Consider the following 142,242-nt stretch of genomic DNA (forward strand, 5'->3'; position numbering starts at 1 on the left):
CTACGGAGGACGGATTAATTGCAATCTCAGGCTGTTCTCGTTATCGCTATGCTATTAATTACGTTAATGATGCATTCGTTTAGATTGAAAATATGATACTAGTAAAGTTTAATTAAAAAAATCAATAACTCATTAGCACGTTATTGCTACGCCTATATGCGTCACCAGATTAATCTCCTGTGCTGGAGAAGTGATCACACTTCAGTTCTGCGTCGATACGTCTTTGTGCTGGCACTGATTTGTTGGTAGGATAATTGCAAGAGGGGAGTTATTTAGTCACCGCTTTTCTTTAGACAGCAGGCTCCGGACCGAGAGTCAGATCAATTCCTCTCTTTGGTCTAGGCAGAGCTGATGGTAGCCCCGGGTAATATTTATCTTTTCTATTTTTATTCATAGAGAAAATACAGCATTGGTGTTTGCATGGCTAGTTGGAGTTTTGTCTTCTCACAGCACGTGGGAAGGAATAAGACACTGAACTGTTAATTAGTGGCCACAGCTCTGGCACAGAGCCCGGAGCATTCCAGGTAAAGCCGCCTGCCTTGGTGCTGGGGCTGGGCGGCACGGCCAGCTGCTGGCCCCTGCTCCCCCCACAGCCTTGTGCCCTGCCTGGCAGTGCCCTGGTGGCGTGGCTGGAGGCTTAATGCCACTGGGGTTTACGTATGGGGGTGTACGTGCACACGTATATGCACACAGTGTTTTGTATTTCTTAGTGGGACAGATGGGAGAAGGAGCAGCAGCGAACCACTGGAAAGTATCCAAATGTTTAAATGAGAAGTGATCTGAAGAAAGAACATTTCTGAAAATGTCTTTGCTCCTTAGCGGATAAAATACGCTCGTTACTGTTGTGCTCGCATGCATCAGCTCGTATAGTCTTTAATTAAATTATCCCTGACTGATGTAGTGTCATAGTTTCTCAGACAGCAGCTGAAGCTCGTGCTGCAGCACAGAAATCTCAACAAGTGATGGAGGCCGTGGCTGTGCCCAGCACACCGGTAGGTCAGTCCCTGCCTGACCAGCAGCACTGGGCACAGGTGTTTCACTGCCATAGCAGAAAACTGGTTTTCGGATGCTGCAAAGAGCACGTTGCATGGCATCGCTGACCTACAGCATCTCCAACCTAGGCCCATGCCACAGCTTCCTGGGCTGAGGGGCTGCCTGGGCTGGGAGGCTCCAAGGAGGCAGCAGGCGCCTTTTGGGGCTGGGAGTTCTTCCCCTTCAGGGATTGCAGTATGGGCTGCAATCTCTTGGCAAACATTGTGATGATTTATTTTTGAGTTTTCCTTTAGCTACAGTGCAGAGTAGCCAGCTGGTGCTGGGGGGGCTGGTATCACTGCATCTTCTGGAGAGAGCTGGGACCTTCCCTGTCCATCGCTGCTGGCTGCCAGGAGGTCAGAAAACATTTGGCTGAAATTGTGGCTGATGTTATCTTAACTCACGTCATGTTTCTTTTTTCCTTACTGATATCTGAGGGTGTTTGCGTGTTAGTGCATACTGCTGCTGGGTGTGCCCTATTGCCAGGCTGCAACTCACACAGCAAGTTTCTGAAGCTGTAACAGCGCTAACAACGCTAACAGTGACTCGTTATTAATAACTCTACTTAGCCAACATGCATTGCTTTTCATTTTCCTTGTGCTGTACGTACATTAACAAATAAATCTCCACAATATCCCAGTGAGAGTGGTAAGTGCTGTTATTTTTGTTTCATGGACAGCAAAATGAGATACAGAGAGGTTAATAGCAAGTCTAATTGGACAATAATTACCCACTTACCACACTGGAAATTAAGAAATAATCCTCCCATTGTCACTACATCAGCAGAACAAGGAGAAAGAAGTACTCACATACTTCTTATGCCACTGTTTAGCCAAACAGTTCACATGCAGAGGGAACCCAAGAGTAGACAAATTGTTCTTTTTTGTTTAACATTTATTTTCCAACACTGAGTAACTTCAGGGTAGAAGACAATTATACAGTTTCCTCTGAAATATATTAGGAGATTTAAGTAAAAGTCAAGCCCTATTTGTAAAATGTATATTTTGGAAAAGAAATGGAAGAAACATGATTTAATTACTGCTGTGGACCATCGTTACTCCTTTTTTTATTTTTTTTTGGAAGAGGGGAAAAAGTGCAGCAAAAACTTCTGACTTGGGGAAGGCAAGGGAAGGAAGGCAAGCCCAGCTGCTCCTGTGACCGTGCGATAGGTGTGCTAGGTGCTGCGTCCTTGCAGGGGCTGTCCTCCTCCTTGGGTGTGCAGCAAGGGTGTCACACTGATGGTGGCATCATGTTGTCACCCTAAGGCCTCAGGCAGGCAGCAGTAACAGCCACAGCCAGTGCAGGATGTGAGCATCACGGTGAGGATCACCCGGCCTGCCCCAGGGAAGGGGCTGCTGGGCTGGGCATTGCTGCAGCATCTCACCGCAGTGCACCCTTAGCACCCATGGCAGATCTCTGCTGGGGCTGCCATAGGGACCAGGTGATGAATGCAGCCCCAGACACCACCCCTCTGCTGTGTTTATTTATCCCCTAGATAAACTGAGGGGGGGAAAAGACTTCTGCATTAATGACATTGATTTTCCTATTTGTTAATGTCAGAACTTAGAGATTTCCTTTCATATCAAATTTCTTCACACATCACTACCAAGGAATAGACCCACAGCTTCCTGAAAAGACAGGAAAGAATTCCCTGATGTCAGTGCTAGCATTTGAGGGGGTGGAATAAAAAAAAATAATAATAATTTTAAAAAGAGATTGAGTGAAGCTTGCCCTGAGTCCAGGAGCAGCCTTGCCTTTCTTCAGAACTGGTCATGTTGCTTTAGCTTTCTGCCCTGCAGGAACTGGGGCGAGGAGCTGAAGGTTGGCTGCGGGGCCGAGGGCTGGCAGTTTGCCTTTCTGCCATGCGTGGGGGCTCTGCAAGAGACTGACAGGGCTTTGGGGAGGTGGTTTTGGTCTTGCCTCAGTGCAGAGCCACTCTGCTTATAAAAGTCGTGTTCTGGCAGCGGGCAGACCGCCCGACCCAGTGCATCTCCCTCTGCATCTGTGACTGTCAGGAAAATGGTGTGATCTGTAACTGATCTTTATCTTCCCTCGTTTAAAGGAAAGACACTAATGCCGTTGTTATAGCCTTCAAGCAAGCCTACAGCTGACACTGTGCATTTTAGTTGCATCAAGACACAAAATAACTGGTCAGAGTCAAAAGGCCCTGAGTTAGGGCTCAGCAAGTAATTGCCAGGTGATAAACTATTGGTTCTGTGCGCTGGTGGAATTATAAATTTCCAAGGTTTTGTTTGCACAGAGTATTTCCAGTAGAAGTAGTCTTTAAGATTTTTGTAGCACTGAACTTTATCAATAGGCCAGTGAGATAATACTTCAAGTTGTGTGTGAGCGGCTCAGGCTGTTGTTTTGGTTTTGTAGTTGTTATTAGTCCATTGTGAGAACTCATAGATCATGATTTTCTCCAAAAAGCCCTGCGCTGACCTCTGATGTAATATCCTGGGTACTGGGGAGGTCAGGTCAGCACCAGGGCGAGGGCTGCAGGTCCACCTTCTGCAGCGCCACCCAGTTTAGAAATCCCTTTCAGTGCTGATATCCACATGGGCCTTGGCACGTATCCTCACATTTGCCCTGTAAGGAGGATGCACCATGCTCTGCCCAGCGGCCAGGTGTGCCCCAATTATCTCTGCCCCGCTGCGGGTGCTCACAGCAGCCTGCTGCACGCCAACGGCGCCGCGCGGTGCCCTGTGGAAATCCCAGGGACTGTGCTGCTGCCAAGGAAGGTTTTCTTGTCTGTGATTTATTGTGCTCTACACAGTTTGAGCTGAAGAAGCAGCTACATCTCAGTAGTTTCAGTGGGTATAAAAATAATAAATGCTCAATGAAAATATACGATAGACATGTTTTGGAAATGGATTAGCTGACGGCCCAAGACCTGATACACAGGCAGAGTTGCTAAGGTTGTACTTTATTAGGCACTTCCTCATTGTGGACAGTTGGGCATTCATTCTAAATGCTGACTTGTTTCTTAAAGCACCTGTCTGTTTCATAATTGCTTTCTGCTTTATATGCAGAAATTTCACCGCGATTCCATATTAAATTGATTCACAGTCCGTTTACTGCACGCTGCCATATGTCTGTGTGCGTATGCAATAGATGTGAGTCTGCCAGTTAAACACTGATGTTTAACCAATAACTAGAAAGCTATACATAACATCGTTCATTATCTGAGATCTGAACAACGAGATTGAACGTAAATTGAACTTAATTGTTCTATTCATTCTGACCATTCACAATGAAAAAAGTTGGACAAATTGTAATAGTTTGGACAATTGTATCTACACTAATATAAAAGCATACTTATCCGATGGTTAATTTCCAGTGGTAACACTATGTTAATTCATTTTTTCTTAATGTTTAACCTTTCCTCTACAAAGTAAGTTAGGCTATTATACTAATGACAGTCACTATATTAATTTAGTGTTTTGAATATTAGTTCCCTAGTGACCTGATTCAAAACGAATTTTTCTTCCAAATCAGCATTCCTAAAGGTGTTTTGATGGACAGTGGAACTCAGCTTTTGGTGTTACAAATGAAAACAAACAGTAAGAGATATTGGAAGAAATGTTATATTACATTCTGGTTTCATGTGATGAACTGTAACGGTTGCATACGAGTAGAAATAAATGTCTGCCTGTGCAATTTAGCTACAATTCTCATACCATTTCTACAAAAAAAAAAAAAAGTAGGATTTGGGTTCTACAGCCACTAAAGCACCAAGATAATTTTATTTAAGTAGCTAGTCCTCCTTGTGTAGGTGTTTCAGGATCACTACTACATAGTTTAATGTGGAATGAAATTTCTTATATGCAATGGCATTTTCCTGATTTTATCAAAAATCTATATTGTACAATGTAAAATCATCATCTTTATCCTGAGGTGAATTGTGTAGCACTAATGTAGTTTTTGATTAAATTATTTAATGATCAATAAATCTACAAAAACCTGTTATTTGCAGTTATTCTATAAAATTGCTCAGTAGGTATACAAACTGTGAGCTCAGACAGGAGATCAGCCTTTTGATGCATCATATTTTGATGGGAATGCTCCTCCAGATAAAAAATGATGGCAAAAATAGATTTTCTGTCATGGGTGGTTTCATTCTTTTTTTTTTTAATGCACTCCAAAGATTTCCATAAGGCATCATCTGCTCTTTAAATGCATATTACAGAACATCAATGAAGCTCCCTGAAAGTCAATATCTTTTGTCGATGAATAAAATATTAAAACTAATGATCTGACCTGTTTTGTATTTAGCTATTGATTCTGCCTCTCTCTCTGGCTTTGTTTTCCTGCCTTCCCCCAAGTTAGGGATTTGGTTCTGTTCCCTTGCAGGGAAGCTGCAGCCGCATTGCTCATGCTCCGGGGTCCTGTGCCCACCACTGGGGGCTGGGGCTGGTCTGGGTGGGGGCACCGGGGGCTCTGCCCTGGCAGGCAGCTGCTGCACCCCCCCTTGCTGCAATCAGGAGGCAAATCGGCTTCAGGGAGGTGGTTGTTCCCATTCTGATGAGTGAATTAAATTACTCTTAAGTTGGCTTATGTGAATCGATCTGTGCAGCGTGGTGCTGGAAAGGCAGGGGCATCCACTTATTTTATTTACAGTGATGCTGCCTGCAGTGGGAAAAGGGTACTTTTATTGTATAGATTTTAATTAAGACTGAAAATAGCCTCTCAATTTTATAGCTAAAATTGGATGGAAAATTCATTTCTGTATGAGTCTGAGCTGCCTGTTTCAGTAATTTGGTTGATTAGAAGTTGAATTGGAGATTGAGGACACCAGTTTACACAAACAGTATTTTAAGTATTTTAATGGCACTAAATAAGTGCCATTGTGAGCAAATTGTGGTAAGTGGCTACAGGGGAGTGAAAGGACGAGAAATGGTGTTGTACCTTCAGTCCTGCTTTCTGAAGGTTGAGCTGTGCATTTCAGCACTAAATGGCAGAACCTGGGGCGCCGTGTGAAATGTTCCTGAATTGCAATCAGTGCTGCTCGGGGGACCCCCTCCCTCTGGGAGCACACTCCTGCCCCTGGTTGTGCTCGGTGCTGGAGGAGGCGGTCAGCAGAGAAGGGGGGCAAGGGAAACCCACAGGTGGCACAGGACGCTTGGAAGAACACCTCAACGGGCTGGGAAGCACAGGTCCTGCCCTCGGTCACTGCTGCCACCCTGGGGCATGAGGGACACCCCTGCCCTCCGCTCGGAGGTGTGCTCTGTGCCCTGGACGGTGTTTAAGCTGTGCAGTTGTGCGGGTCCTGCAGAACAAAGTGATCTTGCAGGTTTCATTTCATCTGCTTGTGTGAAAAGAAAAAGAAAGAAAAGAACAGCAACATCAACAAAAAACAAACAAACAAACAAACAAAAACAAAATACAAAAACAGTATTTACTGCATAGTTTTTGTGTTTCAGTTCTAGAATTTAAAATTCTAGATCACTTATGACGTGACAATACAAGGAAGCACCAACCAGTGACAATAGCAGCGTTTTGCCTTTTCTGCCAAGAATCTAACGTGCAGGAGGCAGGTGCCACAACAGTGGCAGTGCAGAGATGATGGAGTCGCAGCTGGCAAAGCTGAAGGTTTCTCAGAAGAAAAGAATTGCAAGCATCCCAAATGCCACTGGGGAAAGCTGGAAAAGCACCACTTCCTTTCAGATCAAGACAATTTTACTCACATTTTTCAAATAACTCACGTTAGGTTTTTGTTCATCCTTGTTTCTCTCAGAAAGGACAAGTTGCCATCCAGCACTATCTGCTCTGGCGCAGGGAGCATTATCTTGCTGTGCAGCCTGTACTGCATTTTCCTAGAGCAGATAAATTAAAGAGGGTTAGTGACTCTGTTATTTACATATGTAATGTTTTTGTTTCCACTACACATTCTTTGTCACAAGGCCTAACCAGCCAGGTAATTGCAGATGACGGCTGTTGGCTGTTGTCAGTGTCCAGAGCCATAACCGACTGCTGGGAAGTACAAGACATAATGAAATGGTCAGTAATTCAACCCCAAACATTTCCTCATAGATAATATGCAGATAAGTCCTGAAGTATAAAGCTTTAGGAAAAAATGCCCTGAAGTCAGCCAAAATTACGTTTATCTCACAAAAATATTCCTAGAAATCCTTGCTTACTTATCCAAAAGTTGCATTCCTTTATAAATTGTTTGTTTGTTTGTTTTGTATACTTCAAGAAAATTCTAACACTTGTTTGTTTGGTTAACTTACGTTATTTGGGTCAAGCCTTTCAGTCAAGCAGAACTGTTGTGGAACACAGGATGTTTTTTGAGTGACCGTTGTCTCTCTGGCACAGGGGGTGCTTCAGGTGGCAGCGGCCCATCAGTGCTGTCCTCAGGAGCTCTTGGCTGCCCTGGACTTTCTCCAGGAGCGTGGGAACAAGTTCAGCCAGACATGACTGAGAAGCAGTCCAGAAATATCCTATGGACAGAAGGGATAAGGGCAAGGTTGCTGTTTGGGGGCTTTGGACTCGTTCCCATCTGCTGTCAAGGCATCTCCAGCAGGACTAGCATGTAAAGTGAAGGAGGTAAGATCCATCTTGTAGAAAACAGAGATGTATAGAATGAAAAAGAACTTTTAACTGTAGTCAGTCTTAATCGGTCACTTCAGTTAATCTCTTCTGTTTGACATGTACCTGATGATCATTATAGCCTGTTTATTTTATCAGGAGTTTAGCATTGGGAAAGCTCTCTTACAAATATGATTAAAGAAAAGCACAGAATGAAGACCGTAAGCTAATGCTCTGCTGCTTAGCTGATAGATAAGAAGACAGAATAAATGTTAACTGCAAATTAATACACAACAGATTTTCAGTATATTGTATCCTGATACATCAAGAAATTTTGCTTGCTTATAGACATGAAATTCACTAGCTTACCACTTGGAAAAAGTAATTGCACTACTCATACTTATTTATACATTTACAGCTTGCTAGAAATCATTTCTTTCTCCACCACTCACTCACAGAGCTCTTTGAAGATTTCCTGTTATTTCCGTGTATCAGCAGTACTGTAGTTACTGGGGGAATGTATTCCTGCAGGGTCCCATAACCACGCAGGAACAGAACCAGAACGATGCAGAACCAAAGTGCTTCTTTCCAGACCCATCCAATGGCCATTACACAACACAAACGAGGAGAAATAATAATAATACAGTATTAAACACTCAAACGCTTGAATCGAGATTCTTCTTCTTCTGCTAACGAGGTTTCTGTAGGAGGGTCCCTTTGCTTTCGGGCAGGGTTGCTGTGAGGTTGCAGCCTGGCTTCCCAGGCAGAGGCGAGGCTGGCGCCGTGCCCCGCGGGCCTCCCACGCCTGCCTCCATCTGCCGCCAGCCGGCCGCTCATGGGGCGACTGCACCGAGCACAGGAAAGATCGAACCTTTGCTGCCCTGAAAAGCACCTAAGTCAGAAGGTGCAAGTCAGAATTTAGCCCTTCTGCATTCCACAGTAATTAAGGAAACCTTAAAAAAATGAATTTGTCGTCAATTCTGGATGAAATGAGGGATAACAGCTGAAAGTTTCTTTTAATCACAATTTATTCTCCAAGCAAACTGCAGAAATAAGATTTTTTTCCTGTACAAATAGAACTATTTTTTCTTGCTTTTATTAGAAGCATCAGGAATTGGTTTGAGTGAAAATTATTATAAAGACCTTAGTTACATCCTTCAAAAAATTTTAATGAAGACTTTCAGAAAAATCAAAACCTTGCTGACTAAAGAGCATGAAGCAGAACATTTGGGTGAGAAAAATGAGTATCATCCAAGTATTTGGGGAAGAAAGATGATACTGTGACATCCCAATACAAGTATATACAAGTATTGGGATGTTATATCTGTAAAAATATATCAATGGCCTAATAAAAAACCCTACATATAAGGGCAGAGTAGGTATTCCCAAAGCATCACAATATATACAATATAATACAGCAGACCGTATCTGGCTGTCTGCAGACTAGCAGGAAAGAGGCAGCTGTATATACAGTCACATGAACTTAAGCAAATTAAAAAAAAGACAGAGCAGGATGAAATAGGAAAAGGACTGCTATGGCTAACACAGATTGAGCAGATAAGAATAGCTCCGGTATCACAACAGTGCTGGAGCAGAACACAAAATGGATGGTGGGGTAAGAAAGTTCAAATGCCATCTCTAGCAGATGTTAGGAGCTGATTGGGATGTGGGAATTACCCCTTTGGTGGAAAAATCAATACGAAGAGCCAGGAAGGAGGGAATTATTGGACCACAGCATCAGAAGAACATAAATTTTCCAGTCCCAGGTAGCCCATCTGTGTTTGATAAATTTCTAATGAGTGTGTCCCTTTGGCTTTGCCAGCACCACTGCTTTTATTTATCTCATCTTCAGGGTTGCTTTCCAGGTGATCTGAAAGAAAACAGCGATGATAATTAGTGCACAGTTTGTCTATAACATTTCTTACATTCAGCTCTCAGAGTGATTGCAAAGTGGCACCATTTCGGCAGAGGGAGAGCTGGGATGGACGCTGGGAGGGAAGGATGGGAGCCAGGACCCGCGCGGCCCACATCCCGCGGAGCTGCCCCGTGCTGTGATGTCTCACCGCACCAGCCTCCATCCTCGTTTCACCTCTCCTGTAGGAATGCTCTGAAAGCTGAAGGGAAGGGCTGGGCCTGTACCTATCAAAGAGGTAACGTTGTCTTCCGTTCACCCAGCGGTTATGTACCATTTTCCATATTCTGCTCATTTTCCCTGTGAAGTTCGCAAAGCATCGTGCAGAGCTGCTCACCTATGGCCCTCGGTGTCAGGAAGAACTCCTGGAGCCTGGGCAGAGGAAAAATGGGATCATTAGAAGGTGCGTGCAGGGCTGCGCTCATGGATTTGCAGCCGTGCTTCTTGTCAGGGACTGGGTTAACTGGAGGCTGTGCTGGGAGGAGGCAAGAGGGATGGCCTCCTGCAATAGGGAGCAGCAGCACCGTTCAGTACCGCTCTGAGACTGCAAAACGGGGACCCTCCTCCCCTTTTGCCCGTGGTAAGTTGAATGCAGCTTTCCCCATTTCACACAAGGATATTAAGAAACAAATTAGCCTAGAAACTTCAATTAGTCGTAATCCCAACGAGGCCCCCGGGAAGAGGTAACCAGGCAAACAAACTTCTTAACATTTCCCCAGCCAGGCCAGCTGGCAGGACGGCACTCTCCAGAAAATTAATCAAATCAGTTGCCCAGAGAAAATTGCTCAGCCCAGGACCACTTCCTCGTTGTTTACAGGAACTTCTGCCAGGTGGTGATGTTATTCATGCAGTGCAGGTGAGTGGGAAAATATAAATCATACCAATAACAGTGGGTTTGTACTGCCCCACTAAAGAGCTTTTGTGCCTTGTAGACTAAGTGGAGCTTTAGTAGCTGCGTAGCTATTTCAGAAAATCAGCGCTGGCAGGACTTTGGCATTTTGTGGTACAACTGATCTGAATGCTTTGGAGGTTTTGGGGTATCACCTGGAACTTCTAGTGTGAGAAGATTTAAGATCATACACCAACCTAGTGTGCTTTGGCATATTTTATTTATCAGTTCTCCTGTTCCAAACATGGTGGAGCTAGAGAAAATTACAAATTATCTGTATTTGTCTTGTACAGCAGAAGATCATGGGTACAGAGCTTAGAACCACAATAAAACCCCAGGCTGCAAAGTACTGTCCCCTCCCTGGGAACCCCTCTCCAGGTACGTCCCCGCAGTGCACAAGACCCTGTGAGATGGCGATACCTGTGACTACTTTTGGCTGTGAGAGTAGTGCTCATCTTTCAAGATGTGACCCAAATGAGAGTGGAGAGGAATGCTGGCTGTAACACAGCTGATAAGGTTTACTCGTGTACTTTACTGTTTGGGATTTTGCTGGTAATTACTGGAGTGAGATAAAAGTGTTCCAGGAAAAAGAGGGATGGGAGAAAAAAAAAAAATCCAAACTGCAAATAAGCAGAGGGGTATCGTAGTTTTACAGATGCACATAATATTGATCAAAATGCCACTTGCACAACCTGGCTGGTACCTCCAAATTATCCAGTTTCCCTGAGCTTACAGACTGCATAAAATACATTTGATGGAGTCACCAGTTTGTGGATGCAGGAGGCTTAAGAACTGGAGTACAGAACATATACGCCTGATGCCTATAGAGTATATACATGCCTGAAGCAGGTTATGAGATCAAGAAAGGGAAAGTTATCCATTTCATCAGAGTTACTATTATTAATTTTTATGACTTAGTAGGTGGAATCTTCAAAGTAAATCCTGATGCTTTCCGGAGCCCAGCCTGGAGCTGGCACCAGAGCAGCCCTTGGCCCTGGGCGATTGTTAGTGCTTTGTGGTCTCATGTGCAGAGCTACCATTACTTCTGTCTGAACAAAAGGCACAGATTTTCCTGGCCTTCTCTAACGCTAACCTAGTGCTCCTTTTATACATTTTATATAAGGATAATAATCCTTGAGCAGGGGCTGGTGTAGACAACTTCCAGACATCCCTTCCAACCTCAGCTGTTCCGTGCCTGTGAGCCCGGGTTTCAATGCGAAGCCGCTCTTCTCTTCTGCAAGCCGTGGGGACATTACCATGCTGGGTGTGTGTCCTCCTGCAGCTCATTGTGGTGGGGATGAACCACACATTCAGAAAGCACTTAGGTTCAATTTTAATCTATTCTCTGTAATCATTAACAATGATTTCTAATCGGAATGACATCTACTGATGGATGGTAATAGTTGCCCAGAACTGAAATGGATACTTACTGAAATCTTTAGTTCAATCCTTATTAAAACATCAGCGACTGCCAATTTTTAATACACATTCTCAATCGTGAAAATTGTTGCTATATGAATTATAATCAAGCCCTAATATGCCCAACCTAGGACAAAATATATTGGAAAATATATTTAAAGCTATTGCTTGGACTACAGCCTAATACATCTTACCTATAATAATTGCTTTCTCTGAATAGATTTGGTCACACAAGAAACATTACTGAATTTTAGCAGAGAAAAATGGAAACAAAGAACAGTCTTTTTTCACTCTATTTTTATTTCAGTGTGCATCAGATCCTGGTTTTATAACTTATTAATGATAAATTGATCTCAGGAGATATTAACTCTGTATTTACAGAGTGTTTAGACATGCTGGGGGCTGTTTTAAATGTACCAGCTGCTCAGCACTGATTTAAGCACACAGATGTTCCTATTAGCATAACATTCAAATTCGATGCCCTTCTTATCTGCATCCTCCAAGCGCACAAAAGCAACAGCAGCCGTAGCGGGGGATGCGTGCAGGAGGAAGCCCCTTCCCCCTCTGCAGCCTGCTCCCAGCTGGGCCTGCGAGGCGATGCTCGGTGCCATGGTCCCACCGTGGCTCCCTGGTCCCCTCCTGTAGGCGGCTGTCCTGGGGCACCCATGGGCTCCCAGCAGGTGCTCCTGGAACCTGGCACTGGCCCGGGCTCAGCTCGGTGCAGGCGTGCTTCCTGCTGCTTGCACCGCTCGGGCTGTGCTGTCCTTTGAGGTGCTGCTCGCAGCTCTGTTCTTGCTTTTGCTTTGTGTTTTAGAGGCAGAGGCTGTAATGGGAACTAATGTGAGTTGTCTTTGAACCAAAGGAACTGCGTGTAATGACAGCAAATTGGTGTCTGGCTCAGTGAATTGCACGTTACGGAAATGTGCCTGAATCCTTGCCCAGGACTGGGGCTCCACGCAGCTCCTGAAAAGGTCAGGTCCCAGCCTGGCGTGACTCTGCCCTGGCATGCCCACTGCTGCGGGAGGCAGAGCCATTTCCTCCGCAGCGAGGCAACAGGCGTTTCGCAGCGCTTCTGAATAAGCTCCGAGTTCTCCCAGGTTTCACAGCAATCTTCAGAGAAAAAAAAAAAGTTCATTTAACTTTCCTTATTAGCTATTTTTAAAATATGCTTTCTGTGGTTAATCACAATGAAAATTACAGCAATTATGACATACATATAAAGTAAATGTTATCACAGGGGCTATAAAGTCTTCATGCAGAGGGCTGCTCGCTCCAGGTAGCAGAGGTGGGAGAAGAACCCTGCGTGTCTTTCTCATTGTCTTTTGCTATTCCTACACGGTTTTATGGAGAAAGGAATATCTTCTGTTTATTTTCAATCCATCCATGAACAGGAATTTTATTAAATTCCACCAGAAAACCTCCCTTTGTTTCAGCCTAAACCCACCACACCTCCATGCTCTAAATAAAGAGCTGGACTTGGAATATTTTAGGCCAATTTTTTTTTTTTTTTTGAGGGGAGGGGGATTAATTCTACCTTCCACTTTTCTTTTTGTTAAACAGCTTTGGTCTCCAGCCACTTTCTTGCTGGGATGTTTTACGTGTACGATTTTCCACATGTATATTTTTGTTCCTTTTTCCCGGCAGCAGCTTTGAGCAATACCTCGTAGCAGTTGATGCCTGCATTTTAATGCTTTGTGGGCTTAGGCGGTATGCTTTCAATAATAAGAAGCTTTGCTCAGGAGATCAGGACCATACGAGGAACACAGAAAGGAGAATTGTTTGCTGGCTCCTTGCAGCCCCATAAGAACCATCCAGCTCCCCAGTAGAAATATGAAGTAATGCCAGCAACAGAACTGGAAATGGCTTCAAAGTCCAACTCATCTCTTGTCGAAGATGAGGAAAATATTGCAAAGAAAATATCAAAGGCTCAAGAAGGATTTTCCTAGGCACTTTGTTACAGAAGTCTTTACCACCCCCTGCAGAGGCAGTCAAGACTAATGGGAACATTAGTACAGCAGAAGACTGCATATCAAAAGAGTCCCTGGAGCAAATAACACCCAGGAACTAGAGCATCACTGGCACTGTACTCCAAACCACCACCCCCTGTCGCAGAAATGAGTAAAAGGGTCATAAACAGCAGAGACAAAATTTTTGCCTTGTGACTGCAAATAAGCACCCAGCAGAGCTGTTAAAAGTTGCTTGCTGAAGAGAAAAATATGATTCTTCCAGTTTTATGGGCCATGTTCAGATAGCTCTTACTCCAATGCCATAAATCCAATTTTCACATAGATTAAACAAAAAGCCATCACGGGCTCTGCCAAATAACACACGGGGTTGCTGTGCCTCTGCTGCGTGGCGTGCAGCGAGCCCACCCTCATCTGCTCCCACGGCCGGCTCGGCGATGCCCTGGCACCGTGGTGGCAGTGGTTGGCAGCAGCACTGCAAGGCTTGCCTCGGCCGCTTGCTTCGCAGTAATGCCACCTGCTCTGAGGGGGAGAAATACCACAAACACCCCTACACGCACTGCTGGGGCAGACCAGTTCTTGCATAAAGACTTACTTGAATCATTTAAAAAAAAAAAAAAGCAGCTTATAATAGATTTTAAGCTAAAAATATGGAGCCAGAAGTAGCTTGAGGAATGCCTGATTCCCCTGGAACAGCCCTGAGAGATGTAGCTCTCCAAGGGATGTGGAGACAGGAGCACATGAATGCCTCCCGTAGCATTTCTTAGCAATGCAGCCGGTGTATCTCTGTGCCCTGATGGCAGTAGCTCACAGAACGCTTGGGTTCAGCTGTGGTCACAAAGCTGGGGGTCCTCCCAGGGTCTGGCTGCTGTGCTCCTGGGGAAGGGCTGCTCTGCAAAAAGTGCTTTTCCAGGAGTAGCATTCAACACTGGTGCCCTTCTGGAAAATCCCAATGTCCTGGCGGGTCTCCCAGGTACTCTGATTTTTGTTGGTATCTTATTAAGTGTGAATAGCAGACTCAAGGCTTACTGATTTGCAAATATTTAGGAGTATTGTGAATATGTAGTGTGCCGTGCCACATACAATGTGCTGTGTGCCTTGGTTAATGCTAAATGAAAAGAAATGCCCCTGACTAGGTGTTGGAAATAAATGACCCAAGTTAAGCGATGCAGCGTGAGGTACCTTGGGGCTGTTCCTCACTATAATTAGAGCAAAGATCGGATACCTCAGTCACTCAGCTATCAATCTGTGTGTGCTTTTCTTAATTTGGTTTTTATCCTTCAAGACTTTATGAGTACTTCTGAAATGGGACAGGATTTTGTTCTGTACATCCATTGATGGCCAGTTTGGGAAACTGCTCAGAAGGCAGTGTCCTGCTAGCATGGCAGTCAGTGTAAAATCAATCCCCTGGTCCAACAGAAACAGGGTTGGACTAGTTTTCATTCTGCATTCCTGGTATTATTTGCTTCTGGTCTGCACGTTTCCATTCCTGTTAGTGATGTCAAGTCTGTGCCAATTTGTTCTTGCTGTGATTGCGGATGCTCTGTTGTATTTTGTTGGGTGCAAGTATACTCACGAGCAGGCTCCCCTGTGCTTGTCGCAGCATTTAGATTATTTTAAGAGAGGACTTAAAAAAGGCTTTTATTTTTATTATTCCTTTTTAATCACATCTACTTGCTGAAATTAACTTTATCATAGTAAAGCGAAGACCAAGATCCCAGGCATGTTAAAATTACCAGAGTTGGGGGTTTCCTTTGACTTCACAGGAATCAGGCTCCCCCCCAGGATTGTTACAGTTTTGTTCTCAAACCATTTCTCCTAGCTGATGTCTTTGAGGGATTAATACCTGGTTTAAACCTCTGAAAATGCAATGAGGCTGGCTCTGGGCAAGCCACCTTCTGCTGGAAAGCTTTGCAGCATGAGCTGTTTAGATGCCTGCTGTTCTGTGCCCTCCAGTTCAGCGCTGAATGCTAAACATGTTTTGTTAAAAACAGCGAGCTTGACTGCTTTGGACTTGAATCATATGTGAAAATGGATAGCTAAAAATAAACGTGTAGAGATTCCTGGAAGCAACATTGGGATGTGGGTGGGAGAGATGGGGAGTACGTTTTTGAGATGTCAACTTTTTCTCACTCAGAAAAATTTAAATTCTAAAAAAAATCCCGAAACAATATTCAGCATTACGTGTTTGATTTTCCAATGAGAGCATCTCGTTTAGGTGTTAACACATTGAAATTCTTATCGGGTTCATCCTTAGAACTTTTTTAAACCAGAAGTGAGCAACAATTTCTGAAATTTTCTTTTCGCTTCGCACCAGAAAACATTTTTCCAGAAAAAATCATAGATGAGAGAGGCTTGTCACAGCTAAACCTTCATCGCTGTGGTCACAGCTAACAGAGCTGACATTGCCCAGCGCTGAAAGGCTTTGCCACGGAGGTGAGAGGTGAGGACAAGGCTCTGGGGCTGGCGCTGTCCCCGCGCTGCCCACTCGGCGCAGGGTGCTCGCAGGGCACCGTGCTTCATCGTAGGCTGTAGACCAGGCATGACACTTCCATAAATGCTTTATGCTATCTAGATTGTGATTAAGGATTGAGAATAAAGGAAATGCGGACTAATAAAAGCTTTGGTACTGTTGCAGTTCTGTGCCCACCCATTTTTCCTTCCAGCCTGCCCCAGCGCTGTCACCAGGCCATGCCTTACCTCTGTCTCCGTCTGCCGTAATCTCACCATCAGGACCTCAGCTGCCTCCCTGCTGATGGCACCGCCTTACATGACACAGGTATTTTCATAACTCCAGTAAAAGCTGCTTATTATTTTACAGGGTGTTTCCAATCTGTTGTCAGATTGGTTCCTGGCAGCCTGAGCACAAGCCACTGGCGGCTGGATAGCTTCATGCAAGATTAATGAAGCACAAGGTAAGAGGAAATACAATGCAGAGAGGAGGTCAGCAAAACTAGTTAATTCCTTAAATAGAGGGAACTTTAACTGCAGCCTGGGAGTGTTATCTTTCTGGAGCTGCACCTAAATGCCAGTTCAACCGAGAAGTCACACAGGCGCTTGCATTTAGGTGCAGCTCCGGAAAGATAAAACGATCATCGAGTGCGTGGCAGGAGGCATTTCATCTCAACCCAGCCGGGCAGCGCACATGCCTCCCGTGGCAGCTGGGTGGGAGTTACAGGCAGCTCCGCGGTCCTACAGCTCTCAGTAGCAGAGAAAGCACTGAGTAAGGGTTGAGAAAAATTAATTATGAATTATGGTTAATATTTGTAGTTTCCCTGCAACATATTTAATCTATTGTCACAAAATACACTTAAAAAAAAGTTAAGCTTGCTTTTTTTTTTTTTTTTTTTTTTGAGTTGGGAAACTGCAGATACTGAAAGGGGAGAGATCTGAGAGATCTGCCTGGCCCTTCCCCACTCTTCCCACTGTTGCACCTGGGGAGGTTTCCCCGCACCAGGACGTATTCTCTATTCCTTGCGACCTTTGCTACTTCATTCCTGCAGCCTGGCTGCCCAGTGCCCCACCGACCCCGTGCCTCTCCCACTTGGCAGAGGGGCAGCACATGTCCACGGCTGTGCAAGCCCCTTGTGCTCCCAGCCCCTGCCTTCAGCCACCCCGCTGAAGTGGTTAACTCGCCCTGAAACGCTGTTGTTCTCTTGAGTTATCAGCTGAATCTGCCAGCTGAGCGGAGAAGCGATTTAATTTTCCAGTTCAGGCATGGCAGATGTGTGTGTGGGAGGGCTGCGAGGGAGAAGGGAGGGTGGTTGTTGTTTTTCGGGTGACCAGAAATCTGGCCCACCCGATCTGATCTAACCTCCTTGCAGCCCTGGAGCTGCAGCAGCTGCGGGGGCTGCTCCCACAGCCTGGCTGCACGGGGCAGGGGCTGGGGGCAGTGGCACAGCCTGTGGCAGCTCGATGCCACTCAGCCCTGTGCAGGGTCCCCAGGGCAATGTCCCCAAGGTGTCCCTGCTGCAGGGTGACTGCGGGCAGCACAGGCTCACACAGGGCATTTTGCAGAAGCCCTCGCTGTGAGGTGTTAATCCTCCTGCAGTCCCCTCTCGCCTGAGGTGCGCTGGCATTGCCTCTCCCAGGCTCAGTCCATTTGCACATCACTTGTTCAGCCTCGCGTGTGTCTTGCTTAGCATTCAGTCCTATGTCCTGAAGGTCACAGCCCTGCTTTGGGCTTGCACTAGAAGGTGATAAGCTGGAATCAAACCCCAGTGCTGGTTAACTGTTTTCAGCTCCCACTGCAGGTAGAGCGAGACTCGTGTGATGCCAGGAAGGTGATGGGGCAGGAGCCAGAAGAGAGCTGGAGTTTAGTTCTTATCCTTTTCTTTCTTTCTCCTACAAGAACAACCAGAGATGTAAGCTTCAGTAGTTGAAAGGATGACTTGGCACAGGAAATAACCAAATACAATGTCTCATGTTAATCAAAAACCTGTGATAAAAGAACAGTACAGTCTGTTACTCATAATTAGTCCTATCTTGAACTATGGAGGCTAACAATATCCAAAACAGCAATTTTAACTCCAGAACAGTGAGCCATCACAATATGCAGCACAGTGGGAGAGAGAACTGCTCACTGCCTGCCAGCTCCGTCCCTACTCCTGCATTTCTTAAATGAACATTGCACCTTCTGTTGCCGCACATCAGCCCCTCATCTACCAGCCCTCTGCTCTTCCCACAGCCAGCGGGGTGCTGGTGCCCATGCCGAGGCAGAACACAAACACCACTTCAAGCCAAAGCCATGCATGAAGAACGTCCTTCTCCTCGGGGAGCAGCCAGTAGTGGGAAATGCCAAAGAAAAGCAGCTCCAGATATTTCCCTTCTGGGTTTGCAACACTCACCCAGAAACCTAAATATCAACATTGCTGGTAACAGCTTTCTAACACAAAGAAGAAACCAGTGAGCAAGGATCTTGCAGTGGAAGAAATGTGATGTACTTTGAAATATTCTGCACAGAACGCAATCTTCAAAACCATCATTTTTGTCTCTACTTGAAAATTACAGTCTCTGCTTTTGAATTATTAGATGAAGAAACAAGAACCAGCATTTGTGTGATGACTGAGAGATTTCTCTACAATGTACAAAATGAAAATTCATTACAGGCATAATGCAACAACAAAGAAAGCAAATGTACAGACTTGGGTAAATGGAAAACACATTCAGCAAAAAGAAACATTATGCATTTAGTGGAAAATGACACGGTAAGGTGTCTCTGCACACTTCAAATGAGAACTGCGTTAATTCCTTTCGGAGCCGCTTTGTTCCTGTAGTTTGGTAGCAGAGGTACTTCACCTGCTAACAGTGGCACTCGTTCTGAAACCCTGCGTAGTCCTTATGGAAAATACAAGCACACGGCAGTGCAGCAGTGGTGGCAGATGGCAAGCAGTGGGATCCCGGCTTGGAGCTGCTGGGAAAGGCGCAGAGCACTGGTCTGGTTCTGGCCTCGGGTCTTCAGCAGGGCCCGGAGCCTCCCCGCTGGGTGCGTGAGGCTGGTGTGCATCTGCCTGCGTTGTGTGTGGGAGGTGGCGCTGGGCTGGACCCCGCTCATAGCTGTAAAGCGATCCAAAGCATCCATAGGTAATGTAGCTCAGGGTCAGCATCAACTCATCTGGCACCACGTGCTGTAAACATAGGGAAGCAAACCTTGCAGCACATCACGAGCAGGCTGTAATCTGCCCATCAGTGCCTGCTCTAGGAATGTGCTAAGCCAGACAGCAACACACAGCGCCAGGAAGGCCTTGGCAGACCTCTCAGCACATCTTGGTGATGGAAGAGCTGAAGAGGGCTGTGCATCCTTCTGAAATCAGTATGGGAACCACTTGTTCTATTGCTCTGTCAAAAATTATCAATCAGAGGTTTGAGGAGGTTGTTTTTTCTCTGCCCCTTTTAACCTTTTCTGGTTTTGCAAATTAAAAGAAGTTTTCCAATCAGATTCAATTTCTCCTTCAAATAAGTAGGCTGTATGCTGGGGAGACACTCTTCAAACTGCTCCGAGATTGAGCCGTAAATCAATGGCAGCTTCAGGACAAGTTAGCGATGCTGAGAATCCAAGATGAAGTCATGGATTGATGGTAAGGCTTTCAGAATGACACACAAGTCGAAATCACACCTTTTAAGTTCAGATCTCAGCATATTTGTCTCTGGGAAGCTATTCCTTCCCTGACTGACTCAGGGAAGTGATAAACATTCAGAAAAAGGCAGCTAGCTATACATTGTGCTCTAGGACTACCCAATTCAGCAGCCATTTAAGCGTGCTCCAGATATTCCGGCACCAGATAAGATGTTACAGAAGGGTTGTCTCTGTGCCTGATAAGGAACATTTGCTTACCTGCCTGGCTTCAGGCAGGAGTAAAGCCCTCCTTTTGCTTATTCATGAGTAATATAATTAAGTAGAAACAGAACATGCAGAAACAGAGTACTCTGAGACCGCTTCCAGCCCCCAAGAAATCTAAATATTTGGGGTTGAGGATATGCACGGAGATGCACAGTTGGTAATCGCACGCAAATGAACCGTTGCAGCAGAGCCAGCTGCTCCGGCTGCGCCGAGCAAGGGCACGCCTGCGGCACCGGGGGATTTGCTGCTGCTCCTCCCGTTCTTTTGCTGGCTCTAACTCGCATCTCTCGTAGGCAAATGAGAGGGAAGAAATGACAAAGGGATTTGAATCTCCGTTCTGATGACTGCAATATTATGTGTAGGTTTCCTGGTGGAGAAAACGCTGCAATGCATCTTATGTATTTTTAGCGTAACGGGACCATTGAGCAGGGATGAACCATTCTGGAGCACTAACACTGCGTGAAAAGGCGTCATTATATCTGGCAAGTGCTGCTATCTGCCAACAGCAACCTGTTCTTTGACTTCAGTTATTTATTTCTGTAAAAGGAGGGGCACATTTCCAAGTGATGCATTTTTAAGTGTTATTCTGAGGACTGGGACGTATTTCAGGGGACACCAGGAATATTGCCTGGTTTGCCTGTCTCTCCAGTACGTGCTGCCCGCACCCCATCCTCTTTCCTACTGAAGCTTTTTTGGCATGCCTGATGCCCTGTGTTTGTAGGCTGGGCAGCAACAGAAACATGGGTTCCCTGAAGTACCTCATGACCGGGATAAGGAAATGACCCAATCTGTGGTGTCTTGCAGTCGCATTAAAATGAGATCAGTGTTCACGTAAAAGAAACCTCTTCCATGGCCACACTTAACTCTGCTGAATTTTGTCAGTGCTGCCACATCCTGCCTCTTCTCTTCCTCGTGGTTCAGGCTCAGGCTTTTGTTGTTCCCAGTCCTTTCATTCAATTAATTCCTCTTCTTTATGGTGGGTCTGAAATGTCATCTTCTGCACTGGCTCAACACATCTATTTGTGTTTAACCTGCCTTCTGCCTGAGCTCTGAGCCCATTTTAAAAGCCTCAGCAGTCTGGGACTTTCTACAAGGTTTTCCATTTCCTTTTCTTATTTACTGTAGAAAATTGCTGATGGAAGAAAAAAAAAAAAAGAAAGAAAAGAAGAAAAAAAAAAGTAGTTCCCCTTTTGTTCATGGAAAATGCATCAGAAACTGAATACAGCTTGAAGGAATGGCAGGAGTCCATTTGGCTAAAACAGGAGGGCAGAAACAAAAAGGGGGAGATCAGAATGAGAACACCTAGGTGTTGGTCCCACGATATTCGCATAACAGACTGAATTTCAGAGGTACCCAAACCACGGTGCTAGTGTTTACCTTGGTGCATGTGGGCTGAAAAAGAGGGATAGAGAAACAGGTGAGGGAATAAGCAGGGATCATGCAGATTGTTAACTAACATCAGCTTCTCATCCAGAAACCCTCACCTCAGGGTACGCCGTGTTCAAAACTGCCTTTCTGTTCTCCCTGTCCTCACTCCCTGGTCTCTCTGCAGCCACCCAGCAGCTTTCTGGCTTTGCCCACTGGGCTGTCAGACCCGCTTGCAGAGCAAAGCCACCCTGCCTTGCTGTGCCAGGGGTCCCCATCCCTCCCGCTACATTTGCCCCTTCCCAGCGGCACACGGAGCTCGCTGGAGCACAGCACAGAAGTGTCCGGGGCTCCTTCGCTGGCTCCCGTTAGGGCTGCGAAGGAAGGTTTGTCTTTCCCCATGCTGTGTGCATCAGAAGTGATTCTAATCTTTTAATAGCCATAGGAGGCATTATCCTTGCACACATTTATTCCTGTGTCTCCGTTCCAGAAAATTTAATTGGCAACGCAGCCCAACAGCCAGTCTCTTGGTGTGAAGATAGAGGCAGGAGAAGGAACATCTCTACTAGTCGGGGTTTTTCCAGTGCTTTCACTGCAGGGTCAGAAGGAGAGCTTTTCTGAATATCGTTAGATTACCTATCAGTTTACAGGCACACAGCAAAATTAATCTGTTGCTGAGGGTCAGTGCTTGGTTTCCTCTGGTGTCATCTTTCCTCCCTCGCAGACTGGGGTTGTTCTGAAGCGCTTGCCCTGGTGCCTCCTTACAGAGCTCCAGCACCTTCAAGATGAAACAGGGTCCAGCTAGGAGTGGGCTCTGGGAGCGGGTTTCTGTTGTGCTCAGGGTGCCTCGGTCACCTTGGCGAGTCACTCGTGACGCTGCTCTTCCCTCACCATGCAGCAGGAGCCAGCGAGGGGCAGGCGCCCGTGGGTTACAGGGCACAGTGCTCGGGGTGATGCTCCCTGTGCAGCGCAGTGATGTTGTAAAAAAGTTTTCTGCACTGAAGGACTTGGAGGTGACTTAAACAGCACAGGCATAATATTTTATGGGTGGATGTGTTAATCGCTGTATCACAGCAGTGTCTCGTGGCATGAGTAACGGCTATAAGAGCACTTTGAGCTGATCTGTTGAAAAATGTTTTGTGGCCATTCTCTGTTTCTTCCCCTGCTGTTTTACACTCCTGCGCCGTGTCACCTGCATTGCCGAGTGGCTGAGCTCCCTCAGGGAGCACCGCGCTGGGCGAGAGGCAGCGGCTGTGCCTCCCGGGAGCACGGGGCAGGAGGTGAGGGGACCTGGGGGGGCTCGGGGTCCACAGCCCCTTCCCTGTCCTGAGGCTGAATTCCACCAGAACGCCGTGGGTGAAGGAAGGCTTCAGGAGCAGGTGAAATACAGCAGCTTGCTTTCAAGCGTTGTAAATTTTCAGGTGGGCAGAACCAAACGGATTGCCCTTTACCCAGTAATGCAATCTGTTACAGAAGAGTAGCGTGTATAAAGAGCTTTAACCTGACAGCCTCTGAGTGCGGCTGCTCTGACCAGTGACAAAGCAGTGTCTCATGGGGTACAGAGGGAGCAATGAATTCTATATTGACACTAAACAAAATTTAGTATCTACTGCATTTTCTTGCAAGACAATATGCTGAGCAATTGTGAATAATTCAGGTAACCAAAGGCACTTGTAGATACAGGCATACGATGTGCTTCAAATTAGCCTGCCTTCCAGAGGTCCCTTTGTTAAGCTCAGTACCTGCTGAACCCTTCTCTTTCTCTTGGTGAGGATGCGGTGCCCGTCTGTGCAGCTTTACCCCTTCAGCCCAGGATTAGATTTCATTTGCTTTTACCTCAGTGCCAATTAAAAAAAAAAGCCCCCGCAATTCTACAGAAGAGCGTGAAAGTAAACATGGGAGACTTGTCACGAACTGCTTCCTTTCTGTGTCACCACGCACACCAGGCATGGCTGCTCCTGCTAGTTGCTGGTAATTGGAACAGGTGCGGGATTAATATTTATAGGTTCTCCCTAAAGCACTATTTGATCTGCTCGTGTGAATGCTGCACGTGGGACACTTTCTGTGACCTGGGTCTCAGGTGCCCTCCGTTGCCCCATGCTTGGTGCACACATTAAGTGCATTGCATGTAGAATTTCATAGTATTTATAACCTGTTTTCTGTATCTCAGGATGTCTGAAGGCTGACGTCAATGCCCCTTTTCTCCCCAGAGGTGGCCAGGGAGCACCATTCTCTAAGGAGGAGCCTCTGCTCAAACCAGCTGAGCACTAATAGTCCAACAAGCAGCTCTGACCGGCTGGCTGCCCAGAGGATGCCCTGCACCCCACTGGGTGGGAACAGCCCTGTCCCCACACACCCCCACTTACTTCCACCCTTCCTGGGCTTTCACCAGGGACATCCGTGGAGAGCATTTTGGATCAAGGTGTCTGGTGGCAACACCCTGCACCCGGCATGTCTGCCCTCGCTCAGCCAGCAGCTCCCAGCTTCATCTCGGTATTCTGCAGGCGTAGCAGCCGGCGAGGACTCGCCAGTTCTTTCCAGCGTGTCATTACTGGGCTATTAGCTGCCTGGGAACTGTGTAATTGAGACAGAGCGGATTATGCGTAGACATGAGCCGTGGCCTCGTGTCCTCACCTTCCCCCGGTCCTGCTGGCACGTGTCCCCGGCCCCGGGGCCGCCTCATCCCGAGACATCGCTCGTCCCCACCGCTGTGCCGTGCAGCGTTACTTCTGCGGCTGGGTTGGGTGAGCATAAAGACAGGAGAATAACGGCAGGTGAGCCTTGCAACATGTAATGACTTCTCACATGAATTCATACCAAATTTTGTGAGGAATGATGGATAACTTTATGAATAGGTAGCAATAAACCATACACTCATTTTGCAGGAGCAGGGCCAGGTGAGCTTTAATTCCACAACTCTTTCACTGAAATGTCAATGATCCGGGGGGTTTATTGCTTTTTTCCGTTGGCAGACTTTGCAAGCAAAAGGAAGCACTGTGATGTCTCGCCTGCCCTCTCCAGACACTTCCCAGCCAAACGTGCCATGTACCGGGTGACGTGCGGCAGAGCCACGCGGTCTGACCAGGGTGTTTGGTGCTGGAGCCGCAGATGATGCTGTGTAATGTAAACGCCTTCACTTTGTTAACGGCTGCAATAAACATACAGAGTAACAGAGTAAAGCACGGGGACAGATGGGCAGGAATATTGAGCACCCATTGTAGGGGCTTAAAGTGGAGCACAGACGCATGGCACATCTTTGGGTATGTTTGGCTGCGTGCCCCTTGGGTGCGTGTCCTGCAGCTATGTGCCAGCCCTGCTGCCCTGGGGCTGGGGCAGAGCACACAGTGGGCACGAGGCTCAGTTTGCTGGGTTGCTGGAGTGCTTTATGTCAAGGCCAGTGCCTGGAGGTCATTTTTCAGTTTGTAGAACTTAATTCAATTAATGGAAAAGCTGGGAAAGTGGAAACATTCTTTTTGTGATGCTTCTTCAAATGAATTAATTTTGGCAATAGATAGCTTTAATACTGTCGTTTATTTTTCTCATTTTGCAGAAGACTCAGAGGGATGCCCGTATAGCAGACAGACATCTAGACAAAATAGTTTAAAATAATGCCTTTTTTTTTTTTTTTTAAATAAAAGAATGATCTTGAATCTACCACCCAGTTTGCTGTGTGATACATGAAAACTGGGGTGCCAGGAGGAGTATGTTTGAATGGAATCAGGTTAGAGATGAGTCTGAAAAGAAGAGTTGCCTGGGAACGAAAGCTGTTGCTGGAAAATGTTTATGAGGACGTGTTAACGCATTGAATAGGTACAACAGGAAAAGCTGAAATAAAGAAAATGAGTATTGTTATTGTTCCATCATCCAGTTTAACTTCTTGTCCCCAGATTTCTTGTAAAACCTGGATAATATTAAAGAATTCACTAAAACAGCAGAAAGGAGAATTGCTCACTGATAATGAGCACTCCCCAGTTACACTTCCTGGGCAACGCACACACCTGGACAAAGGCAACCACCTTCATGGAAATGGTCAGAGAAGTGAATAAAGGTAAGACTCTAGCTAAACTGGCACTAAATCTTATTTCGACACCCATAAATGAAGGTAAATTGAACCAAAGTCCCTTTGATTCTGAAACCATTTGAGAGATTTAATGACTAAGCTAATTGTTTTTCCTAACTGATAATGCATAATTCATTGTGAATTTTAATTCTGCAGTGTTCAGGTGGGTTTTGGTGCAACATTTTCCTTTACTTCGTATGGAGGCAATCGTCTCTTGGATGCAGGGAGGTAGAGAGCCAGAGGGAAATCAGCCTGCTGGAGGATTTGCAGCAGACCTGGAGCCGGAAGGCTTTTCAAACCTGTACTGGTGCAATACTTCTCTGTTGCCCCGAGCTGTGGGGAATATTGAAGGCAGCTGGAAGGGTTTCACGCTGCCCGTGGTGACTGCAGAGCTGGGATGGCTCGCGTCCATCTGAGCACAGCCCGTGGTGCTGGGGAGAGGACACCTGTGCTGGGTGCACCCCGGGGCCCTGACGTGCCGTGTGAGCCCGTGGTGCCCCGGCACGGCACGCCAGCACTGCTCGCATCCTGCTGGAGGAGCCACCAAGAAGGGAGCTGCTGCTGCTGAGCGGCCTCTGCTTAGCACCAGGACAAGGCAAGGGCTTACGCTGCTGAACTCACTCCGTTATGCTCAGATCATTGTATCTGGGAAATGCTAGCTCTCTGTCCACCAGGTTTTCTCTTGGAGCATTAATTGCTTATCAGCGAGGAGCATTGTGCTTAAGGGAGCATGAATTTTGTTTCCACTCGGTTTGCTCTTCTAGGCTTTTACCTGGTTCTGGTATGTGAGGCAGTGTGTGCTGGTACTGGCTCAGATCGAATGTGCAAGAACAGCCTGGGACACAAGCGCACTTTTCTTTTCTCCCACAGATGCCTACTGGCAGCGACAGTAAGAAAGATTTCTCCCTGAATAAAACAAAAGTGGAGGTGAGGACATTAACTGAGCAAGAAACCGAGCTAAGCGGATCTCCACAAGCTTCACATCCGAAGCAGAGGCCAGCAGTGCTGCTGCACTATGTGGGCAGGAAGGAGACAGGGAGACGTTTCCCGGCATGGAGAGAACAATTCCAGTCCTTTCTCAGGCAATTTTTTAAGTATTAGCAACCATGGTAACTGAATAGAAATGTAACCCGTGTGCTGTGCATTCAGCTTGACACAATTATCTCTGCAGAACAGTCACGTTAAAAATAAACATGGCCTGCACCAGATTCCTCAGCCACCTTGCTCCATGCCATGTGGGAGACCTGCCCGAAGCTGGGCTCAGGCTGGGCGAGTGCGGTGGACGCTGAGGCCCGTGCAGTCGGCCTCTTGCTCTTTGAATGGCATCAGGGGCAGCGGGGGGCTCTGTGGGTGCCCCTCGCCCAGGAGTGTTGGGGTGGCAGCAGGGGCAGCGCACGGCTGGGGAGGGACCCCAGGGACCTGTTCCCCATTCTGCGGTGGGCGATGGGGGCAGCGGGTGGCTGCAGGTGCCCAGGGAGGTGCGGAGCTCCTGGGGGGCTGCCCCTGGGGGGCTTCGTGGCACTGCAGCTTTGGTCCAAGCTGGTGTCCTCAGTACTGGCACCGCAGCCCGAGCTCTGTGCTCCAGCGCTGGAGCAGGGGTCCCTGCTGGTAACTTCTGTGCAGGCAGAAACACGCCACGGCCTTTCTCTTAAGGGCTGTTACTGGTTTTATTTCATTCTTACGTCATTTAGAGAAATCCTTAGCGTTCTCTGGGTTTACTGGTACGTCAGCACATTTGCCTACTAAGCACAGCTATTTTTCCACTCCAGACAGCTTTCGAAGAAGTTAGCTGGTGTTTTAGCAGTACTTACTGCATCTAATATGGCACACGTGCAGCCATGCAAGAAGAGCTAGAATCAATGTTTGCTCTCATAACCATGGGCCTAGATCAGTAATCATTCAGATTTGATTGATAACAGTGCATCATCCATTTACAGTAGAGCAAACCTTGGATAGCAAATCTCTTGCTTTTAGCAATCCTACATAAAATCAGTCGAGGGTGCACTTAGCCCAAATACAGATTGCAAGCTGTGACTTAATATAATTGCTAGAAATAAGTTTAGGAAGAAAAAGGGATATGGGTCTTTCATTTAAATCACAGTATGTTTGTTGACAAAAATTCGGAATAGTTTGGACCTGACATCTCTGCCTCACATCAGTATAGTGTCCACAAGACAGAGCAGAATGTGAGGAAAAAATGTTATCTTGTTTGAAATCAGCCGTTCTTCGTTGGTCTGTGCATTTCAAACTGCATTCACACTCAGTGGTGGGCATGCAATACAAGCCTGACATGCTTTTCTCATTTGTAAACTTGTGATGAATTCTTCCCCCAGCTTCAGCTGATGAGTAGGATTGAAAAGAGACGTGTCAAATACTCCTCCGGTTTTGCTGGTGAGCAGATTGCCCAGCACCTTGGGCTCCTGTGTTTGCTTAGGAATAGGTCACTGATAAATCCACAGAGGCAAATATTTCAGAACACAGACTAATGCAGCCTAAATCACTGCTAAGCTGTGTGGTCTTATTTCTAAGCCTGTGGGAGAGGTTCCCTGCACTTGCACCAGCACGGATGAGGGCGTGCAGACTCACTGCGGAGGGGTGGAGGGAAGCATACCTTGTGCACCACATGGCTCTGGATCAGAGCAGCAGCTAAATCATCAACAAAAAGCATGTCGAAGTGGAGAAGAGAGTTTGAGCATAAAGAAGTATGAAAATGATTTGATTTTTTTTTTAAATAGTAAATGCTGTGGAAATCAAGGGAAAGGCATAGATTGCAAGCTCTTAACCGCTAAAGATTTTTGCAAGAGTCATTTCCGCAAATGTCTTACATTCCATATATAGATCTTCAGTCTATGCTGTTAATGGACTGACAAATGTACAATAACCCCAGATGACTGTTGCTTCATTGCTTGGCTATACAGATAAGAGGAATGCTTCCTTTTGATTGAGATCTTAAATCAATTGTTCCCTTACCAAATGTCTGGTGGTTATTATCCAAGGAGAAGATAAAGTTCAGATGGTAAATTGTTAATATTGTAAGAAAAATGTCTGTTGTGTCCTACTTAAAGTTTCCTGTCTAGATGAAATACATTCTCCTATAATATTTAAGATTGCGTGTGATCCATCAGAGTGCATGTTTGATCAGTGGCCATACTCACTCTGCCACTGCCGCCCGGTTTAAAGCACGGCTCTGCAGAGTCTGCAGGGGCAGTGAACGTGGGCTCACCCCGAGGCTGCTCGGTGCTCCTGCTCCTGGGCAAGGAGCAAACGGCCGGGGAGCTGCCTGGGGAGGGCACGAGGCACACTGCCGTGCATCCCCGCACCCGCACCGAGCTGCTGGGACAGAGCTGCTGCCAGCATGGGGCCTGAAGGGACAGCAGCACGGAGCTGCTGCCCCATCTGCTTCCCCTCAGTGGGGTGCAGGAGGGCAGGCGTTGTCGGTGAGCCTTCGGACACGGCCACGGGATGGGGCAGTGGGCGTCTGGCCGAGGCCCTGCCTAACCAGAGCTTGTGAGGACAGCGCTTGTTGCCAGAGCCTGACACTGCCTCTTCAAGTTCTGGGACTACAGTAATAAATGGCAACCATGCGGATGATCTGCCTTCTATCTCTATCTCTGTGTTACCAAAGATACCAAATTTCCTCTCAAGCACTCAAAATACATTGTCTCGCATTTGCTTCCCAAATGAGCAACTACAGTAATTCTTCATCTACTCATCTCTGATTTAGCAGGGGTCATTGTATTTCCTACCAATTTGTTACTGAATTTTCACCCTGTGTCACCGAGAGAAATAGTTCTGATATTTTCTAATGGTGACTCACGTTGCACCTCATGAACTTTAACTAGTCCCAGGGTCATTTTCATTGACAAATTGCTGTAGGCTGCTCAAGTAATTATTTGTCCTTGGGAAGATGTATATCCTTTATTGAAGTTATCCTAAGAGTAAAACAATCTTAACTATTAAAACGTCTGCTCTATCATTGGAAGATTAAATGCTTATCCTTTTGACCAGCTCAGGCTAGTCCTTGAGAAGCAGAAATCTTGCAAGAAGTGCTAAAATCTACCGCATGAAAGGCTAGCTGCTAGAGAAGGCATACGACTAATCTGAAAACATAGAACTAACTCTGATACATTTCTGCTTTTTTTTTGTGATGTTTTAGGTCTGACGGCAATCACCAGGGATCTCACAACGCCGGTGGCTCCCCATGTCTCCGGGCTGGCTGCTGGTGGCAGTGTGCCCAGCGCTGCCAGGCCGCAGCACTCCCTCTGCTCTCTCTCTGGGGTTTGAAGGCAAAAAGGGACCTCTGCGGCCAGCTGGGCTCTGCGGGAGGCAGAGCAGCTCCCATGAGCTGCCCCCAGCCTGGGGTGCTGGTGGGCATGCAAGGGGACTCCCTTTCACCGCTGTGCTCTCACATTTGTGTAGCTTCTTCGGCAACGTGCCCTGAATGATCCTTTCCACGAGGCCACCAAATAATGCAGGAGATAGGCAGGGGTACAGAGTGCATACAGAGTTAGGGGAGCACCTTGAATCTGAAAGGCGTCAGCTGAGAGTCTGGTAAATTAAACCAAGCCCTACTTCCATTGAAACCAAAGGAAAAGCTGCAGGAAAGTTAGCACAATGGGCTTTGCCCCTGAATTCGGTAAGGAAGAAGCAGAGGGTGAGGAAGCTCTGCCCCTGCAGAGCCTGGTTACCACAGCTCCAGAGCCCAATGCTACAGCAAGCTCTGAGACCTGCGTGGGCTGGATCCTTCCTCCCTCCCTGCTGGGTCCACGCGATGTTCAAGGACCTGACATAAAAGAGAAACCCAGTTCCCACATTGCCCTCTCAGACACTTTTATATTGCTTGTCTCCTTAACCCAGAATTTGTGGCAGTGGTGGCGGCTGCTGCTGTGACAGATGCTGGAAGAGGCTGGCAATATTTTTGGTGCTAAAAACAGCACTTCTTTGTTGACAAACTGTTAAAAAAAAAGATTTACTGTTATGGGGCTGCTTCCCCTCAGGGTCATTTTCTGCAGGGAATGACTTTGGCTCTGTCAGCTAAGGACGTGGGAGCACAGCACCGGGGACGTGCAGATAGCAGCCCTGGGGAAGGGACGCTGATGTCCCGCATTGCTGCACGAGTCACTACATCCATGAGCCCAAAGGTGTTTTCTTTGGGTGCTGGCATGGTTTCACAGCTCCACTCCAGCCATGTGGCCCCAGCACCACCCTGTGCCAGCACCATGTCCCCAGCCTGCCCACCAAGGGGCGAGGGCTCCACGTTGGGCTTCCCAGCAGCAAGCGGTGACTTCTGCCACCGGGCTGCCTCACGTGCTCATGACAACCTGCAGGTGGTTCATGTGCAGCCAGTGTAAACTTCAAAGCCAATGCAACTTTATGGGCATCAATCTGTGGACTCCTATCCCCTGCCCCCTCCCCCAGATAGTCTCTCTGTCTTTTTTTTTTTTGTCTTCTTCCATCCCCTGTCCTCATCCCCCGGTTCATTGCTTGGAGAGCTTGCAGTGAGCAGTTTGTGCTTTTCTTGCCGTAGGAATAAACAGAAGACAGTTGTCAATCTAGGACATTTCACCAACATTGAATCCAGTGCCTTTTTTTTTCTTCAAAGACACTTTGGGGATTTTAAATGATCTTTTTGACTGTTAACAGCAACCATGTAGCTGTGCATCTCCATTAGCGTCTTTGCAAATATTCATCTACAGTAAGTGCCTCCTGGCTCTATTGCATTCCTGATTTTTTTTCTATTGACAGGAATCAATAGCAGCATATATGAGGAAACAGATAAATATATATCTAGCTAATGAGGGATAAATGGCTCTTCAGAGCATGTTGGTCTCATAGATTCCAATTTGTCTCTGCCTTTTTCTATTTTTTGGCTAAATACTCTGCTATGCATGTTATCTCGCTCACCTTGAATGTCTGAAATCTCCAGTCTCTCTCCAACATGTTTTCAGCATTTTGCAATGTCAGATGTTGCTTCCAGCTGTAAGAGAAATTATCTTTTATATTTCTTTAAAGTAAAAGCAATTTAGAGCATTTACATCTGCAGAAACAGTAGCTCCTTGTGGAGTCCAACACCCAAGAGGTGCTTGTTTTTATACGCTATCGGACTATATCAAAGGCAGCATTGTAGAGTAGTTAATGATTGCCTTTTCATGTCAGTTTTTAAATTCTTATGTAGTGTCTTTATTATTCACACCAATCTGTCTTTTAGATCATCTTCCATAGACACTCCAGATTAAATTTTCTTCATTATCATTATAGAACTAGATGAATAAGTGGCACATCTGTTCATGAAGTAGTTTATTATCTGTTCTGATGAGGTTTTGGATGAATAACGGAATGACTTAAATATGGAACAGACAAATGCATACAGGTTTATGCATAATCTTAAATTTGTAACCAGTAATGCTATGTTGAGGAATCTGATTTTATACTGAAGAGTTAATTATTAACTAATGATCTGGGTCATCTTATTATGAGGGCAAGCTTAATGAAGGGACAAGATGAGGCAGAAAACAAACCTGTGTGTGAAATAGCACTAATGAAGACCCACACATTGTTTAATTGGTTCTCATTCCATCACTGCAGAGGAAAACTATAAATATTTTATAAACACACCATTCTAGCCATGTAAAACCAAATTGCACCAATAAATCTATTTATCTAGAAGTTATTTCCTAATTTCTTACAGCTGCATCATTTACAAAGGAGGATGCTGACTGTTTGTCTTTTACGGAGACAAAAAGGCTACGTTTCCAGCACCCGCGTGGCAGTGGTGGTTTCCACGAGCACCCCCAGACCACCACATGGACCCCATCCCACTTGCCCGGGCTGTGGTGATCCCACGGGGGCACAAGCCCAGGAGCTGGCTCAGGATGGACGTGCGCAGCTGAGGTTTCCCAGCTGCGGGTCAGGCTCCTTTTTGAAGAGCCTATTCTTCTCTTCTGTGCCTCAAGCTTCTCCTGACTTCCCCTGGAGGATGGCTCAGTCCCAGCCGGGTGGCCAGGTGGGGAAGGAGCAGAGGGAATGTCGGCCCCAGTGCCTGCGTGTGCGGCAGGGGCGCTGCTCGGTGCCTTTACTGACCCGCTGCAGGTGTGGTAAAAGCATCAGAGTTCTGTGTGATCTTTACATTTTTATTTTGGGGAAGGGAAATGTCAGTGGTTTGTATGTAAAATATGAGCCCGCGTAAGACAGAAGAGTTGAATCTTGAGATCCAAGTGACAAATCACTCGAGCTGCAGGAGCTGTCACAGTATACAAGGTTGCCAGGAACAATCAATGAAATTATAGCCTTGTACTACATGGTTGTTTATCTGCTATTATGGAAATAAGGTACCATCAAAACTGTTGAAAAAACTTGAAGATTACAGTAGGCACAATTTTGGGATATGACAGCAGCATTTAATCATGTTATTCTGACAGGTCCTGTTAAAAAAAGTTGCAAACTTCTACTGTCATTGCCTGCATATAGCTGAAAGGATAACAATTAAGGTTATTTGTCATCTGTTGTGCAATAACAAATTTGGAATACTGTACGGTGTCTCAGGAGGCCGAAATCCCTGGAGTAGAACAGGTGATACCACAAGCAGAAGGGTGTGCATTGCTAGGAGTGTTTTTCTTCTACCAAGCCAAAGTAACAGTGCCCTGCATGCCTCAACTCCTGGCATGTGCTGATGTAATTCTCAACCATAAACTATATTTACATATACATGAACCAGCAGAGGATCTTCTGAAATAACCAAGAGAAGTTATAGCACTCAAAACAGAAAATGATAAAATTATGAATCTACACCTCGTTTTGTGACATGTTTGGAGCTGCATCTAATGGGGCTAGTTCAGGAGCTAAATATGAAACGGGTATTGACAATATCTTCAGAGTAAAACTTCATGCTTCTTCTGTAATGAAAAAAAAGCTCCTTCAGGAGGACATTGGGATCTCAGCTTTGCCACTACCCTGAAGTGCTTTCTAAAAGATCCTCCTGCTCCTGGTGCCATAGGGAGAACCGGCTGCACCAAGGCTGGTGGAACAGGGCCAAAAGCTGGCCCCTTCCTGCCTTCCCCTGCCGTGAGCAGCATTTACCAGGAGGGAAGAAGCACCTGAACCAGGCGCAGCCCTGTGGTGCCCCTTCATCCGCATGCGAGGCTGCACCCGCTCCCCTGCCAAGTTCTTGTTTCCCCAGCTCTGGCTCAGAGGACCCCATGTGCCCATCGCATGAGCAGTTCTCCTGGAGGCCAATGGACCTGCGAGGTGGAAGCGAAGAGATGAGGGGTGCAGAGCCCAGCACGAGCCTGGAGGCTGCTGTGAGGCTCCGGCACCACTCGTGCTCCGGGCTTCTTCACGCCATGAAGAGAAAGTTGTTCAGCTAATCCTACCAGATTGTCATCGGCTGTCTAGAGTTATGCAGAAATATTTAACTTCCACATGAAATGACAGAAGGAAAGTTAATTTAATATATCATTTAAAGAATAGAGCATTTTGCACTCCACTCTCTGCTGGTAATAAGGCATTATGAGCTTAACTTCAGGCTTGAGCTTGGATGTGGGAGGGAAGAGGCATCCCCAGTCTCTGGGCTCAGGATGGGGGGATCTCTCAATTAAAACGTTAGCATTTTCGGCGAATAGCAGTAACTGTATATTGACATTTTCAAAAGCAATGCAGAAAAGCTGTTTGCCCCAAGACTGTATTCACTCCATACTTTTACCTACATATTTTGAGATAGTTTTTGCTTGTTTTCTTCGTTTTCCAGATTTTATGAATTAAAAGTCTTTACTATGGCTTTCGTGGAGGGTTATGATTTACACCTGAATTGCTGCTGTAAGAATTTTAAATACATTAAAAAAATGTTTAGTCTAGATTAGCTTTACACCATTATTCATACTTGGAGATGCTGTACTGAACATTTTTGTCTACTTCTGAGCACAGCATCAATCACCTCTGTTCTTGACAAGCCCTAAGGAAAAGAACATTTATCAGTCTCTATTAGAATGGTCAAAAAAAATAATAATTCTAGAAATGACATTTTATAAGAGAACATGCTCTGGTTGGAAAATATCAGTAGCTCAATGATTTTCCTCAAAAGTTCCTCCTTTTATATCTCTCTCTATATATAGATATATATCCTCCTTATACACTTGCTGTCATCACAGCACCCATACCCCTCACTATTCTTATTTTAGTAGATGCCTTTTATATATTTTCATGTCAGCCCCATGGGGGAAGATTCCAAAAGAGGACAGCAGGAAGCCAGAGCACATTCAGCTAGCATGAAACCCACCCCGAACACCGAGCCCACAATTTTCCATTGGCTCTGCTCCACACCCACTGTCCCCATAGCCAAGCGTTGAGCAGCACCTGCCACAGGGAGGGGGGATCGTGGTACTGGGGCAGGCTGCCCCCCCCCCCCCCCGGGACAAAACGGGTTCACTTTCTTTGCAGCAGGCACAGTATTTGTCCAAGAACTGTCCAGAACTCTACGTGCTTAAATTTGACACCACATACATTTAGCTATAATAGTAAAATCAGTGGGACTATTAAAGTAGATTATGCACTAATAATTATGCAAATATTCCTTCAGTGAAACTATAAAAATCTCATGAAGATTTAGCACATGGCTATTATAAGGAGAGAAACGTGGAAAATGAAAATGAAGATCATTACCTTTAAAGAGTTAGGGGAATTTTTTTTGCTATCATTTAAATACATGGTTTGGGATGCCTTTGAAGGTTTAACCTGGAGGAGGATATTTGTTATAATACTGCTAAGTACGGCTGCAGGATGAAAATCTGGTCTGCCTGGAGAAATGATCACTGGAAAACAGCTCACCTGTTCTGTCATTTCAGGAAGGACTTAACTGCAGCATTACAGCCTTATAAAAAGCAGAATAACATTTGTATCACTAGCAGGTAGGTCTAAAGTGAATATCCATTTTCCCGTTTCAGGGCATAGATGAGTAACTGGAAAAATTAGAAGGTGCTTTGGCTGCCCCCCGCCCAATTCGCTTGTTTGCAGCTGCAGCTCTGGGTGCAGAGCAAAGCCAGGAACTTGTTGCCCTACAAGCTGTAACAGCTTGATATTTCTCTGTGTTTGAAGTTATGAAATGATTTAATATTTGATAAAGAGGCCATTCAAAGGAGCAAATTTAGTTTAATTTATTGAAACTGGGTTCAGCATCCAGGTCCTGGTGTAGCATTTAATACTTAATTAACTTTAAAAATACAGGAACCGCTGGAAGTGTAGATATCATACCGATAGGTGATGCTTCAAGGCTGATGACTTTATACTGATAAAAAAAAAAAAAAAAAAAAAAAGCCAAACGCTTTTTTAATGCTTAAATATCAGTTTGTGCATGTTGAAGTCAGAAACCTGAAGTGCATTTTACTATTTGGCCCTGGTGTGGTGTCCAGCACAGATCCAGCTCCTGCCAGCCTCGGTGGTCTAAGTGCTTTGCTTCTGCAGGGTGCTTGGGGTGTCTGCACAGTCACAGATCAGCAGCAGAGGTGACAGCAGCTGCTGTTTAGCTGTTTAATTCAGAGAGCCTCAGGGACTTTGGTAGTGTGGGAGCTCAGTGTGGGAGGCTCAGGAGGGGCGAGCCTTAGCTCTGCAGGACCCCCCCGACCCAGAGCAGCCAGAGAGCACAAAGAGCCTGGTCCAGAGCTGGGGACGTCCTCGCCCCTCCTGCTGATGTGAGGATACGCTGTGGTAAACCCAGGCCAGAGTTACTGGTGAAGGGAAAGTAATGCTGTTTATGAGCTTTATTCATTCATTAATAACTAGAAAATGTACAGGCAGTTCCTGAGGCGGAATCAGAGACCAGAAATAATGCTTCTACTTGCTCACTGAGTTGGACTCTTTTTGAATATTTAAACTTTCTGGCCCAGTGAGTCTCATTTCCCTGCAGAGCTCCAGTGCATAACGAAACCTCCCCGTTCCTGCTGCAGCATCCCGGGGATCCTGCACCCGCAGCGAGCTGGGTGCTGGGGTTGAGCCCTGGAGGCTGCTGAGCTTCCCCTTTCTGACTGCATGTGCCTCTACTTTGGATGTGGATTTTTAGCCGAATACAGCCCATTGCAGGGATTTCAGCACGCTTGGTCTGTGCTTTAGGATCTGGGCCTTGCCAGGGAGTTCAGCATTAGGATAGCCCCTGCCAGTGCTAACAAAGTGGTGGGCTCCTGCCTGTCTGCTTGGCCAAGAACATCTTTGCCATATGCAGGCTCTGCACAGGCTTACAGAAAACCAGATTCTCCAAAACAGATTCAGTTGGGGGTTTTGAAAGCATCTCTGGTACTTGAGAGCTGTCCTCCGAGACTTAAACATCCAAACGCCAGCTTATATTGTCTTTAGGAAAAAAAGAAAGCACAGCTCCAACTCTGCTGAAGCTGTTCCAGATAGCACTGAAAATGGCTTATAATGAAAGCATGCAAACTGCAGCTCTCACCAGAAAAAAAAAAAAAAAAAAAAAAAAAAAAAAAAAAAAAAAAAAAAAAAAGGGCTGGGGGAAGCTTTGAGAAACCTCTGAATAATTGAAATTCGTAACAAGCTGCATGGTAAAATTGTCCTTAGCGCTCAGTGTAGGTATTAGCTCTATATCCCAGCACAGTAGGCTGATGTTAGGCAGCAGGGATGTTCTCCTGGTGAGGGCTGTTAGCCCGGTGATATTGGTTTACTAAACTACTAAATATCCCTCTCTGGAAATACCTAAACCAGGCTATTCAGACCTCAGCAGGGCTGGGTGCAGCTGTATGGTGGCAAGAGGCCAGACCATGTGCCTTTCAAGATCACTTCCAACACTGCTCTATTCTTCTGTTCGATATACTCAGTATCAGTCGGTTATCTCCAGATGGTGACCGAGCTACCTGTTCCTCGTTGTAAGTAAGTAAAATAAGTAAATAAGAGCTTGGAGCAGGCGGGGAGCTGGCAGCCCCCTGTGCCGGGGGTCCCTGCAGCACAGGGGAAGCAGTCGCAGTGACAAGTACCTGCTGCACCAAGGAGGTGGGGAAAGAAATGTTCTCGCTCATATTTTCCTTGCTGGGGAGGCATACTGAACAACCGCAATTAAACTGCCAGGTTTTAGTTCTGCATTGTTAGCTGGATTTACTTCTCAGCCCTACTGCTGAAAAAATAAACCTGCTTGTGACTGAGAGATAAGTATGAATACTGAACGCAACGCCGGGCATGACAAGCAGCTTGAAGCAGTAGCAGAGGTAAAGAGGTGAAGAATTTTCTGTGCTCAGGGAAGCTTGCCCTAGACAAAAAAGAAAGGTATTAGATATGACATGAAGATGTGAGTGATTAAAAATATATGACATTATGAGGGAAAATCTTCAGTCCTCTGTTTTGGCTAACAGCTGTGCAAGTGCATGAAGAGGCTGGCACAGGATGGAATGATTTCTGTAGATAATTAGGTCAATATATTAGATTTGCGGACAGCCTGAAAAGCTAAATTGTCATGTAGTGACAAATGTGGCAGTAACTGTGTGTGGGATAAGTCAGGTAAGGAGAACAGTCCCAAGCAGGATACGAAGCTGCAGGGCAAAGTGAAGACATCAGGGCAGAGGGAGAAGTGTGGCTGAAGGCATCCAGGCTTCTGGAGTGCAGGGGGCCAAGTCTTGCTGCCACTGCAGTCAGGGACAATGTTTCAAACAATGTCTTTACCAGGAAAGAAGGGAGGGATGTGTTGTTGGTGTTGGTTTTTTTTTTTTGTCTTCCTACAACCACAGACAGCAATGACAACTCAAGGAGTATCCTGCAGGGGCCGGGGGACCTGCTGGGTAGGGTCAGGCTGCCCCTGGTGATGGCTGGGGACTGCCGCGGCTCTCCTGCAAGAGCTGCAAGCTCAGGAGATGTGGGACCCAGCTCCAGCCCCTGCTGTCCAAGCCAGGGGCTGTGCGGCCTCAGGGGCTCCTCCCAAGGGCACCCCCCAGCTGCCTTTCCATTTCAGCTGGAAAGTAAAATTCTGTGGGTGCTGATGGCACTCACAATAGGACAGTGTCTAATAGAAGAGGTAAGAAGGGCTCAGATATAATGTCCTAGTGAATAACTATAAACAGATCAAGAACAGTTATTTCAGCTAATGGTGAACATTAAAGTGCACAGCTTCATGAGTAGCACCATTTATTTTAGCACTGCTAATACCACTAAACTACAGACTATTCCCAATACTTTACATTAGCATTGCACATATTAGATGACTTTATTGGATTTTTAAAAATAATTAGAGTAGCTTAATAATGACTTCGACTAACACGGACAGGATCATAGAGAAAGCAGAAATTACATTTCAGATAATGCATGTCTTCCAGCCAGCCTGGGAAGGGACGGTGCCAGAGCAGGCTGCTGGTGTGCCTGCGGTTAGCCTGGTGGCCTTCCTCCTCTGGGAGAAACCTCCTGGGGCTGCTGCCTCATAGCACAGCATGGCAGGAACCTGATGTGCTAATATCTGGGTTCCAGGATTTTAAATGAGGTCTAAGACGACGGAGCAAACACAGAAATAATCTCGTCATTGGATGTTCAGCAGCTCAGCAAATCCATATGCAAAAAAATGTTTACATTAAAATACGCTAAATAATTTTTGACACTCCAACAGTGTCTACAGAGAGACCTCTGTAAATGCTCCCTAGGTGGTGAAAGGGGTTAAATCTGAAACACGATTCCTTGCTGCACGCTTTCTATGTGCCCAGCTCTATTTCATGGGTAAATGGACATTCGCAGGATCCCAGGTATTGGCTTGCCAGCACCATCAGCACTAAATCTTGAAGTCGGTGAATGTTTTGCTTCAGTAAAGACTAAATAAAATCTGATAAAGGGTTTATATTTGGCAGGCTGGTGCAGCACAGGCACACCTGACTGGGAGTTAGACAAGATGAGATGCTTTTAGTACCTCTGGCTACTGCTTGCTGTGATCTCTAAGGCAAAATAATTCTAACAGCTGTGCCTCAGTTTCCCCTCACAAAATATGGGCATAATAATAAAAGTACAGCTGCAAAGGTGCAAAGTTTATGTCACATAAAACATGTTTGTGTTGCAAATATTTTTAGTGATTTTAATGAGTCTCTGATGAAACTATTGCTCACAAGCATTTCTTTGGGATGCAGCTAATTTACATGCGGTTACACCGCTTCAAGTTTTGTGTGTCTTGATGTGCCTTAAAATCCTGAGTATTTGGGGATGATTTGTCAGCCATTAGCGATATTTTTGTTGTCACCCCCTTCCCCGTGTTCCTTCTCCAGTTCCCTCCTGCCTTGCAGCGGCTGACCGGCTCTGCCTTCCTCTGCTCCCCGTCCCACGCAGCACGCCAGGTTGGAAGATTCCTCCGGAGGTCATCAGCTCCAGCCTGCCGCCCGCAGCATCTGATCCCCCCGCTTCACACCCACCTCCACAAGCATCTGAGCTGCCGCTTTGTCATTCTGCCGTCAGGCACGCAAATGTTGCTCTGCGGAGACGAGGCGGCAGCAGGAAGGCTATTTTCCAGTACACACGATGCAGTGTTCCTCTCAGGTTGGGAATGGACATGATCAAAATTGCACTTTGATTCTTCCTCTCCAAATTTTGAGGGACCAAACTGCTAATTCCAGGTATTTTCTTCCCTTGTCACAATTCCGTTAAGCAGCAGGATCAGGCCCGTGTCCTGCTTTTCTCTCGTTTTTGCACATGAAGGTGCGTGGGGCTGACCATGCTGGCTCCGTGTCAGGCCCGTGAGGAGCAGCAGCTGCACCACCAGGTTGCAGCGCTCTCAGCGACACCCTTGGGACCACCGCCACCCCCCAGGGTGCTGCCAGAAGCTGAGGAGGGGTCCCTATGGCCACCCCCGTGCCTGCAGCCCCTGCTGTGCAGCTGCTCAGTCAGCACCACGCGGCCCCTTGCCATGAGCGGGTCCAAGCGAGCAGCTTGGCCCGGGTCACACACACAATGCCAAATGCCTTTTTGTCTTTGGTCGATTTTTATTTATCAATAAAACGATACTACAAAACATGGGAAACATCTGCTTTAAATACAGATCCGCAGTTACTTTGCCAGTTTTTAACCTGCTGTATTTACAGATTTCTCCCCTGCACTCTGACCGGAGGAGCCTAAGGGGCGGCTGCTGCCAGCACCGGTCCCTCAGCTCTCAGGAGCAGGAGCAGAAGCAGCGCAAGCAGCAAGGACTGGCTGCAAACTGCAGGAGGGCTCGTCTTTGCCCTGCAGCCCCCTGTGCTGCCTGCCTGTGCGGAGGCTCTTCCTCCTCCACCAGGCACGCTGCCCAGCTCAGTTCCCTCTGGTTTTGGGGCGCAGCAATGATTCATCCCCAGTTCTGCCAAGCCCACGGCCTGCTCGGTTACTCCCTGCTCGGCCTGCCCCTTGGTCTGGTGGAACTGCTGAGGGCAGCCAGCAGAAAGGAAGCAGACGGGCAACGGAGCCCTCCCCGAGACCTTCCCCACTGTATAACTGCTTGGATGGCGTGTCATGTTGGGTGACTGTCCACCCAGGAGAGGTGTCCTCCCCTCCAAAGTGTGTGCAGAAGGGGTTGGTGCCGGTCTCCCCGCGGCACCCAGAGCAGCGCAGCCGCACAGCGCAGAGCCGGCCGTGCCTGGCCTGCTGCCACCGGCCTGAACCGCTGTGAATCGATCAGCAAGAAACAGAAATATATACGTCTGTGTGTATATATATATTTCTATATATTAGATCCTTTAATTATATAGTTGTAAGGCAGATTAAAATTATTTTCTGATACCACCTGGTATCAAAACGCATCACTCCTACTTTCCATGCACATTGCGCAGTGTGCAAGGGAGGTAATTAAACCTGCAGTAATTATCATACAGGTACTCTAATCTGAATACCCACTGCTCTTTCTCACCCTCTCTTACAGAAGAAGGAGACAGTACTGAGAAGTGCTAGGAATAGCAAAAATTCAGCTTCCTGCCCCAGAAACCTGCCCCCGGGGCAGCAGAGCTGTGCCCTGCGGGCAGGAGGCCTCCACCAGCCGTGGTGGCTGCATCGGTGCCTTCTCCTCCCTTACAGACGGGAAGGGCTGGGCAAGATGAAAAGGGAGATGAGACACCACAGCACGCTGCGTGCTGCAGAGGGGCAAGCAGGGGAAGCCTGGGCTGTGGTGTGAACAGGGCCTTTTCCTCGCGACCGCTGGAATTTGGCTTCACCTCAGCTATCAATAAAGAGCAAGCTTTTTGATTCCTTCGTACATGAAAAGAAATGAAGAAAATAATGTATTCCAGAACAGTTCAGCTTCTCTTAAGATTTATTACCAGGGAGATGGAGCCTTGCTAATTGGCTTTTGTTATGCAGCACGGAGCGTGCTGGTGCTGAAGAGCTTTCTGCTGGCACCTGGTACCTGCGGCCCTGCAGCCACGACAGCGCCGTACTGAGACATGCTCTTAGAGCTCGGCTTCCCCGTGGCTACCCCCAGCACTGCCTCGACATAATGAAGTATTAGCATAATTAAATGAAGTTGAAAGAAGTGAAAGAACGGGTAGAGTGCGACTGTTCTGCTTGTGATCTCTTGAGCCAGCAAAGGAAAGCAAGTAATTTTTACAAAGCAAACTTTGATCTTGAATTGGTTTCTTTCTTCTTTTCTTTGTGTCTTTCTGGGCAATGGTAACAGCCCAGAACACCTCACTACAGCTCCCAGAAGCCTGGGCAGTTGTACAGGACTTTTTCCTGGGAAAAATCAGTATGGTCTGCCTGCAGCATCACGGACGAGATGCCTGTGTGCATCCCTGATAATGCGAAACCTCAGAGCATGGCTTACATTGGCACAGGCAAACAAGTAGAGCTGCTTAAAATATTTTCAGAAAAATGTGCTGTTCTGAAAAAGCCACAGTGTATTACGAAGAGACACAGTTGTTGGAAGGAGCAGAGTTGTCATGGTTGCTGTGAGGGGCATCCAGCAGAACTGGCTGGGGGTGCAGGGGAGCCAGCCCCCAGGAGCACTGCTCTGCTCTGGGAACAGCGGCGGTGCTCGCTGGGGGCTCACAGCCAGCAGACACGAGGTGGTGGCCAGGCTGGGGGGCAGAGGCCAGCCCCTTGAGGGAGCTGGGGGCATTTGGGAATGCATGGTGGGACTGGAAAGAAGCAATGGCTGGGAAAAAGGGCACAAGAGAGCATGGTGAAATGTGCAAAAATGAGTAACTTGTCATTTCAGAAGTGAATGATTCAACTTCTATTCTCAGAAGACCAACAGTTCAAAACTGGTCTAACTAAGAAAAAACAGAACAAAGAGGGGTGTAACAAATTGTTATTAATTTTGTTGTCATTTGAAGTGAAACATTGCTGTCATTTCAGGTCAGACAAAATGAGATTTGTAGTTTCACATAAAAAAAGGGAAAAAAAAAAATAATACATTTTGTTTATTCCAAATTGTCTGAAAAAAAAAAAAAAGTAAAAAAAAAAAAAAAAGTTCTGCAAAGTCAAAGTCCATTAGTCACAAAGATCTCATCCATACCATACACTGGTGCAGCATTTCCACAGACACTTGGAGCCCAGCTGTTTGCTGTTCCTGGTTGCTGTTACCAGCTCTGAACACTTGCAATAATTTGGATATGTATCAGTAGGACAAAAAAGCCGACCTGGAAAAGTAACCTGTGCCGTTTCTAATAAAAATCTGGTAATAGCAGCATCTCCTCTTCTGATTTCTCCGAAGATCAGCACACTGCTGAGCGAGCCATGATCGCAGCCACCCCAGGCTGGCCCAGCAGCTCCCCACTGCCGCCCTTCTCCCTGTCCCCTCAGCTCCAGGCCTGGGGTCGCCGATCCAGATGTGAGCTCATCCCACCAGAAGGCTCCGTCCTCTGCCGTCCTGCCCAGCTCGCTGTCCCCAGCCGTCTGCAGGTGGCTGTGGCTGCTCGCAGAGGCCTCGCCATCCGAGATGAGCTTCCAGAAGGGCTTTGCCTCCCATATGCTTGTGCAGACACTACAGCACCCAAATCCCTGCTCGGCAAGGCACCAGATGGGATGAGCTCCACAAATCCAGGGTCTGCTCGCCTGCTCCCAGGAAGGGACCGTCAGAAAGGGCTCCACTGGAGATCAGCCAAGTACCAAAGATTAAAAAAAAAAAAAAAAAAAAAAAAATCATCCCAGGATATTCAGCCACACAAGTGAGCAATTGCCTGCTTTGCTGGCTCTTCCAGCCCCAGCTTGCCTACAGCTATGCTTCTCTATTTGAGTCATGTTAGCGTGGAGGAGCGATGAGAATGCAGAGACCAGCGGTGCCATGCTGCAACTACCCCCAAGAAGGGTGGAAGGAAACGTGACAGTGAACACAAGTTACACCTCTGTCATTCCGAGAATGTAGAATTGCATTCCTTCCCTTCACGGGGCAGCCTTAAAAGCACAATAAAGTATTTCAAAGTATGCTTGGAAATACTTTGGCAGGTAACCCCTGATGCAGCGATGGCTCTTCCAGATGTATTGCTGCTGGTGACAGTACTTTCCAATCACGGCATCAGAAAAGCCCTGTTCAAGGTGGGGAGGAAGAAGGATGCCAGCCTGCAATCACTGAACTGGTGCTTTCAGCCTCTCACAGAAATAAATGAGGAAAATAAAACTCAAAAATTTAATCAGAGAATTATCCCCAATCTGTAAAGAACTGGTTAACAGGAGGCAATGCTAAATTACAGTGGGCAAGAAAGCGTGTATGTATCTATCTATATATCTATGTGTGTATATATATGACAGGTGAAGGATACCAACTTATTTATTCTTGTCTGTGCTCTTGCAGTGTATCCGCACAGATCTGGATGGCAGACACAGATTAGCTGCAGATTTCAGCCACCCAGCACCACAGTGCTGATAGCTGTACGTTTCTGCAGCGTATCGTGTAACACCTGACCCACTTATGAGAGCCATGAATATATAATTCCTCTCTTCATTTACCAGGATCCTAAACAAAAGGTCGGCTCTTCTGCCAGCCATGACGCTGGAGCAGAAGGGCAACAGCAACACGAGGTTTACCACCTCAGAGCCTCTGCACGCAGGCTTTTTTGGCAGCGGGACCAAAGCCACCTGGCAGGAGCCACTGGGCAAGTGACTCTGCCCAGGTCACGGGTGTGACGGCTTCGGTTTTTCCCAACTTGTCTCTTTCTGTCTCGGTGTTCTTTGTACCAGGGAAATACAGCAGGCTAAAAGCTACAGGTTGATTTTTTTTGTTTGTTTTGTTTTTTTACATACCACAGTAGAAACAGTTACTGAGTTATATTTGTCAGAGTCACAGTAGTTTATGCATATTTGCTATTCACAGACTGCAGAATATTGCCAATAACCTCACTGGTGGGGACTGACAACACGGAGATACATGCATTCATGTGAGACCATAATCAATGATGTCTATACTGTATTAAGCACATTCATTTTTTTTTTAACACCTTCCAGTAAAATCAATTCCTTTAAATTTGTAGTTAAAATTTTTGTTTCCACAATTACGCACAAAATAACCTGTAAACAATTTGACATTACACTTATGTACAAGTGAACCACGTCGGAAAGTAGAAGAGGTAATTCAGTGGGTGCCACTTAATCTACATCAATGTGCAACAGACTGACTCAGCCTCGGCAAAGTCATTAAGTGCTTGTATGAGGTCCGAAAATGTAACATGAGCAAGGCCCCGTAGAGATCACAAAGTCACAAGTCACCAAACCCCCCTCTACGTCCTGTGTTGGCTGTGAGAATATTGCACTGGTGGCATTTGCCCCCCCCGAGCGCACGCGTGGCTGCACGACCTGGGCGGGGGGGAGCCCTCGGAGGGCCCCGTGCTCCCCCTGCCTCACGCCGGGAGGTTTGGCCTCTGCTCAGCTCTGAACTCCGCTTTTTCGTGTTTGCTTTATCATTGCTATAGTTTAAAATCTGTAATAGCATTCTTATAAACTGATTTTTAGCTAAGTGATATCGATGCCAAGAAAAATAAAGAATGTCTTTTTATAATATAAATAATTTAAAAGTGCTTTTTTGTTCTTTTACTATTAATCTACAAAACCCCGCTGGGGCATAAACTATCCATAAGACTGGACAATTATTTTGTACCATGATATACATGGGGCCTTATGCATAAAGTACTCTGAATGTCAAGTCCACGCGCATACTTGCAACGATGGAAAGGGCTTCACGGCAGGGTAGGAAATTGGAAAGGTTTCTTCAGCCTTCCCAGGGCTAGGAGAGCAATGGGAGCTGGCTGAAGGTCTCGCTTACATTGAGGTCTCTGCCAATACAGATCAGCCTAGTTTCCTCCTTCAGCCTACAGCTTTGCAGAGAGAAGGAACAAACTACCTCACAAAACTAGAATTAACCCAAAACATTTCCATCAGAGTACTGTGAAGTGTCTATATGGGGCATGCATGACCTAGGGGAAAGAAATAATTTGGTCCACATGGATCTGTGTAAACTCACATGTTCTGCCTCTGTCTCCCTCTGATGTCCAAGTCCTCGAGGTGGCTGGGTTTGCAGCGACAGCCCTGCAAACACCGCTAATTGCGGCAGAGAGCGGCTGGCGGGGCTGCGTGGGGCTGCACCAGGAGCAGCCCGAGCCGGGGGTGCCACCACGCACCAGTTCCCTGTCCCCCCGGCCACACGCAGCTGCCCCCTGCCAGCATCCTCAGCAGGCCCCCTGGGGCATGCCGAGGCAGCCAAAAATTGGCTCCACAACCCCGCCGCTGAACGGCAAGTCCCGGTTGCTGCACGTAGATGTAGTGAGCGGTGTGAGTGGATGTGAATGTTATTACAGTTTAATGGCCTTCTCTCATCTTCACTGACACAATTGCCCATTTTTTTTTTGTGAGAAAAGGCATTTTAGGAGTCTCAGTCCCACTGAAGTCAATGTATGTTTTCAATTTAATTTCAACAGAACTCATATTTGGTCTTAGTTATGCATGGAAAGTAGCTCAAATACCAGTTTGCTCCCCAGATATTTGAGAAAGAATAAAGTCCTCTGTTAACTGTGTCATTTTGGCTTGCTACCAGTAAGTGACCAACAATGTCCTACGGATCGGCAGAGGTTCTTTCACTGAAACAAATTAGAATTGAGCCGAATATTTTTAGAGTCAAAAGCCAGCTACGTTTTAGACAATTTTGTTATTCCTGTCCCATTTCCCCACTGCATCACCTCCACCTCCTGTCTCGCCCTCATCGCCTTGGCTCAGCCACGAGTGGGAGCAGGGCCGCATCCTGCCCGCGGCCACCCACCTGTGCAGACCCCGGGAGGAGCCCAGCGGGAGGATGGTGCCCTGGGGCCGAGCAGTGACCACATCTCACTGCCAAGCTGGCGAGGGGCACAGCAAGCCGCTCGGTACCCCTGCTGCAGGTACCTCCCGCCCCCACGATCGGTGAGCAGTGCCAGCTCCTGCAGGCGCAGAACAAACCTTGCCTCCGAGGCATGAATTCACGCCTCGCCTCCCAAGGTGCATGTACAAATCTCTCTAGCTGTGTATCTATGTATATGTTTGTATCTGTGTGTATATGCATGTGTACGTATGTATGACACTATTTTAGGGAAGAGGTCTTCCCAAGTAATGCTCTGTGCCCCGGGGGACCCTGCGGCTGGTGACGGTACACAGGGACGTGCCCAAAGCCTGGCTCTGGAAGAGCAGCTGAGGCAGGGGACAGGAAGGGGACATCTGGGACAAAGGCGGGCAGCAGGAGCGGATGCTCTGCAGCATCCCACGTGTTGCCCAACTCCCATCCAGGGCGGGCAGACAGCTCCTGCCATCTGCACAAGGGCTCGCGTGAGCTTGCCAGTCAGCCTGAAACAAAAAGCCATGAAGCACAACCCCCAGTGCTAAATTACCCTGTGCAATACCACAGTGTAAGTTACAGCGGGCTCAGAGCCCTGCAGAAACACAGACATGTGTAGGGACACACACAGCACACCCACACGTGTGCACCCGCGTGTGCCTGGGCACACCCGCTCCTTGCACACCCATCCAACCGGTGACACAGCTCTGTGCTTCCTTGCGGGCTGGGCTGCCCATGGTTACTGAGGTTTAAGACCTTTATTTCTGTAGCGCTGGAGAGTAATAACCATTTCATCTAAAACTGAAGACATGAAGGTCACATAAATCAAGCCCATTTGGGTGTATTTCATTGGGTCTAATTTTTCCACAGTTATTAATCATCCTGCAGCCCTGTACACCCCCAGCATCACTCTGGGAAGGCGCACACACGCACACCCAGCACCATTCTTTCACCCTGTCACTTGTATTTTATAGCCCAAACACTTATGATGTGAAAAGGAGCCAGGGAATGCCCTGGAGTGAGGGAAGCTGCAAGGTTTCAGCTGCACGATCCACCCTGAACTGCGCACATGGCTGCAAATCCTGTGGGAGAGCCCCATTTGCTCCCCAGTTCTGTCAAAACTGCGCCTTGGTGCCAGGGCAAGGGGGAAATGTCATAAACCAACACACTGCTAAGAGGAGGCAGATACGAGCATCTCACATGTAAAATCCTGGTAAAAAACACAGCAGAGATGATGCCAAGCTGCCACCTCCAAACTGTGCTCTCCAATGACTTGGAGATGTATTGCTGGGAAGTTTTGTTCCCCTCCTTGCAGACAGCTTGTGCTTAAGGATCACTCTGGACACGTATTGCTTCCTTGTTTGCTGGTAAAATTTGCATCCTCACCAATAAACTCCTGCTTGACATCTACAGCCAAGCGATGGCTATGAAGCTGTGCTCATGCAGACCTTAGGACTCATCTGGCAAAACAAAGACTTCCTCGCCCGTTGTGTGGGAACAACAGAGCCTTATGAGCACAAAAGAACCACCTTCCTGAAACTGCATTAAGATCAGCAAGAAATAATTTGTGCACACTTGACATCATCTCCCACAGCAGTGTGAAATTCAAGAGCTCTGGAACCTGGAGGATGCTAAATAAGTCAGAACCAAAGTGGTTTGTTACCAGCACTATCCGTTCCCATATATATGTATCCTTCCTTTCCTGCCTTTAGAAAATAAATAATTTCTCTCAAGTACTCTAGCAGCTCGTTCCCAGCCAACACCAGTTATCCGGAGCAGTTCGCTCTTCCGCAGCCCCCCGGCCAGCCCCAGCACCCTGGGCTCCCCACGGAGCTCAGACCCCGGTCTCAGGGCTCTCTGCTCCCCAGCCCCTGCTGCTGGCTACCAATGTGCACCCACAGCCCTTCCCTGGGTCCCACCTCCCTGTGGGCCCCAGGGCATGCTCAGCGTGGTTGCTGGCTCATGCCACGGGCCGTGAACAGGACCTGCATGCAGACAGCACCTCTGTCACGGAATATGGCTACGTCCTTCTTGGTTTTCAATTTTCTCTTGAAATGCACGTAGCTGCAACAGCGCTGCTCCTGTCCTCTAGCAATTGATTCCCTGCCAGTCAAAGCATTAAACGTATCTTGTTAGGCTGATAATTTCTTGTATTTGCTTCTGTGCTGGATGGGACCGAGCGTCTGCTCGTCCTGCCGGCTCGAGCCAGGCACTGCTGGCGAACGTGCCTGGCAGGCAGGCAGAGACCCGCCATCCTCACCGCGCTGCTGCTCCACCTGCCCTCGCTCCGCCTGGAAATGTTCCTCTGTCTTTCCACTGGAAGCATTACAGGTTCAGCCCGCTGTCACCAGAAAGCCTGGAGGAGCACAACAAGAGGCGTGGGGAGGACGCAGATGGAATGAGCTCACCAGAAACAAATGGAATATTTTGCTGATGGCAACAAAGACCCACACACTTGTCCCTGGTCTCCACTGAAATGCATTTACAGTGTCTCAGAGAAGGGGAAAAAAAAGAGTGAGAGGCAGTGTGATGGGGTTTCTCCTGGGGTTTCTTTACTATTCAACCCTCAAAGACCTGAAGAAGAACTGGAACATCTACAGCTGCTAAAAAAATGCTCTTTTCTGAGAAAGTGCAGTTACAAGGAGAGAGCCAGAAAATCTTTAAGCAATATATATTGATATATATATATACATATATATATACACAGAGATATATATACACACATATATATATATGCACATATATATATACACACGTGCTTCAGGTAAACTGCCACGGCATAGCTTGCTCCTGTGAGCAGTGCACACCCCTCTAAACCACCGAGCTGGCAGGGGGGTGCAGAAGGCATGCAGCCACGCGCCGCCCCGCCGCTGCCTGCGTGTTCCCACTGGCACCAGCAGCATCTGCACGCGAGCATCTTGTGTTGTCGGTATTGTTGTGCCCTTAAGGTATTCAGCTTGTGTAAGACTCAGAGTTTACAAATAAAAGCATTTGTCATTGTGCTTCCACGACTGGAAAAATATCGTAACCCTATGACTATAAATGTTAAGGTGAAATAGGCAAATTAGGCAGTACTATAGAGATGGATTTTTTTTTTTTTTGTGACCTAACAAATAATTATTGTTGGGAATTATTTTTGTATCACTTAGGATCTCGCAGTAATGGCAATCAGGCTCCACGCCTTCCTGCCCAGAGCCTATAGGTGGTACTTCCGCAGCAGTTCTGATTGCCAGGGATGCTTTCTTTCCGGAAACCTGTCTGGGATTTTGATTTTGAGGAAATCCTGGATGCATTTCTCTAGCTCCTCCTCGATGGAGAGCTTCTCCTTCACCGCCTTCTTCTTGCTGGAGTTGGACTCCCTGGAGCCCGAGGTGAGAGTCCGCAGCAGGTCGCTCTTCCGCCGGCTCTCGGACTGCTGCAGCAGCTGCACGGGGCCCTTCTTGGCCGGCCGGTCCAGAGTCTGTATGTTGGGCTGGCGCGTGACGGGGCCGCAGATGACGGTCTCCTGCGGGGAGCTGGCCTCCGACTGGCTGTCACAGCTGGATGTTGACAGCTCATTGCAGGACGTGCCGCTCTCACCCTCCTTGTCGCCTTTGCCGTTCTTGCAGCAGCAGTCGCAGTGGGACGAGGACCAGCGGGATGGCTCACCTGCGAGACGGAGAGAGAGCGGGGTTAGACTGCTGCGAGCTGCCAGCCTCCTCCCCCCCCTCCCCACAGCCACGTTCACCCACGGGGAGCTGCTCGGCTGGACCACAGCAAAGCCCTCGGGACCCCACCATCACCGGGCCTGGAGCCCCTGCATCCGCCCCAGCCTCCTGGCAGTAGCATGCAGGAAATTTACTTTTCAGTTACTGACAATAACAAAAAATTAGCAGCACTGACTTCTCCAGACATCTTTTCTTCACTGGGGCTCAATAATACCTTTGCCTGCAGGACTGTGCAACCGGAGTAGCCCCTGTCCTGTGGGCATCGGGCCAGCGGAGCCCCCCAGCCCCTGCCCTCGCTGCTGCTGCTGGCGCCTGTGCAGGAGGGCTCGTCCCACTGAGATGGGAGGCTTCTGGGAAAAGCACTCCTTCGTTTGCATAATCCATCGGTGATGGGAACCCCTGAACAGAATTTAATTTATTTCCCGATTCATATAGCACATGGCTTGATTTTTTTTTTCAGCTGGAGACTTGCCGGAATGCAATAATCCACGACAAAGGGGAAGAGCTGGCATTGATAAAAACTGTTCCCTGACCAAACCGCTGTGATAATGATGGATTTAAATGTCATTTGGAAGCATCCGTCTTTCCACTAAAATGTAATTATCATTTCCAGCTCGTGCAGATTGGTAATATTATCCAGATCAAGGAAAGCATAATGTAGCCGAGCAACTTCCCACGAGCCACACGGGCCCTGCTCTCTCCCATAAGGTGGAAATGTGGGTGCTGCGGCTGGTCCTGCACACCTGGCACTCCACTGCTTTCATGAGCGCCGGCAGCTCTTTGGCAGCCACAGCACTGTGACCAGGCCAGGGGGATGCACAGCACTGGGACCACGAGGCGGCTCTGTCCTCGCCCCCCTGAGACCCCAGGAACAGGGGCAAGTGTTGCTGCCACCCCCCAAAACCCCGCACAGACCCTGGGGAGAGGGGTTCTGCAGGCCCACGGAGGCACATTGTTACAGAGCTGCCCTGCTCTCCCACTTCTCCAACTTTTTTGTAGCCGTGAATACAATGCACGTAATTTACAGGGGGGAAAGCCCCTCCCCAGCTGTTCCTTGCTCTTCTTCCACAACAATGAAGGAGTCTTTCAGTCTGCGAGCTGTGTGGCTAAATTAAATTTAAGACCTGTTCTGTATGTTGTCTGAAAAAAAAGTCAATAGTGGCTAAATTGAAATTACTTCTAATTTGCTTTGCCTTGACAAAGGCATTATGCACCGAGCCTTCGTAAAAACCCGAGGCGTGTGTTTCGGACACGTGCCTGCCAGCTGTGATACGTGGCAGCTTGGCCAAGGTTCCCTGCAAAACCCTCCCAAGGGCCTGGCCCCACTGAGCACTGCTGCTCCTGCTCCTGCACAGAGCTGGCTCCCTCCGGCCAGGCTCTGCACAGCATCCCCGCTGCTGTCTCCTCTCCTGCTCTCCCACAAAGCCAGACATTTTCCCCTGATGCTTGCATGTGCTTAAGGACAGCAGCGGGTCCTGGAGGAGATGCATCTGGTGAGCACCACCACCGCCACCGCCCAGCCGAGGAGCACATCTCCTGCCTGCACCTGGAGCATCAACACTGCCCGGACAGCGAACAGCAGGCACCAAGCACCAGGCTGATGCCGTGGCACAGGACATCGCTACAGCTGCCTAATTACATTGTCTGGTTAATCAGTAGCTATTATACCCAATGCTCAGAAAAGAGGAAACATGGGCAATAGCGAGTGTGAACAAGAGGCAGACCTCACCACAAGCTGGGTTACAACAGCCCAGGCGCTTCACCACCACTTCCACTGCGGGCTGGTCCCGAGGATCCCCTCAGGCTGAAGGCACAGGACGAGCACTCGCCCACGCCGGGTGCCCGGGCAGCCAAGCAGAAGTGGCTGGGCTGGCCCCGCGTGGGCCCAAGGCACGCTCCTTGCAGCTCTTCCATGTGAGACCTGACGAGGTCTCACTGCCCACATCTCCCCAGGAAGCTCTTTTCACACCCATGAGTCGCGGGCATTTCTGCACGGGGTGCCTCACTCTCCTGGTTGTGGTCCCACGGGGACCCTCGGGCCCGCAGCGCGCCCAGCAGCCCCGCCAGGCTCGGCCCCGCCGCCTCCCCCCGCGGCACTGGGGAGGAGATGGGGCACGGGCAGGGACCCACCTGCTGCCATTCCGCACCTCTGGAGTGCACGCTTCATTACCGCAGAATAAACCTTTTATAACTTAATTAAGGCCTAATAAATGCTAATTTCACTTAATGAATATTCAGCAACTGTGGGCATGCTGCATGTGAGCTGGGAGGCAGAAAAGCATCTCTTCGTGAGGCAAACCAGCAAAAACTAGGCCAGGCCCAGGTGCTAGAAACAGATTTCGTCTTCATATATACATTTTGACACCTTTTTAAGGGTGGGGAAGTCTGCAGATGCAGATAAAGGCCCTCCAAAACAGCCACACCGGCAGCCTTCACGCCAGCACCACCGCAGCCAGCCCCGCTGCCCGGCCCATGCTGCTCCTGGCCTTTAGTTACCAAAGGGGCAAAGCTTACATTCTGTGCAGAAAAGGCCTTCATATTTTCATCACCAGCACAACATAGCAGGCTAGCTAGAGCAGTCCATCAGGAAATACGAAAGAGAGCAAGAATGCTATGGAGAAAATTGAATTGCCCTTTAGCTCTTACAAAGTAGGGAGGAAAAAAAAAAATAAATCATTAGGCTATCCTCAGATTGCAGGGGAAGAAAAAAAGAAATGTTCCAGTATTAAGCAATAACACATGAAAAATGCATCTGTGCCAACCTGGATCAAAGTAATTGCTATGCCGGTAAGTTGCCTCTGTTAGTTAAAACTAAAAGGATCTGATCACAAGTCAAGCAAGCTGGGCTGCACTGTGTTGCAGGTGTGCAGTGCAAACCACAGGCAGAGCTGTCGAGTTTCCTGCTTCGCCAACTCCCTTTGCCTAATTTTGCCTTAGCCAGATGAGGCTGTGAAAGCCTTTGCTCCTGCCACGCTCTGACAAAGCAGGGGCAGGCGCGGGCTCAGCGAAGCAGTGATTTCCCCTCCTCAGGAGCCAGGGGACGCGGGGCATTTCAGAGGCAGTCTTGCCAAAACAAATTTGAGAGCCTAAATCCAAAGCCAGCTATCAGTCAAACGAATTCACCAGCTAAATGAACTCACTGAAGGGTGCATTTGTTCTGCCAAAAGAGTTTCAGAGACTATGAAGCGAGGAAATAAAACAGAGAAATTCTGACAAGCAAGGGAAGTTTGAGATTTTAGACATAGCACACAAGACACGATTTTATAATTTTAAGTAACTAAATTACCCTCGGTGTTACATCAAGTAGCTGACATCAAAGGTAGGGAGAAGGATCGGTCAGCCTGACAGAGATGCGGAGCAGAGCTGTGGATAACCTTGTGCATGGTCGTAACGCACTCTGCTAGGATCAGCCCCTCAGCATGGCCATTAGCAAGGGCCCGGGGACTTGGGGTGGCGAGCAGGCTCCAGACCTGTCACCAGCAGCACAGCACACTCAGTCCTGCTCACTGGCTTCTGCCAAGGGACTTGGTGCTCCCTGAGAATTAGCACAAAATGAAACAGAAGACATCTCTGCTGAACCCAAATGGAGAGGAAAAAAGGGGGGAGAGACAGAGAAGAGAGAGATTTCAGCAGGGAACAAGAGACAAATTATAAGGATTTTGTATAGAGGACATCAGTCAAGAAAATAATCTTGTTCCAGGTATCTCCTCTTAGAAATGAATCAAAGCAACAAATAGCTGCACTATCTGTATGCTCGAAGGTAAGAAGAAGCTGATGTGCATCAATGAGTAAGCCAGGTCAGCCACTGCACAGGCAGGTCACATGGCAAAAGGGAAACACAAAAGATCTCAGGATTTAGGAAAAAAAATTCAGTGCTGTTGGCCTCCCCCTGGAAATCTTCTATCAAAAGAGCTCAGCCATCCCCCTACCAAAGGAAAAAAAAAAAAAAAAAAAGTTGTTTGCCAGTAAAAAAAAAAAAAAAAAAAAAGTCACTTTTTAGGACATCTTGGAGCATGGCCAGGGCAATGGCCAGGGCAATGGGAGGGCAGAGGGCTCCTGACTCTAGGCTCTACCCTGTGTCACCACCAGGTAGCCCCCAACACCTGGGCACACCCAAAGCTGGACAAACTTCATCTGTCTTGTTGCACCACAGTGTGCTGAGTGGAGCAGTGCACTGCCTTCCACCTGCCTTCCACATGTGCTGGAGCAGCCAGGAGAAAGCAAATGTGTACAGACTGATGCTGAGAGCACCGGCCTGAAATCAGCTAAAAAGTGAGAGGCACCACAGGACAAGAACCAAGACAAGTGATTGTCCCCTGTGCCAGGACAGCACGGGTGGTTTTCAGGTGCATTGCCAAACATTTTCCAGATTACTCTTAGGGGATGTGGCACCCGCCTATTTGCTTCTTGGAGGGGGATTTTGGGTCCCAGCAGTGTGAACCTGCCCAGCCATAATGCTGTGGGGGGACAGGTCTCCTCATCCTGGCTTTGGGTGGTGTCAGGATGACAGGGATAGAAGAGAGGAAAAAAAATAATATTTCTCTGCATTTTGCAGCAGCACCATTCTGCACAGGACTCACGGCCAAGCAGGGCAGTCACTGAGCCCCCAGACCGTGCATTGCACTGATGTAACCACAGGCTTCATTAATTAATGTCTAAATGCTTTGAGATTCTCAGATAAAAGGGGCTAATTAATTCTGGCCCAGCTCTCCTGCCTTTCTCCCTGATCTCAGCACATTCCTCTTCCACTACCCTAGTTGTAATTATTATTATTAGAAGCTTCTGAAGAAGCAGTAAAGCCTCTGATGTATAATTGACACACACACCATCAGCCAGTGGCTTTCTCTTCTCCACTCCAGCTTTTACGACAAATACACTGCAAGCAGGAATGGGAAATCCTGTGAAGGGGGACAGTGGGTGTGCAAAGACCCCTTTAGGAGAGAGAAGTTACGACATAAAATAAGCTTAGCACGGGACCTTCAGACCAAAACCAACGAAAGGGCTGGTTCGCTTGGTTTTGTTGTTGTTGGAAATGGTGCACGGACCCTAACGCTAGCTGCCTTTAAGTCCACCTCAGACACAAAGGTGTTCGATTTTTTTGGTGCTGACCATGGGGAAAGCGACCTCAGGTGCTGCAGGGCAGTGCTGCCCTTCCTCCCTTTCCCTGAGCAAGCCCCAACACCAACCGTGATGCTCCAGCAGTGGAGGTTTCTCAAAAACACTCTAAAGTGCCTAAAACTGCCCCCAATCCCCTGCTGCAGCAGGTCGGACATCCCCCGCTCTGCTCTGGGAGCCAACCTTCACCCCTGGCTCTCCAAGCCCCCCGGGAGAGGCAGAGGGAGCTGAATCAGACGTGTGGAAACCTCTGGCAGATCCCTGGAGAACCAGATGAACACTTTTCAGGTAATTCTTCACAGATAAATGCTGTTTTCTTGAAACTGAAATATTCTACAAGAAGTTGGTGAGTTTGATGACATTTGCACTGGGAAAGCGCTCAGCTAGATCACTTCAACACCTCCTCTCGTTTTGACATCCATATTATAATGATGTTAATATCACACTACATACAGCTAATTTTCTTTTATAATGTATCAGATTTATAAAAAACACAATGTTGTGATATTTCAGAACAAGACTCTTACAAATTACTGTTCTACAAGAAATTTCAATATTTTTTTTTTCCTTCCAAAATAGCGAAGGCACTCTCTCAGCTCTCACTTTCTGCTGCCTTCTCCACGCTCTCTCCAGCTGGGGATCACCGCAGCAGCCAGTCCCCACTCAAGCAGAAATCAGCAGCGCGGCCACGGAGCCACCCCACGCCCAGCTCCCACCACCTCCATCCCACCAGGGTCCCATCGAAGGGCATCCAAGGGGCCTGTGCCCTCTCCCCTACCCTCACTTTCGTTCCAACCTCATGAAGCAAGTGTTCACCTTTCAACACCACAAAAACAAAGTGTTGAGGCATTTAAATATATCACACATTATTCATTGGGTAAATAAAAAATTGATTGCCTCTAGGTCTGCAGATAAGGTAATGCCGGCGAAGTGACAATTTGATTTAGATCACTCATTCATGCGTGCACAACGCCTCAAACAGTTTTTGCATCCATGCATGAATTAAAGGTGTTGTGATTGATGAGAGACTAAAGTCTAATTGGTGTTTTAATAAATACACTCTGACTTGGTAATCTAGCCAGATTTATCAGCAGAAAATGCCCCTGTCTAAATAAAATTACCAAGGTAAAGCTTAGGAACAATGACAAATGCCATGCAAGTAATTGGCTCTGGTACCAGCGTTGGCAGCAGGATGGACATGCAATAGGTTTATTTGCTTTTAGGAACAAGGATCTCGAGTAAAATTTCAGCAGGCAAACAAACCCAGGGAAGGACTTGACAGTAACGTCACTGGTTTGAACTCTCCTGTGTGTGCAAAGACAGCAGTGATGGGGGAGGACGGGGCTCAGCCGAGGGCACGGCTGCTGCCAGGCACTACCCCAGGCAATACCATTTCAGCATTTTTTACCCTTCTGGGTGCAGCTGCAGACACCTGGTGCTGCTGTGGCTGTGCCAGCAGCCCAGGATCCCCTCCATTTGCTTCTCTCTCCATTGTGCTCTGGGCTGAGCTCACTGCCAGGATTTGAGATGCTCTCTGCAGGCACCTGGTTCCTTCCGAGCCCTCCCCCCTCCCTCCTTTTTTTTTTTTTTAACCATCTAAAATTTCTGAACCAGTGTAAAAACCAGCAGCGTCTGTCTGAGGAAGTCTGCCATTTGTGCAAGACAATTTCAGCCAGTCCCTAGCCAGCACGTACAATTTTATCAGGAGTCTCCCAGCATTTTGTCATTTTATCAGTACTGCTGTGATCTTTCCTAAAACACTCAGTTCTTGAAATGGACTTCTGTAAGAATATAAAGTTTGTTTGAAAAAAAAAAAAAAAGTTCCCCACATGGTGGAGAAAACATATGAGAGCTGATGTTAAAATTGCAGAGGGCCTATAAAGGAGACAAAATACTTTTCTCTGTTTTTTTTTTTTTTCAAATTCATGTGCAATTAAGTTAAAATTCTGAGTGGAAAGGTGCAAAATATGAGCAACAACATGGCGAGAAGCAGAAAAAGCATTTGGAGGACTTGGTCCCATGTGGTCACCAACGTCTTCAAGCTGTTCCTGAGAGTTGTGACATACCCCAAGTCGTAAAGACTCCTTCCATTTCACAGCCAAAGCCTTTTTATCAGAGGAAAACTGCCTCCACGGTTAGTTTATTCTTTGGTGCACCCCTGGGCTGTGCAATGAACATTTCTGCCTCCTCCTGGAGCCCCCACACTGGCTTCCTGGAGACCCAGCACAGCTGCTCTCATCCAGGCCAGCAAGCAGGGGCAGCTCAGCTGGCTGCCTCTAGCATTTCTCTTCAAATCAGCCCCTTTTTAACACCTCCTTATCAGCCTAACCTTACTGCCTGCTTAACCCTCCCCTTCTCTGGCAGCACTGGAGAAATCATTCAGGCTTGTGCAACTCAGATTTATCTGCTTCTGCCTTTTATTTCTCATCCACAACATAAAGCTTTTTGCCAGGCCACAACAAGAGCACACCTAAGCAATACTCGTTCAAGTCTCACCTGTATTTTTCATCAACAGTTTAGCAAGCAGTCGGCTTGAAAAGGAAAAGTACAAGGAACTGTCTGGGGGGAAGAGCTGCAGAGCCAGTACAGCAAGGGGTAGGTTAGTGCTGCTGGCTTCCATGCTCTGTATTTTCCTTTCCAAATACTGGGATTGAAAACAATATTTGGCCATCAGGACTATGGTTTTTATCTTCCTCTGGGAAAATTACATTGAAATGAAAAAATGATGCAAAAGTCCTCTTCTGCCAATAGTATTTGCTCTTTCTGTCCTTTGTCAAACATCTCCAGCTTGTTTAAGTTTGGTGCTCCTAGCATTAATAGCTGCCACTACCAACATCATCTTCCTTCACCGAGTCCAGCCTTAACTCCTCAAATTTAAGACTGTTTGATATCTTTATTACCACTGTTTTAACACTTTATCTTAATACAATCTTTCCTATACCTTCTGTGACTTTAAATTCATATTCAAGTTCTTGAAAATGAAGTTAGATTGCACGGCAGCTCAGAAGCTGTGAAATCCCCTGGCAGCACCTGAACCGACCGGGCTGGACCCCAGCGAAGTAATGGGGACAGGTCACGGGTTCAACCCTCACAGGCATTTGGCACCGACATACTCGGGATATTTATGATGAAAGAAGTTCAACTCTCCTTTAATTACAACACAGGTAAAGCAGGACTAGGCTGAGTAATCGGAAAACACATCCCCTTCCAGTGCCCTAATTTCAGAGGTACCCACCTGAGGGTGACTGCAGACTCCTCAGGGCCAATGCAAAGAATTTGGGATGAGACCAGCATCGCCAAGCCTTAACGCCAACGGCAGCGCCCGGAGCAGCACTGGGTGCCCTCTGCTTGCCTCGCTGCCACGGCTGCACCCGGCTCGGGGCTAGCACAAAACACCGCGGGGGACATGCATATAAAACCACAGGCCCTTGCGTACATACAGGTAAAACCCACCACTTTTAAGGCTTTACTTTGTTAAACCCTTCATAGTTTACATTTGAACCTGAGCTGCCTTTTGGAAACCCGTTTTAATTAGCAAAGACAAAGTGTGCAGCACTCCTGCTTCTTGAAGATATACATTGTAAAGTGCCGACAGATGGTTGTGATAATATGGGAGCCACAGTTTTTGAATTTTTGAAAATTAGGACTCGTGAACTGATGAATGCTCTAGAGATATGAAAACATCATGTCAGCCTATGTTGTTCCAATTAATTGCAATCAATTGCTAATTGAGAGCTATTTTAAGACTTGCCATTACTCTGAACATAATGTGGAATAATTTGCGTGGTCCTCTTTACCCCCACCACAAATGACATGGGTGCAAAGAACTCCTGGGAAACAGAATCCAAAAGAGCCCCAAGAGCCTGCTTTTCGGTCTCCTTCTGCTTTTTTTTTGGTAGATAGGGCAAATTCGGATCTCAGGATTTAAAAACCTAGGAGACAAGGGACCTCAGGCAGTGGATGGATCTCTACCTCCAAAACTTTCCAAAATATCAGCTCTGATATTATTGGATAAATGCATTCACCCACTCTTTGGATTTCCAGGCAGCACGAGTATCTCGGGCAGAGCTCGGACGGAGACCAGGCTCTCGGTGGCACCGCACGGGGAGGAGGACGCTGGGCGGGCATTTGGCAGCAGGAACGCAGGCACAGGCTTCCTCCTGCTGCCCGTGCTGGCAACAAGAAAGGCACATTTCTGGGCAGCCGATGCATTCAACAAATGTGGTATTAACCGTTCAGTGATTTCCCAGCTCAAAGGCGAAGCAGAGTGTGGGAGCTGTGAGTGGTGCTGCTGTAGAGGAGACACGGCAGCCCCATGGTGCTCCCCAAAAGCAGGGGCATGGAGGAAGGGGCCCTGCAGCCCTGCCCGGTGCCTGCCCGAGCCACACACAAGCTCTGCGTTGCTTTCACAGCCAAAGTGCACGTACCCAGAAAAGCAAGGAAAGGAAGTACCGCTTGGAGTCGGGTCCTGGGCCAACACAGCGGTTTGGTTTATGTCTTTAACTCACTTGACTTTGCACCAAAGGCACGAAAATCCTGACAGAGTTATTTTGACATAAAAATCAAGTGACCTAAATAACCGTACAGCACTGAGCAACAGGCTGGATGCTTCCTGCAGCAGCTGGCGGCGCGGGCAGGTCCAGCAGGACACAGCTCCTGGAGGCAAGAGGCGGCTCCAGCAGGAGCAGCGTGCCGGGACCCACCACGACTCCTGCACCAGGAGGCACGGCGAGGGCAGGGGGACAGCTCCATGGCCAGAAATGGTTCTCCTCCAGAGAGATACTGCTGAAAAAGTTGCTTATGGAAAACAACTATTTTGGAAATAGTTTTCAAGACTTTCTTCTTCCCTGCTCAAAGCCATGGCTAAGCTCCTAATTGCCATGAGATGGTATTCTCACCCTAGACTTATTAAAAGCAACCTAGTGTCCTTCACTCGTTGTTTAGTGCTGCTCGAAGGGAGGAGCTGGCCCCATGGGACACCGGCTGCGTGGGCAGGGGCTGCCCAGTGGCTGTGGCACCTCCTGACCGAGCGGGCTGCGCCCGGGCTGGTGGCACCGGCTGATGCCAGCCCCGTTCTTGCCCTGTAAGGATGCATCCCTGAATGAAGTCACAAATTACTTTTCTAGTTACCAGGAATCGACGTTACAAGAGGAGCAGAACATGACCAGGGGTGTTTGCAATACACTCCCTGCTTATTTATTGCTTCGAATCACAGAAAACTCTTTGTGGTATTTCACTCTGACAACAGGCGCTAATAAATAACTCATGTTCTTTGCTGTAGCAGTGCATTTTCGATAGCATTGAACCAAGCCTCATTTTTCATAAATGGCTTCTCAAGAACAACACCGTGTGGCTCTGGCACATCTGCCCATCGATCGCCGGGGCGGGCAGGGGCTGTCACCCCCGAGCTGCCCCCGCAGCTCAGCCCTTGCTTCAAGGCAAATGTTGTGGCTACAGGGAAAATCAGAGTGCGAGGGGATGCTAGGCAAGGAAGTAGCCCTGCAGGGCTGTTGTTTATTAATTATTTGGAGCATGACTCTGACAAATGCATTCAAAGGCCGGCAGAACAAAGGAGAAAAGCCTGAATCCACAGGCAGGGGATGGTGGTACCCAGCACCTGGCTGCTGTGTGTGCAGGAGAATCAGAGAGCCCTTTCCAGAGGGGCAGATGCTATGTTTTTATGAGCTATTTAAGACACTCTCTCTGGAAGCTTTTATTTTTTTTTTTCTTTTCTGAACCTCATAAAATAGCCTTCTGCTCTATAGAGATAAATTTGGTTTATGTGAGAGAAACATTCCCAGCCACAGTGGGCTTTGCCTTAAATCCCATATCTTGCAGTTTAATCTTGCTGTGGGTTAGCTTGGTTTATTTTCTATCCTGTAAGTGGTGAATTGAACTTTAAGAAATGAATGGTTTGGTTTATCAGTTTTAGCATCTAGACCAAAGCACTTTTGCATCAAATAAATGCATGCAGTGGGAGATCCTCCAGATAATGCTTTAAAAAATCCAGCAGTTTACTCAAAACAATTTTAGCACCAGCTTCAAGACCAATTAAGTTACCCATGCCTGGGCAATCCTACCTGCTCTGAAATCCAGAGCTCTTCTCTTGCATGAAGCAGGAGCCCAAGGGGTGAGGAGATGCTGAGCCCCGGCAGCAGCCAGGGCCTTCAGACTGGTATTTCCATAACATGAATCAGTACCATTTGGGAACCTGCTCCGTGGGAGTAAATCCAAGCGAAATCTGGAGTAAGTGACATTTTGAGATGGAAAACAACACAAAACAGAGCGCCCATGCCCAGGTGACGGAGGTGCTGGAACAAAGTGAACCAGAGAAATTTCTGCCTGGGAAGGGAGGCAGAGACAGACACACAGAGAAGGCACGGGGGTACGGCATCCCCTGGAGCTGCCCCCTGATCCCGCAGCAGTGATTCCACTTTGGGTGCACGTGGGCAGCCGTGTAGGCATCCACGGGAGAGGTTTTTCTAATGGATACTGAAGGGTTTTTCTTTAATGTGTGCAGAAGAAGTTTTTATTGCTTTGAGGTGGCACACTGGTTTGGATCAGTTTTGCGATACCAATCTAGTTTGGTTAACTAAACCTCTAACTAACCACCTCTGCTCTGCATGCGTAGAAGAAAATATTTATTTTCTTTCCTACAGAATCTAACATTCTTTCTTCCATATATTTCTACAGGAGGATGCCAGAACTCTTTAGAGATGCTATTGGTTCCTATTATATTCTGTAGGTTTTTTTGAGCCATTTACAGAGAGTCTACTGCCATCAGCATTATTAAATTCCATACAAATTCTCCATAAGAAAGCAGAAAATCTCAATGATTATGAGTCCAGTATCTCTGTGGATGAAAAATGTATTCACAGGAAATCTCAGAGCATTACAAATGTATTCAAAATAATTATACTGGAAGGATTTTTCTACAAGCTGTAGTGTGGAAATGCATCAAACATGGGAAAATTGGACTAACTGTCCTTTGACCTAGAAGAAATGTTGAAAATTTAAGTAAGTTCCCCGCTATGTAAAGGCCTGATCCTAATCCCTCTGGAAATAATGTGAGCATTTCTACTGACTGAAAGACTTCAAAAGAGCTCAGCGGCTGCACTTGCAGCATCGCGCTGTACTTCTGTGCTCTGCCTCGCAGTCACTGGCTCTTTAGGAACCGCTACGCCTCGCAGCTATCCTAAAGCTAGTAAGGGAGATTGTGAAGGCAGGCAGAGTCTAAAAGAATCTTCAGAGGAAATCAAAAATACATCCAGAGCGAAGGTCAGGGCTGCTGTGCCAGGCCTCCCAGGTTTAGTACCAACACCTCAGGGCGGCACCAAGCAGGTTGGCCACGGAGCAGGAGCAGTAACCGGGGAGCAGCAACCTGGCTACGGCCAGGGGGTGACTGCTCTGCTTGCACAAGGAGACCTGCAGATGTTGCAAGGGAAACTTCCCCAGGTGGGAAGCGAGACCTAGACAGCAATATCCACCAGCCAGGTTTGCTGTCGTCGTGTTAAAGGACAGAGGTGTTGAAGAAGCCCTGGAATCAGCCAGCATCACCTCCATCTGCTCCAAGTGGTGGAGCTGAGGAGTGACTGAAGACACAGCTTGTGTTTGTTTGTGCCCTGCCGTGGGCACGGGGGCTGTCACCTGTCTCCCCAGCACCCCCCTGGGCCCTGGGCACGGGGAAGTTCTGCTCCCCCCAGCGCTGTGCCACTGACCACGGCACGTCTGTGACCTGCATCAGTCTCTGGTGCCAGCACACAAACCAGACGCTGCGGTCTGTGTACTTCGTTCAGGAAAGACAAATTATATTCTAAAGGCATCCGTGACCTGCTGTTCAAGATACTTGTTTGGGCGTTTTATGGTCTTTACTGATTGATCGGCTGGGAGACTCAGACCTGGTTCTCTGAGCGATCCGACCCGGGTTCAGCCCTGACGGGAGCCGTGGCAGCGCCTGGCGTGGCTGGGACGTGCAGCTCTGCTCCCCAGGGCACGGCTCCAGCCTCACCCCACACTGCTCGGCCAAAATCAGGATGAGGCAAGCAGTGAGCGCTGTTATAAGTGCTGCAGAGGAATAGAAATATCTCAGTTATATTGGAAAAAAAAAAAAAAAAAAAGCCTAAACTGCAGTTTAAAGAGTCTAAATGTTTCAGCTTGATCTCAGCATGTCACAGTGTAAGAAAAGCTGCTTCTCACACTGCTCTCCTCTTCCCTGCGAGCTGCTGGGGCCTGACTCAGCCCAGCTCTGCTCTTACCCATCTCTGGAAGCCGGTGGCCTTGCCCCCTCGTAGAGCTGCTGTCAGCCAGATGTGATTCCGGCCAAAAGCACCTCCTGCTTCCAGGGGACTCTGTTTCTGACAGCTCTGCAGCGATCACAAGAAGCTGCAAACCCAGCGAGTAACCTCGGAAAGGAGGTGTCAGACCTACGTAATGTGGCACAGGGCGCACACATCGCGGTGCGCCGCTCGCACAGCTCCCAGCACTCAGCCACAGGCCAGAAATAGAGCAAACTAGTATTTACCAAGAGATTAATGTCTAATGCAAGCTATTTAATTAATACAGCGAAGTTTTATGTCATGGGTACTTGCGTTGGTGCTACAACAAGCACTGGAGATATACAGGTCTGCAACTAAACTCTAAAGCAAAAAACCCAAGCTAAAGCAATCGTTCATCTGTGCTACAGTCACGCGTAACAAATAACCAACGTGTACTTTGGCGTAGCTCCGTGATGTTTTCTGCATTAGCCCTTTACATGAATAATTTACTGCCAAAGGCCCGCTCCGTCGCTGTGACCAGATCCCAAGCCATTTGTGCTAGTTACGATATCCCAGTGACACCGCAGGCAAAAGAGTTCTCACCTCGCCTGCCCGGCAAATCTTGCTGGATTTCTCTCACATTAAATGAAAATAAAATTAGAGCACATGCTACCTGCATTTGGGAAAGACACACATGTTTTGTTACAGTTATTTAGCCTTACAAAGGATGGGCTTTAGTGCGAAGGGAAGGGGCCTCCTGGGGTACACCACGAGGCAGAGCGCAGGTCAGCAGGACCCAGCCCTGCAGCAGTGACCTGAGCGAGATGGAGCACGGCATCCTTGGGACGAAGCATGGCCCTGAGGCAGCGTTTGGCTTGTTTGAGCCTGTTCTGTGCAGCAGGTGCGTGGTCCTCTAGAAGTGGGTGAAAAGGGCTCTGAGGAGCACAGGCTAACGACTTGCCGAGCCTAAAAACACTCCGGGTTTGACGCACATCAAAGACAAGGTCTGAGGAATGCAGATGAGCTGCCCTGAGCCATCGCAGCCCAGTTCAGCCCCTGGAGTGGGGTCACCCCACACGGGGACCCACGGGGAGCCAGAGCCATGGGGCAGGCACTGAGCCGCCCCGCTGCTGAACATGCACGGCACAGCCCCACGTTACCGCGGGGAGCCTGTTATTTGGGAAGCTCCACCGAGCCCAAAACAGCCCAGCCAGGTTCTCGCACACGCATTATGCCTTTTTATGCCTCTCTTACTGCGTATGAGGGCCATAAAATAAGCACCAAAGTAATTTACTTCTGCTTCAAGGCCCCTTTTGTAGAGTCAAAATGATTTATGGGGCCTCAGTGCACATGACCGACAGGCCCTTAATATTTAACAGCCGTAAAAGAAATATTGAACAAACACTGTGTATTACTGAGTCGCTTTTGGTCTACAAACATATTAAGATAACTCTGCATACATTGCAACTGGTCAAATATTAATCACTGAATAATTTAGCCCATGAATTTACTTTGTTTAAAAAAATAATTCAGCAGATGTATTTGTCCACTCCAGTGCAAATACATATTTATGATATGGTTATTGGTCTAATATATGTTTTCTGGTATCCTCATTTCAGGATGTACATAAAAAGAGTCAAATCCAGCCCAGGAAAAAGAAAGGGAGGAGGGCCCAGCACAAGTTTTATGTGCGGGGCGGCAGCATATGCTTGGCAAAATGCTGCTGCCTGCGTACAGGGAGCTCTGGAAATGAGCAGTTGCAGCCTCCTTAAATATTGATGGCTTCGCTGGAGCAGTTATGAAAGCACTGGAGACAGCGCCGGGGCTGAGGCAAGGAACTCAGTGCGTGAAGCAGCGCACACAGGACTCGTGGCCAGGCTGCATGGACGTGCTCCCATCCTGCCCCCAGGCACAGCCCGGCGCTCAGGGTGGCAGCGGGTGGCCCCCCTGCCCCTCACCTCTGCCCCAAAAGGTGTTTCTCTCCCAGTGTCTTTCAGTCTCCCAAGCACGTGCCTCTGCACAGGATGTGCCCCTGGGGGCATCGGGTGCTCCTGGGGGGGCAGCAGGTCCCAGACCACAGCTGAACCAGCCTTGGGATTGTCCCCAGCCTCTGCTTGGGGACGATTGCTCCAACATGCTATCAGGCACTTCTCCTCTGGGCACCACGTGGGGCTTGAGGGTGCCTTCGGCCAGCACAGCCAGCCCCAGAGCGATTTTCAGCCCCGTTGTGTCCCGCAGCTCCACACGAGGCCAGGCGAGCTCTGACACCCCACACGTCTGCACCACGCAGCTCAGAGCTCCCGGGGGCTGCAGGGAGCACAGCTCACAGCGGGAGCCCACCGCCAGCTGTTAGACCACACCTGGCAGCACTGAGACATTCTGAATGAGGGCAAAAGGAAAAGCCACGTGCTGTAGGCAGCCATTAACACCCACCATTACACGTGTGTGTCTCCATACCAGAAGGCACACGAGGGGTACCCCCTAGGGCAGCAAGCCCTCAGCTCAGGCTGGGCACCTCCCATCCCAGCACCAGCACCCACCCCGCAGTCAGCAGCTGCGGAGCCACGCTTGGCAGCTTCGTGAGAGGCAGCAAGCAGGATTCGAAGGCAGCCACACCGCTGACACTGCCCAATTAACCTGAGCCTGGAGCTGAATCCAGGTCATCAGAAGCAGCGTGCTAACGAGCAGGCGGGCTGCATTACCAGCCCTGCCTCTGAAGCCCACCGCTAGCGGCTGAACTGAAGGCTCCAGCACGCGAAGGCAGGGCAGGGCAGCCCTGCTGAGTGCTCTCTGCCGCTGCCGTGCTCAGGAATCCCGTAGTTTACCCCTCACGCTGGGTCTAGCACCATCAGTAATGAACCTCGGGGCAGGATGGCTGAGCACCGCCTGCTCCCCTGGAGCAGAACTGAAGGGCGACCCCAGCAGCCCTCCGGGCACACACCTTGGGTATGTGCCCGCTCGAAGCCGTCTGGCACAGCCATACTGCACCCACCTCCCGAAAATCTGTCCGAATCCTGGTGTCTTGTCTATGCACTACCATGTTCTGAGGTAATCACAGCCAACAGGCGACTTTAAACAAATCAAAGCAATGTGGTTATTGAATTAAAAGCCACCAAGCCCGGCTGTTGTGGCTGACCCGCTCTCCAGTGGCAGCCAGCAGCGCGACGCACCAGCCTCCTGGGGCCAACACTGCTCCGTGCCCGGCCCTGGCACTGCTGCCTTCCCCTGCACCGCTCTGCACACCGGGAAGCTGTGTTCAACAAAATGAAAACCAGCAAGAGCTGCCTCCCCACGGCCCCACAGCACCGAAATGCTCACAGGAGTATTTATTTCATTTATTTTTATTTCTTCATTATGAATCTGCTAAGAGCATTGAGATTTTCACTTGGAGCGGGATTTTTCTCTCTCAGGTTCGCACTTTAATGATCGAGCATGTTTCTAAGACCACCCCAAAGAGTCTTCAGAAGAGAAGTGAAGTACTGCTGGCTTTCTGCACAGCGCTGCTCTGCGGGAATGGGAGAGGTCAGCCAAGTTCCAACCCGATGGGTCAAAGGAGAGATCTCTCACCTGAGCAAAAACCACCCTGGAAGCGGGTCCTAACTCTGCTCTAGCACTCTGTGCTGCTCAGAAATGTAAATCAGGGACAATCTGAGTGGGGAGTATCACGAGCTGGCCACAGGCACTGGCCACCAGCACCACACACAGCTTGACAAGACCTGGCCAAGCCCCACGCCAAAACGCTCAGCAGGAGCTGGGCTGGGGGCTGCAGGGAGGAGCCTGAACTTCTGGGAAAGTGTGAGAGGTCCTCGAGCCCCCTCCCATCACAGCAACGAGACTGACAATCTTTTAGGAAAATATAAACTTAATTTTAAGCCATCTGGGAAATCCTGCTAAATGATTTATCATGCAACTGATGAAACTGCAATTTAACTTCAAAGCCCTAAACAGCATTAAAGAAAGCCGTGTGCTCAAATTAACAGTAAAATATTTGACACCGAAAATTATTGTAACAGCAAACAGCATTGTTCTCCAATTAGCCTAATGCAATAGATCACTGTATGGGCAAGCATCCCAGCAGGCGCTCATTGGGATGTGCATATTCAGGGTACTTGATATTGCCTTTATGCAGGCAGCAGAGCCCTACACGTGCGGCTGGGGGCCCAGGTGACCCAGCCCTGCCGGGCTGCATTCAGCCAGCTCTCGCCTCTCCACAGCTGTCCACAGGCAAGGATCTAACGGCAGCCGCTGGCAGGCTGCAGCCCGACCACCTCCCGCATCTCCCCGCTGCAGCACCATGGGCAGCACGAGCATTGGCAGGAACTGAGCTTACAAAAAGCAACCCAAAGTGGCCTGTGCTGCCATCCAAGCTTGCAGCCACCCAGGGCAGCTCCTGCACACAGGAGATGGAGGGGCCCGAGAGGAAGCACATCTGCTCAGCGAGTGCATCCTAATTAGTTTACAACTGTCTCTCTCAATAACTGGTGAATAAGATCCCTATTGATCTAATTAGCAGTAAGAGAAGAAAATTCTGTGTTTTTTTCCCGTGGCTGTTGGCAGCTTCCTGGTTACAGACAGAGCCCGCGAGCCCCACGCCGTGCACAAGCAGCAGGAGAGCCGGCCCCGGGGGCTGAGCGTCGGCACCCAGGGGACCGGGGGAGCGCGAGGCCTCACCCTGCCAGGGGCCCTGGAAGAGCAGACGCTGGTGTGCCCAGGGAGGGCAGCTTTAAGCCAGGTTCGTGGGAGTCTGCAAGCTGGCTCCCCTGGGGTCTGCCTTATTTAATGACCTTGGCCCTGATTTCAGGCTGTAAGTGAGCTGAGCGCAGCCAGCAGAGGAGCCAGCAGTGTTTATGCCCACCCCCGTGTTTCTTCACAGAGCACATCCTCTGGTAACACCTCGGTGCTGTGGTTCAGCCGCTGGGAGCAATGCCTGCAGAGCCCAGCAGCGGCCCCGAGGAAGGCGAGTCCCAGCCCTGAGCCCCCCGGAGCTGCCGGGCCCCCAGTGCCCCCAGACCCTGTGCCACTGACCCATGGCCACCGGGCACGGCCAGCGGGGAGCGTGGAACAACTGCAGGTCTTGAGCTTTAGTAGGGATGAAGGGAAGGAGCAGAATGGTGGGAGTGGGGATTTGTCTTCTGAACAGGAAAAGATGACTTCCCAGGACCAGACAGCTCAACTACACATTTGCTGGAATGCCAATGTTTATTGCTCGCTCAACAACTACCTTTCAAACCAGAAGTAAAACTAGAAGGAGGGAATTAACTGGGAGATACGGAGAGCATCAGATAACGCAGGAGAGGACCCACTGGGCCAGCCTGGTCTCAGCACTCCCTGTCCCTCAGGGGCAGGAACAGCCCCAAGGCAGGGCTGCCCCAGCCCCTGTCCCACTGGGTGGCCACACAGAGGTTTGCTCTGCCGAATTAGCAGCTCGGCTCTGTCTCCAGCTGCTCTTGTTGAGACAGCTGTTTCCACCAATAATTATGAATCAGTTACCTGCTGGTTTTCTTTTACTGGTGGCTGCTGGTACTCGAGGCACACGGTGCATGGTGCCGTGGACACCCCAACCTGCTGCGCCCAACACCCCGCACCCACCGGCAGCGCTCCCGCTGTGTGCCGGGCACAACACAGCCCTGCTGCAGCTCCTGCCTGTGCACTGATAAACACCCCAGCAGTCACTGAAACCACAAAAATTAGGTGCAAGTCCTTCCATTTAATCCTGTCCCCGCTGGGGTCACAGGGAGTGCTGCGCCACGTGCCTCCCCGGGAGCAGTAAGAAGTGCATTTTTGTTATGCGTACTCCACTGAATAACAATTTCCAGCTCCATTGAAGAGATTTTTGATTAAAGCAGACAGAGGATAGCCTAAATTAGTTAAGGTAAAACAGTTTACAGCCAAGCTATCTGGCAAGCATTTTTTATTTTAGCAAAGCAGCAGCGATGGCAGGAATTCAAGATTTGCAGGTGCCCAGACAGAAGCTCAAATCCTCCTATTACTAAACCTCCATGCAATTATGGCATACAAATTGCTATCCTTTCCTCATCGCTCAGATTTAGAAAGGATTCATGGTTTTTCCATTTCGGGCAGATTTTGAAAGACACAAAAGACTGTTGTGTGTAAAACTCCCAGTGATAATCAATGACATTTGGGCCCTTGTGAATCATTACGTCCTTCAGAATCTTCACCTTTATGATTAATATGTTGTTTCTTTGGCTCTTTTCTTGATTAACAGGAATCAGAGAAACAATTATGCATCCTATCATTACTTTCTAAGGAAGCTCCACAATTACATGTTTTAATTAATATTCTTGTTCATTTCAGAGAAACTTTGATTTTAAAACTTCTTTTTTTGGCAATCCAATGGCATCGTACCACAGTTTGAGAGCTTTCCTGCTACAGCTTGGGAAGAAGTACAAATGACAAAGACCATCATTTATGAATTATTTTTTCCTCCGCATTAAGATTTTGAATTTAAGCCAAGACAAGCAGCAATCTATTTTCACACCCGTGTTTGTGAAAGGCTCCCTCTGTGCATCGTAAGGCCAGGCCCCCGTTGTGCCACCACGCTCCCGCATCTGCGAGGGGCTTCAGCTGTGACCAAATTCCCTCTGTCTGCAGGGCACGAGCAGCACAGCGGCACAGCACCTCTACAGGTCAGACACTCTGGAGGGAGCCCCACGTGTGCTATGGGCTGCGAGCAGGGGCAAAGCTCCCTGAGCAGCCCGGGGGCAGCTCCACACCTGGGTCCAGCTGGGCAGGAACCAGGGACATGAGCCGAGCTCTCTCACCCCCGCCATCCCTGTTCAGACCACACCATTTCCTTCTTATCCTCTCTTCCCATCTCTCCTCCCGCAGCTTGTGGTTCTCCTTCTGCCTCGTGAGGGGCAGGCAGGGACAGGCAGCCAGGATCTCTGCCCCCTGCCAGGCAGCCCCAGGCAGCTCGGCCCCGTGGGATGGAGCCCCTGGGACCCCCCCCTGCACCCTGAGGGCACCGGCAGTGCCAGGAAGGAGCAGTGGCACCGAGTCTATCAAGTATCATCACGTGAGTCGGAAACAGGAATTTTCCCTAAAATTAGAAAGGTGGTGCTCTAACTTGCCTTGAGAAAGGGTCACACACTGAGGAGCAAGGCAAGAAGGGAATGGGTTTATTTTTAGAATACAGGAACACTTCTGTGGGGAAATATAAAACGCTTTCAATTCTGAAATGACTTGTTTTTTGCATCAGGTCTTCCCATGTGAAGAGTTATGGTCAGTCTTATCTCTGCTCAGTCTCCTTTTCCTAGTAAAAGTGACCCAGTGCCCATTGCCAAATTCCAACCTGATGGACCCTCATGCTTGGATTTAAGAACCAGTTTGCCCTACTGGAAAGCAGGAGCCATGGAAGTTGCACTTCAGACACCCCAGGATTCAGAGGCTTTGTGATAATGAGAAGAGAGCCAAGGAGCTGAGCTGTGAGAATCTTCCCGCAGGAGCATCCCCTTACCTGCAGCCCTCAGGCTTTTCCCCTAGCCCTATGCTTCCAGCTCTGAACACAAGTCCTGCCGCAGAGGGCAGCCCCGTTCGCCCTCCGGCTCCTGCACACCAGGGAGCCCGGTCCAGGCCCTGGGGAGCTGCTCGGTGCGACGGCCACGTCCCCGGCAGTGGTGTGAGCACTGTGCTGCCACTCAGCCCCAGTCAAAATGCCAACAGCAATTACTTAATTGCTTTGATCTGTGCTCTTGTGAGATCTGCAGAGCATAATTATATTCTTGCTTTAAGAAGAGTGAAGGAGAAAAAAGCTTTATTTTGATGTTTTAGTGTTTGCTCCTCAGCAATATGTGCTTAAAGGGAACTACAGCGATTTATCTTTCCAATGCCTGCTCTCTACATCTGAAAAAAGCAGGAATAGCTGCTATACATTTGCATCTCAATTTTAGCTCAAGCAACTTGACAAGGATTCAGCTAAATGAATCGGCACAGTTTGCAAAGAAAGCAGCTGAAGTAAATAAAACCTCCAGGGATGCTGATAAAAAAAGGCATCAAATTCAGGATCTGTTCTTCCACAGTGAAAGAAACCCGGCACCCGGGGCAGGATCCCACTTCACTGAAATCCTCCACCAGCACCTGCAGGCTTTGCACGGGCTGATGCCTGCTTGGGCTGAGCTCAAGAGGAGACCCAGGACCTGCTGCGACTCCTCCCTGCCATGGGGAGGAGAGGAGGGAAGCACGAGGCCCTGCCCAATGGTCTGGGGTAAATGGTTCAAAGAACAGGAAAAGCTGAGGGAACCCCATAACCAGCACCAATGCCGCCAAACCTGCACAGAGCCCCAGGGTTTTATTTCAAGATGTTCTCTTTCAAAGTTTCATATGAGAGTGAGAAAAATGCCTTCATTTGCAATTCATGCAAGTAAAAAATATTGTCCATCTGCAATTTTTATGGGGAAGTTATGAGCACTGATCTTTGAGAGCTGAAAAATATTGGACCACTTCTACATAACAATTAACGTTTATGTTTTTCGGGAGGGCTGTTCCCTTTACTACCTCCTCACCCTGGGCCAGGTTCCCTCCTGGTCTGTACTGCTGCAGCTCTGCTGCTACTGCAATTTGCCCAAACTGGGGCTTTCACCCCTTGTTTTACCCCTGCCATTGTGTGATGCTCCGGACTGCTCAGAGGGAGACTTTTCTAAGGCACCAAGGACTCGGCTCACTCTAATCCCTGCCTTGAAGGGAAGCAGCGCGAGTTAATGCAGCATGCTTTCAAAAACCCTCCCGGAGCCTGTATTATCTTGCGGTGCAGCCTGGCAGAGAGGCTAAAGGCAGAGGCTGGGCTGATCCAGCTGCCGCGCTGGGAGCTGCAGACCAGTTTAATTAGTAAGACTGAACGGAGATAGGAGGCTTTCATCTTTTGATGCAGCAGAGGACACAGAAGAGACACGATTTAAGAGGTGCCCACAGCCTCCGGCTGCCTTTCGCTGGTACCGCTCCCCTTTGTTATGCCGTTCCTTTTGCTCCACTGAATTCAGTCACTTGCAATGGTTTGCATATTTTAGTTGAAAGAGTGGGAGGAAAAACTACTCAGCGTACACATCTGTGGTTCGGTTACATCAGAGCGAGCAGCAGCTCCCAGCTTCCCAGCACTTTAATCAAGGCAGCCCAAAATTGCCATCTCGGGGCCGACGTGGCCAGCAATGCTGTATGGTACAGCCAGGGCAGCTCGAGGCTTGGTGGGAAGAGTCATCACCACAGATTTTATTCCAGGGCAGAACGGCAATGGGCGTCATTTTTAAAGTCCTCATTTGCCATCCTCGTATCTAGGTCACGTACAGCATTACTCCAGCACAAACCATCTATAAAACCCGCTACAACAGCACTCGCCGTCCCAGCTCCTACTTACAGGTTCAGACACCTATTGTCATTTCCAAGTACAGACACTTACATAGAAACTCAGGTTTTGCCCTCTTGGGAGCAGAGTCTGAGCATGCTTTACAGGGCTGTCACCATCGCAGCATTTTGAGGTGCCCCCAGGGAAAAGAGCAGGCTGCTGGCACCACCACCGTGCTGTGCTTCCCGGCCGCAGGGAGCGTTGTGTGCCCAAACACTGCCCGGGCCCATGGCACTACTGGCCCACGAGCCCCAGCAGCGTACAGGAAGGTGTCCGCAGGGCAATGGCAGCGTAGTTTCTCCTGCAGACCATTGTGGATGTACTTAAAGCTTTCAATGCAAACCTGCTCAGAACAGCTGAATTTTCACAAAATCATTTAGGTCAGAAAAGACTTCTGAGATCATCCAGTCCAGCCAATAACCCAGTACAAAAGTCCACCACTAAACCATGCTGCCAAGCTCTAAATGTACACATTTCTTGAAAACCTCCAGAGATGGTGACCCAACCGCTTCCTGGGCAGCCTGTTCCAATGCAGCACAACGCTTTCAGTGAGAAATTTCTCCTAATACCTAACCTAAACTTCCCCTGGCACAAGTTGAGGCCGTTTCCCCTCGTCTCATCACCTGGATTATCACAACTTTTATACTGCCACACAACACAATCTAGACCATGTTCGGGGAAGGTGCTTGAGGAGCCTCATGATGTGAAGAGCTAATCCAGGCACGTAGGGGCTGCACCTCAGCATCACCCCAAGTCCCCTTTCCTGCAGTACCAAGTGGGAGGTGACACCAGTTTGCAGCAGGCTGGGAATCCAGTTCAGTCCTAAGGAACTTCAAACTTTCCTCATATCCCCCCAGCACAGACTGAAACAAACAGCCAGAAGAATGCCCCCAGGCCAAACTGCCCACTGTCAGCATCCTCTCAGTCACAATAAAAACCTTAGTGCTGGCTGCAAACAGCATGGATCTGATCTTATTGCACCGCTTGGTATATTATACCTGTCAGAAAGAATCTAAGAAAAAATTTGCCCTTTTCTGAACAGAAAGATAAAGCAATCCAAGCATTTAGTTTTAAAAATAAAAGCTTCATACAAAAATCTGGTTTTCCCCAGAACCATATCAAAACAGATGTTTCTCCAGAGCAAGAATGGGAAGTGACACAAGAAGCTATAAATTGCTCTTTTCAGAGTGCACCTGTATGGTCATTTTTATCTGAGGCATAAGGAAGGAAAGGCCGTCAACACACTGGATTTTCAGTGAAATATCTCAAGAGTACATTGAGCTAGAAATGAATACACAAGCTTCCCTCTAGCAACAGATTGCTTTCTAATTCACAGAATGCAAATGCAGATGCTGTTCTTGGCTCTCGACCAAATTATTGCACAACACATTTGTTTCTACAGTAGCAGCGTTTAATACAATAACAATAAAATGGAAAATAATACCCAACATCCACCTGTATGTGTCTAGTTTTGTCGTTTCTGCATATGATGCTCCCAAGATCCCAAACTCCAGGGAAAAGCCAGCCCTGCAGAGATCTCAGGCTGCCCAACCTGGCAGAGGACAAAATTTACGCCATATAACATTTACTTTATGCACATTTTATCATGTATGACTTAAAAACAAAGTCCATTTGGTGCTTGTGTTCCGAATCAACCCCATCTCTTGATCTTTGAGGCCCATCTCATGAGCACTCCCGGGGCTGAACCCAGAGCCCTCGAGGTGAAGCACGGCGCTGTCCCCCTGGCCCGCAGGCAGCCGGCTGCAGCTCAGCGCCATCGCAGCTCCTCCACTTATAAAGACTGTTGTGCAGATCAGTAAGCAAACACTTGATGGGTACTGTCTGAACCCTACCAATAATTACTAATAAATATATCAGCTCAAAAAGAAATTAAGTCCCATATAACCAGTCTCTTGGAAGAGATGAATCGGCTTATTTCTGCTGAAGTCAATGAAGATACACTAATTTACACAGCTGCTAATGGCATCCAGATTTCTGAATAGTAATAAATAGTCTGTTCTTTCCTTTATTTAAACAAAAACGCATTACTTGTTGAAACATAAAAAGACCTTGCTGTATTAGCTACTGCGTTTTTGCCTACATGAGCGGCTGCCTTCTTTCTAAGCCAATCAGCCAGAGCTGTTCTCTGAGTTCTTTGCCTTACATAATACCAGCTCCACTTGATACAGCCTTAGCGAAATCAATATCAGAAAGGCAAAGCGTGTCCTATTTTGGTCTCTGATCAATTTCCCTTTGTTCTCGAGCTCCCTCTCACACGCTGTTGTTCAGATCCTACCACAACTTTTCGGCACTCCCTCCCTCCTCTCAGGACCATGTTCCAGGAGGTGAAAAGGAGCACCGTGCTTCCAGCGCTTGGCCCCATCCCGTGGGGCCTTCCTGCTTCACCGGGACCAAGCTAAGATTTGCTTTTGCCAAGCATCCCCTTCCCCAGCCCGTTCGCACACCCTGAGCCAGCCTCAGGAAAAGCAGCCTCTGCTCCGAGGACGGCATCGCCTCGGCAAGCGTGGCAAGGGAGGCAGCTGGTGAACTGCGAGGAAGGAGTCCGACGGGGACCATTGCACGTTATTAATTAAATCTAACGAAACCTCCCACATTTTATGGCCCTGTGAGGTCTACCACAGAAGATTTCACATCTATTTTACTAGCTTGAATTACAAACACTGACAACGTGATTTAGGAGGACGAATGCTAAATGCTCTGCCACTCGTGATAAACTAGTGCATATCCTAACAGAAGACATTAACCAAAACCAAAAACCAGCATAGCGCAGGCCAACACGCTTGCTGCTGTGACAAACAGCCCTGGCTTGCCCTTCCTGGTGGCTGCATTTTGTGTTCTTAGCTCTCCTGACCCGCTGGTCCCAGCCTGACCACAAGCACCGGAGGCAGCAGCGCCCGCAGTGCCGACCATCGGCGCCCGCTGGGCCCTGCGGGGCACAACCAGCCCAGGGCTGCACCGAGCCCTGCACCTCTTCCCTGACTGCTTCCTGAGGACCGGTCCCCTCTCCATCTTCAAATTTTACAGAAATGGGAACATATTACACCACGTGATTATTCAATTACAGGTAGTTAATGAAAACTGAAATTAACACAAATCTCGAGGTAGCACGCACAAATATAACAGGGAACATTTCCACACAGAAGACATCAGACAGCTTATACTCTGTTAAAACGTTTAATGTCTGCTTAACTAAATTTATCCAGATTAATTAATTCCTTCCCAATTATTAACAGCTTTTTCTTTTGTTTCCTATTTCTGGTGCTACATATTCAGTAATTATACATACATTTTGGTAATTTTTTTCTGTCTTATACGCTGTATTTTTAGTCTTTCTAAACCTGTGAAATTCAGAAGAGAGAATGTAAGTGCATTTGCATCTTTCAGAAGCTGAGATGCTGATCTTGGTTTAAAAGACAGAGTGCAAGTGCGCTGTAAGCTCAGGGTGAGACCAAAGCTGCTTCCTGAGCAGGTCTGTGCTCTCCTGGGCACTCAAGATTCAAGATGAAACTAACCTTAAATAGTGACACTGCCTTTATTTTTTTTTAACCCAAACTTAGAGAAATTCAGAAGTTTAGCTATGAGAATTAAACATGGAAATGAAATGGGATTGTGCGATTTTCCTCTGCTCCATTTTTGACAGTCAAAGAAGCCACCAGTAAATTTTTGGCAAGGTCTTCTCACTGATTGCTACGATGACGTTTGTAAGGACACGTTTCATTCTCTCACATCAGGGACCTGCTTCTGCAGACCACCGAGGCTGTGCTGCAGCGAAAGCACACGCTGAGAGGCCCCAGCAGGTGCGTGCGGGTCCCAGGGTGAGGTGGGGAAGCCGAGCACCCCCGGGCACGGAGTCAGGATGGGGGCAGCAGCAGCATCCCCGGCCCCGCCTGGCCCCAGCACCCCCAGACAGGTCACTGCTGTCCTTTTTAAAAAGACATAATAGATCGGCTTTTTATTTCAGAGCAAGATCAGAGTGGGTCTAGTTGTGGAGAGGAATAATTAGGCATTTGCAGAGAAATCTGAAGGGGCACGGAGATGAGGATTTTATCGCATTTATCACAGCTACAACATTATCTCTACGCAGGCAATGGGAGCTTTAAACTGAGTTTAAAGTCTTCAGTGGGCTACAGAACAAGTTAATAACAGCTCATAAGAGGAGGTGCTATGTGTAATTTGTGATCTTTAACCTATTATCATAATACGAACCAATTATCAACACGGAGGCAGAGTAATTAGCACAGCATAACTAATAAAACAGGGTCATCAAATGAAAATACAAGATAATTACATTATGTAACTATACAGTTGAAAAAGCACAGAAAGTAAGGAAAATGAGTTATGACCATGGACTCATTAGGCTGACTGGAAGCACGGTGACACGCTCGCAGTAAAACAAAGCGAGTTTCCCCCCAGAAGCAGCAGGAAGGTCGCTATTTGTGGCTGACGGGGCGTTACGAGGGGGCCTGGGGGCTGCACTGACCACTGCCTGGCCCAGCCTGCTCCGAGCAGAGCCCACCCCACAGAGCCTGTAATTACAGCTGGGCGACCCAGAGCTATGGGCACTAACTGAGGTACTGAGGGAGTTGTGCTGTATAAATAACATCGGTATCTTTGGCTAACCGTGCTAGCTTTGGGGGTTTTCCACCAGGCACCCGAATTTGCACAGCTGTGAAATAAAGAGTGCCTTGGCTCCATGTGCCAGATTGGCACTGTGCAGGCTGGGTGGATGAACCCCCACGTGTGGGGCTACGGACCAGCTACGAGACATCTATAGAGGCTACACACAGCCACACTGCTGTCAGGATGACCCAAAAAGCAGGAGGCACAGACACACAGGCAGTGCCCTGTCCCAGGAGCTGCTCCCAGCTCCCACAGCTCCAGCACGCAGCCCAGCTCCCTCGACAGCCAGCATCTCCCCACAGCAGATCTCAAATTCATAACCCAAAACTGCGACCTGAACAAATTGACTTGGAGCATCTATTCAAAAGCAAAAATATTTACTGATGTGTATCCAAACACAAACACAGACTAAACCTACAAATCCCCACTTGCAGCTCCACAGGCAGAGGCAGCCCAGCCCGGGCACGCTGCTGTCCTTGAAATGGAAACCGGGTGAAAAACTCCGGTAACGTGCCAGGACTGCACAGGTCTGCACCTACTCAGACTTTCCCCAGAAAACACTTTTTCCCTGGGAGCAGGAAGGTTTCAGCATTCATACAAATGGAAACACTGAAAGGCTGGTGGGAGCCAGGAGATGTACAGAGATCTACAGCTGTACTGCAGGCTGGCTTGAAACATCTGCCCGTGCAGAGCCGCAGGGCCCAAAGCCCCCAGTCCCCGAGCCAGGTGCCACGGGCTGAGAGATGATCTCAGGGCAGTGCCTTCATGGAGGAGAGGCAGCCCGAGGAGTTGGCACGGCCCTGGTGCAGCAGGCGTGACGAGCGAGGAGACAGCAGCACGGAAACACAACCACTGTCCTGTTGCAAAGGTGTCCCACAGAGAACCCCATGACGTGCACACACCCACCTCATCCTGGGATGAATTACACTTGATGGAGCACATTTCTACATCTCTGCAGCTCCTTTTGGCTCTCAAATACACCCTCCCATCACCATTCCCTACAATGTCTCCCACAGGCAATATACTGCGTATATTGTTCATGCTCATCATGTGCATAGGACCAATTTCTGCAAGCAGGGACAAGAATTAAATCAACTCTTTTAAACAGAAGAGAGGTTTAAGAAACCCTACTCTCATTTTAGGGCTTGATGATCAATGCTATGGGAGCAGATAGCTTGTGCATGTAATTATGGCAGTCATAAACATAACTGCACTGACCGCAGATGGAAATGAGCTCATCAGCCTAATTGGGCATCCCCACAGACCGCCAGGGGCTGGCCAGGGCGTCCGAGCTGCCGGAGCACTCGTGGCCTTGCAGCCTCCCCGCAGAGCTGCCGGATGCTCACAGACACCCCGCACACCTTGGGGTGCAGCACCCCGGCCTGGGACAGGTTCAGCTTCCAGTTACACGGGTACAGACACAAAGTGACACCATTGGTGTGGTTTGCCCAGGAGCTGCTTCCAGACCTTGGAACAAACCTGCTGCCAGCACAACCTAGGCGTTCAGCCCTGCCAAGGCAAGGACTTGCCCCAGGGCCAAGCACAATGCCCCACACCAGAACTGTTGCCCTAACGCTGACTCAGGGCCGAGGAATCTTCCCTCTGTAGCACTATTTCCCCCAGCTCATACATTACACCCACACTTGTACAGCTTTTCACTGGCAACATCAGTTTTTCCTGATTAGTTTGCTCTGAACTTTATGTCGAAGTAAGTGATAAAATAACTTTACACTATCACCACTACCCTGTTACGGAAGAATTTATGTACACAGATAAGAATTATAGGTTATTTACATTACTCGATTTAAAATCTCACCAGTAAACCAAGTCTAGAGAGCGCTAGGGCTGGGCAAGCGGGGGGCACACACGGCTCCCCCCTGCCCACGCCAGGGCAATCCTGGGGGTGCCGCAGCAGCAGTTCGGTGGGGTGCAGGCAGGGGCAGCACCCACCCAGGGCACTGGGCTTTGCTGCTCCCACGGGGGTCTGCAGCAACACCGCGGCACCAGGGCTGTGCTTCCCAAAACCCGACCCCGGTGCTCACCTGGCACAGCATTTGCAGGGCACAGGGACCCCAGGGGTCAGCACAGGCAGCGCGTCCTGGCCTCGCCCCTGGCTGAGAGCTGGGATGCTGCATAGCAGGAGCCAAGGAGGGAACCGAAGGGCTGAACGGCATGGTAGGCATACAGAAAACATGTAGGAAATTTAAGAGACCTTATCACAAGTCTGCTGAGATCCTCAAAGACTTTATAAGCATAAGGTCTACTGCGATGCCTGTGGCCTTTCCACAATAACAGCTTACAGGCATTGATTTTTTTTTAGATCCATTTGTCCTGAACACTTGCTAGGGTTATAAATGCAAATAAAAACAGAAAGAAATGGAAAAACATTTCCCCGGCTGTTAACCAGAGGGCATGTTCACCTTGATGGTATCGACCTGGACTGCCCGGCACGGCGTCTGTGCAGCGAGGACCGTGCGTCCCAGCCTCTCCCTGCCGGCCCAGGGCAGCCCCAGCCCTGCAGCACCCACAGCCTGCCCCAGCCAGCACATTTAAAATGTGGGTGGCAAAGCAACCTGCACCAGGAGCATGTGGGTCCCCAGACCATCACCAGCCTTGATCCCAGCCCCCAGGCTCCCCCCTGGAGCCTCCTGTCCCACCGCAGGGCAGGATGCCCGGCCGGCAGCCCTGCTGACACAGGGACGCAGGCAGCTTCTCGCCGCCCCCCCTGACCTCCACACGTTTGCACAAGATCTCTCCTGCAGCCTGGCATTTGGAGAATCCTCTCCAACACCGTCGTTAATTTTCTGTGCAGTTCTCAGCAAACTGCCTGGTTTGCCTTTGCTTCTCATTTGCCTCTGCATAATTTCCTCCACCAACACATCTTTAATTAAGAATTCTGTGTTGATGATTCACAGGTGCACCTTCCAGCTCCACACACTTTCAAACAAAAACCTCACCTCCCTCCGTCCCTGCAGAGGTCAGTCCCTCAGGGCCGGCTGAGAACTGAACTTGTCCTCTTGCTGCGTTCACCACGCGCTTTTTCCCCATCATTGTAGTGAACATCACAACCATACGAACGCCTTGGGATCTTGCTCTGGGGTCTTCCTCAGCTTGGGTCTCCCTGCAGCCCCCCACCCTGGCTGTATGTCCAGGAACATAAGCTGCTGCCCGACCTCGCTCCTCCTGCCTGTAACAGAGTCTGTGGGTCGGAGCCACAGCACGTGGAGGGGTGACCCAAGGGAGAGCTGGGGAGCAGCCCCTTGTCCTGACACCTGCGGGCAGGGACCGATTTGGGAAGCCAGCTCCGCAGCCTACACATATCCCTACGAACACCCAGCCTGCCAGCCTTCAGTAGTGCTGCTCTGGGGACCATCAGCCAAGTTATCTGCTAATTCTGGCTGTCACTACTCATAGGAAGCAACAAAGAGAATGGCAGGCTGTAAGATAACTCACTTAGGACTCATCAAAAATTGTGGGGGGTTGTCTTCGCATTTATCCCATGCAAGTAAAAGGAAAACTAAGCTTTGGCATCTTTAGCATTCAGAGGCCAGCATCCAAAGGAAGGGATGTTCCCTGTGCAGCACAGAAATCTGACACAGAATGAAAGGAGACGTCAAAAAACAAAGAAGAGATCATACACTGCACTGGGTGGCCAAGGAGAGGGGAAAGGAGAAGGAAAGAAAAATGAGAGTTGCAAAAGGGATTCACAAATGGCATCGGTTTCTGTTTCTTTTTTAAAAAAAAAAAAAATAAATCACTTTTAGGACTGAATGTGGTGGGACTTTGTGCTGTAAACATGCTCCCAGATGTGCCAGGTGCCTTTTCTCTGCTGTCCCCACTCGCTAGGAAGGCTGCAGCCCCCTGGGAGCAGCAGTGCCGCAAGCAAGCGATGGGAGAACATCCTGCCTGGTGCCCTGTGTTCACCTTGCCCAAGATGGAAACAACCATGGAAATTTTGATTGTTAGGATGAGAAAATTGTTAATGATGTGTTGATGAACATGAAGTTAATTTTCCAATACATTTCCCACAAACTGTTGCTTTAGGACTTTTCCCCAGAGCCCAGAAAGCAGCTTTAAAGAGCTCCTGTTAAACAGTGACTGCTGCTCTGGGACCAGTAAATAGGGTGTGTTTGGGCCGTGTCTGAGTGGGCTGGGTGATCTCTGTCTGAGAAATGCCTTCCCTGTCCCAGGGTGAAGGCAGGGTGGAGGCTGGGGGTCAGATCCAGGGCCCGTAGCAGAGCAGAGGGGCTGTGAGTGGCCTTGCTCCCTGGGACAAGCTCCAAAAGCAGGACCCACCCCGAGAGGTGACCACTCCCGGGACCTGTCTGTGAACTCCCAACACCAACAAAATGCCTGTCCAGTAGTGAAACAGAACGTGGGGATCTGAGCTGGGAGAAGAACAAGGTTAAGGGATGGGCTCAGGATAAAGCAGGTGCTTTCCAGCCAGATGTGAGCGCAGCAGAGGACAGGCACTTCCACATCCCTGGCTTCTTCTGAATGGGAAAGCACCAACGTAGCCATGAAACCCATGGATAAACGGCTCAAAAATAATACAGCTTTCCAACATAATTTGTACTGCGTGCTGCAGCTCACACGTATTATGCTGAGGGATTGCCGATTCCCTGATTTTCCAGGCTCCTTAAGCCCACAACAAAGAGCACACGTCAGGGATTTCACCGCCCGCAGTCAGCAGCAGCAGCTCTTCCCCCCGGCTCAGCAAAACCCCGCTCTGCCCTTTGGCTGTCACCGGGCTCACACCACGCAGCCAGCACCGCGAGGCACCGCGAGGCACCGGGGATGGGCACAGGGCCCCTGGTGGCACCAGGCCCCGAAGATGGGCAGGAGGGTGCCGGGGCCAGGGCACACCAACAGTGACAGCAGAAGGGTTTTATCCGATTTTCAGATTTTCCCAGCACAAAAGTAATGGGGCAAAGATGAGTAACACGGGAATAGCAGGAGCCGATGGCTTCCCGTTCCTTCCAACACGAAGAGATGCCAGCTACAGCACATTTTGTCCTTGTGTGTCACTCAGAATTACTTGGGCACGACGTTTATTGCCATGCAACACAAACAGTGCATGGAGCAGCGGGGGAACAGTGACATTCGTTTTTCTACTTTGGATTCAATTTTGCTTATAAGACTGCCCAATATCACGATCCTGTTGGTTTTTTTTTTTTTTTTTTTTTTTTTTTCTTTTAAATAATCATAGTTAAAACATGAAAAAAACACTTTTTTCCCCTTAAAATTAAAATTCACTGATGATCCACACTCAGCACTTAAACTGCATGGTTTTGCTCATCATCATCAAGAAGTATTTGACTGATAGAGCTGAGTTTAAACGCCCTGATTAGCACATGAAATACCATAAAAGAGCCAAAGAAAAGCAGAGCTTCAGATCTCTCAAATACAAACACCCCAAATAAATAAACCCTGGGTGTTGGCAAAGCTTCTTTGTTGGGTATTCAACTCCAGAGAAGAATCCCCCCCAAAAATAGGGGGTGGAGGGATAAGCTTCCAAGTGCCAGCAGTACATCAGCCACTACTGGAAACGGACCTGACAAATGCAGGTGGGAGCAATCCCGTGCTGACTTCCCTCCCAGGGAAAGCACAGCCCAAGGGGAAGCAGCTAAATAAATTCAGGGGGCAGCGGTGGAGAAGCACCTTTTGCTCCTCTCTAGTCTTTCTGAAGGATCTAAAGAAGCACAGCAGAGCAAAAGAAAAAAAGACCTCATTCAGTTTTAAAGATATTTAAAGCATGTTGTTCCTAATGGATTATCATAGTTTAAAATAAAACCAGCTCCGACGTATTCAGCTGAGCCGCATCCCATAACACCAGGCGCTTTTAGAGCTGGCCTCGGAGCACTCCCATTAAAACTCCATCAAATCATTACCATCAATTTGGCTGGGGGCAGGGTTTTAACCTCAGAGTGCATAATTTGGGGGAGAATTCAGAAATCTAGATGTAGCTTCCTACTTACAAAGGGTAAGTTGTTCACGCGTTCTGCTGTCTCCTGCTCCCAGATGTATTTCTGGGATATTCACGAGTCTGAGTGTCCGTGGGCTGGCTTCGAGAGCTCTGCCCTTGCTCCCCATGTGCACGTTTGTGTTGGTGACATCTGGGCCCAGACTGGATGTGAAGAGGACCTGCTGTCCTCCAGGACACCGTTATAGCTTCCAGCCAGGCTTTGTCATTCCACCAGTCCCGATCCGATCCCTGTGGGCCCCTTGCAGGGACAGGGTGGGGGGCACAGGGCTGCAGTGTCGGTGCCCAGCCCCACCGGCACCCCCAAACCCCACATTGCCCCATCCAGGGCAGCCTCCGCAGCCCCGGTTCTGCAGAGATATACAACAGGGTCCCATTTTAATTTCATCCTGTGGATCAAATAATTGTTTGGATTTTAATATTGAGTCTACGTTTCAGTGATTTGCATTTAAATGTGTTGTCAGAGAACTTCCAGAAATCTTTAATAAGAAGGGTGATTTGCATTTTAATGTGCACTTAAAGAATTTCAAGAAATCTTTTCATGTGAATTGTGTTATCTGAGCAATGCTTACATTTGAGGGGAATGAGAGCTGCCGGTTTGCTAAGTCAAAGTCAGAACTACTTTTTGGAGCTAGCCCAGATTTACTGGACTTTGCTTGAAAGAGCCTCACTGAAGACAAGGCTGGCTGGGAGCTGGGCAGGCAGTGGCAAGATGTGGGCTACTGCTGGGGAGGCTGTGGAGCCCAGCCTGTGCTGATCGCACCTTCCATCCCATCCCATCCCATCCCATCCCATCCCATCCCATCCCATCCCATCCCATCCCATCCCACCCCATCCCACCCCATCCCATCCCATCCCACAGCAGCACATCTTCATGCATCCATCGGTACCAGCAGCATGGCTTGAAAGGATTTGCTTTTCTGATCATCAGTCTGAGCTCACTCTTAAGTATAAAAACCTCTCTAAGCTGATGTTGGAACAAGCTCTTTCTCCTCCTTGCAATAGCAGCAAAGAAACCACTGCTTTGATTAGATTTTCTTATTTAAAAAAAAATAAATTTGTACGTGGCTCTCGTCTACCTTAACAGAAAGTCAAATTTCGACACTATTCAGACTCATTATGTTCTTACTTAAGCACTGTCACTCATTTCATCCATTGCAATTTCATCCACCGAAATTTAAGTTACATGACATTAACTCGCATTTCTAGGTTATGAGAACACAGACAGCAGGTCCAGTCCCTACCACGACACTGCAACTGAGCTTACACTCAGAACAGATGAGCCCAGTCCCAAACGTGCACACAAGATGTGAAGCCCTGGGGCAGCCCAGCCGTGCTGCCCAGCCCACCTCCCCCTGCTGTGCCTCCCCGGGGCACAGCCACGGCACACAGAAGACACGGAGCTACCAGTGCCAATAGAGCCTGGTTTCAATAAAAAGACGGAAACAGACTCGTTACTAGCAGTGGGTGGAGGGCCTCAAAGACTTATGGATGATTGTGTCCGGAGAAGGGCTCTGAAGCTGGTGAGGGGCCTGGAGCACAGGTCCTGTGAGGGGCGGCTGAGGGAGCTGGGGGGGTTTGGGCTGGGAAATGAGGAGACATTTCTGCTCAGAAAGAGCGGGCAGGCGTTGGGACGGGTTGCCCAGGGAGGTGGTGGAGTCCCCGTCCCTGGGGGTGCTCAAGGAGAGGTTGGACGTGGTGCTTGGGGACACGGCTCAGTGGGTGACAGTGGTGGCAGGGGGACGGCTGGAGCAGATGACCTTGGAGGGCTTTTCCAATCTCAGTGGCTCTGTGGTTAAATCAGCTCTTCCCAGGTACCAGGAGTTACTTGCAACTAAGCCAACGCTGGTGGGATGCAGGAACACTGTCCTGGTACCAGACGAATGCAAGGCTGAGGCATTTATCAAAAATAAATGACTTTAGGAAAACAAGACGCTTATTTTTAGAAGACAGCTCACTGCTGACAATGTTCCCATCAGTGCTCGTAGCTTCCCTGGCTCCCAGTGACTCACGCCGCTTTAGCCCTCTCCAGGGGCCGGCAGCACACAGCAGGGACAGCACCACGGCAGGTCCCTGCACTGCAGCTGCTGCAAATGCAAACTTCTGAGCTGAAAGACAAACTGGAGAGAGCTCAAATTCAGCCCCTTGGCTGTCCTCTCCTAGCCTGAGGTTTGCTAAAATGTGGAACGTTCTTACCCTATGCACGACAGAGAGATTTGTAAGCTAAATACATGCACGGGTGTATGCGCTGCTTTCCAGCAAGCGTGCTTCCCCAGCAGAGCTCGCAGCCCACAGCCCTGCAAACCTGCAGATATTTCGCAGTGCAATCAAAAGTTTAAAAAACTTCAATTAGCCAAATGCAGACATATGCAAGGAGACAGCACATAATTAGTGAAAAGCAAACTAGATACTTTGGAACTTAAATGATCTAACGCATAATTGGTACATAAGTAAGAATATTTGTTTGTTTATTCTACACAGGGTCACCTACTGCTTCCACCGAACAAAGCTGTCAGTGGTTTTAAAAGGAGTAGGCTTCTGTTTCTTCAGCCAATTATTTTCTCACCAGAGATCAGAGCATCAATAAAAATGAACAAATAAACTGTTTTTTGATCAGCTGAAATATTGGTTATGTGGGATTTTTATCGTCTTCCTTATTGCAGTAAACATAAACAAAGAATCACATATGTACCAACACTGCCAACTCTTGTAATTTCTCTCAGCACTTTATGACAGCTGATGTTTATGCTCATCCACCTGTCTAGAGACAGGGTAGCTGTGGGTTTGGAGGATTCAGGATTTATTTTGAAGAACAAGTGTTGACCCTAGGGTTACAGGAAACACACGTGAGCTTCCATCTTGGGGCTAGGTTCCTAGTAAGGGCTTGTTAATCATGGCAAAGGCAACACAGCTGCTTCACGAGGCACCTGTTTTATAGGCACAGACTGCTGGGGTTCTGGCTTTTTGGAGCAGGTCAGCTAGCAGGAGAAGTGTTGTCCCCGGTGATGGAGGGCTTCTGGATGGAGAGCTTCTGCTTGCTCTTGTAAGTAAATCCTATGGGGCTTCAAATGAAAGCGGCTGTTCTGTGTCCTTTCAAAGATCCATCTGACTTGTTTCTGTATTTCCTATTACCAGTAACCAGTGATGTGCCAGAGGAAGTGCATGGGGTGGTCTTTAATGCTTGATGGCAACTTGCTAAGGAGAAAGCAGGAAGCCAGTGCAGGGTCTGCGTTATCCTGCACTGCAGTAATGGCTCTAAGCACAGGGAAGCCTTTCTTCTCTCCTTTGCAGAAGCTAGCTCTGTATTTCTGCAAGCTTGTGGGATGTAAGTGAGCACAGGCCTTGTTTGGCACTTCTGGGACTGGCACCAGCACAGGCAGTGTGCTGCTGCCCTGGGCCTGAGTCCAAAGCCTCCCAGGGGTGAGCAGCACCACAGCCGCTGCCCTGGGCACCCCCCAGCCTGTCCCTGTGGCTCTCAACCCTTGCCTGCGTAGCTGTGGCTCTGGGTCAGGAGTGCACGAAAAACTCTGAGTGCTCCCAGGGTCTGCAAGGCACACAAAGTAAAGCTTCAGATATTCAGGCTAATGGAAGGACTCACTGAAATGCAGCTACACTCTTGATTTTCCAGTACTAGTGAATGGACACAGCAACCTCTCTGATTCCAAAACTAGTTAAGATTTCTGTGTTTATACTCAGGGCCTTGAGATTAGTAGATGCCAGCAGCTGATGAGCAAGGATTAGTCAGGTGGAAGTGGCTTCCTTTGGGAACATACGGGCTGTGTTCCTGCCCTGCAGAGGGGCGTTGCTGTGTACAAGGCTAGATCCAGGTGGATGTGGTCAGGACACTTCAGTAAGGATGTGAATGCTGTACATCCAAACAGCTCTTGGCAAGCTGCGTCTGTGTGCATTTGTCAAAGCTGATGTGTCCTTCAGAAGTGGCTGTGTCACTACGCCAAGTCAGTGCTGAACGCGATGGAGCGTGTGATGACAGGCAAAAATACGGATGAGCACTGACATACATACGGGCACCTCCTGGTTTGCATTTTCAGCTAGAAGTACGGGAAAATGCTTTAAATTAAAAATGCAATGTCTGGAAAGGTCTGTAGCCCCCAGGCTCCTCTCAGCCCGGGTGGTGATGAACGGGCTTCCGCAGAACCCCAGGGGAAGGGGAGGAGATGGGCGGGAGTGAACTGAGCGGCAGGGTGCAAGCACCTGCCCTTCCAGCAGGCTCCTGCCTCGGTCCCTCAGCTCCCCAGGAGGAAAGGACACAGAAGGGAAGAGCGTTTCTGGAAAGGCTGTTGAAATATCCCTGACTTCAGTCATGCATATTTATGAATTTGGACTTAGGGTATCGCAGCTGGAAAATTGATAACAATGTTCTAGCAATGAGCACTGTTTACACAAACAGAAACACAAATGATCAAATATCCAATAACCTTATGCAAAGCAGTTTTAAAGGGAATATTTTTTCCTAACAAAACATTTTTTAAGGTTTAACTTAATCTGTTCTCTTCAGTTACTTTGTCTCTTGGGAATAAGCACATTAAAACAATGACAATCTGAACAAACAAGAAAAGGCATTATAGTGTCATTATCAATACAAACCAACTTAAAATGCTTCCCATATGTAGAGGAGAGCTACAGCGTGATTGCAAACAAAATCTCTGATCACTTTTTCAAACAATGCTTAATCTGTTCTATAGCCATGGCTCTGCGGAAGCTGCATCTGCAAACAAAAATTACGGTATGTAACTAAAGTCGTCACCACAGCTGAACAAATACATTCTAGTTAATATTTCATTTATTTCTCTGTTTTGGAACATATTCAAAGCCAGGACACAACTTTCAAATGTCTTAATCACTGGTTCTTTTTCTGGGTTCCTCCACACAATGTTTCCCTGTGCCAATTGCTCATGAGCAGCACAGGACAGAAACACAACCCTGGAAGGCCAGAACTCAGGCTGATGAAATCTGGGTGCAGGAAAATCCTTCTCCCCAAGGTGATGGTTTGTTATAAAACAGTGCAGCGGACACCCAGAATATGGTACCTGAATTCTGTTGTAGGATGTCTCCTGCAGGGCTGCATCCTGGTGCAAGACCTGAGCTGATGCCAGGCTTGGGGGAAAGGGGAGACATCCTTCACATCCCACAGCAGTTTGGGTTCTGAAGGCAGTGCTTCAAATGTGATGTGGGGAGCAAAATGTTGATAGTCCAGAGCTCCTTAACCTCCCCGTTCAGAAGCAGCAATGTGAACTTTCAAACATTTCCCTTTCTGGGGGAGAAGGTGGCCGGGTGTGTTACCACACGGTGCCCTTACTCTGGTGCTGCTCTCTCCAGTCCCAGTAACAAGGGGAAAAACACACTGGCTACAGTAAGGAAGCAGCTGTGAGGATGCAGTGATGTCAAGTTGCTTCCATATACAGTCTTGTAATGTTTTTTCATGAAATATTCATAACTTGTCCCATCCCCATTAGTACTTCTGCACCTGCCGGAGCTGTGGAACAGGAGCGGTGCCGTGTGCCCTTGCCTGCTCCGCTGGTGCTGCACAGCCACTCCTCCCCGGTGCTCCCAGAAAACACAAATTAGCTGAAACACCCCTGGCTACCGCGCAGGCTGCTCAGTCAATGTCATCTTAACTGGGATAATTACGGAAAATACTAATTATCAGTAATGGGTGGGAGGTTATGATTTCTTGTGCTCTGGGAGATCCCAAGAGCCCTCTGCACGTCAGCGTGGCTGCCCTGAGGGATGAGCCTGGGCACTCCCCCCTGCAGCGCCCCTGGGAGCAGGACGAAGGGGAAGGGTCCCCACACCCTGGGCAGCGCCGCTGCCTTTTGGGATGGGAATGGCATCTTCTGAACACTGCGGGCCCTAACGAGTGCTTGGGGCTTGTTTGCATGCAAGAGGAATGAGCAATGGCAGCAGGCATGAGGGAGGATGAATGAACCTGATTATACCTACACCTGCAACTGTTGTCTTTGCCCTTATGCCATATGCTTGCCTTGTCTTTTGTGGAAACCTTCTCTGCAGCTGTTATTGCCAGGATGTAAATGTGAAATGCATCAAGGACAGGTAAGAGACCAAGATTTATTTTTGCTGGTCCAGTCACTTGGCCACAGCCAGCCCTCAGAAATGCATTCCCTTGTTAGCAGTAAGCCTGCAGGTGCACAGAGTTAACCCTTGGGGCGTGTTGCTTTCCTCAGCAGAGAGATCTCACCTGTCGACTGCCTGCTCACGAAGAAAACCTGCGGCTGCGTTTAGGCACACTTCAAGTACGATCTGGTTTGTATCAAAGCCACCAGCACAGGTTTGTTTCTGTATGTGGACTCCTGCAGCTTTAGGCCCTGCACCATGCTGGCATGCAGCACTGTGCACAGAGCCCTCGGTGCTCAGCCCGCAGGGGGACGCTTCCCCTGCTCGCAGAGGACCAGGACACATCCTGCACCACATCCTGCAGCAGCAGCCCCCAGGGACGTGCAGGTGCTGCCACCGGCCGCATGCAGCAGCCCAGGAGGCAGCCAACCTCTCGGCACAGCACACGGATGTGTGGGTGAGCCGATCCCATCCAGCCGCTGCTTCGTGCCCTTCTTGCCTGGGCGAAGGGGGCAGTTTCACGAATTTCCTTGAAGGCTGAGATTTTCAGGATCTGAAGAGGTATGGATGTCACGTTCCTCGAGACAAAGCAGATGACTTTTTTATCTTCTGTTTTTATCTTTCTGTTTTTGAATTGCCATGTTTTCGTGCAACAATTTTTCCCAAAGGAGAAGATGTTTAGATCCAGGATTTGGTTTCAAACCCCACGGGGGTTTGAATCTGTCAGTTTGGATTGGGTTTCCACAAACTCATCTCTTTGTAGGATGCAAATCTGTAGCATTGCATCCGTTCAGCTTGTTTCATCTGTAACACTAAGCCCAAAAGAAGAAATAGCTGAACAGTAGGGGGTCCTGTTTGGGAAGGAAATGAACAAAATCCAGTTCTGCTGCCAGCAGATGTGGATGCTATGGGAGCTGTGGCTTCTGCCTGTTTACATCCAGACCATAATTACTCCCTGAGCTTTGTCTGGGCTGGCAGAGGTGCCATGGCCTTGGAAGAAGCCCCCCAGGGGAATCAGCAAGGAGCACAGCAAGCAGGGGCCTGGCCTCTCCCCAGCAGTGGGGATCTCACCGAGGTGTGGGAATCCTGCCCACAGACCCAGCGGGCACTGACCTTTCAGTCCCTTTGCAACAGACTGCAGCTTCTGCCTCCACCTGGGAGAGTCTTCAAAGCAACTGAGTTTTTAATCAAATCTTTACTCATGGAAGCATTTTCATCAGCATCCTTATTTAAATATTCTTTGTCTACTTAAAATAAGGGAGGCCAGCTTTCTATCTGCAGACTCTGCCCTGGAAGAAGGGAATGAATTATTCCTCAGGTAATATAAGTGCATTGACTTGAGAGAATAGAGGATTTGTTCTCCTGAATGCTCACAAATGAATGAAATCAAGCACACCTAGGAATGATTCCTGCCCAGCTATGAAACACATGCCTGTACATGCTGATAGCGGTGGTTTCACCAGAAAGTAACAGCACCTGGGGCCTGCACGTGGTTTAGGTTAAACATCTAAAAATTAAAAAGTTTAATCAAGCTATGGGTGCAGAACCCCTCTAACCTTACAAGGGTTTAAATGCCAATGGCAGGATTGAGAGAAAGTCATCCTATCCCGAAATGCCAGGAATGGCAGAGAGGTAAATTGGACAGAAAAAAAGCATTCAGGTTACAGCATGTCCTGAGAAAATTAACGAGACTAAAGGAATGCACCTTCAGGAAATTGTCAGCGATATCTTTCAGATACTGACCTATCAAGAAAGCACAGCTGTACTTAAGTACACTGGATAAAATTATTATATGAAATAATGAGATGTCTTCCATAACAAGTCTCTCAAATTAGCCAAGCTGCACGGGAGCAGCCACTTCTGTCAGTGGAAAGGAGCCTTACAGGGATAATGCCCTGCAGAAATGCTTGGTCCTTTAGCTGCATCCTTACTGAGCTCATCAAAGCTTTTGCAATTAACCTGAGGTCTTCGTATTTACTCTTCTATCTATCAGTATATCAAATAACATTACATATTATTAAAAATAATGGAAAAAAAAATCTTACAAAATACAGTACTACTCATGCATAAAAATGATATTACAACTGATCTGTACTGGGCCATTAATTCAGAAATACAATTTCCCCCCTTAATTCTACAAGAAGGTACTTATTTTTAAGGAAGATTTGCTTATAATCTAGGGATAAACTTTTTTTTCCCACAGTTATTCTGTGGTGTTGTGCTAAACAACCACCAGGCGCTCACTTGAGGACCAGTTCCCTGCACAGGCTTTGACGATGACCTGACAGCTAAGAGAGAAACCCAAAGAAAGCTATTCATCAAATTCCTCCTTACTGATGTCTGCATGTTAGAAGCGTGGAGACTTTATGTTTTCAATGAAGCATCTCATTTTTTTCAGCAGCCCCCGCCTTCTGCTTTGATGCCCAGCCTACGCTCAGTTGCCATATGACACCACGCTAAGGCAAAGACTGCAAGAGAAAATTCTAATTGGATATGAAAGCTCCCATTACCAATACAGGTGTTACATTTAGTTTAACTGAAGATCAGTAATCACGTTCTCCTATGAGTATGCAAACAGTAAATTTGTAAAAAGCCGCCTTCTCTTTCCAGGCTTGAGCTTAGCCTCTGTAATCCTTCTGTTCCTATATGGAACAAAATGTTCAACTTCCCCACGCTACAAGTGAAAACCCTGAGCTGAGAAAAAATCAGCTCTTCGTAGGAGCATAAATAAACATATTTTCAAGCTCTCTGATGGCATGCTCACTCAAGCTTTTGCTCTGAGATTTTGGCCTTGAGAATATTTAAAGTGCAAAATTCAGCCAAAATCAGCATGTTCCACCGGGTTCTATTTCAGCCTGATTTAATTCTGGTGTAAAAATATGTTCTGATTCAGTTTGATGGAAATTCAGTCTGAAGTTCTTAAAATAAGACTCCTCCAAAATACACAGGGAGAGAGAACTTTTTCTTTCGGTTTGGCTCCCAGGCCCTGGACGAAGATGGGTGCAGGAGCAGAAGCGCCACAGCCCTGTCCCCACATGCGGTCGGAGCTCCAGCCGGGGGCAGCGCCTTCGTGCTGCTCTTCCCTCTGGAGTACTTCTGGGCTGGGAATGCAGTAAAAACTCGGATTCATGCTCCTGTTTGAAATGAAAGATTTGGGGCTGCTGTACTTTTTTTTTTTCCCAACCAACTCCAGACCCCTGTGTCTAAAGCAGGGTTGGAGGGGTTTTCAGACGCAGGCTTAACGCAGGCAGTGTCTCTCCACCGGAGGCCAGGCAGGTGCTGGGTGTGGTCAGAGCTGGGGCAGTCGGGGGGTGCATGAGGCCGATGTGCCTGAGAATGGTTTCACTTAATAAGGGAACAAGGATCCTAAGAAGAGGGGGAATCGAACAGTGATTTTCCAGGCACCCCAAATGCTCTCTGGAGAAATACGCACTCACTGCAGGGGAATCATCTCCCTGGGGGCTCAGCGCTGTGGTGAGCTCAAGGCTCTCCATAGGGGCCCTGAGGAGGCAGCAGGGATGCCGAGGTGCCAGGACACCCAGCCTCTGGAGGCATGGGCCAGTGATCACAACTCCCGCTAGCCAGCCAGACCCAGCGTTTGTTCAACCAAGTCATTTGTACACAAGGTTCTCACAGTGGATTACAAACCAAGGCAGCCAGGGGTTTCTTCACTGCATTTTGGGTAAGGGAATATTTTAGCTGCCTTAGCAGCTAATCAATAAGCTCCTATAAATTGCTAATCACTGTTAGTAGATTCAGAACAAGTACTAAAAAAATTTTAACGCCAGTAGTTTATGAACCAGCTTCCTAAGCTCATCCAGTTCTTACAGCTGCAGAGTGCTCACACCAACGCTCAGCTTACGGACGGAAGGTATTTTACATGACTGGTAGTCGATACAGAGCGGTCAGCGGGATCACACTCTAATCGAACAGTTTATATTTATGGCTATTTCAACAATGCTCATAACCAGCTATTGAAATGTAAAAAGTATTATCACAATTCCAGGCTTCTCACTTTTTAAAAAATATTATTGGAAAACTAATGTAACAAGATAATTTGACAAAATTAAGTAAAACAGCCTACACAGTACTCTGATGTCCAGTACGCTGCTCATCCCTATTTTATTTGTCCAGGTCCTACTAGCAGATATAAAGCCAAAGGCCATTCGCTCCAAAAGAAAAGTCCAAAGTTCTTAAAAAGGCTTTAGTAAGGGCCAATAGCACCAAAATAAAAAAAAACAGCCTCCCACATGACCAGTACAGGGAGATGTTATCTGCTGTACTGAGCTTTGATATCGCATATTGGTCATCATACCTGAATCCTCACCAACTTCAGAGGCATTGCAGGTGTTCAGCACTCCTCAAATCATCAAAATTGTAAGCTCAATTACATTGTCAGGTTTAAAGCTCGACGTCCATTGTTCCTTAAGATTTACCCTAACCTCGTGCACCTGAAGCATTGGGTTAACATCAGGCTGCGTAACAGTGGCAGAAATGTTTTATGTTGTGCCAGTATTAACTTGAGCATGCCTTCTGAAAGTAGCGGGCTGAAATCGCTCACGGAAAATTCATTGGAATGTCCAATTCATTCACCGTTACATTTTGGACACAACTTAAGAAATTCCGTCAAGTCTAATTCCTGTCTATTTTCTTCCTTTATAAAAAAAATGGGTTTGAGTTAGATTCATAAAAGGTTACTGCTACTCTTTTCAAAGATGTAATTTAGATTTTGCTTCTTGTCTCTATATTTACTGTATGTTAGACTTGAACTTGAAAAGCCGAAAAAAAGGAGAAGAAACTGAGAAAATGTTGTGGTTACAAATTTAAACAAATCCAGGATGACTTGAAAAAAAAAACCTGCTGCAAGGAAGTGTTTGCCTGTATATACAATATGTTGCTGATATTCATTGAATGGCAAATATCTGTGTTATGTTTTCTTATTTACACTCCTTGCTCTTTCTGATTTCTTTTTTCCTTCGAACCACCACTACATTTCAGCAGGTTTTAGAAAAGGCCTGAGCCCATCAGATGGAGCAAAGCTCTGGCAGACTGGCTGCTGGGGGCGATTCCTCCCTGCTCCGCAGAGACCAGCCCAGTGAGACTGAAATATTTTCACCTCTAAGCCACAACCCCACGTGCTGAGCTGTCCTCCCTCCAAACCTGGTGGGCACAGGCTTGGTGCCCGTTCCTCATCTGCCCCGACGGCAGCTCAGGGCCATCTCGCAGGGACGTCTCTGTGTGTTACAGTAAGGGGACCAGCCGGTCCATGGAAACATACTGTGGGCTCTCACGCACACCATTCCTGGAAAACATCCAGCTCCAGAGGGGTTGGGCTGCAGTTTAAAATACAGTGATAGTTTTCCTAAATGCCAGCCCTGCAGCAGCGGGCCTCCCAGTGCAGAGCCAGTACTCCCAGCATCTCCCCGTACTGCACTGGGCCTGCACAACCCTTCTGGTGGCTGGAAATGACAGGGGAGTCCCAAAATCAGGCAAAGGCCAGGACTGTGCCTCTTCCAGCAGGGCTCACCCTGCCGCGGGAGCTCACGGCAGCGCAGAGGCCCTCTGAGCACGGGCAGGTTCGTGTTGTCCTGGCAGGAATCCTGCCTGCAGCAGAGGGAGGACGTGCACCATTAAGTTGTACTCTGGAGCGGCACGATAACAGATCTATATATTCATGTTAAACATCTATATTGAGCACTCGGGTCGATGAGGATCCTACCGAAGGGATACGGAACGCCAGCCAGGCCGTGAACACCGGGTAGCGACAAAGGCCAGCACACAACGGCCACCCGAGCTGGTGCCCAAATGTCACTATTCGTACATCTCTACAATGCAGCCTGAGCCCTGTACCCACACAGTACACCATTTTTACCAAGCTTTGCTTCAGTTACCCACTGAGCTGAAGATTTTTAGACTAATCTAACAATCAGATTTGACGTTATTGGTTTCCAATAAATAATAGCATTTTTCATCTGTGGAACAACTCTAATCAAACTGACAGCCTCTGCAGGCTTTTCAGTCTGCCATGACAAAGTGGGAACGCATCACCCATCGCTCAAGTACGAGCAGAAAGCTGGGAGCAAGGTCCTTGTGACTCCGTGAATACGCTAACAGACCTGGCTGACTGCGCTACGCCCCCACCACGTGCAGACGAGCATCCTTGTGAGCCCTCCAAGTTTTGGTCAGCCGGAGGGACTGGGTTCCCAGACAGTGACAATACCTGGAAACAAACATCTCCTGGCTACAGGAAAGGAAGACTGCATTATTCATCGGATTAGATTTTATTTTGTTATCTCTTAGGTCATTTTTGTCTTCGCTGATTTAAAGCCAGACAAAACAAACTACGAGAACATACAGGTCTATCAGTTTTAAGGTACAGGGAAATTGGTGGTTTCTCTTCTACATCTAAGCCTTTGACAGCAGAGCTGTAGGTGTCACTGCACACGAGGGTTCATCTTGTTAGGCAAATTTCTACCACGCAGTTCATTTACGAGTCAGCGATACGCACATCAGCTCAATCTCTTTTAGCTCTGCTCACACATACAGAGGGGCTGGCTGCGGGTGACTGCGTTATTCCCAGGGGATCGTGCTGTATGGATGACACCAGGATCGCCCCAGGGATGCATGTCCAGTGAACGGCCAGCAGAGAGCCCTCGCAGAGGGTATCACAGCATTGTGGAATCATACAATATCCAAGTTGGAAGGGACCCACAAGGCTCATGGAGTCCAACTCCTGGGTCCCCAAAGGATCGCCCAAAAAAATCAGACCATGTGTCTGCTCAGCTTTCCTTCTGTGCAGCCCCAGCCAAGAGGTCTCATCTGTTTAACTCAGAACCTGAAATCTACTTCAGAAATACCTCAGCCTCCTACCAGCAAGTGACAACGACACCCAGCCAGCATCCTCGTGAAAGAGGGAGGCGAGGAGGCCAGCATTTAGCACTGCCACTAGAGCCAGTGGAGACAGCACCCGCCCTTCAGCAGCAAGATCCTTGTTGGCTAACCACTGGCTATTGGAGATGCAGGGCCAGGATTGCCCCATGGTGTCTTTGGAGCATTTGCAGATGCTTGAGCTGCGACCTGCGCACAGATGTGAAGTGTCTGGTGCAAGGCGAGGCTTAAGCGCACCAGGCCGGTTGTTCTCATTGCCTCACACTTGCTCAGACTTTGCAAATGGCCCCAGGAAGGGCAGGGACAGGCAGAGCTATCTCAACCTCCATATTCTGTTCTGCCAGTGAACTTGAAGGAGCTTTTCTCAAGCCCTCTCCACCTGCCTGTTGTGGGGAAACATTTGGGATAAATTGCAGGCTTGACGTCTCTAACAAATTCTCTTGGTGTAGCTGTCAGTACCCCCATCTTTTCCCTAGTTCTTTCCCTCCAGATTGTGTGTGAATTTTCTCACCCTTTCCTCCATCTGTACTTCTATATTTGCTCCGTTTTGCCTAGTGTCTCTCCTCTCCCCCTCCTTTGCTGCTCCAGCTGAGCAGAGGGCACCCGGCGCCTCGTGCTGCGAGCCGTGCCCCTGGCCGGGGAGCCACGCGAGTATAGGCAGGGGCAACCACAATGTGCTGCAGTCAAAACCTCCCCTCTGCAGCAGGGACTGTTCTGAGAGCCTGTTACAATCCCTGCTGCTGAAAAGCAGAGCGAAGGGACGTGCCACGGGGTCCTGGAGGACACAGTGATACCCTGAGGGGCTAAAATGCATCTTCTCCCCATCGCAGCCTGCCCCACAGCCCCGTCACGCTGCTCCCAGCTGCTCTGCAGACACGTACACGCAGTGCCCTGTCGCTGACCTGCTGCCCGAAGCTAAGGCCTCCTCCTCCTCCTCCATCTCCAGCCTGTCATGTTGCACTTCTGGCACCCACAGCGTGCACGTGTAGGACGGTCACCCACAGTCCGGGCAGCTCTGCACGCCTGGATCCAAGCGAAAAGGGCTGGTGTGTAGGTTACGGGACGTGGTGAGGGAGAGTCTGCTTCTGGCACTGCAAAGCCAGGAATGGGGCCAGGCTACAGAAGGCTGATCCAGCCCATATGCTTTAACAGCACCGCCACCGCCACCCCCCCAGCACGCACCAGATGTTCCCCTGTGCGTCTGTGATTCATCCCATTGTAGAGGCTGGAGACAGCTTAAAGTGAAGATCTAAGCAGAGGCCATCACTCTCTCCAAAATCGGAGTGTTTGGGGTGGGGTTTTACTTCAAGATCATTGGCAAAACAGGAGGGAAAACCACTGAAGTGTTCAATTCAGAAATCCAACTGTAGGTAGTATTTTATTTTTTTTTAATTTCATTGGCACAACAGAAACTGGAGGGAAAGAAGATGCATGAGCGGAACCCCCATCCCTCCCTCCCCTCGTGCCCCACCTGTGAGCAGGAACACAGGCTGCAGCTCCTGCCCACCCACCACACAGCAACTGCGTTTCAAAGATCTGCTTAATTATGGGCCTAATGGCTCAGCACAGCCCGTCTCCAAACCCTGCTTCGCCTTGGCCTACTTGAAGCTGGAGCGGAGCCCAGCTGCGCTCCCAGGATTGCACTGTCATCCTGTGTGCGGGCTCTGCAGCCCATCTCACCACCCACTCAGCAAAACAGCTGCAGGTTTGCTGTTCTGGACGCTTTCTGCGTGCCCTGCATTTCGGGAAAAGCTCCTCCACGGAGAACACGAATCTCCCATTAGCCTTAATAGCACCTAAACTTGAACGAGGGGATAAACTATCATACAATATTAATCATGCAATGCTGTTAGCAGCACGCACTGTACCCATGTGAATAGCTGCACGGTTTACACCCCCATCAGCCCATCTGATCTACTTCCAGAAGGATTTGTACGTGAAGAATGCTCTTTATCTTCATGCCAACCACAGCTATTTACCTTCTGAGGAGTATTTGGAGCACGCTGTGTATTGGTGCATCAAAACAGTGTTTCTCCCCCTATTCTTCCTCCTTTGGGAACAGTCATCCCTTCTCAGCCCTCAACCCCCGCAGCCGTGCATTTTGCAGGAGCTACTGAGCTGCTCTGCGCCGACCACCTTTGCATCTGCCTAACCAGTTGGTTTAGACACCGCCCATGTTTAGGACCATTAACCTGACTGCAACAGCTTGATGAATTAATGCTAATATAGACACAGTTGGCAGCTTCTAATTAAATAATTATGGCTAAACAGCTGCAGAGAAGTTGTAATATTCCACTAGAACGCCAGATGTCAATTTTATTGGTCCTCAAAGTTTAAAATGAAAGCCTTTGGGAGGTTTGGGAAGGGGCTCCTTTTGCTCCAGGTGAATTCTGCAGGCACCGTGCTCCTCCCTGCACCCAGCTGCGGCCAGAGCCCACGCACACCGCCAGGAACCTCTGCAGCCCCCAGCAGCTCCAGCACAGCGAGCAGCAACCAGCACGAAGTGAACAGGGAGAGCTGGATTGAGATAAAAGAGTGGTTTGGCATCACAGTCATTGCTTTACCTAGGGAAGGACCCTTGGAAAAATCCATCTCTGAAACTGTACCAGTGTCAAAAATAGACAGAACTGGTATGAACCAAATGCAAAGCGTGTTGACTGGATACGTCTTTCCAAGAACTTTAATTGGATTGGGCATTCTGTGTATTGGTGGGAGATTTTGTGATGCCTGCTATAGATTTCCACTCTCCAAAATTTGTAAGGTACCTCTTATCTCGGTACCCTAACTGTAATGATGTGGGAGCAAAAGGCAACCTTTTAAGGTAAAAATTCAATTAATATGGGAGTCAGTAGATTGTGTTTGTTAATTTGTGTAGAACCTACTTTTATCCTCTCTTCAATTAGCAAAACATTGAGCCTATAAAGAACTTTTCTTCCTGATTCTAAATTTAAATACAATTTATTCTAATCCATTCCTTTAGCTACATGAATTGTTCTCCTCTAACTTGTACAAGACGCTATAATTTTCAAACACGAGAAGCCTAATAATAGAAATCATCTATCCTTGTTAGCATATGAGCCGATCCAAGACCTCTGAACCATTTTGCTAAGAAATCCAGCTAGAAAACTAATTTTACATAAATCTATGCATGTCAAAAATACAGATAGCTCTTCAGGATGCTAACTTAAGCATCATTACATAAGCAGCTTAGGGTTGCCTGTTGAGCCGAGACACAAGAGTAGATGGCGCTGAACCCAGCGTTACACACCAACTATTCACTTCCTGATACATCTTTCATCTAAAACTTTTGTCAGCTCCCCACATTACCAAGCCTGCCAACTGTAAGCATTGCACACAGCGTAGCAGGTCTACAGGCAAAGCAATTTTTATCCTTCCTTAAATCCCTCTGCCCAAAGCAGCAGCTGGCTGAAGCCCATTTATACAAATGGACTGGGAAAATGTTCCATCCTTCACCCTCTTTAGATGAAAATGGAAGAAAACATCCTCACGAACCTCTTGCACATTTAAGCACAGCAGTTGGGGAACGATTTTCTGATACAGAATTATAGAATCAAAATCACCCTCGTGTTACCATTGGTAACAGTACCTCTACCTGAATATCAACTTAGAAAGTTAATGAGCCTGCTAGAGCTATCAGCTAAAATTACCACAACAGTATGTGATCTGATGTGATTGCAGTAAGCAGGGCAGATACTTCTCATTATGAGGACTGTTTTTCATAGGCATGTTGCATAACAAGGCACAGTAACTCGCCTCTCTCTGCTCTGAGCCCTCATTTCAGAGCACATCAGTTGGCTCTGAGAAGCCTCCCCGTTGAAAAGCAGCCAGGGGGACGGGATTTTGTTTTCCCTTCCCTGCACGTAAGTGTGTCGGGTTTGCTGACAGATGGTTTGGCTGACTATGCTTGACTATTATCAAGCAGCTTTTACCTTTGCAAATTGAATCCCATTTGAAGATTTTCTGTAATTAAATCTGCAGCGCGTTTGCAAGGCTCCCATCGCATCGCTCTCGCACGCAGAAGTGTGCAAGGCCATGGGATGGCTGAGCCGCTCAGAGGCGCGGAGCCTTCGCCGCGGGGATGGGCGCTTTTGGCAGTCTGTGCTGCCACCTAGCCAAGACCAAGGCACCGAGTTCAGCCTTGCTTTACCTTTTCCAAGCTCAAACTGAAGCATATCACCCCAGATCAAAATTAAGCTGCAGCAGACACAAGGAAATTTGCACTTTCTGGGCTTTGAGAACCGCACGGTCAGAGCCAGGCTTCGAACAGGCACTGACGCCTCCCTTACAAATGCCTCGTACTTACGGTAGAAGACATATTCGGTGTAGCTGGACCAGACCTTGTCGTCAGTGTACTGATTGACAAAGGAAGCTGTCACAGAGGAGTTGCAGGCCACCATGTGGAATCCACACTCGGATAACATGTCGAAAGCCCTCTCCAGATGCTTGAACTTGAGATAAAACCTGGAGGTGTACCTTTCTGGGGCTCTGTCTGGGTCTCTGCTTTCATTCAAACTTTCTCCAAAGACCTCTTTGACCAGAGCAATCCTTCCACAAACCAAAATCCTTGGGACCCTCCTGAATTTGGCATCTGCTTGGCTCTCCCTGCCAATAGTGCATGACCCCCGGTACCCAATGGTAATGAATCCCCACTTCCGATCCGATGGTAAGAGCGACGAGGGGGGGCATATTCTCGTGTCACTGCCTTGGGAGACCTCTTCATAGTCACTGTGGCAATAATCGTCGGGGCTTTGCTTGCTGTCGTCGGGAGTCAGCAGTTTGACCAGGTCCGGGAGCTGGAAGTACTCAGCCTCCCTCTTGAGCCTCCCCTTCTCTGGGAAGTGGTCGGGCAGAACCACTTGCTTGTCCCTGAGATAGTCCAGAATATAGCGGAAAAGAAAGCCATCTCTGTCGATGAAGAATCTTCCCTTGGAGTCCTTAGCCAGATCGTTGGCTGTGTCTCTTTTTGGGGTGAACATTTTCCACAGCAGGGAGTGAGGGGTGCCAACCAAGGTGGAGTGGCGAGTGAAGTAAACCTGGCCACCCACGTTTAGCTCCACGACCTCCGGGAAGGAGTGCAGCCCGGTGCCCTGCTCCCGAGCAGGAAGGTAAGTCCTGCAGTTGCCACTTAGAGCCATTGTATTTTAAAAAAGAAACCAGCAGCAAGGAGCAGCAGGACGGTCGATCACAGCAAAGTGTAGAATAAGGCTCCCAACATCAAGAAGAAATGGGGTGAGAGGAAAGTGAGGAAACAAAAGAAAAAAAAATAAATAAAGGTTTGTCTAAAAAAAATGGGAATCGTCCATGGGTAACTGTGTGGCAGAAGTGGCTTGTATCCTAAGCCATAAGGGCTGTAGAGCAATCACTTCACGAAATGCAATCACATCATCAGATCTTCCAACAAAGCCATCAAAATCAAGGTCAAGCCAAGCCTATGATCCTTCACGGGTCTGTTAAAAGGGAAAACAAAACCAGACACAAATTATTCTCTTAAGCATGCCAGAAATTGCAACAGAGAGAAAGAGAAGCCGATGGTTTTTGAAAGCAGTTAGCTTCCTGCTACACAGATCTATTTTTGCCAAGTTCTGCGTTCCTTTTCCCAAGTACTGACCAAGGGGAGGACTCCGTGTGACCCCACGGTTTAAAGACAACACAGGGTTCATCTTAAACAAGCATCTGCTTTAGACATGCAGCTGAGGCAAGGGGAAGGGCAGCTCTTACCTTGGTTACAAGTAACGCACAGCTCTGTGCAGCAAAGCAACATCTCAGGACACTCAGAACACACACACAGGCACACAGAGCCCGCTTAGCACCAAATCCGGTCCCGGCAAGGGGCAGCAAAGGCAAGAAAAGTGCTCTCAGCAACATCCACGGAGATCCCAAGAGTTAAACCGAGTCACAGGAAAGTTAACCGCGGCAGGTGCCGAGAGGAAGCGGTACACACAGCACGGCGGGGAGGGGAGGAAGAAGAAAGGAGAGAAAAGCGCAAAAACCCCATAAATCCCACCGGGGTCCTCGGAGCGGGGCCGGGCAGGGCGGCGGTGGGCGGATGACTTGCAGAAACCCCGCGCTACGGCCGGCCGGGCTCCGGCGGCTCCCGCGGCGGCAGCGGCCCCGGGCCGGGGGGCGGCGGGGACATGGCCGGGGCGCCGCGGGGCTGCCCGGTACGGTGCGCTCCGCTCCGGTACGGTGCGCTCCGGTACGGTATGGTGCGGTACGGTACGCTCCGGTACGGTGCGGTCCGGTGCGCTGCACCGAGCTGCCCGCCTCTCCCGCTGCTTGGCTCGGCTCGGCTCAGCCCAGCTCGGTGCGGCTCAGCCCGGCTCAGCTCGGCTCGGCTCGGCTCGACCGGCACGGCTCAGATCAGCCCGGCTCAGCCCGGCTCGGCTTAGCTCGGTGCGGCTCAGTTCAGCTCAGCCCGGCTCGATGCGGCTCAGCTCGGTGCAGCTCAGCCCGGCTGGGCTCGGCTCGGTGCAGCTCAGCCCGGCTGGGCTCGGCTCGGTGCAGCTCAGCTCAGCCCGACTCGGCTCGGTGCGGCTCCGCTCAGCGGCGCGGGGCCGTGCCGGCGGCGGGCGCTGCCGATTGCATCATCCCGGCGGAGCGGGGCCGGGACCGCGCCAGCACCGGGGACAGCGCCGGGGCCGCCCCGCCCCGCCCGCCCCGCCCCGCCGCCCGGTGCCGGCCGAGCTCCCCGCGGCCACCTCCCCGGTACCCCCCCGGTACCCCCCGATACCCCTCCCCCTTGGAGTCCCCCCTCCCGGTGCGCCCCCGCCCCTCGCACGTGCCTGGCCGCCGGGGGGCGGCGGGGGGGGACCGGGACCGGCGGGGCCGCGGCTGTGCCCCGCCGGTGAGCGGCACCGGGGGGCGGGGGCAGGGGCCGGGGCCGCGCTCCCCGCCGCCGTGCCCGTGCCCGTGCCCGCACCGCCACCTCGCGGCAGCCGCCCCGGGCCGAGCCCCGGGTCCGCAGGTACCGACCCGGCCCCCCCCCGGTCCCCTCCGGCTCCCCCCAGCCTTGGTCCCGCGGCACCAAGCCCTCGGTGCTGCAGGGGGCAGCGGTCCCGGCACGGTGAGGCTGCTCGGGGACACAGCGGGGACACAGCAAGGCTCCCGTGCAAACGGTGCCCGGACCCCAAAGGGGAGGTTTCGGGGTGGAATCGCGGTGTGCAAGTTGCCAACCCAGCTCCTGCTCCGCCAGCTTCTGAGAGCAGGGCCAGGAGCATAAAGCAACCGACACCGCCGCATGCTCAGGGTAAGAAGTGCCACTCCAAGGGCTAAGGGAGAAAACCACAACTTGTGTACTTACACATTTTTCAAATTCACGCCTGAATCAAACCCTTGCTTTTTACCCCAATTCATTCACTAATTAAGAAGCAACAGCCAAGGTCCTGAGCCAAAGATCTGTCCCTCACCTCTGGATCTCACTCTAATTTCCAACCAGCAGCATCTGGGGCCGCGGCAGAGGCTGCACGATGTAGCTCGGGACGAGACAAAGCACTGCGCATCTTCACTCCGGCTCCTGCAGGCCAGCCCAAGAAGTGCTTGTCAGGGGCTCTCATCCTTAGAACGAAAACGTGCAGGTGTGATGTGAGGACACGTTAGCTTAGACGTACTCATCACTTCTTTAAGAGTTTGGCATCGTCAAGGCATGCAGGTTTAACATCTGCATGACCAGGCAGAAGAAATGATAAGCTTCCTTTGGGAGTTACGCTCATTAGTGCTGCCCTGGTTCAAAGCAAGGAGCATTGCATCAGCTTTTTCAAATACTTTAGTTATTAATGTTAGTTAATATGCTTTAATAATAATTAAATCAGTGTTCATAAAGCCAGTGGTGTCCTGTTGGCAGGGCTTGGAGAATCAATTCACTGTGCCCAGTAAAAACTGAACTTGTTCAGACAAGCACCAGAGACACCTGCGGTCACACAGAGGTCCAAATCACAGGCGAGTGGCAGAGGTCCCCTGGGCAGAAGTGGGAACTACACAGCAGGTCTGATGTGCAGGCACTCCGGCAAGGGAGTGAGGATAAGGTTTTGTGAAGGATTTTGACATCGATACCGTGTGATTAATGAACACAGATGTGTTTAAGCTCTAAGTCTTTTGGAAAAATTATAATCAGAATTGCCCTTTGAAAAGAACAAAAACTGTAGAATTTTAATCTCAACAGCTTTAGAAATGTATCTGCTTCTGCACCTTTCAAGCAATAAATGAAAGAAATTAAACTCCTACTTTTATTTCTTTACACAGGATGCTCCAATCATTTTCCTGCAATACAATATAATATCATTTCCTTTGATGCAGTGACTTCCATACTAGAAGCATCACATACTGCTTCCTTGCTAAATACAAGCCACTGGCCAAATCCTTCAAAATGCTGCCTGATAAGAGTGAAACTTCAAAATCTGGGCCAAATGCACCGGTGACCTAAATGTAAAATATGTGTCAGGACCACACTAAGGACCTTATCTATTCAGCCGCAAAACTAAAGCAGCTCACTTAAGTGCGGCTACAGTTCTTTGATGGAAAAGAAAAGCAGCATCTATCAAAAGGAGGAGGATGAAGCATGTCCCACTTTTAACAGATGCCTACATAACCTTCAATATAGCTAGGGAAAAATTTAGCCCAAGCTTAGAGCGTATGTTCCAGAAGTCACAGCAGAGCTATGCTTAAACCCGATACATCAACGATGTGACATCATTCACAGGTTTGAGGCCACTCCTTATGACAAAGTGCTATGTTAGCATCCAAGCTTTCACAAAGTCATGGGACAACTGACTTCATCAAGTTCTGCAGGTGCTAAAAAGGGGTAGGTGTCTGAAAAGAAGCAGCAATGGATGTTAGAAAGGGTAGTATTCAGCTAAGTGTATAGTAGCGATGGGATGTACACACATCACCTTACAGCTCGCAGTGCGAACACACAGCTATAAATACGAATCAAGCCGCCCACGTATAACGAGAAATGTAGAAGCTGTTTATCGGCATTTAAACACCACACTGAACTTCAGGCACTCACAGAAGTAGCAATGATTTCTAGTGGAAATTGAGGGAGTAATTCTGGGAAGAAAAAAAAAAAAATCTAAGTTGGATTTTGGACATAAGATTTCAGCTAAAAAGCCACATGGGAACTTTCATCACTCTGGGTGATTTTTAAACGCAATAGTTAAAATTAAAAAAAAAAAAAAAAAAAAAAAAAAAAGTAAAGTTTTCAGTTCTCGACTTACACTCTGATTCAGAAGTGACTTCGTGATGCACCAAAGGAGCCTCCAGCCACGTGTTCTGTAACTCCCATTGCAGCAGGCCAGGACTCTCCCGAGCCCCAGAGAACAGCACAGTTGCTGAGGAGGGTGGTGTGGCGAAGAGGAAAAGGAAGGTCTGGCCCCAGGAGGTGCTTTGGGCCCAGCTGTGCCCTATTGTCAGAGCAGTGTGAAGGGACACTGGTTGCAGGGAGAACCAGCCACCACATCCTGCAGGCAGATGCCAGCACTTCCAGACAGACTTCCAGTCCAAACTCAATCCATAGCTAAGGACAGTAACAGTCCTGGCAGGAAGAAACCCCAGCCTGTTGCAGAGTAACAGACCTTCAACCCAGGCAATTTAGAAAAGATGTATAGCATTCCTAGAGCAGAGTGGTCTTCCAATCCCTCTGGTAGCTCTGGAAACTGAGTTCCCAAGAACAGAGCCAGGCAAGAAAAAGTATGGCACTGAGATAAATTAACACATTGTCCACTGATCCTGCAGTGTGAATTACATACAGTGAAAATCTCATCCACTGAAATTTCACAGTAGGTGTGAATAAGACAACCTAACAAATATTTCACTTTGGAGAAAAAGCATAAAGGAACTCTAAATGGCAGGATCTCCCCAAGAAAAGGATCTGCTAGCAGAAGTGCAAGTGCCATAAAGCAGGGTTTATTACGAAGTACATAGTAGAGCATTATACAGTTTTGCCCTTGATCTTTTATTCATAACTCAAGTGCATAATGTATTTTCATCAAAAAAAGGCAAAGAGGAAGAATAGCTTTCACAGCCACTCAGCATGTAAGCACAGGCGTTGTGTAAGGCCGATAATTCAAGCAGGAAACATGAGACATTATTTTTTCCCCATCAAGTAACATACAGAATGTGGGCACAGCTCCTGCAAAGAAAACTGTGTGCTCTTCTCATCACACACCAAATCCAAAGCAAATTCATTGCACAAGGTGCTAGATTTCCAAAAACTGACAGCGAGGAAGAATCACATTCTACTGGTTTGTGTAGCAGCCATTGTACATCAGGTAACATTTTGACCAGGAATTGATATATCAAATGCTAAAAAATCCTGTAGAATTTCATGGATGGTGTTCAGCAAAGCAATCTGCTACACAAACAGTCCCATGTGTGTTGGACACTTCAGTACACCCAGCACATACAAACAGACAGAGACCTCATATGCACTCGCATCAGCAACCTTGTTAAACTCAAAGGGAAATTGTTGTTTCCAGTCACCTTTTGCTATGGGACTTTCTCTCTTACATGTTTCGCCACAGCAAAGCTTTCTTCAGCAGACTTCTTCCTTTTTCCTTTCCTCCCACATTACCAAAGTACTTTGATAAGAGTTTTATCTTCAGTCTGGTTCAGATTATCCTGTTATTTACACTACTATGAATATAGTGTGGTTTTTAATGTTGCAGCCAATACAAACTTTGGTCCTCGCTGGGTAGCATTATTTTGATATGGCCACTGTGTAACCCATGCACTAATTTCATGAGTATTTTTATAGTTCCCATCTTCCCGTTTCAACATGTCTCACAAAACCAGGCATCTGCTCCCTGTCCACGGTGCAGGCAGAACTGCCCCTCAGGAAAGGGGCTGTGTTTGGTGCCTTACCAGGCAACGAGGCTGTGCCAGCGGGCAGGGTGAGAGCTGCTGCTTGCAGGCAACCTGCAGAGATGTTTTGTGGGTTCTTGCTCTAATAAGAATTGTTGGGCATATACTGGCAGAAACTGATGCATTTCCACATCTGTTTAGAGTCTTCATTTTCATACAAGCCCCTGTAAAATCATCTCTATTTTGCTTCACCAGAGAAGGAAGGGGTTTCTGATACGTCTCCAGAAAGAACATACTGGGGGAGAAGGTATAAAAAGGATAAACTTCCCCCTGTTCCCATTAGTGCTGGCTACCACAGTGCACTTTCCAAGTCATGCAAGAAGACAATAGCTGTGCAGCTGCAAGATACTGCTTTCCTTGGACCCATAGGCCTGTACCAGACAACTCACTGCTACAGGCAAGTGTGAATTTGTCCCACAAAGCTGAAGCAGACAACTGATACCCTAAAGTCATGTTAAGAAGCCCAGTGCAAACAGAGAGCTAATTAATGAAAGCTCGAGCCTAAGCTGTGAGCAAATTCTAATAATCTAAGCAAATCCAAACAGATTTCTAGCCAAAGAGCATTTCACCAGCAAATCACAATTAAACAGCCCACTGCCTGGAATTTGGGTCTAATTTCACTGTCTAGTGAACTGCAACCAAGTCACACAGTTCATCAAAGCGGCACTAAGCCATCAACATCAGATGTATCCTGCACACTCTACAGCTCTTCCATGAAAGCCTGGGCCTTCTCAGCCTTCAAACACGCATTTACCTAAACTATAAATGTGCAGGAAGCAGCTTATACCGTAGTGACTGATCTCTGTGTTATCTGTGACTATAATTCCTACATTGTTATTTCATCCAGTTCTACAAACACGCGTATTTTCTGGAAGGCTGTTCCCAGGAGATACTGGATATCCTGCACCACAAGGTGCGTTCTGCAGGAGAGGCTTATAACAGGACTGTTATTCAAATACAGTAATCTCAGCAGAAGAAGATTATATCCGTGAGAGCTTGTAACAAAATAACTGTAATTGTGTCCTAAGCCACAGTGAATTTTAAAAAAATAAAATAAAATAAAAACCTACTTCGGAAAAGGGTCTTGCATTTGCAGAAGCTTGTGTGCCCGAGTGGCAAGCAATCTGTTCTAGCGTGCCCATAAGTTCAGCTACATCACGCACGGGATTGCAACTGTTTATGCATGCACAAGTAAACATTTCTGAATCTCATTACTGTGCACCTATTTGGCAACAACAATAACGTGGCAATTATGATTCAGCTCATTCTGAAGTTTCAGCTAAACTGCCTCAGCTGGGTTTTCCCCAGCTCTGTCCACACCAAGCCTGTCTGAGTCAGCAGCACACTCGCTTCTTCCTGCGCTCTGCACGAGTACCTGAGGTAGTTAATGAAAACAAATTCTAATTAGCAGTCAGAGGGCAGCTTTTCCCCTGGCCCTGAGTGGAAAAAAAGGAGGTGCAAAACGATGGAACTAGAAGGAAAAACAGAGTGAGCAGCTTCTGCCAGCCCCTCGTGTCCCCACAGGGATGGATCCACCCCACTGCTGTTTGTCACATAACACCGGGGGATCTTCTCCTCAGGCCTCCCCTAGGCCAGGCTGTTTCACAGGCATTGCGGGTTGTTTCAGTTTTGTGTTTTTGTTTTGGTTTGGTTTGGTTTGTTTGTTTTGGTTTGGTTTGTTTTGTTTGTTTTGGTTTGGTTTGTTTGTTTGCCTCAGTTCCATGGAATTCCCGCTCCTGCAGCCACCTGCAAGGCACAGGCTGACAGCTGCCTCTGATGAGGACCTGCAGACCCACAGCTCCTGCACACATTTTATGGGGCCTCAGAAGAGCGCTCTTTTTATTTAACATGTTGGCGTGAGGGGTACGAAGCCCTGCCACCGCCCGCAGCTCCCCGCCCCAGTACCGCCAGCCCGCGGGGAGCCTGAGCCCGCGGGCAACGCCATTCGCAGCCTTAACCAAGAAAAGAAACCATACAGGAGCTCAAAACATCATTTATTTGGGTGATTAACAGGTGAAAAACCCGCAAAGAACGAGAACCGCGACGCCGCCCGGTGACAGGCCCCGCGTGAGGCCGCGCCTCAGGCCCGCCCCCCGCCCCACGTGACCCCGCCGGGCCTCGCCCCCTCGGCGTTGCCACGCAGGCAGCGCGCGGGGCGGGCGGCGCATGCGCGCTGGGGGCGCGTCGCACGCATGCGCGGCGGCCCCGGAAGCGGCGGGCGGCAGGGTGACACGTCGCAGCGCCGCGCCGGGGGGGCCGCGCCTGGGCCGGGCCGCGGTGGGTGCGGGGGGGGCCGGGGGGCGCCGGGGGGGGGCCGAAAGGGGCTGAAGGGGTCCCGGGGCCGCGGGCTCACTCTCCCGGTGCTCCCCGCAGGCAGGGTGCGGGAGATGTCCGGCTTTGACAGCTTCACCACGGACTTCTTCCAGACCGGCTACAGCATCGACGAGCAGGCCCAGCACTACGACTACGGCGGCGGCGGCGGCCGGGCCTACGGCAGGTAACGGCCCCGCGGCAGGTAACGGCCTCTGGGGCCGCCCCGCTGCCCATGGGGAGCGCGGCGCCTTCAGGGCCGGCACCGAGCCCTGCTGCGGTGCCGCTGTGTGGGTTAAATCCTGTAAATGAGGTGTATGGCGGTTACATGCTGTGTATCCCATGGTCTGTGCTGTAGTTAAAGGCAGGGCTCTCAGGATGCTACGTGGGAAATCGTAATAATATAAATAATCCTTTGGAACGCCACTATCAGTGTTCCCTAAGGGTGTACGCGGTTACTCAGGGAATGGAAATTAGTCGCAGTGTCAGATAAATGAGCCCGTAACGTCCGTGGTGTTTTCTAGGCTTTAGCAGAAAACTGTGGCAGACTTTTCTAGGTCGCAGGGAGTGCTTGGTACATCCGTAGTCCCAGGCTGAGGATTTCTGTCAGGTACGTGGCCTGAGTTTGTTGGCTGTCATAGATGGAGCAGGTTGATGCGTGTTTGCATCCCGACAAGGACTGCTGGGCTGTGGTGAGGCTGGGCTGTACTGGCACAAGAAAAGGAGAGTGAGTTCTGGGTTTTCCTTTATGTTCATGTTTCCATAGATCTAAATTTGTTGGAGACATTTACTAAAGTCTTTGTAGTCAAACTCAGAGACTGTTAGCAGCAAGATTAACTTAGGAGTTTGTTTAGGAAGAGAAGATAGCTCTGATGAGGCTTATTTTCTTTTAAGATGTCTATAACCACATATGTTTTTATACATGTGAAATCTATAATGGTATTGCAAAGACAGTATAAACGTGTTAGCAAATATTTGAGAAAGTGCCAAATAGAAACTGAAAAATTGCACCCCCGTTGGTCCCAGCATCATGTCCTCTAGGTAGATGTCACCGTGTTTAGAATCCACACCACAATTCCTTTTTATGTGTCATAACACTAACTGTTGCTCGTGGTGTGTAAGTAAAGAGGAAAATATGGTTTTATTTTTTTTCCTTAGGCTGATTTTTTCTTAAATATGGAGGGCAATGAAGGTGATAGTACGAGCTACTTTGTTCTGTAACAGTGAGTTTGCAAGTGAACGTTCTCAATTGTAAATTAATGCTGGCATCAAGTGAGTTGTCAGTAGTAATTAAGGGACAATTGGATTAGTTTGTGACTTACATTTTTTCCTACTCTTTTATATGTCCACAAGCTGTGGTAGTAATTCAGTCAATGGATAACGCTCATTTTTGCAGGCTTCTGACTTAAAAGCAATACAAAAGCACACGTAACGATAATTACTGTGTTCAGCTTATGGTAGTACGTCGTCTTTAGCTCATCAGCATTGTTATTAATGGTTTGAAAAAATGAATGTGGTTAAGTGCCTAAAACACTTGCATTTGAGTAGGGAAGCATTGAATGTGGCTGTTGAAAAGAGGAGGAAAGACAGATCTGTTTGCTGTGGTTTATTTGCTGAGAAGAAGCTTTGATTTGTGCAGGGAGGTGTTTAAAATGAAGTTCTGTATCCGTCCGTAACGTGTTGTCGTTCCCTGTAGGCAGTATGGAGGCTACGACTACTCCCAGCAAAGCGGATTCGTCCCTCCGGAGATGATGCAGCAGCAGCCGTACACGGGGCAGATTTACCAGCCAACACAGACGTATACTCCAACCTCTGCACAGTCTTTTTATGGAAGTAACTTTGAGGATGAGCCTCCTCTATTAGAAGGTATAATTTGAGCTTTGTGGCTGAAATCCAAAACTCCTCCCAGCTTGGGGATGAGTTGAGTAGTAGGGTGTGTATTCTTGTTTCTGGAAGTACACAATTGACTTGAAATTCTCATTAGTTTTTTGTTATTTACCTGTATTTCAGTATATAATTTGCATGTTCTTGTGTGAACTTTTGGACACAGTTTTAGCATTATGCTTTATTGCTTCATGCTATCTGTTCCGTGGAAGGCATAATAATTAAATGAATAGCCCAACTTCATACAGCACTTTAAACACTTAATAATTTTGTTGTTGCAAATCATACTTGTAGCAAATTGTATTTTTTTTTTTTGTGTGAAAATAAGTTGATGCTGTTAGCTGCAGTCGATTCTGTGATTTGAACTGAAGTCTTGCATTACTAAAGAGGAGTGCTGTACACTGCAGAAATTCCTGTGCAGAATAAAGAGTGTGCCAAATGCCAGAATGGTTAGGTAGTCGGTGTCTGTAGCTGAGTTGCCAGCTCATATACATCATTGTTCAGTACCAAACAACTGAAGAAGCCCTTAGTGTTGCTGGTCAGAGAGGCAGGTGTTTGTATTTTCTTTCCACCCAGCTGTGCTTGTTTATATTATTCACAAAATTATTTTGTTTGTGTAAATACTTCCCAGGGCCTGGGGTGGGCAAATAGGTGTTTGCACAGCTGTGGTCAAATTGTATGGATGGAGCCTTGAAATCCTATCCAGGTGCAAGAAGTTGTAAAATGAGTCAAATGTTAAAAGGAATGGTTGTGTTTTTCTCAGTGGATTCAATAAGAGGATAGGAGGTTTGTGAAGGAGAAATCCACTGAGGATAACTAAGTACAGAGAAACTACTTTGAATTTGAAATCCTTGAGCCACCAGTTGCCAGAGACTTGGGAAATGTTTGGGGAATCTGTGTGTTTTCTGCTGATACTCCTCCATGCATATCTTTGGCCACTTACAGAGACAATGTGCTGGGCTAAATGAACTTTGGTCTGGCGCAGAACACTGTTCTTAGGCCTTATCTGGCTCTTTAGAAACCAGCCTGTCACTGCAGAACATTTGAGACGTGGAATCTGTGAAAGCAGCACACTCAGCAGCCCAAGGACAGAGGGAATGACTCAGTTCTGTGGTCCTTGTAGGATAGTTCCTGGAGGAGATTTAAGAGTGCAGGGGCAGGGAAAACTTGTCAGTGAAACAAAGAAGTAAAAATACATAAATATGCATAGTTTGTTTCATGTAACTTGCAGAATTGGGGATCAATTTCGACCATATCTGGCAGAAGACACTAACAGTGCTGCACCCACTAAAAGTAGCAGATGGCAGCATCATGAACGAGACTGATTTGGCCGGACCAATGGTCTTCTGCTTAGCTTTTGGAGCCACGTTATTACTGGTAAGACATTGATTGCCAAATACAATTATTTGTGCTTTGATATGCCTCAAGACACTGGAGGAAAAAGACAAGTTACCTGTAGATCAATGGAATTGACTCCTTAGCATAGAGGCCACAAAAATCACATCGTGACCAGGAGTTTGTAGCTCGGTGGGAGAGGAGCTGGGGCTTCATGCAGCACTCCCTGAGGTTGGCGAGTTTGCTACCCTTTTTCTTCTGTGAATTTTAAGTTTTTAAGCTTTGGAGTTTGTTTGTTTTTTTTTTTTTGTTTTGTTTTGTTTTTTTTTTTCCATGCCATTTATTTCACTGGAATGCCTATTTCTTTTCATAGTCTACTTTTGAGGAATACCATTCCCTGTTTCACAGAAATGGGTGTGTGACTCGTTCTCAGATTTTTAACTGCTTTTTTAAAGAGATTGAGGTGTGTTACTTTCAGAATTATGCATTGTATTTTTGAGTTGTCACCTTCTGCTTTAGTATTTGCTTCTTATTTATAATTCACATTGTTCTGTAACACTGTAGAGTCTGTCACAAGGCATTTTAGCTCTAGATTTGTAGAGAAGTTCCAAACTTTTCTAGTCTTAAACATTACTCCTGTAAAGATTATTGCAAGACATCTTCAAAGAGATCACGATGAGAGGTTAGTTGCCTAAGCCAGGAGGTGGACTTGGTGATCCTTGTGGGTCCCTTCCAACTTGGGATATTGTGTGGTTCTGTGATATCCTATGATTCTGTAACTCCTGCGGAATTCATAGACTTTTGCAGATCAAAAATAACAATTTGATTAAAATCTATTTATTGAAATAGGTAAACTTTGGATAAATGTGCCTCTTGGGTGTCCAAAATGTACAGGTGTCCTGGAATTCAGGTTGTGGGAAAATACGGCATGTTGAATTTAAATCTAGGAATTGGTGGTTGGAGGGATGATGGAGAAAATGAACGTATGCTGTAAATATTAATTCTTCTTGTCTTTGTTTGTGGCAGGTGTTACTTGTTCTATTAATTAATGTGTACTCTGGTTAACTTTCAGGCTGGTAAAATCCAGTTTGGTTATGTGTATGGGATAAGTGCAATCGGATGCTTAGGGATGTTTTGTCTCCTGAACTTAATGAGCATGACAGGCGTCTCATTTGGCTGCGTTGCCAGTGTCCTTGGATACTGTCTTCTTCCTATGATCCTACTTTCCACTTTCGCAATTGTGTTTTCATTGCAGTAAGTACATAAACTATAACTTGATTAAATAGATTCCTCTCCTGTGAGAGAAAGTTATTGCAAGAAAATTTCATAGTGATGAACGTGCCTGTAATTTCAATATGACAGGAATTTGTAAGTGTAAAAATACAAGTCTCAACTTTCTCACTGGAAAAAAAGGTGTGAATACTGCTTTTCTTTAAGTCAATCAGCAGCTTTTAAATACGTGGACTCTTTCAATATTGAGTTTATTTTCAGTTAGCTTTGAATCTGATAAATACTATTACCTGCAAAGTTGAAAAGATGGCTTATAAGTTAAGATACAGAACTGAATGTCAGACAAAGAAAATCCACGTGATTCTTCATAACTGTGTGAAATTAGAACTGAAAAGCAGCAAGAAACAGTGCAATATAGTTTCTTTATTTAATACCTAAATTTCATAAGTACAAAGGTGCTTTTTAATGTTGTGATAATTGAATAATATGGCTCTGAAATCTTTACTGGAACTCTATCATTTAAAAATGCGGAAGATAAAAGATAAAGTTGTTAGAACTTGTAGAACATATTAGGAGTCTAGTTACGACTTCTAAACACACGAGTCTTAAATGAGTTCTGTTTTTATCTTCACAGGGGAGTGATGGGAATTATTCTCACAGCTGCAATCATCGGCTGGTGCAGCTTTTCTGCTTCCAAAATCTTCATTTCTGCCTTAGCAATGGAAGGACAGCAACTTCTAGTAGCATACCCCTGTGCTTTATTGTATGGAGTCTTTGCTCTCATTTCTGTGTTTTGAAGAGACTGTCCAAATTGTTGGACTCCAGTGGGCCAAAATGAAGACATCAACTTGGAGTACTTAGTTGGACCAGACACGGCTGCAAACACCTGTATAGTGTTGCTATCACAAAACTTAGACCAGGTTTAAATCATCTGGAACAAATGTCTCGTGTTCACTTTTTTAGGACTTTGAATACTGTTCTCAATTGACCTGAGGTGTCTATAGCTTTAATAAGTGTTCATGCTTATCAAGTTAATGTAATTTCTTTCCCATTCCTGTATCTTTAGAAAAGTAACTTTTAGTTGTTTATTTGAGCTGGTGGGGGAGTAGGGGGGAGGGTTTGTTTTTTTTGGTTTTTTTTTTCAGGGGAGGGAGGGAGGAGGGATGCAGTTACAGATTGAAAGATTGTTATCAGTAGAAGTTAACAAAACCACAGATGATGTGGATTTGGAAGTTCTCTTTGAATAAATCTGCAGTAATAACCCATTTCCTCTCCCCTCTTGCCAAAAGGAAAATGCACAGAAGAACACAAACAATTATTTCTATATTTTAACAGACACACACTTACGCTGTTTGGTTTCATTTACTTGTTCATTTGATGTGATAGTAATTCAAGACGTAAGATACTGAAATTATGAATTAGGAAACAGATGCTCTAAAAACTAAAAGGATCTGCAATTCTGTCACATTTGAAATATGAATACATTTGGATGTCTAAGTAGCTATATGTTAACTTGAACTTCTGAAGATGACTTCAACTAGAGGATTTTCCCCTAATGGTGCACATAGTAGACAAAGAGTAATCTCTTTTGCAGTACTTCCAAGAAAAACACCATTTTGAAAATGTTATGCTTGCCAGTATTGTAGTTACTGTAAAAGTAAGGTATATTGATTAAATTTTCCTTAAATTTTGAGAATGTTGTTTGAGTTTTCCAATCTTTACTTTTGAACGGACATCGGTTATTAAAATAGGAACTTTCATATGGAAGCAAAATCATATTTAAAAATGTATTCAGTTAGTGGATTTGATATTTGCTTCAGCCATACATACTTAATTTTACATTACAAATATAATCTAGTTTGTGATACCAGATGCTTACAAGAAGTCTTATAAGTGTAGGATGTAGGAAAGCAAAAATGCTTGGTCTTCACAGAAGCACTTGCTAATTCTCAAAAGCAAGAAAACAACTTAACTCAATGGAAAGGGAAGATAGTCTTTTTTTCTTTCCCTTGGAAATGAAGAAGCTCTATCAAAATGCTAGATTATAACTACCATTTTTCAGCAATTTAATCTAAGGGACAATTTAATCCAGGGGATTAAATTCAGTAAATTCATTTCACTGAATTTACTGAAGGTGTTAGTCCGATACTCATCTGTCAGGTTTGTGGAATAATATATTCATAGATTTTATGTGTTATGTTAACACCTTGTAAGACTCAGTCCGTGAATGGGTCTTACATCAAAGGAAAGCTACCATGAGTGAATAATTTCACAGACCAGTGCATGTTATTGTTCACTCTTCCTTTAGTTCTTCTCGTTCTCCTAAAAAATATAAAAATAAAAAAAAAATTCTTCCTAGTCCCACTAGAAGTTACTGAAGAGGTCCCCTTCTTTGGTTGGAGCTAACTTTGTTGTGTTCCTGGGAGCTGTGGGAAGTGCTGAATGAGTGTGAAAGCATCAAGAACTAAACACTGATGCAGAAAACTGTTTTGACTTACGTACTGTGTCTGGCTGTTGTAATGAATTTTAAAACTCATAAAAAAAAAATTCAATTTCCTTCAAGAATTTGATTCAAGAGCCCAGATAATTTTATACTTTGATACTTTATTATGAGTTATCATCCTAAATAAAACAGTTGAGTTTATTTTATTTACTGGAATGTTTTACTCTGCATGTTTTAGTTCTGATTTTCTTTGGATTAGCAGGCCTGATGCTCAAAGTCCTCTTTTTATTGAACAACATTATCTGCTGATGGAGCATGATGTCCTGTGTTTCTGCAAATAAGTTACAGTGATTGCCTTTACTAATGAGACCTAATTAAATACAGAATGCTTCTAAGAAGTATAAAAACTGGCATACTTCCTTGAGCATGTCAGGTTCTAAATACTCAAATATTGTTTTGTTGTTGACTAATTGAGCTTACCTTGCATGTATGGTTCATTTCTTAAAGCTTGCACTGATTTTTGTAGATTTCTCTTGCTGTGGTGACCGAAGTTATTTATAACAACTTAACATGTAAGTAATCATCCTAGAAGTTGAGTGCAAAGGAGAAATGTTAAAATCCACCCATCTCCGTGTAGCACTAATTGCACAACTACTGAGTTGGAAAGACCATATCAAAACGTATTTCTGTATATACATTGTCACAAAGTCCCTATTCTGACAGTGGAGGATGCTACATGCTCTACTTAAGCAGTGAGGTTTGACCTGATAGTTTCAGGAGCATTCTGTGTTCTTCAGACCACATTGTGGTGAATTCAGTGATGAATTTCCACCTAGGCTCCTGGGAGCAGGAATGGAAGTAGGAAGAGGGAGTAGAAGTGGGTCGAAGACTAATTCACAGGGGGCTTCACAAAAACATAATATATCTAAACTGGTAGTCTTAAATATCCCCGGGTTCTGGTAGGTTAGTTAATGTGATTCCATTGACCCTGTTTATTGCCTTTCCAGAATCAATTCTATTGATTTCCTACTTTAACCTACTATAATACTGTTTTGTCCTAGAACCTGCTTCAATTTTAGTTACGTTTCAGACTATTTAATCTTACTGTCACATGGAATGAGAAGATTATGTGCTGTAATTCTTCACTCCCACATTTGCCTTTAGTTATACTTAGGCTTTTTTTTTTTCCCTACTTTCCTAAATCTGAATTCTCCCCCACTGTCTGTTAACAGCAGTATTCTCATCCAGTTTTCTGATGAAGTGTTAATGCTACCTGCTTCACACTGCATTGTCTCTTGACATTTTCATGTTGCTCAGCTTAAAAGTGTTCATGTATGAATGCTGGTATTGCTTTTTTAAAGCTAATTGCTTTATCACGCCCACTCTTTAAATTACTTCCTATTGTACAAAGTTATATTAAAAGTTGCTTTTCCCAGTTTGTCTATTCAAAAGCAAAGTTTTGACAGCACCTGTGTGTTTCAGGTCATTTGTTTTGCTATGAGGCAACTGCTGACTCCCATTCAGTTTCAGTAAGCAAAATTTTTGTAAGCATCAACAAATCATATGTCATTAAAGCTCGTTGTTGAGCTGTCAAACCTCTGTCAAACACTGACAGGTGTGGGCATCAGGCACCTCTCTAGGAGGCCAGTTCCAGCGTTTGACCACTCTTAAGGTATAGAAATCTTTCCTCGTGTAGTCAGAACTTTCCCTGGCGCAGCTTTGGGCCGCTCCCACGCTGGCTTCTCTCTCAGTCACCTTATTTCCATGAACTTGAATGGTTCAGACTTGGTTACTGCAAAGAACACCTCTTTGGGTTTGTAGTGAGAAGCTGGAGTGCTCTTAGGCTTGTCTCCAAGCATCGGCACAGGGATGTCTTCACTGCATGACCTGTGTGCAAGGGACCCAGGACCCCCAGGGAGCGGCGGGCGCAGCAGGGCACAGTGCTTTGGGGGGCGAGGGTCGGGCTGGGGCACGGCCTGGCAGCAGCCACGGGTGGTCACCCACTGACGGTGTGCTGGTTCCTCCCAAAGCTGCTGCGGAGTCTGCTATGTGCTTTAGGAACCACACGAGCTAAAAGAGCAGCCAGCAGTTTGTGGTACTGCCGCGGGTTGTGCCGCAGGAGCAGGTTTGCAGAAGAGCGAACATCTTTCTGTGGACAAGCATTCACATGCTGCAACTTTAACAAAAATGATTTAAACAAAAAGGAGCGGAATAACTGGGGCTTGCTGTTTCCCACATCTCCACTGGGTGGGCCTGCAGCATATCTGATGTGCGACCGCAGGCAGCATCGCTGTGAGGGAGGGCTTGGGGCCGGCACAGCTCAGCATCAGGAAGGTTTCCTCCTCCGCTTGCCCTCTTTGCCTCCCGTGACATCAGCAGCAGTTACACCCCCAGGTAGCCAAACCGCTGATGTCTGGCTGGATTTCTGCTCCATGTAATGGGCAAGGCCCTCACGTCAGTCATGGCCTGTCAATTCAGCAGAGATGCTGTGTGTGCCAGGAAGCCCTCCTGGCAGTGGGAAAGCTCTGCTGCGTCCCTTCCTTTCTATACAGCTCTAATTTTTCTGACCAGGTTTTCTCTTCACACTACTAAGAAGTCTCTTCATTTTCTTTACGCAGTCCAAAAGCATGAGAAATTGTTTTTCACCAGATAATCCGCTGCCCTCCCAGCTGCTGGGAGATGCAGGCAGGCTCCTCCCTGTGTGGCCCACCCTGTGCTGTAGCACTCATGGGCACCTCTTTCCCATGTGAGGTGCTGCATCCTCCCAGAGATACATTTCTTAATTCAGTTAACTAGCAGCCCTCCAGAACTGAAACAATTAATTTACACAACCTATGGGGAAAAAAAAAAAACTAAAAGTGTTTAAAAATATTTTGTTTTATTGTTACTTTAGAAGTTACAAGCACTACCATCTCAAGATGTGGGGACCTCAGTTATTTACTGTGATTATCCTTGAGCATCCTGCAAGACAGGGAAGCTCCTCATCCTGTCCTGTAGATGAGGACTGACCTAAGGAGCTGTATGCAGCTTTTCCAGGGCCTGCTGCATTTGGTCATCTTTATCCCAGCAGAACATAATGAGGTTGCTCTCCAGGGGTGGATTCCCAGGCCAGTTCTCTGGGACACAGCTTGAAAGTGGGAGGAGATTTTATAATTGGAAAGTCTGTCAGCCGCATTTGCCAGCTTTGTGCTTTCCCAACCAAAGCCAGCAGGCCATTAGCCAAACAGCAGTCCCTGCTTTGAGAACTGCAGGCATTGTGCTCATAAGGGTTGTTTTTTTTTTTTTTTGTTTTGTTTTTTTCCCTCCTATTATTTTTGCTTTATTGAAGGAAGCACTGACATTAAAAAACAGGGATTCTCTGCTCCTCATCAGGAATGGTAAAGTGGAATATTGTCTAAAATTAGACACTAGTCCTGGAATAGGCCTCTTTCAAAAATCGTACTGCAATTACACGTCTCTAGGAAGAAGGGCGTTGCTCTATTTCTTTACACACTAAGCTCCACCACATCATTCTTGGGATTACAATGCTCTTACAATATACGTTTCTATTATGTTTTTCCCAATATTCTTGCTTTTCTGTTGCTGGCAGAGAAATACCAACATTACCAACTGACCCACCAGGCCCATTTGCTGTTCAGTCGTGGAATTTGCGCCCGCTTTCATGCAGCAGCTGTGGCCAAAGGCAAGCAGCACTGTGTGCTCCCATCGGAAAGGTGCCCCTGCCTGCGCTGAGCCTGTCCCTCTGTCCCTCTGAGTGCCCAGCACCGCTGCAGCGACGTGAAACTGCCCTCAGGCTCTGAACCAGGCTCTGCCAAAGCCATCCTTACCTGGCCGTGTTTGCTCCAGTCTGGAGATCAATGCTAAGGGAAGTCAGGCAAGTGACTGAGCTGTTTCAGGCCTTTTGGCAGCAAGCACCAGCAAAGGCTTATCTTCAGCAGTTATTATGAATTCAAAGTCAAGGCCATTTGGGCCTCGGGGTAAAATCCAGAGGTTCTTACTGAGGGTGTGATTTATCCCTCTCACCCTGCTAGGTAACAGTTTCTCAGTTCTTTTTCAGGCAAAATTCCCACTTAGCTCAACAGGAGACTGAGCTGACTCAACAACATGAATATTTGGCCAATAATTGTCAGGCAAATCAGGACAAATAGCCTCATTTACAAGCAAACCCGCCAGGCTAGGACATTTGGCTAGTGCCTATACAGCAGCCAGTGTCAGAGCCGAGCAATGGCAGCTCCTGAGTCTGCCCTCGGACTGCCTGCATCTACAGGCACAATTTCGGTATTGGTAGGTCGATGCCAGCTCCCAATCCTCAGAAATGTACAGAGTCCAAAACGCGTGTTCAGAGAGGACTTTTATTTTAGTAAGTGACATAATCTGCAGAAATGAACGTCCCACTTAAAAACTTCTTGTATTAACCTGTTCGTGTTCAATTGCCCCAAAGTGTGGAAGCTAGTATTGTCCTAATGACATCAAGACACAAGCTAAAGACCCATGACAGGCTATAGAGAATTTTAATGTTTAGTGCCTTTTCCTTTATTTATTTAATCTTTATTAATATGAGTCATTCTGATTGTTTTAGTGGCTGGTTCAAATGTTAATTGTCAGTAGGAAAAGATAATCTAGCATCTTGGCAAGGCTCTGCTGGTAGTGTGGCTGCTTTATTGAATCACAGATGGAAACATTTAAATTCAGGATGATTTTCTCATTCCAGTGTTTTGTCCGAATTAAAAATTATTGCTTCAGACAAGGTTAGGAGATCTAAAAAAGGCAGTGTCTGCACTTAACTAATGCCAACAGCAGATGTCACATTACTTGCCACTCTGCCTCCTCACAGATTCATTGGACCACATTCTGCCAAATACCCATTTGGTTTATTTTAAAGGCCTTGAACCTGCAAGGTACAGAATTAACTTTAATCATTTTATATGAGATTTGAGAAATTTTAACATTCCCCTTGAGGAAACAGAGCATGTTTTCTATCTTTTGGAATAGACTGTTCCAGGAAAGTCAAACGGGGCTCTCTGCGGAGCGGATACACCGTGGAAACCACAAACTTCTGGCCAGCTCATCACCATCCCATCACACTCAGCAAAGATCAGCCTGGTGGCTGCGCTCAGTGGAACTGGATTTAATTTTTCTGAAGCAAGGCCTCAGGTGGCTCTCTGGCAGCCGTGTGTTTGCCAGCCTCACCGCCCTCCTCCAGCACCCCGCTTGGTTCCCGGTCAGCCCCGCTGCGGTGGGTGCAGGCAGGCAGTGGGCAGCCCCATTTCTCCAGCATGGAGAGCAGCTGTGGGGCTGGACACGGCCCCCTGGGGTCTGCACCAACTTCCCAGTTCTGCCCGCTGCACGAGGGGCTGCACTTTGCTCCCTGGGCCACGTCAGCCCCCAGAGCACTACCTGCCCCCTGCCCTGCCCCTGCACCAGCCGGGGACGCAGCTGGGCTGGGTGGTCCCAGGGACAGCCCCAGCCAGGAGCGGTGGGTTTCTGGCAGGTTTCTGACCCACCCGTCAAAGCTCCAGCTGGAGGGAAATGACACGATCTCCCCTGAACACCTTGTCACTGCTTTGCTAACTTTATGATTAGAAAATGGTCCGTGATGTCAGGCTTATTTCTTCGTATTTCTTCCTTCCTTTAATGTACGTTATTATTACTACTCTATCCACAATAGAGATGAAAGACAGCTTATTCTCTTCCCTTTGGCAGCAGCCTCTTACATAATGGTCCCCCATCATTCTTCTCTGTTCTTAAAAAAAAAAAGAAAAACAACAAAAAAAAAGCACTGTTTGGCTATCCACTGCAATCCCTAAATCCTCCTCTACAGAAATACTACTGAGCCCATGGTTAAACATCTCGTTTATATGCATTGATACTTCTTTAAAATGGGATTGTGCACTTTACTGAATGCCTTCCTAGCAGTTCTGATCATTTTTCTCTGATTTATGCAGATCAATTTGAAGTCTAATCCTGTCTCCAATGGGATTGCAATGCCTTCCATTTTGCTATCATCCCTTACAACCCCCCATTGCTCCTTCTTATCACCTCATTTTCTTCTATATATTTATGGACTGATCCTTTTAATTGTTTTCCAGCCTTCCTATGGGCATTAATGGTTGTTCCTTAGGTTCCCCTTTTAAAAAGTAAGGCTTTAATTGTTCCTCTGTAACTACAGTGTTTATGGCTCCATCCCTGCACTTGCTGCATGTGTTCTCAAGACGACTGCAGGTGGCTGAGGAATTGTTCTGTCCAGTTGCCTGAGAGTCTTTTAGTATCATTTAATAAACCTCCATGACACACAATTTACAGAAATAGACTTCATCTTTTACAGGTTTAGGCATTTGGTCATAGCTTGTGGTTTGATGAGGACTGACATCTGAGGGCATGTTAACCTCCCTATCATAGTTCAGCACTTGCTTTCTTTCCCTGTTAAGAAGTAGTCTCATACTTTACTTTCACTTTTCCTTCTAATGTATCCATAAAAAAAATTAGTCTTGCTTCCAGCTTTTTTTTTATTGTTGACTTACTCCTCTTCCTTTTACCTTAGTATAGGCTGTTCTTTTTTCATCGTTTTTACTAGAAGAGCAGGCATCAAATTTTCTTTGGTTCATTTACTGTCACCAACCATTGAGATGCTATTTACAGAAAAAGCTGAAATAATCAGACTAAAGTATTATAAACGATACTCCATATTTTAACCTTCTCAGTGCCTCTTGGATGTACAATTTCACCACTGAGTATTTGGTGTCTACTTCAGTCTCTAAGTACATACAAAATGGTGGCTCTAAGTGCCTGTGGATTATACAACATACAAGAAGAGGGTTCTTGTTTTGCTTTGAATGCTGGGGGACCATTTGCTCAATGCTCTGCAAATCGGGTCTCTGATTTTACCAGCCAACCTTGAGTTAAACCAATCTGGGAATTAACTGGCCCAAGTTCAGTTAATCAGTTATAAAATGGGTTTGCTATTTCTGGAGCTAACTGTCTGTGGAAGAGTATGGGGGAGTTGTTTGAAGGCAGACCAAAACAGCAGAAGCAAAACAGAGCAACACCGTTTTTAACAATGCAAGGCTAAAGGTAAGTACTGCAGTATGAATGGAGCCTGCATGTGCAAGTTACAATTCAGATGCTTTTCACATAAAAAACATACACCTCAGTAAAATAATTAAGTCATTTGATTATATTTTATTTGAATAAAAGGCCACAACAATTATAGTGTTTAAAAGTTAAAGAATGAGAAGGGATTTATGAATATAATCTTATGTGGAAAAAGGATGCCCCAAGTAGGGATTTCAGTAGCAATGATTCAGTAACATCTGCTTGATTAGCTACGGTTGGCTTTAACATTATCTCCATCTATTTTGTACTCCCTTGGAATTTTTATAATCTAAATCCTTTCATCTAAACTAGTTACCTATCATGTAATAGCAAGTTTGATCTAGTGGTTAAGAATTTACAATTTTATATGTCAGTATCCAATTTCTGAGCGATGCAGATATTTCACGTTAATTCCATTACCTTTTATATAGAATCCATATTTATTCAGATGTTTACACAATCAAGATAACAGTATTGAAGCCATAGGGTAGTTTATTTCTATTCATTTATTTAACAATGTTTAAATAAATTATCTGTTTTAAATATTAAGGTTTGTGGGAGATTTTTTTTTTTTTTAATTGAGCAGGCCTCTCTTTCTCATTTCAGTCCTTAATCTCTGGCGATTTCACTGTCATATCTGAATAAAGCACTAGAATTAGGTTTTAAATATGCATATTGACAAAAGACAAGATCATAATTCCAAATGATTGATTGGTGCAAGCCCACATCATTGGATCCTTCACTCCTTCGCACCACCGTTAATTTGGAATAAATTTGCAGCAATCAAGTGATTTTAACTGGTGTGATAAGTATGAAGATCTTAATGTTCTGCCTGAGCTTTAATTGAGCTTAAAAGGCCTAATTCTGCCTCAAATCTATTCTTATTTTTGTTTCAGATCTGGAGTGAATGTACAGCTTAAATTTGAAAATGAGCCTCCTGTCTACATATTAGCTAGTGATAGTTCTCCCACCCAGTCAATTCTTCCATTAAGAGGCTCAAACTTTCATACACGGATTTAGGACACAGAGCAGCCATTCCAATGCACTGCTTTAGCTGCTAAGTCTGTTTTATAGCAGATCATTTAAACATATGCATGTATGGAATGAGATTACATTTTCCACATGTTACTCCTATCGCTTCTTGTAAGATCTGTTGCAAATATACAGCGATTCATTTAGAGAGTCCCAGGAGGGAATAACCCACAAAAGGTCTCAGAGCTTCAGAGTGAGGTAAATAGCAGGTCGTAATATATTTAACAAATGATCACGAAGAACACAGAAAGAGAGAGAGGAAAAATACATTCCCTGGCAATACGTTGCTTCAGCATGAGCATCAGAAACACTGTTCCGTCAGGACTATTTTCTTGTCTTTCCCTGTGTAAATAAATCCTTGCAGTGAGCACAGTGAGGATGAGGATGCCCGGAGCCTCCCAGCCCAGATCTCTGGTACCCAGCCCAGGGGCTGGAGGATGCTCCCGCTGCGTGGTGGGAGCGGTGCAAATGCTGCCATGCTGCTGCTGGACCTGCTGGGTTGGCACTCCAAATACTCCTTCCTTCTCGCCCTCCAGTGATAAATGTTACTGAATCACCTCTCTCCATCATGTAGTATATGTGAATGTGGCAAGAATACGTGATCTATTAAAATAATCTCATTTTGAGTAGCATGAAACTATTCAAATTAGATTACTTCAGATTGTGTGTTTAAAAGCAAAGACTTTCTTATTTTGTCATTAAATATATACCTTAGCAACATCATATAGCACATGCAACTCAGCCAAAAAGATGCATCAAGCAGATAAGAAAAATACTGTTTTCCACTAGTACAGCAATTCTGCAGCACGATACCTTTTTCTTACCCCAGAGTCCAGCTCTAGTGAGAAAAAAATAAAATAAATATATGACCTGGAGAATCTCTGTGAATTGAAACTTAGCAGAGTTTTATATACTGGGAATCCTGAAGGACCTTAAATACTTAAGGTACAAAATATATATATATATATATATATATATATATATCTTCAATATCATATGGTCTGTTTCCTTGCCAATGCAGAGCTATTCCTTCCTATGCATAACCCAGGCTACTTTTAAACATGCTAATGACTTGCCACCGCATTGCTGAAAGGAGGCAATGCATCCCTAAATAGAGAAGGTATCTTCCTTATGTAACAGTGAATTCCCCTTTAACCAGAAACTGGAAACATACATTAGAGAAATAAAACAATAGTTGTTGTCTTTCTTCCACAATCCTTAAGTTAAATGACTTCATTAATTTGAAGGGATTCTTGCTCCTGTTTCTTTCTGATTAATTCTGACTGTCTGTATGAAGAGTGGGTATATTCTTTGTGTGCACAGCATTTTTGAAGAGATGCTAATGTTCTCATGCCGTAAGTAGCCCTGAAGTATTCACATTCAGCTCTCCCAGTTTCTACCTCCAGAACATTTGTTTGCCTGTTTTCACTCTGGATTGCTCAGCAGATGATTGAATAATCACAGAGGCCATTTCTTGTTCCTTCATTATTTTTGAAAGCAAATATAGGCAGAATTCAAGACCCTGGAGAAAATACAGCTTTACTAAATTTTGAAATTGTAAAGTGCTGGCAGCAGCTAGATAATACCCATTAAAACATCAAGCTGAAGCTCTGAAACATCTCTTCAGTTTACATAGTATTTCAGCTGGAAGTATGTTCTACGGGAGTTTTTTCCATGGAAACCTGAAGTGTAATCCCCCAAACAACTCACTTCACTCTAATATATATGGGCTTAATGTTTAGATACCACCCAGCTATGTTAGTCTGGTTGCTATGGTCCTGTTTTCTTTTTTATATAGCCTTTGATTAATACACTGACCACTGAAAGAAGACGGGGGACTGGTATATGAAAATGCCATGCGGAGCTCACTGGGTAGAGATGGGCTCACTAGATGCAGAAGCTCTGTTAGCGTCTTCCAAGAAACTCTGGCACTATAAACAGTCTTGGCCTGTGCTTATATAGTACTTCAGTCCCCTCCACACCGCTGCCAAGATTTCTCCTTGCAGATTTTTTTCGCCCATCATCCCCACCCCATTACTTGGTGCCTGAGCCTGCTCATGGCTCGGCGAGGTGCCTGCGGCTTGCAGCACATCCTGCTCGCCCCAGCTCCAGCCTCCCTCCAACCAGGATTAGTGTTGTTAATGACCCGATACCGGTGGCTTACACCACAGACAGAAGCAGGCTCAGACTCAAGCAAGGTGACAAATTTTCAGATGTTATTTCTTGGCAGAAGTGTTGACTTTCAAGCACAAGGGTAACCCATGAATGCAACGCTTGGTGAAGCTGGGCCAGCCAACAAAGCTTCATGGATTATTATTCTATTAATCCGCTACAGTTTTCTCCCACTAAAAAATACCTTTCCCCTCTTTACCAGTCTCAGCCAATCCTGTTTGTAAGGAAGTTGGTTAATTATCACCGCCTCTATATCACAGAGGGAGAAACTGAGACTTGGGGAAGTGCAATGCTTCGTCTTGGGGACACTCAGCAGGCTGGGCAGAACCACAGCCTAGGGCCCCATTTGTAGCACCCACTGCCCTGCTGAGGGAACCAGAACAAAAATAGATCTTTACCTTTTGGTCCTAATCAATACCATTATAAGGCACGTAACTGCATAGTTTCCTGAACCAATAAACTTTTAAACTGTTATAGTTTTGTATCTGTGTTTTCTCAACCCTTCTCTCTGCTCTCAGGCTTTATTTTAACTCATCTTCTGTGGGATTTGTCTGAACATACATAGATATCTGTAATGCAGATGTAGACATATGAGTGAATCATTTGAGGCTTTGCAGGCAATGGAAAGAAATAAGCTCTACAAGGCACTTTTCTTATCTTAAAGTAGCAGCTGTAATAAGTCAGATGAATCACAGCCTTTGACCGTAAAGGCAGGCCGGGCTGACTCAGATGCACAGCCAAGACCTCTGTTACTTGCAAGATGAATGCTACAGACAGCTGATAGCAAGGTGGGCTCACCGTGTGCCCAGTCCTCCTTGCAGCAGGAGAACTCCTGTGCAAGAAGCATCTTCAGAGAGACACCTGCAAATCAAGGCCAAGATTTAGCAAACTAAAAAGTTGGGCAGCGATGCACTGCCCCAGTGCCATTGCTGGAATCAAACTGGCTGCTAGAAAATGTGGTGCCTTACAGGTGGGAGCACACTGGCCACACAAAAGAATGTTGTGACAAGGCCACTGGGAGGGTCCCCAAACTTCCCTGTATAAAGCGTGAGCAGGACTGGAGCATCCTACACCACTGATGTGGAATTGTTCTAGGAGAAGGAGCACCAATAATGAACCAGAGGGTTCCAAACACTTCTCACAAAGTCTCTCTGGCCTTGCTTTTTAAGCAAAATATCCTGAAAAGTTAAAACACAAGATCAATAAGGGAAAAAAGCAGAGCAAATATAACTTGATCCCCAACCCACTGGGGACGTTGCAGGCAGCAGGAGGAAAGGTAAGGCGAGCCCAGAGCAGCGGTGGGCAGCGTCCAGGTAGGGTTGGTGTCCTCCACCCCCCTGAGCCTTCCGCCTAAATCCTCGGGCGCTGCTGGACACAAAACCACTGTGAGAGCTAAAAACCAGGCAAGAACACGGAGTGCCCGCTCCGTCAGGCCACGAGATGGCAGTCGGTGCACGCCGGCCCCGCGCCCCGTGTGCCGCCCGCCCGGGGCTCCCCAGCGCCGCCGGGCTCCTCTGCAGCCAGCTCCGCTCCCTCGCCTCAGCACTGAGGCAGAGCCACAAAAACACTGCGGGGACAGGGAGGTGGCCGGGGGCACCGAGCCAGGACATCCTCTCGGTGGTGCTGGATGAAGCCGCGGGTCTGACACGCGGCGCTGAAGGAGCGGTGGTGCACCGGGAGCACCCCTCCGCCTCAGCGTAAGGACAGAGATCCTCCCTTGGTCTGAGAATTAGCAAAAGTTTCCATTGGCTATATGGCTAAAGTTTTTAAAGAAAACTCCTTTCTTCTTCCAGAGGAGGTGGCAGGCATTTATTGGTTCTGTGCTCCTTTCCTGGAGAAGTTCAGCAACGTCTCCAGGTGACATCGGTCCTACAAGAGCCCCACGGATCACTGGGATCAGGTTCTCCAGGGCTGATTTCGGACCTTCCAGCACATTTTGCCCAGTACTGCTAATGCAGCCCTACACGCTGCTCCTCTCCTTCGGGTGTTACGATGTGCATACAGCTGCTTCTCATCCTTTCCAACAGAAGTTAAAAAATCCATGTAACCATAATAAAAAAGGGGGTGGGGGAGGATAATGATTTTTTGGCCAACTGCCTCCTCGCAGAACCAATGACTGACTTAGCAGGGAGAAGCTAATGGCTGCTCCAGTGACCTCCACAGTCACTGCACTCATTTAAGCAGTTACACTTAATTATGCTGAGTAATACACAAATTCCATATGTTCTGTGAGCAAATTCCTCTTTGTTCTATGGAAAACAGAAATCCAGCGGAGGCAGGAGAATGCCTGTTCCTGACAGCACTGCCTTATAATCTATTTTTAACTGAGTTTCTCCATCTTCTTTGGAAAGGAATAACACTTCTTCGTTGCCTCTGGCCGTAATTAATATGCCATAATTCAGGTCCAAGAGACTTACAAAAACAGACTTAAAGCAGCGTTAGCTTTCAGGCAGAACAAATAATTTTGGAGAAGACCAGTATTTTCTATACTTAAAACCCTTTTCGCTGGTTTTAATTAAAGTCCTTTGGTTGCCTGAAAACGGAATGTGTTTACTTCAGCTGCGCACTGGGTTTGAGTGCAGCCGGCCCCGCAAGGACCCCCGGGGAAGGCTGAGCTGCCGCGGGGGCTGCCGGCGGCACAGCTTTGGCACACTGATGCGAAACAGCTCACTAACCCGCCGTCACTGCCTCGGGTTTCTTTTGTTTGCAAATAACTGTCATTTTTTTTCTTGCAAGAAAGATACATAGAGGAGAGTAAGTGCTTGAAAACATTTGAGAACTGTATTTAGCAATCGTTCGGCAGTCTGAGTTGGGTTCAGCATTCACAGCTCCCTTCCTCCAGTTACCTGGTGACCAGACAGCGCTTGGGAAGCAAAGTACTGATTAAGCAGAAGACGTGCATTTCAGATAAGGCATGTTTTGAAACAATAAGCAGTCTGTGTACACAACTAGTGCCAAGGAGGTGCTGCCACAGCCCACTGCAGCAGCCCGCAGAGATCCCCCTGAAAGCCCCCCAGTCCTGCTTTCGTTGCACCAGTAAAAACCATGCCACTGAGGGGCTGAGCCTCTGCTCCTCCACTCCCGCGTGTTGCCCTTTGCCCTGTGCCTTGTGAGCAGTCTGGCAGGCGGGAGGAGGTTTAACAAGCCCCCCCGGTCCCAGCTGTACACAGTCAGCGTCAGCACAAGAGGCACTCTTGCATCCCTTCGTTCCTTGCTTATAGTCTTGGGTCATCGTGGCTACAGCAACAGCGCTATTTACTAGTGAAAATATATATTCAAAAGGTCACAAGCAAGCAGGGTAGGCAAGCAGAGAGGATGAGGCCCTGGGAGCTGAGCAAGGCAGGATGGCAGCAAGGAGAGCGCTGCAGGTCCAGCCCCGGGCTGCTGCAGGGTCCTGGGACAGACACCGTCACGGCATGCCCTGAGCAGTGCTCCACGCTGCAGCAGCAGGGAGGGAGCTAGTTACTTAGCTAATTAGTTGGTTGTTCACAGTTTGTGATACTTACAGGTTGGGCAATGTGCTGCTTTAGAGGGGGGGAGAGGCTGCAGGTGTGCCCCATCCATGCAGGTGTGGTCCATTTGCACAGGGGTGTCCTCTCCACATGGCCGTGCTTATCTGTGCAGCCATGTGGGGTGCTTGCTTCTCTCTGAAGGGTCCCCTTGTGCCTGCAGAGAGGCTTGGCTTCAGGTAAGGGCTTTGCTGGGGGCTGCGTGATGGCTGTTGCAACCCAGAAGAGGTCTGAAATTGTTGGATGGTGAACAGGCCTGAAGGGCACAAGGGGGGAGCTTGTTCAGCAGCCCTCTTCCAGGTCTGTGTGTCCTGCTGCAAGCGGGGTGAGGGTGGCTGCTGCATCCTGTGGGGTGCTCTGTGTTCCCTGCCAGGCTTTGGTGTTCTCCTTCAGCTGTCAGCTCCTCTGGTCCCTTGCCCCTCTCCAAGTGCTTCATGCTCCCTGTGTCCGGGGTACTGCAGCTTTATCCTGGCTGTGGGGTTTCTCCTTGCTGCCCATGCATGGCACGCTGCTGTTGCGTGCTGGTGCTGCCCTGTTCTTCCCCCTGGTGTGCTGGCAGCAGTCAAGGCTCTACTGGATGCTAAGGAAAGAACAAACTCTTGTCAGTATATAGACCATGTAGTAAAATACTTTATGTTGTTATGGCAACTAAAATTCTAAAAATAAACCAAAGAGCAAGAGATGATGTAAGTCAAAATGACCATGATATTCTGATTATGAGCTTCTTAAAATGCTTTCCACGCAAAGAATCCTGAAGTTTATTGTTAAGTTTTCCTCCTCTTGGTAACTTACCAACCTAGGAAGTATCAGTCTCTTTAAAAACTTGTAGAGACAAGTGACAGCTCCAGTGCCCTTCCTCTGAAGCAGCTCGGCCACAGTGGCAGCTGGTATGCTGCAGCAGAAAGGGCAGAGGCTGAATCCACTGGGCATTCTCACTCAGAATTTGGATATTCCTGAAAAACAATTTGATTAATCTTTGGGATAACTTCAACATCTTAGAGCAGAAGCCTACAATTATGTTTTGTGGTAACAAAGAGGGCAGAAGCAATAGCTGTTTTAGGGCTGTATCTGCAAGCACAGAGGATGTGGCTTGTGGGGTATGTGTTGTATAGAGAAATTGTGAAGATAATTGGGCTAATCCCACAAATCATACATTGGTCTTATGAACAAGTGACTTTATAGGTAATCTTCATCTATTTGCATTGTTCTGCTTGTGCTGAGTTTGTTCAGAATTGGAAGCCTTCCCCATTTCCTAGTAAATGAGGTCAGAAGCTTTTACTTTTCTATTTTTTTTTTTTTTGCTAGTTTTGTGTAGGGAAAACTTGTGAAACTGAATGTATTGTTTCTCTTACTACTAATAATAAACACACTCTTGCTTTGAGTTCACTAAATACAGCTGTTTTACTTTGTGAAATCTGAAGGCTCTGCTTTATCAGGAGGAGACCTCTGAAGAGGCCAGGCTTGTTACCACCGGGTGCTGTGTCTGAACCAAAGCTGGAACTGCAAGCAGTGAACTTAAGTCATTCTTGGAATGACTGGAGAAATGAGCTTTATAATGTCAAAATCCAAGCTGCAGCTGCAATCCTTTTATTAATCATAATTAAACTTTCATGGAGTTGCTCTTGTACGTGCTAGCGAGGCCAGGCACATCGGCTCCCTCCTGTCCACCAGCCCCCAGCAAAGCCCTGCTGGAGGTGGGTGCAGGGTGGGCACTGGGTTGCACATAGGGCAGGTTGGCAGCGGGCTTCAACCCTATTTGCATGGCCACATCTCCCTTGGCTGACTGTCCCGCTCTGCCCGTGTTTCATGCTGCTGTTCTTGGTGATCAAGTGCCAAGCCCTTGGATGCTGGGGGCACAGCGCTGCCCCCCCCCAGCCCCATCCTGATGCAGCTCCTTGGGGCAGGCGCTGTGCTGTGCCCTGCATGGGGACGGCTTCAGGCGTGCCGCCGGCTTCTCCCGCAGCTGGATTTATCCTGCATCGCTGCCGAAGGACAAAAACATCTGGAGAAGGGGCCACAGAAAGGAAATTTTCCTCAATTCAGAGGGAGAGCTGTGAGTGTCAGCTAAATAGTGTGAGTGTATGAGAAGCGGCATTTAATTAAATAAAGATAATGTAAACAGAAATATGCATTAGCTTAATGTGTGCCATGGAACGAGGGCACTTACAAAGAGCATCGAGGGGCGAAGCTGTGCACACAGGAGGTTGCTCCTTGTGTCCTGCATTCTGGCAGGAACAAATTAGCTGCCAAGGCCATGCTGTTTCTCTTTATATGTATAGACATATAAATAGGGTACATGTGTGTTTACTATGCACTGTAATTTTTTAGGTGCTATAAATTTCATGCCTCTTCCAAATATTTGAGCACTACTCTGACCTTTTAACCAAAACACTGAAAGTAAACTGTATGAAATCCATACATACAGTGGTTGTCATTGAAAGCTAACATTTACCCATAGTCATTACTGTTTATATTGCAAGAGCATGAAAAATTGCAAATATGGAGGAGAGAAGCTGCTGCTGATAGGAAGTGCTGTGACTCTGGAGAAGTAATGGCCTGGCAGCGGGGCTTCTCCACCCTCTTCGAGCATTCCCCTCGTATGCCTTGTCCCACTGAGGAGCCCCTCCTGGGTTTGGGATTTTATTTTTGTTCTGTCAGTGAATGCTTGGGCCATCGTTAATGCTGTGTCTGCTTGATCGTTCTTCTGAGACTGCAGCAAATTGCCTTCAGTTGCTGTAGTCATTTCCTTCAGTGCAGCAGGATGTGGCACTCTGGGGCAAGAGGCAGTAAAACTTGTGATTTCTGCACAAGGCTCTGAAATCTCCTGTTGATGACATCTCTGCAGTTATACAATTGCTCTGTTTGTCTTCATCCTGCATCTCCTTTTTTAATCACTTAGGAGGGGGGTGGAAGTAGGCTGATTCTGCCAATCCAAGCCACAAGAAGTTGCCTGGGAAGGAGGCCCCAAAGTGGTGGGCATGGAGTGATGGGTGGGCTCAGTCCTGTTGGCAAGGGGTGGGTTAGAGCAGTGGACTCAGGCATTGCATCCCAAGTGTTTTTTTTTTCTAATCACCTACAGGTTCTGTTCTTCTCCCTTCATGAAAAACAGTCACATTGGAGAGCGAGGAAAGAAAAATATTCTGCATGAGGAGCAGAACTCTAGGACAAGCTCATTCATAGGGGCTGGTATGGGAACCCTTAGCTGTAGATGCCTGGGCCGGGGGCTCTGGCTGTGATAAGAGCAGTCCCTGGCCTCTTGGGGCTGCTCTTAAATGGGAAAACCAGCCCTGGAGGCTCCTGGAGTCCCAAGAGGATTCAGTCTGATGCTCGCAAAGGACCCTCTGTGCCACCAGTGCTGAGTTCCTGAGGACATCCTGGGGAATGACCCTTCTGAATTCCCAGGACAAAACTCAAGGAATTGCCCTCTGCCTCTTGTAGGTGCTGGGAGTCTGGGCTATCCTAAAGTAACGCTTCCACCTCTTCCACTCACTCTGGCAAAGCTTTCACAACTGTTTGTGTCTACATAGACATTTGCAGCTTTATTTTAACATGAGGAGTCTGTCTTTCCACTTTACTGAATGAAAACTGAAGTGTATGGTGTGGTTTGTAAAGCAACCTACTTTTCTGGGTTCCCAACCTTGTCTCAGCTATGAGATTTTGTTACTTTTTCCTCTAATAGCTTTACTCTGTTAAACTAGTCCGATAATAAATGCTAGCCCATAACTTACGGAATTGTGTAGAGTTGATCTCTTAAGAGGCACTAACATAAGATACAGGCACTTGGTGCACCATGAAGAGGTTAATAATGTAGTGGTCTCTACTCTTCAGTGCTGGGCAGCTACATAAACATCCAAAGAAATGGCAGCGAGCCACATATTTAAGTCAGTGTGACATTTTAATGCTGCATTGCAATGTTTGCATCTTATGCTGAACCAAGAGGCTTCTTGAACTATTGCCCTATTTACTCTATCAGTCTTTTCTATTAAGAATGTTTGGTCTCTGGAGCAAGACTTGTGTCTCCATATGGTGACCCTTCTATCCTCAAGTGCCCTTGCTGGACACTAATACACATGCTGTAATAGAGAAAACCACTTGGACTTAAATTGAGCATTTAGTAAAAATGCAGCATTACCTTCAGGACTGTTTTGAAAGCCAATGCCCTGATGAATGCAGTGTCACTATTTAGCTAAAACAAACATGTTATTAGGACTGCCAGGGGAGGCTCTCTATGTGGTACTGAAAATTCAGTATTGATTCTGAATGCAAAGCTAATGCTATTGAAGCACAGGGCAGAGGAGGCTCAGAAAGTCCCATCCAGGTATTTCAACCAGTTGCTGTTTTAATATCAGTATTAATCTCAATAACAGGATAATAGGGGTAGGGCTGGAGAAGCAGAACAGCATTTGTTACCAGACATGTTTCATGTAGGCTGCACTGATATTCGGCGGCATCTCTGAAGTTCAGTGTATTCATCTAAATAGATTTACAACTCTTTAATAAAGAGTTTTGCTTCCTTTAATTTGTATGCTGTCCTTACTGATTCTAGCTTCTTGTTGGATACTTTTGTTGAGAATGTCATATAAATAAAGTTATTAAACATACCTGAAGCAAAAGGAACATGCTCAAAGCACACTTAAATATCTGAAAGGAAATAAAGAAAAAATCCCTTGACCCTACATTTGATGCATCGAAAACTTGGGTATTCTGGGAAAATTGAAGTGTTTCATACATCAAACTTTGTTTTCTAGCCAGAGGCCTTCTTGCAGAGGAAATGACGGATTAAGGCCCTGACCATACCTCACAGGAAGGCACCTGAATGGCAGATTTGATTCTGAGAGGGAGAAAGATGAATCATAACTCACGGAAACAAAATTACCTGTTCAAATGGTAATGGGTTAAACTTATTTGTCACCTTTTTATTGAGAAGGAATATGTTTAGAAATCATGTCACCCCTGCCTAAACCAAGGAACAGCGATAATCCATAGCCCACGCAGGATTTCAGGGAGAAAATGAGACAAATACAAGCACCTAAATAAAATCACTGTGGGGCTTCAGGCTGGTGAGGGCAGAAGGATCCTGCTATGGCACCTTCCTGGGGGGGGACCCCTCTGTGGGGATGAGGGTGTGAGGCATGTCCTTGCCTTGGCAGTGCTGGAGACAAAGCTGAGGGGTGTCTGCCCTGGCTGTGGATAAATTTCTCTGAAGAAGAGCTACTGTCACCTTCTTTGGGTGAACTGTGGTGGGATTGGGAAGGGCAGACATGGAGGCAAATGCTTCCTTGAGCGTGCTGGAAGCAGAGATCTGCGTCTGTCGGAGGGGGAAGAGGTGTGCTCTGTCTGCTCCTCTGCCTTGGAGAACGAGCTGCACAGTCTTACTGCCTTTTTGTTTTACAGTAACGATGGCCTTATTTCTGATCCTGGTGGACCCAGCAAAATCTAAACTTGTTACCTGAGAGGGTTTTTCACTTCCCATGGTTTGTGAAGGATGTCTGGGAATTTTTTCATGTATGCTCAGCTGTTTTGGGCATGCAGAGGAGAATAACGCTGTCAGTTCTTAAAACTTCTGGGAGAATATAGAAAAGCAGTATGCAGTTACCAGTATTTGAGGGTCATATGATAAGAGTTGTCGTGTTTCTAATTACCAAAGTAATCATACATTTACTTGTGTATGGAAGTATTTGGAAAACTTTTGAAGACCTCTTTTTCAATCAGAAAATATTTATGAAACAAAAACCATTCATAAAAAGGGTATGTTTCTTCCAAGCCTTCTAATTTAAGATCTTAGAAAAGGACTTCTTTCAAAATGACCTCTTAAACTGGGAGTAACGTTTAGTTTGAAACCTTAGTTAATGTTTGCTGGAGAAAAAAAAAAAAAAAAGTTAAAAGGAAAAGGTTGGAACTGAAGTGAAACATTAAAATATTTTTAATGAGGCATTCTGGTGAGTTGCCCTCTTAGTCTACCCATCAGAACAAAGCGGACCATCTTTTTTCACAGTGATGCTACGTAGCCATTTACTTGTCCTTTACAAAAGTCATCTGGGGGGCTTGTTTATGGTAAAGTAAGGGAAGGGTGTGAGGTCCTTGGCCAAGACACCCTGCGGGTCCTGTGTGCTCGTTCTGCTCTGGTGCTTGTGGGTGGGAACCATGGCAGATTATTTACCCACATTTACTACACATTTATTTTGCACTCTTGGATGTGAGAAATGCGAGGCTGGCCAACAGCCTGCTTTTTAATGTCAGTGGTGGATGAAATTTTGTTTTCCTCTTTCCTTGTTAGGACCAAGTGCGGAGTCCATCGAAGGCACTTAGAACATTTTGTATGTGCTATTGTATCTCTTGAGCTGGAGAATGGATGCTGAGCCCTGCAGGACATGCTGTCCTCACCCCCCAGGTCTGATACGGGGGTTCCCTCACTGTTTTTGTATTCAGCTTCTGCAAGATTATGCTGCATGGCATAGGGGGTTGTCTTGTACGAGCATTCCCAAGAAACTGCTTATTTTGTTAATAACTTCTCACGAATATCTCTATATTCTTTTTTTTGTAGCATGAGCAAATTATGTTTTTGCTATATCACTTTTTCCCCCCTAAAATGAAAGAAATGATATCTGATGGGGAACACTTAATAGGCATTAAATTAGATGTTAGACATATTTAAAAAAAGACAGGACATCTATATAGACAGCTGTGGGAGGAAAAAAGATTAGCTTTCCTGCCAAGTGGGAGTAGGTTCAAGTAAGTCCAGTACTATCCATACGCTATACTTAAACCAGTGCTTGGAAGACTACGGGCATTCCTAGCTATACCTTGTTTTCCTTGGCCATTTTATTGGCTAAATCTCTACTGACTTTTGGATAAAATCCTGATTTTTCTGAAGTTAATGGAAATTTGCATGTGCTTAGTTTCTGGGTTTGCCCTTTTCTATTGTAGGTTTGCTTTTTTAACAGTTTTTCTAAGTTGTTACACTTCTGTGGGCTGGTATTCCTAAGCATAAATTTATGTACTCTGCAGACATGAAATAGCTAAAAATTTGTAAGTAAATGTAAGATTGTGGAAAACTTGTTACTTCATTGTTCATAACTTCTCCCCTCACTGCTTTTTATTCCCAGTTCTCCTTTACTCCTCATACCACTAAGCTTGTTTAAATAAGATACATGTGTTGAGTGAAGTGAGAAGAGCTTGTGGACTGTAATGCGAATGTTCACCGAGTGCAACAACACAGCTTGCTCAAAGATCAGAGATAATGCAGCTGTTTCTCTGCAGTCAGTATTACAGATATGCTGCACCCCAAGTTTGCAGATGGTGAGAAAGGGCTGGATTATTTTTAATGAAATTATGCAACTTGGTTTTGTCTCTCACTTTCGTACTACTGGAGATGAAATATCCCCATGTCAGGACGAACGCTGTTAATCTGTAAAGAACTCAGTATGCAAACACGGTTGCTCTCTAGCAGCAATTGAGTCCCTGCCTGGTGTTTGGCCTCATGGTCCCAGGGCACCTTGGACTGGGCAGGGGGCTGCTCGTGTGCTCAGACTCCGCTTCTCAGGGACCTGCGCGTCTCGGTCCAGCTGGGGAGGAGGAGAGGACGCTGCCTTGCTCTAAAACAAGCTTTTCTGTGTTTCTGCAAACAGCAGCCAGCAAAAAGTGCCCCAAGGGATAGTTCCCTGGCGAGAGTTTAAGCCCTTCTGGACAGGCTGAAGTCAGACAGCTTCAGGATGGAGGAGCATCAGAGCCACCTTTGTAAGCAGGACTTTGTGCCGCTCACCTTAATAACCCCTGGCATAACGCTCAGTGGTCCTGCTGCAGTTGTTTGTATGTGTGTAAGCTGTCTCTTGAGGTGTGGTTTGGCTCTATGGCTGAGGCAGTCACCACCACGAAGGACCTTCCAGCTCCTGTGTTGTGCTGCCCATCCTCTCGAGCCTGCCCCGTGGGGAGCCGGGAGCACTGGGTGTGGAGGTTCGCCTCTGTCAAACCTAACTGAGACTGTTGCTCGTAATCAAGACTATCATGGGCATTAGTGATGAAAATCATCATTAAAGAGTCAAATCTTTGCAGCAGTGTCCGGGTACCAAGCTTGACCTGGAGGCAGTTTGTAGCCCTTCCCAGCTCTCCTGGCAATACACCACAGCCTGTGCTGGGTTGGCTGGGCTGGGCTGGCGGGTGGGGGGAACTGCATGGGGCAGGGAGGAGAATGCAGATTAAAGAAGCAAGTCAAAGCAATAGTGAAATGAGCCTGACTGTTTATTAATAAGATTGTTTTAAAGCTGATAATAAACCCTAAGTTCTGCTGAATATGATTATGAAGAAGTGTCGGAGGTTAATTATCAATACTCTCTGCTCCTTAACAATGTTTTTTCACTGCTCTTCAGTAAAATGTTTTTGAGTATCTAGGGATTCCTTTGATCAAACAAGTATTTCTCTCCCAAGCTGGCTGTGCGCTGCTGTGTGCTGGGCTGTCATCAGCCTCACCATGGTGCTCTTCTGCTGGTGCATTAGCTAACCTCACTAATGGGTACCTTCTACTTTCAGACTCGCCTTCCAGGTTAACCAATTCCCCAGAAATACTCTATGTATTCATTTCAAGGTGTGTTTTTTGTGGGTGTTTTTTTTTTTTTTTTTTTTTTTTTTTTTTTGCTGCTGTTCATTGCCTTCACCCCAGCCCTTCGTAGTAGCTCCACCCCTATATCCTTAGGTTGTCAAACTTTGGAACTGCAGTGGCTGTGGTGCTGAGCCCTGAGTACATCTGGAGCTTGTGCCCTCTTGGAGAAGGTGGTATGGGGTATCTGTCCCACGGCAGCAAGTTCATGTGAGAAGTCATGGAGAGATTTATTAAGACATTAAGTTCTGAGTTAGGTGGTACCACTAAATAGTTTTGCTTCTGTTGGTGGTAACTTTCCAAAGAGTTACTTCTGAAAATGCGGCCCGCACACACGTTTTTAACGTGCCCTTGGAGAAGCAGCAGCAGATTGTTTGGGTTATGCAGCACTCAAGATGTTCCTCCAGAACAATATGGGCTTTGTACAGTAGATGAGGTTTTCTTATTGGGAATTTAACACAGAATGACCAAAGGCCTCATGCAGCCTTGGAAAGAACTGGAGTTGCACAGCTACAGCTGAACAAAAGCATAAATTCCATGCAGCAGAACTGAGATTTGGGAGAGAAGTTAATGCAGCCAAGCTATAGAAATAGATCACAAGCAGCCTGAAGTCTACACCAGCTAGTAAGGAAAGCTTTGGTCCTCGTCCATAAGCACATTAAAAATATGAGATGGCAGGGTTTACTGAAACAAACACAAACCATTTGTTGATGTTGGCAAATGCCGTGTCCTTCAGGAACAGGGATTTCTTTAGCTACGAATGCATGGCTTCCAAATTGAACACAGAGCTAGGAGAGATGTGGTAGCTGTAGACCCTTCTAGAAGAATAGACAGACTTTGAAAAGAAAAACAAATGAAAATGCCCCTTCCCTCAGACAGCCCTGGGTGTGTGAGGGGGGAGAAATGCCAGCATGGGCTGCCAGAGACCCTGCTGCGTTTAAAGCTGGAAGCTATTGCCAGAGTCAGAGGGAAGAATGTGGCCTCTGAGTGAAACGATTAAACACTTTCCCTTTGAGCTGTGAGTCACATCTTTACCTCCTGCTTTACTCGTCTGACTTCCTGGTACTGTCCCAGAGCGACAAAGTTGTATTGGCCTCCGCTCTGTGGACTGGGAAACTGCAGCCTGAGCGTCTGCTCCAGACCAGAGCGGCAGAGACCAGCGGGAGATCTGGACGTCCGAACACCGGGGTTACCAGAATAGTGTTTTTCTCCACAAGTTGCTGCCACTGTAAGCTGATGTCACGCTGCCTGGTGTGAGGTGAGCAGGGGCAGTACGTGACCTCGGCACAGCTCCCTGCGTCCCTGTCCCCACAGCAGCGTGACCCGGAGCTGCTCCAGCTCTGCAGCCACTTAACGAGGTACCATCATCAGTGGGGCTGGGGCAGGAGCTGCTCCTGGTCCTGTTCTCCAATACCAGAACCAAGCAGGCAGAGGTCAGTGTGGCACTTGTCTCTCTCCAGGTGCGGGCTGCTGGAGGCCTCCTGCACGCACTGCAGTGCTGGCTGCGGGCCCCAGTGACCGCTGTGCAACCTCAGTCCTGTCTGCAACGTGTCGCACCAGTATGTGGTGGCACTGGTCAGAGGGGTCAGACAACGTACCAATGGATGACTCAAAGCAATTTGTCAGTGCAATGTGTTTAAAAAAATAAAAATCCCGATATGTCTTGAAACAATGAATATAGAGCTCATTTCAGAAAGTTTAGTGAGAAACACATGAGACAGCTTTTCTTGCCAGTTCCCAGAGCATATCTCTGCCAGTCCGTGTTGCTCTGAGAGCTGGGCTGCCAACTTGCTCTCAATGGGCTGGACAGGAGATTCGGCTTTTCTCCTGCACTGCTTTCTAGCTCCTTACCATAGTGCTTGTGATGGCTGCTATGGACTTGTTTCAGCATCTCAGGCTTCTCACTTTCTTAGTGCTGCCTTTAATTTTGCTTTTTTTTTTTTCCCCTGTTCCTATGATCTCGGGAATTTATCATCTTTATTCCATCGCTGTTATGTGGAACTTCATCCAGACCAGTTCAGCTCTCCTCGTTCCTCAGCACTTAGTGAGAAACACCACCATGAAAATGCTGCTCTTTCTCCCCATTCAGTTGTTCCTTTCCTGCGCAGTTCATCTCCACTTCCCAATCCTCAAGCATTGCCTGCTTCTGCATAAATGTTCCTTCTCTGCTCTCACTGTGCAAGTTGATGTTCCTGTTTCGTGTCATTGCTGAGCTGCCCCATTTGTGCTCACATTCACTGCACACGAGTTAGAAAAGGGAGGATGCCTTAGGCTGGACGTCCAGCCTTGCTTTGTGGAAATCCTTGAGACTCGCTGTTAAGGAGCACTACCTTGTGGTAAATAAGAGCTTTCTGTCTGAGGTGATGTGCTGTCTGACTTTTCTCCCTCTTCCCTCCATCCCCAGCTTTTGAGTTTTATCTGCAAACACTGAGGTGCTGCATGTGAAGCTGTTATTTTCTGCATCCTGTAGCATGCCAGAAGAAAGGAAGCCCACCCAAAGGTTAACATACCTGAGAAATACTACAGATGTGTTGTGGCGAGCTATCAAGGGTACCGGCTGCCAGTACCGTGTTTTAAATTAATGAAAAATAGGCAGGAGTACATTTTGTGCATGTAGTGTCTGCTGATGACTCAATATTTCAGCTAAACATATTTACCTGAATATTCATAGTCACTTAGGAGGTGGCTGGATCTCCTGAGCTCAGCTAATCATTTAAATTGTTAACTACACTGCTTTTCTCCAGCCCGCAATGCTGCTACTTGCAAGCAATTTACCATGCATCTTTAACTTAAAAAAATAAATAAATCACTGAGGACTGTTTCCTCAGGTGCCCAGGTGCGTGGCTTCCTTGTATTCCAACACATTTTAGGAGATGCGTTTGGGCAGAAGTGAGGAGCCCAGGTTCTTTGCTGCAGGATTAACCGTGGTGCTTGCCCCATGGGCATGGCCACAGGTGAGGGGCTGGCTGCGTGGAGCAGAGCTCATCCCCCTGCTCCCCAGGGACAC

General features: G+C 47.4%; 2 protein-coding genes and 5 long non-coding RNA genes across 12 annotated transcripts in view; 4 read left to right on the forward strand and 3 right to left on the reverse strand.

Moving 5' to 3' along the window:
* Nucleotides 1-6,474: 6,474 nt before the first annotated feature.
* On the reverse strand, nucleotides 6,475-8,360 carry LOC110353237 (uncharacterized). Its single transcript, XR_003500563.3, has 3 exons — nucleotides 8,020-8,360; nucleotides 7,266-7,475; nucleotides 6,475-6,848 (listed from the first exon to the last, which is right to left on the reverse strand). It is a non-coding gene; the product is annotated as an uncharacterized lncRNA (long non-coding RNA).
* Nucleotides 8,361-24,234: 15,874 nt separating this feature from the next.
* On the forward strand, nucleotides 24,235-32,150 carry LOC119718373 (uncharacterized). The gene is made up of 3 exons (XR_005269397.2): nucleotides 24,235-24,575; nucleotides 25,340-25,500; nucleotides 26,383-32,150. It is a non-coding gene; the product is annotated as an uncharacterized lncRNA (long non-coding RNA).
* Nucleotides 32,151-40,372: 8,222 nt separating this feature from the next.
* On the reverse strand, nucleotides 40,373-103,446 carry KCTD16 (potassium channel tetramerization domain containing 16). Of its 3 annotated transcripts, none has more exons than XM_027468523.3 (3): nucleotides 102,783-103,446; nucleotides 101,082-102,225; nucleotides 40,373-50,368 (listed from the first exon to the last, which is right to left on the reverse strand). In XM_027468523.3, the coding sequence occupies exons 2-3, from the start codon at nucleotides 101,911-101,913 to the stop codon at nucleotides 49,917-49,919; spliced, it is 1,284 nt and encodes a 427-aa protein (XP_027324324.1). In that variant the 5' UTR covers nucleotides 101,914-102,225; nucleotides 102,783-103,446; the 3' UTR covers nucleotides 40,373-49,916. The 3 variants fall into 3 exon arrangements, with proteins under 3 accessions (XP_027324324.1, XP_027324323.1, XP_071879319.1); XM_027468522.3 differs by lacking the exon at nucleotides 102,783-103,446 and adding an exon at nucleotides 102,497-102,773; XM_072023218.1 differs by lacking the exon at nucleotides 102,783-103,446 and having other exon boundaries at nucleotides 101,082-102,773.
* Nucleotides 86,665-92,908, forward strand: LOC106018007 (uncharacterized). The gene is made up of 2 exons (XR_005269386.2): nucleotides 86,665-86,819; nucleotides 89,980-92,908. It is a non-coding gene; the product is annotated as an uncharacterized lncRNA (long non-coding RNA).
* Nucleotides 103,447-109,752: 6,306 nt separating the features above from the next.
* On the forward strand, nucleotides 109,753-117,043 carry YIPF5 (Yip1 domain family member 5). Of its 4 annotated transcripts, none has more exons than XM_027468513.3 (6): nucleotides 109,753-109,912; nucleotides 110,009-110,132; nucleotides 111,642-111,811; nucleotides 113,061-113,206; nucleotides 114,237-114,418; nucleotides 115,029-117,043. In XM_027468513.3, the coding sequence occupies exons 1-6, from the start codon at nucleotides 109,828-109,830 to the stop codon at nucleotides 115,189-115,191; spliced, it is 870 nt and encodes a 289-aa protein (XP_027324314.1). In that variant the 5' UTR covers nucleotides 109,753-109,827; the 3' UTR covers nucleotides 115,192-117,043. The 4 variants fall into 4 exon arrangements, with proteins under 4 accessions (XP_027324314.1, XP_038042407.1, XP_038042408.1 ...); XM_038186479.2 differs by having other exon boundaries at nucleotides 109,772-109,912; nucleotides 110,013-110,132; XM_038186480.2 differs by lacking the exon at nucleotides 109,753-109,912 and having other exon boundaries at nucleotides 110,012-110,150.
* Nucleotides 117,044-130,773: 13,730 nt separating this feature from the next.
* Nucleotides 130,774-132,767, forward strand: LOC119718397 (uncharacterized). The gene is made up of 2 exons (XR_011803405.1): nucleotides 130,774-130,821; nucleotides 132,064-132,767. It is a non-coding gene; the product is annotated as an uncharacterized lncRNA (long non-coding RNA).
* Nucleotides 132,768-141,715: 8,948 nt separating this feature from the next.
* The window catches only part of LOC139998656 (uncharacterized), a 6,442-nt gene continuing 5,915 nt past the window's right edge, over nucleotides 141,716-142,242 (reverse strand). The window contains exon 3 of the long non-coding RNA XR_011803355.1: nucleotides 141,716-142,242. This exon is cut by the window's right edge and continues 840 nt beyond it. This is a non-coding gene — a long non-coding RNA (uncharacterized lncRNA).

Source organism: Anas platyrhynchos, chromosome 14 (assembly GCF_047663525.1).
Source record: "Anas platyrhynchos isolate ZD024472 breed Pekin duck chromosome 14, IASCAAS_PekinDuck_T2T, whole genome shotgun sequence".
Taxonomy (NCBI): Eukaryota; Metazoa; Chordata; class Aves; order Anseriformes; family Anatidae; genus Anas; species Anas platyrhynchos.

Excerpts from the sequence above, each read along its gene's own strand:
- KCTD16 (XM_027468523.3), bottom strand. The coding sequence starts at position 101,913 with ATGGCTCTAAGTGGCAACTGCAGGACTTACCTTCCTGCTCGGGAGCAG. Across the intron at positions 50,369-101,081 it reads CACCGAATATGTCTTCTACC|GTGAGCCATCCCGCTGGTCC; the intron begins GTAAGTACGAGG and ends TCCGTCTCGCAG.
- YIPF5 (XM_027468513.3), top strand. The coding sequence starts at position 109,828 with ATGCGCGGCGGCCCCGGAAGCGGCGGGCGGCAGGGTGACACGTCGCAG. Across the intron at positions 109,913-110,008 it reads CGCGCCTGGGCCGGGCCGCG|GCAGGGTGCGGGAGATGTCC; the intron begins GTGGGTGCGGGG and ends TGCTCCCCGCAG. Across the intron at positions 111,812-113,060 it reads TGAGCCTCCTCTATTAGAAG|AATTGGGGATCAATTTCGAC; the intron begins GTATAATTTGAG and ends TGTAACTTGCAG.